Below are 144,179 nucleotides of genomic sequence, written 5' to 3' on the forward strand. Positions count from 1 at the left end.
CCGAACAAACTAAGGAAGCTAAGGAAACATACCAAGACCAAATAGTATCTTATTCATTTTCTCAATCACTTCGTTCTAATATTCAACATAATGAGAAAATTGCATGACCAATTATTGACCCACCACCATTACTTTGCTCAACCAAGAGTAGAATAGATTGTTGCACTGTTGCTTATTCTAACTGATTTTTTGCATGCTTGGGAGGCTAGAATAATAAATACCATAAAGCTAGCTAGGTGATAACTGCCTGCCAAGATATAATGACCCTGAACATGATAATTACCAAAAGATTATGAACAACAGATTTTTCACAAAAGTAGTGGCTAACTACAAAACACCGCTAAGTTGATGCTTCAGCAGCAAACATTTAGTGAAAAAAGAACAGCAAAAGAAACGGAATACCTAGTTTTCTACGTGCCTCATTGTCAAAATAATACTGTAATCAGAAGTGATATTACAACTCAAAACTTGTTGAAAACTGTATCTATCCCTTGGAAGGATGTCTTAAAATAGTGAATCTTTTTACAAGAATGAGGCAACAATTTACAATGACATACATGTTTTTAAAGTACAAGACACTGCTGCGATTATGACCTCAACGTCTTTAAACGTACCCCCTTTTCCAGCTCTGCAACTAGATCTCTTAGAGCTGGAACTTTACTAGCCAAAGTCCTGTACAATCTAGAGTACCTAGCTCTGGAACCGTCAGCTGTTCGTGCAAGGGCGAGCAAGCTAACTGCCTCAGGCAACTGCTCAAATACTTGTTTGATCTCCTCAAAGCTCATATGAGCAAGAACCAAAGGCCTCGGAACAACCCTTATAATTTCACCTCCTTTTGGTTCTTGGACTCGGGCATCAGCTTTGATGACAAGCTCAGAGTTCGAGTTTGCTCCACATTTAATGATGAATGGGGTCGTAGTCCCTGTGTTGAACTGCAACACATTCCACTGAGTTACTTCAGCATCTGCAGTGGACAATGAATCTGCATATGGTTGGTTAGTTCGTGCTTCATAATCAAGGCGGCCATCCTCTTCAGGTATAGACTGCAAGAATTCATAGTCTCAAATTAAAATGGCTGAGGCCTGTGGTTAATTAATTAATTAAATATTATACTAGTACCTAACTGAAAACCAGTGGAACTCAGTAAAAATATTCAACTTTTTTCTCTTTATCAGATTTTTTTCATACAATGGGACAGAGTCAAGTTGATGAACCATGATTTGCACCATCTGAGCAGCTCGATGACTTGTAATTAGTGTAAGATCCATAACTCCTAATGGGCATCAAATTATACTGGATTTCTGAATGCAAGTAAACTAAAATGAAGAAATCCTATATCTACATGTTTTGCAGATAAAAGACAATTTTAACATAGCACAATTGCAACCTATATATATATATATATATATATATATATATATATATATATATATATATATATTATATATATATATCGGTAGGTCACATGATGTAGAAATTGTTGCATATTTGTCAGCTAATGATAAAAAAAAAACTTATTCTTCTATCCTCGGTATTATCTCTCAATTTCTCTTTGTATAAACATTCAATATATGAAAAAATGTTGTTTCATGGTGAATTATAAGCAAATAACATCCAGAATTCATCCAATCTTAAGAATCCAGTTCTTAATATTGTGCCATGGAATTGAAACATCTGAACAATGAGCCCATCCTGAGCTCTATGATATTCTCCAATACCAGTGAGTGGAAAAAACAGCCATGTAGATCCAGTATTTGTCATAAACTCATAATAGAATCAATCAAAAAGAATGATTTGGGCCCGAGGTATAACTAACATCATATTCCAGAGGTATAATTTAATCCAGTATTCATTAATATAGGTTGATACTCTGAGATCTGGAGTCGGAAGCATTATATGGCAACCTAGATAAGGGGATATGATCTTAAAGAACAAAGATATCCGGTATTCCATCTTGATAGATACTTCAAACTGACAACTTACCTCTACCAATCTCTGAGCCTCCATAATCTGCCTCTGGGCACACGGATGATCAATATCAAGAAGCGATGGCATCCGTTCTAAGAGTTCTTTCAAAGATGCTAGCATTGCTTTCTTTTTGGTTTTGGTAAGAGAGCTTACAGAGGCTTGTCTCGCTATTTCCTGTGACAGAGAGAACCTAGTTTAATGTTTCTTGTAATTTAATCAATTTATTTGACAAACTTTAAATCAAGGAAGAAATGGAACTGAGAGCGGCAGACCTTCACTTGTTTCAGGATGCTATCCAAAGATATGAGAGATGCCAACCGTGCATCTTCAGCTGCTGTTGGAGGATTCCTGATGGGCGAACCACCTTCTGTTGTTAGCAAGGCTGTATCACTCCTCATTTGTTGTAAAATCTGATGATAAATGGCAGCAGCATTAAGATGCACAAACCAAAGTGTACCAAACAATATTTTCCAGATCGTTCACAGAATGTTGTTGATTATAATAATAAAAATAATTTTGATTGATAAAAATGACAAGTTTCCAACTCAATTCTCAGTTTATGAGAAAAAGGTTATGATACTGTGCTTTAGAGCCATTAGTAATTTATCAGGACATGCCTGTCAGTATCATGAGACCACATTTGTTTGCAAATTTATACAATTATCTCAGCAGCAACAGAATCTCTTAATTTTGATTGGGATCCTGCTCAAACAACCTAGAAGTATCATGTACAAAATAAAAAGACTTGTGCACTTGAAAATTTGTGTACTCCCCCCCTCCTCTCTCTCTTACTGTAATTCAGAATTTTAAGTTATAATAACTAGATGTACTTGACATATTACCCTATGAAAATTACATAGGAAAGTTGTGAGATGCTAGAATCAGGTGCAAAGTCAACAAACAGCATAAAAAAGACAAACTTTCAAACATTAAAATATTTACATACAGATATGCATGCATGCATTCATGCAAGCAAGCATAATGCCTAAACCCCACATTAGTTTGATTTACGATAAAAGATGGAAGAAATGGAAACCGAGAAATAAAACAGCATTATTTGAGCAGAACTATATCATTTCAAATAAGAATATGGATAAATAAGGCATAATTCAATACCCCCAAAATCACACTTCTGCTAACAAACACATCCTACAGGAATCTGAGGGGAGGGAGAGTTTCATTGCCTCATAGATTCCTATTCCCATGACATTCTCCATGTAGTTTTACACTTTAAGGCATGATTCCGAGATCAGACACTTTCTAATGTGTCACTCATACTAAAAACTAATGTTCGGCAACTCTATAAGCTCAAAAAGATTTACGCTTTCTAATGTGTCACTCATACTAAAAACTAATGTTCGGCGACTCTATAAGCTCAAAAAGATTTCAAATATATGGACTTTAAGCATAATGAAAAACTTCACCTACTTGGACTGTTTGAATGTTCCTTGTTAAAATAAATCAAAAACCAAAGGGCAGTTTGGGAAGAGGTGAACCAATCCTCCTTGCTTCGGGGGACTGGGAACAGTAATATGAGGCCCAACCAGCATCAACCTGGTTCGCCCTGGCTCATGTCCTGGAGGGAGAAAAAAATTCCCTGCTGGTCTTTTTTCTTCTTCCTTCAATACTCAGATCGCTCCCTCTCATCACTGTGGACCCTACCCCTCTCCCTCTCCCTCCCACAATCCCATGCACATACGTAAATACATATCACATGTGCATGCAAACAAGCATGAAACAGACATGAGATATATGCATGTGCACACACACATATACATTGTACCCTCTAAAACTAGCATTATAATGGAAATCACAGAAAAAAAGGAAACATGCGAGAGGCTAAAAAGTCTTAAAATACATAATACACACACACACACACACAAGTTTCCTTTTTTTTTTTTTCGGGTAACTTCCATTATATTGCTAGTTTTGAATATACAGCATATATTAGTGCCTCCACATGCATGCATATATGTTTGTATGCGTAGTTTATATATATATATATATATATATATATATATATATATATATATATATATATATATATATATATATATATATATATATAAACTACGCATACAAACATATATATATATATATATAACACATACACACAAACACATATCAATTGTATTTATCTTTGAATTTTTAAACATAACGTAACATTAACTCACATTTTTTTAACAAAAACAAGAAGATCAAAAAAGGTAGGAAATGTTTAGTACAGAAAAATTAATAGTTGAGTTCACCCGTATAGATTGTAAGCATAAATAGGTATATGTGCATTGTACCTATGTGAGTGCTTGTCATACTGCCCAGAGTACAAGAAAATATGTAGCATGGTACTATATGAGATAAACAAACACTCAAAAATTGCTTTCAACTGGTTAGCTGAAAAAATTGACCATAGTCAGACCTTCCAATTAGTGTAACAAAATGGGATCAGATTATCAAAACCAACACCTAATACATCCAAATTATGAGAATTTGACAAAGAACATTACCTAACACATAAACGTTTTGAGTAAGATGATTCATTGGATATCATCCCCAGGAGTGGAGCCAAGATTTTGACATAGGGGGGTCAAGTCTTATGATTTTATTATATCCATTTAATTTTAATTAATATTTATTATTAAAATAAATAATCAAAAATCAAAAATCTTATTCATTCTCAACTAAGATTGAGAATTTTTTAACCTCAATGGAAATAAAAATTTAGAAAATCATTGGTAGAAGCCTCGTAACATTCATAATGATTAAAAAATGATTATGCATCTTTATGGTGTTGAACGAAAATAAGGGCTGATTGAAGAAAAGCAAATGGGATTCCTTCCAGAAAATATATATTGGTGGAATTAGGTAGTTGAAAATTTTAACGTAACAAAAAAGGCACGACAATCAAATAAAGTTGGGTTCAAAAAAGAATATAAGATTGAATAAATAAATTTAATTGAAGCATAACTTGACACTAATATCCAGGAATGAGACCACTATCATTGATAGACTCATGGAATCCTTTTTCTTCAGTATTGCTTTGACAATGTCATGCAGTCGCCTAAAATCTTCCCAACCCCAAAGAGAGAGAGAGAGAAGCCTGCTATCTTTGTCTAGAACACAGAAAGATTGAGGTCCCAGATCCTCGAGAGAGAGAGAACGAAGGCACAAGAGGGCATGCTAGTCTGATAGTTTCTACTATAACCTTCTCTATCTTTTAGCATCAATCCAGAGATCTCTTTTTAAAAATGATTTAAAAAAATAGCGGCCCAATGCACTAGGCTGCCACCACTATGAGGTCTAGGAGGATCGAATAATGCAATCTTATCCATGCATGCAGAGAGGTTGTTTTCATGTTTCGAACCAATGATGCCCAGGTCATAACAGAGTAACCGTTGCACCAAGGCTCACCATCTAAATTTATCAAATAATGAGAAAAAAATTAAATGTAGCTATTTTTAAACTTATCAAATAAGGAATTGAGGTAGATCCTAATCCATTAGGGGGGGCTCTTACATGTACTACATGTATACAGGGGCCATGCCCCCATTCCCAGGTGCACTTGGCTCCACCCTTGATCATCCCTAGTCCTCCATTTTTTTATTTAGAAGTTTAATTAGGCATAGATAGAAGTTGCCACCTATACCTATTAATGTGTCCTTGAAACAAACATAGTTCTACAACTCAAAATAATACATATGATGGTACAAGTATGCAAGCAACTACCTTCTTTCTCTTATGATCAACAGACTCTAGAGCTGAACGGAGCTTATTCACATGGGAAATGTCCTCAGCCTGTTCCGTTGCCAAGGTACCTGCTATATCCTATCAAAAACCAAGACACAAGAAAGAAAGAAGTCAAATTCATAGTTCATACATTCTTCAAAGGCTTATAAAAAAATTAAAACATAAAACAAAAGGTCTTAATTGTTCTGCACCTTAAAAATGATAAGAATCTGAATACTAAGCCTGCAGGTGATATGTTATACACATATAAGAAAATGAACATATGTATACATACATGGATGCATATATGGCATAAGATATATGGGTACAATATACTGAATTCAGAAAGAAAGAGACCTAATCTCCAATGATATGAAGCATCTTGTCGAAGGAAGATGAGCAAAAGGTGACATGACATCAGGTGGTATATAAGTCTAAAAATATTCTGTTGATTGGAAGTTCTCTACAAAAATATCCAACAGGAATTGCTGGATGCATGATATGTTTTCAAGATTACTCAAACACCATTACAAGCATTAGGTTCTCATTAACATGACAAACCATCATACTCATCGAACTACTGTTCTAACAAATATGGGTTGGAAATACAGAAGAACTCTGAGTCAATAATGTTCCAACTTCCATGAAAGGATTGAGCAGCATGCATGACTGCTCTGTACAATATATCAATCATCTAGAGTTCGGTGCCACATTGCTGACTAAGAAAAGTTTAAGCAAGATAACGGATTGCTATTAAACCTGCAAGGCCAGTTGGCAAGTAGGGAATCTACCACATTGGTTGCATTTTAAGATCACACGACCAAAGCAACTGTTGAAATCCCCCATGTATTGGTCAAATTTCAAGATCACAAAGCCAAAGAGCAACTCTCCAAAAGTCCCCAGATTTGGAATAGTCAAGTGAGATGCACTGCCTGTGACAACTGAATGTCAAACTACTTCACTCTTTATGAGGTTAATGGCTGCTCATCCAAATAGTTGTCAATATACAGTCTACCAACCAATTGTATACATAGTAACCCGAAGAACAAAAGAATCATCAATTAGCAAGTACAAAGTAAAACAAACAGTGGTTTAAAAGCTTTGTGAAATTTATTTGTCATTTCTATACACAATTCATTGATCATAATATACAATGTCTAAGATTCTTTAAAATCAAAATTCCACATCATCATTCCCTGACTATAAGATTGAGTCAGCATAAATTACAGCATTAGCATTTTGACTAGATTGTGGGGAAAAAGCCTACTGGGCAACAAATCAAGATCTCATACCATTGGTCATGATCCACATAATCGAGAGTTAAATCCCAGTACCAAGGCCCATCCTGGTCTAGTGCCAGGACGGCACTCAAATGATCTTGGATGGATCCTTAACAACCATTAAAACATGAATAAAGGTAAAAATTAAAAAAATAAATTAAAAATACTGGTTCCCAGGACAACAAGCCATCCCAAGTGTCAGGATGTAACTATCCCAGTTTGCACCAATCAAGATGGACCAAGAAAACCTATTCTAGAGAGACCAGGGCCCTGAATGTGTTCCAGGGCACGATCTCTCTAGTCCAATGCAGTATCCTAGGGTAGACCAAATCCTTAATCCTAGATAAAGACCCAAATTCAATAGGCTTAGTACTTTAGACCAAGGTCGGAGGAATCGGTAGCGGGCATCGTACCAATTCTTCGATGGGACGAGTCAGTACGGACCGTGCTGGGCCTGTACCGATAAAGTCAACTGTACCGTAGAATAAAAAAAGAAAGACAAGGGGGGGAGAGGGAGGCTGGCGGAGGGTGGCGGATGCCGACAGAGGCCGAGGGGGCGGCAAAGACCACGACTGGTTTTTCTGTTTCGAACGAAACAGGGATCCGGTTGCGGTTAAAAAAATTTGCGATTTTTAAGTTAAGTCGGCAAGCGAGTTGCATGGCCCCCCGCGAAGGGCCCAAATCGAATCCTATGCTTGGCCACCTTATCCTGCTGCCACTGATTATCCAGGCTCGCCTGCATGGCAGCCTGGATCTGTGCCTCCTCGTCATCTGGAGCAGACACCTCTAACTCTCTGGAGTGACAAAAAGATGGCTCTGCCGCTCAGTAGTCCACCTCCGCCTTGAAAATTCTCTTCTTTATTGCTCTGAAATCAGCGAAGTACTTCATCAGCTGCCGAACGTCATATGGGCATTTTCAGCATATAGATACATTGGAATAACTGCCAGCTAAGTACTGCTTCAACCTGGTTATCCCTCTCTTGAATTGTGTTGCACTAGTTGCACTTCCAATGGTGCCGATCCGAGAGCATTTACTCATGATCCGAACCAATATCACGCTTTGACTTCTTTTTTCTTGATGGCTCCATTTCTGCAGGTTTATCAACTACATTAGTTTATCAATTCTTTAATAATAGCAAAATTAACTTATGATGAAAATAATTTTTTAAGTCAGAAAATACATCTAATTTATCTAATACATAATACTAATTTTTTATATTTATTTATTTATATATTTTTAATTTAAAAATATGTTTAAATATCATAAATTCAGAAAAATATGTTTTATACTTCCAAAATTACTTCTTAATTATAAAATAGCAGCAATACATACTCCTAATTTTTTATAATTTTTGATATTATTTATATATTTTTAATTATTTTTGAATTTAAAAATAATTTTTAAATATTAATATTTCAAAAATTAATTTTCACTCAGATCCATGTAGATTCTAGCAATGGATGCTACATATATTTTTCTAGGCCCTTGGGCATGGATTACTTATTTTTTAATTTTTTTCAATTTAAGCGCATGATCGTATCAAAACTTGAATGAATGAACACCAAATTTTTTTGGAAAGTATCTAGCATACCCCAAAATACACTTCTGATTGTAAATATATTTTTTAATTTTTAATTTTTATTTTTTTTATTTTTTAATATAAAAATATATTTTAAATTTTTAAAAATTATATAAAATACGAAAATTAAAAAATTTTATGTCATCGTATAGATCGTCCATAGATCTACAATATATAATAAAATCAATCCAGAATCAAAAATTTTAGTTTAATCTTTCCTTATTTTGCAATTTTCAAGCTATTTTTTCAAGCGGCTCCAAAAAGAGAGAATGAGATAGGTGAGAGAAAGCACACCTTATGTAGACTTGGATCTTCCTTCTGAAGTGTTAAATCAGTGTGATTTTTGATCCTGTGGAAAGAGAGGAATGGCGACCGCCGCTTACTAATGTTGTTGGAAAGGCCTTCTCGAGCCTTTCCAACATTAGAACAGCACACAAAGGGAAAGGGAGGTGGCCATTTCAGAACCTGGTCGACTCCGAACGATTCCGGCCGGCTCCGAACTGTTCACACCTGTAAGATCCACTCGAATCTTTTCCGACCGGTTCCAGTCGGTTCGATAACGATTATGGCCGGTTCGGGGCTAGAACCAAAACTGCAGGCCGAACCGACCCGATTTTCCACCAGGTTGGCGCGGTACGGACTGAACCGGGCGGTTCGGCCCGGTTCCGCAGTCCTTGCTAAAACCCATTACCTAGAAACCGTGTTAGCAATCAAGGTATAATCATCAACATTTGAAGTAGGTTTATGACTTCCTAAACTTGACATAAACTATTTATAATTGGTTTCAATATCTGGCCAAGGTAGCCTTTTATTTTTCTTTTTTTTTTTGGTGGTAACTGCAGTTTCATATAGCTCCAACGTGAATACATCCTGCCAGATCAAAAGAAAGTAAAGAGTACAACGGAGGAGGTAAATCTCCTACAAGGATTAAGTGTATAACACAGTGTATAACAAGAAACCTTAAGTCTCATTTAGTGGGTAGGGAAAACTTACAAGGATTAAGTGCAGGCATTCAGTCCACGCCACATGGAACAAATGCCAGTGCATCCCAAGCACCAGCATAGCAAAGCATGGCAACAACATGCAACAGTTAAAACCTTGGTAACTTATTTGCCACACATGCAACTAGCGAACAACCCTCTTATGTAACTCTAAACATAGAATGAGTTCAAATAAATAACTAATAATACAAGTTTTATACTCCCCAACCTAAATTAGGGTGTGATAAAACTGTTGTTAGTATCCAGACCAGAAAACCACAGGTAGTGCTCCAATTGAATTGTTCAAGAAGCATTGAACATGAACAGGGGAAGAGTTTACTTAGGAAAACATTTGGCCATAAGGACATCAAAGATAGGCGACCACTATAAGAAAGAAAAATGATCAACCTCTGCAGGAAAATTACATTAATAGGTAAATAAGGAGAGTAACATAAGAGGCACCTTCAGGTGTTGCAATTGTGATGTGTAAACCCTCTTAGTGTATTCGGATAAAAGCTGGCCTAAAGCATCAGTGCTAGGATGCTGTGCAGTACCAAGACCAGCCATCCATCCATCCATTATTGCAGTTGACAGAAGTTCTAGTTGCCCAGTCGTCCCTCCTATAGCATCACCACCAGTAACAGAAAGAAACTCAAAATTCTCTGCAAGCCATGATCGGATTTGACGTTGCAGCTCTCCAGCTGGTGTATGAACAAAAAGAGCAGCAAGAGCCTTGTTCCCAACTGCAAAAGCTTTGGCCTCCTCAGTTATTTCCCGGAGCTTTCCACCAGTAACATGCTGCCTCCATGTTTCCTGTCCGGAGAAAACAAACAAAAATAATTAGTAGGTGCCACAAAAAGTAGAGGCAGGAGCAAGATATGTTCTTCATGGATAAAGAAAACAAACAATCAGAATCTCTCATAAACTATTGGTAAACTATAAAACAACATAGGAATAATTATCAAGAACAATAAAAAAGAGTTGTAAAAGTGTGAAATATTCCAGTTCTCAGAATCCAGAAGGGAAAAAAGAATAATTGAAGTTCATAGAGTATGAGAAATATCAGCATCTGTACCTGATCAATCCCTCGAAGCTTTAAGACAATGGATGAAAACTTGGACTTCTTTTCTTGTTTTATATTAACCTTAAAACCATGGATCTGTTCATCAACAATAGCAGTCCTTGCACTGGAATCATAACGAACAGGAGATCTGCCTGGGCTATTACCCCGGCTGGAACTTCTACTTCTGCCGCTGTTAGCTTTCTCTAGAAAACGTTCAACTGGAGAAACCTATTAAAGCAAAGGACCATGTACAAACCTTTTTCTCACATCTATGCGAAATGACAAGCAATTTGACAGAAAACTTACACCAAGGAAGAACATATAGTATTACACATTCATTACCTTAATGGATTGCAGCTCTGGTGACCTAGCAAGCAAAGACCTTACATACAAAATTCTAACTCGTGAAACTAGCATGGTATCCATTACCATCCTTGGTTCCATTTTCCGGATGAATGAAAAAACAGCATCTCTGATTTCAGCAAGTATTTCATGTTCACGTGCAGCACCAGCTTTGATTACTGCAGCCAAAACCTGTAATATGGTAATGTATTGGTTTTGGTCAGAATAACTGCTCATATTTATATCAGTTGATGATTTACTCATATATGAAAACAACATACTGGAAAGGAATTATGAAGACTAAAGGATCAGTCTACAACAAATAACATGGGAGCAACAAAAAAGAACAAGAATATAGCACAAGAAAAGATGCTCCTTGAACACCATTTCTACCACCTTAAGTTTATATTTGCCGCCTTGTCTGTTGGGATTGTTTGTGCATCCAAAACAAGCTAGAAGCCACTAACAGTAACTGATTAATTTCCATTAAAACTGTTAGACACCTAATTGTGTTGATAGAAGCTCGTTTAATTAAAAACAGGGAATCATGCACCCACATTCATGCAACATGATAATTCTCTTTGAACCTTACAATTTGTACTTGCATGAGTTTAGTGCAAAGGCTAGTTTCTCAATTTGTGACCCTCAAAGTCTATGATTCGAAGGTGATTCTGCTACCATGATTTTCTGTCCTAAGCATGGCAATGAATGATACAGGAAGCATCCATGTATAAGTATTCATATAACTCATGTCCAGACGGGAACCATGTCGCCAATTGTTTAGCCAGCTATGCAGTGTCACAAGATGTTCAAACAATAAGCTAGACTTTACTATTATTAAATCTCCAGGAGCAAGTGAAAATTATGGATGATCGTGGACAAGCACCACCAAACCGCCCCCGAACCACCCTGGACTGGGGCTCCACCACCACTGATGACTCCACCATTGTCGATAACTTCACGACAACAATGGCTCCAAGTTATGCCCCTCTTTCCCTCTCTCTCAATTCTACTCTCGGGAGCTTTCTCCACCCTCGCCCCTCTCTCTCAATGCTCTGTCGCCACCAACAACTCCGCAATGACGATGGTTCTTCAACAACGATATTGGTTAGGTTATGGTTCCACGACAACGAGGTACACCGCTCTCCCCCTCCCACCCTCTCCTCCTCTCCCACCCTCTCCTCCTCTCCCCTCTCCCTCTCCCACCCTCTCCTCCTCGCCCCTCTCCCATACCAAACCAGTCGCAACCAGTACGTCTTCCGATACTAGTTCGGTGAACCTCACAAGAGGATGTTACTTTGTTAGAGCTGCCTATTGTTTGTTTTCTACATTTGTTTTATTTTCCAATGTGTTTGCTAAAAGCTTTGGCTCCTTTTTCACTGAAAAGCTAGTAGGCACGAGATTCGTTAGCCCATAGTTCGACAGAGCTTCTAACAATCTTAATTCTTAAATCCATGATAGATCTCAGCCAGGTTAAACAGACCCCCAGCTTATGAAAAAACTCATTGTTAGACATGATCCCCTAACCACACCACATTGCCTAAATGTGGTTAATATATGCAATCACACACCATATGGGCCGAAAAAACAGTCAACTTAGCATTATATGGCAACATATGCAGCCTGTATAGAACTGTGCAGCTATACATGCAGCATGCTTCACATTATTAGGGCCACATACTCTTACGCAGATTCAAGCACATGGATTGGGTTTAAGCTAATTCTCAGGTGGATGCGAGTTTCGGCCAAGCCTATGTGTATAAAATGTTACTATATTAATTATGTTATAGCTATCGCTATTAGTATTAAGTACTAGATAATCTATTAGTTTTATTATTATAGCTATTACTTATTCAAGAAAATATTACTATCACTACACTTGTTTTATTGCATTTAATATATTTAATCTATTCTTAAACAGTTATACGTGCCTACATATGCAGCTTGCATACCCCATATGTGCTATGTGGTCCCGTGATTGTTGCATGCTATAGCCATCTTTTAAAACGCATACTTTAAGCCAAGACACGAATTCTGTTTAATTATACTTATTCCCACAATACTACAAAAAGTTTCTTTTCCATATTTACCTATCTATCTTTATCATTTATCACATCAACAATTACAGTTTGAGCTCTCTAGAACTGAACATCAATTAGGGCAGCCAGCCTACTATGGGCACCTGTAGGGATTAGTGTGTGAGACCGCGATCCACAAACTGACGCATGAGACTCACTCTTGACTTGGGAATGGAGAAGGGAAACAAAGTGACGCAGTCAGGGATGGGGTTTATGTAGTGGACTCGGATAGAAGAGCTGATCTTTGCTCTCTCTTTTTGTTTTTCTCAAGTGGCGGTTGGGGTTTTGATTAATAGAAGGATGAAGGAAGAAGAAAATGATGATGATGAAGAGATTGGGTTCTATGGATGGCAGGCAAGTTAACGAACTGGCGAATAATTGGACTAGGACTAGAGTTAGGGCATGGTGATGATGGATGCAAGGAAGATAACTAGGTCTTGATTGAAAGAGTCTCACCTTCACTCAAGAACCCAGGGTTAGCATGAAGGAGGAGTCTCACCTTTCCAACTTCTACCGATGAAAAACCTCAGCGTCTCACCTTGGAAGAAGGAACCTTTAGAGTCTCACCAAAGGAGGAAGAAGAAGCCTCACACCTCTCAATCTCAAGAGCAATTGAAAACCAAAATTAATTCTCTGATTTTTATTTTTCAACCTCTCCTTTATACAGAGTAAGAGGTTGAAAAAATAAGGACTCTTACAACCAGAATTTTAGGACTCTAAATATGGACTCTTCAAATCAATCATTTGACGAAACCAACTGACGAAACCCACCAAACCAACTAAGACTCCCAAATAACTAGGACTCTTTAAAGAAACATGCACTAAGAGTCCAAATCCGCTAGGATTCTTTCCAAACGACACATGGACTCAATGAACAAAACTCCAACTAATCTAGAACTCCTCATGATGCATGGAAGAGAGTCCAAATCAACTAGAACTCTTCCCCAAACGTCACATGGACCAAATAGACAACTTCTAATCACTTAAAAACTCCTCAACGCCATAAACTCAATGTGATTATATGGCATTGGGACCCAAACTCCAATTGACTCAACCAAACTAAAGGACTCAATCTCCATATGACTCAACATGCCCAAACAAACAAAAAGGACTCAATGTAATTGGGCGTTGAAACACTCGAACCCAATGTAATTATGTGCTGAAAATCTTGGACCCACTGTTATTCGGGCACACCCAAGCAAGGATCCAAACTCGACGTACATCTATCATGACTCGGGCTTGTGCTCCTGCATCAATTCTCCCCGACTGAGAAGAACTCGAGTCCGTCGAGTTGAGGCTGAAAAGCTCATGTAAATCAAGCGATCGAGGAGGACGCCTAGGCGGTCGATAAGTGAAACAAAGCTGCATGAAAAAGCTCCGTGTGTGCTGATCCGCTGGGCACCCCGATGTGGGTGCATGCGCACAGCTGGTGCACGCGAGGCTGATGTGCACGGACTAATGCGGGCTGCCAACTGAAGAGGCATGCTGATATGGGCTAATGCATGCTGTAATCCGTTGATCGCCATGATCTGAATTTATGAATTCCATAAAGGAATCTTGAAAATCAGCAAACGAATATCTTTTCAGACTTACATAAAACTCCTTCAGTCAAAGAACTTAAAGATCTTGTTGAAGGTGTTGCTTGTGCTCCTCTCGGCTTTGACTAAAAATCAGATTATTCACCTCGAAATCTGATAGTATCTCTTCTAAAATTTCAGAACCATCCAATGCGAACACAGTTCCATCTTCATGTTTGGTCTCCGCTGAATTTTCTAAACTATCTTCCTTGGGTAATTCTTTTGGAGTTACATCAAAAAAATAAACTAAAATAGGCTTAGATTTAGATAGTATCACCTCTGAAATTTGTTCTTCCACGTTGTCTTTCACCTTGTCCTCAACCTCAGTAGGCTTAGGAGAAACTTCAGGGGAAGGAGAAGTTATCTCAACGGCAGGGACATCATCAGACGATGCTTCTGAATTTTCAAGGCTAGCGCAAAGATCTTCAAAATTCTACTGATCTTTAGTGGAACAAATGTCAGCGAGGTGCCCTCGGCCACCGCACTTGGAGCAATCGGGTTTGCTTCTTCTTTGCGGCATGAGACTCATTATTTTTTTCGCTGAATTTTATTATTCCTCACTCTAGATATGTACCCCTATTTGTAGAAATTTCAAATCTTATGGATGGAGAAATACCATGAGGAAGGAGTGCCTTTGTTGCTGCGTTCTAAAGGTCGTCGCCCAACTTGTGGTTTGACACGGCTACAACGTCATAATTCTGCCTCCACAACATCCATCTTCCATGATTGAGCAGCCATTTGATTTTGAACTTCATCCATCAGATCATCTCGTTGTCGTTCGATGTTGTAGGGATAGTATTGATCGTCATAGTAGGGATCATTATAATAGGAATCATAATAGTAGGAACGACTTCTTTTTGTACTCATGTGGATCGATTTGCTCTGATACTAATTGACGTAGTCGGGGATGGGGTTTATGTGGTGGACTCAAACAGAAGGGCTGATCTTTGTTCTCTTTTTGTTTTTCTCAAGGGGCGGTTAGGATTTTGATTGATGGAAGAATGAAGGAAGAAGAAGATGATGATAAAGAGATTGGGTTTTATAGATGGCAGCCAAGTTAACGAACTTGCAAATAATTGGACTAGGGCTAGAGTTAGGGCGTGGTGATGATAGATGCAAGGAAGATATTAGGAAGATAACTAGGTCTTGACTGAAAGATTCTCACCTTCACTAAAGAACCCGAGGTTGGCATGAAGAAGGGTCTCACCGTTCCAGCTTCTGCCGATGAAGAACCTCAGCGTCTCACGAAGAATTTCCAAAGCGTCTCACCTAGGAAGAAAGAACCTTTAGAGTCTCACCAAAGGAGGAAGAAGAAGCCTCACGCCTCTCAATCTCAAGAGCAATTGAAAACTGTTACGGGGGAACTCAGCCACCATGCCCCACGTGACCGGCACGCGCGCCCTAGAAGATTACAGCTGCCCCTTGATCCAGTAACCCGACCCCGAGTCGGATATCTTCGGCCTCGCAGCCCGACCCCGAGTCGGCTGCCCCTTGATCCAGTAACCCGACCCCGAGTCGGATATCTTCGGCCTCGCAGCCCGACCCCGAGTCGGCTGCCCCTTGATCCAGTAACCCGACTCCGAGTCGGATATCTACGGCCTCGTAGCCCGACCCCGAGTCGGCTGCCCCTTGATCCAGCAATCCGACCCCGAGTCGGCAATCTCTCGACAACGACAGGCTGTTCCCCTGAAGCACGCCGCGACCCTCTGCTCCACTACTCCCTGCAACGGTCGTATCCGGCACTGCTCCACAATCTCCTGTAACAGCCGTACAAAGCGGAGCTCCACTACGCCCTGTCATGGCCGTACCCAGCGCTACCCCACGACGCCCTGTAACGGCCATGTCAGTGGCAACTCCATCGTGCCACACGATGACCAACCCCCCAGAAGGACCCCCCAGCCTGGTATATATGCGGCTGGGGGGAGAAGGGGGGAGGTAAGCAAGAACTTCCAGTGCATTCTCTTACTTGCTACAGTTATCTCTCCTTCTCCTCCAATCTCCTCTGACTTGATCGTCGGAGGGCCCCCACTACCCCAGTGGTGGTGCGAGGCTTGCTTGCAGGTTTACCGGTGGAAGGTGGAGCGCAATCAACACCAACCAAGGCAACTCAAACGGAACCCCGTTCACACCGCTGTGCCAATCGTTCTCGGTTTGGACCACCAGCAACAGTTGGCGCTAGAAGGAGGGCCGAATCTCAGAGCGATCGTAATGGCACGGCGAGGTGGTCGTGGAGCTTCCAATGCCTCCGGTCGCGGGGCCTCTCGCGCCTCCGGCCGGGAGGCCGCTGCGTCTCCAACACATTCTCAGCAACACTCCACCGTTCCACCTCCCATTCAGATGGTCGAAGCCGCTCGGTTCGACCAGTTAGCCCAGCAGGTTCGCACCCTCGCGGAGGCAGTGCAGAACCTGCAGGGTGTGATGTCTCGGGCGCCGCAGCGGGCCCAGGGGCCGCTGCTCCCTGAGCGCTCACCTGTCCTCCTCAACCCGCGCTCCTTCCTCTCCCATGGGGAAGAGCGCCGGCGCGAGGAAGATTCTCGAGCACGGTCCATCCTGCCGGGACCTTCCCATCGGAGCTGCGCGGGGTACGAGAGGCGGGCCCGGGCGCGTTCCCAGACCCCCCAGTCCTCCAGGAACCCGCGCTCCAGTCGATCCCCCTCACGCCGCTCCTTGTCTTCCACCCACCGGTCGCGCTCCCTGGACCGGCGGGTGGACGATCTCCACAGGCAACTCCAGGTCCTGAAGGGCCACTCCAAAGATCCCTTCGCCGATTTGGAGATCTCCTCCCAGCCGGCGCTTGCCTCGAGGATCCTGCGGACCCCAAATCCGCCGGGGTTCAAAATGCCGGCGATCGAGCCCTACGACGGGGCGGCGGACCCGCGAGATCACGTCGAGAGTTTCAGGACCCTTATGCTCCTCCACGGAGCATCAGATCCTCTCCTCTGCAAGGCCTTCCCGGCGACCCTCCGTGGCCCGGCAAGGGCGTGGTTCGCCGGCCTGGAGGCTAACTCAATCCAGTCCTTCGACCAGTTTACTCGCCTCTTCATCACCCATTTCGCCGTCAGTAGCCGGCGGCGACTGGTCTCTGACTCCCTCTTTGATGTCCGGCAAAACGAGGGAGAAAGCCTGCGGGATTATCTTACCCGCTTCAACAAGGCTACCCTGGAAGTCCGGAACCTGAGCCAGGAGGTGGCTCTTTCAGCCCTGAAGCGTGGCTTCCGAAAGGGCAGACTCACCTTCTCCTTGGACAAACGCCTGCCGCGGAGTTTTCCGGAGCTGTTGTCCCGGGCGAACCAGTATGCCGACGCCGAGGAAGCGACCGCCCACCGGAGCAAGGAGGCCGCTGAGATCCCTCCAAAGCTCGGGAAGAAAAGGCGAAAAGAGGCACCCCAGAGGAGGAGCCCGACGCCCCAGCGTCGGCGCAGAAGCCCGTCGCCGACGAGGAACCACGGTGCCCCACGCCCTCATTCTCTGTCCCGACGTTTCAACCGGTACACTCCTCTCCTGACTCCCCGGGCCCAGATCCTCATGGAGATCAAGGGGCGGGAGAACCTCCCGGTCCCGAGACAGATGAAGAAGATCCCTGGGAGGAGGCCCTCTCGGGCATACTGTGAGTACCACCGGGACCACGGCCACGACACCGAGATCGAGGCTCTCATCCGCCGAGGGCGTCTCGGTCGATATGTGAACGACCGACGTCCCCCCGCAGACCCGCGTCCGGCCGACCCGGCCCCTCAGGAGCCTCGGGAGCAGAATCGACCCGTCGCGGGCGTGATCCACACCATCACTGGGGGCTACCCCCGACCCGAAAGGAATGCAGGGGGCTCGACTGAGGCGTCCGGAGCAACAGTCGTCGCTAAGAGGCAGAGGGTCGGAAATGTAATCACTTTTTGTGATGAAGATGTAAAGGGGGTTCAGACCCCCCACGATGACGCCATGGTGATCTCCCTCACTATGGCGAACTATGATGTAAGGCGCGTTCTTGTGGATAGTGGAAGCTCAGCTGATATTTTGTTTTACGAGGCCTTCCAAAAGATGAGCTTGTCCCGACAATTGTTGCACAAAATATCCACCCCCCTCATAGGATTCACTGGAGACGCTATCTCGGCCGAAGGTGTCGTTGAGCTGCCTGTGACTGCGGGTGTTGCACCCGCAGAAGCCACGGTGCAGCTCGGGTTCTTGGTCGTCCGTATTCCCTCGGCCTACAACGCTATCCTCGGACGACCCGGGCTGAACGCCCTTCGCGCGGTGGTCTCTACGTACCACTTGCTCATGCGGTTCCCCACGGCGGTCGGGATTGGAGAGGTCCGAGGTGACCAACCGACCGCAAGGCAATGTTTCCTAGCAACTCTCAAAGGGAAGAAGCCCGTAGAAGCCTTAAGCATCGAGTCCCTCGACGCCAGAGACGAGGTGGCCTTGCGGCACGGGGAGCCGGCCGAGGGTATGATCGAAGTTCCCCTCGAGGAAGGTCACCCGGACAGGACGATCCAGGTCGGCGCCAATCTCGACCCGGGAGCTCGGGCCCGGTTGGTGGAATTCCTCCGAGCCAATGTCGATGTGTTTGCCTGGTCGGCGGCCGATGTACCTGGGATCGACTCGGAGGTCATTTCTCACGCCCTCAACGTCGACCCGACCCACCGACCGGTAAAACAGAAGAAGAGACACTGTGCCCCGGATCGGATCCGAGTGGTCGATCAGGAGGTAGACAAGCTCTTGGAGGCAGGATTCATAAGGGAGGTCAGCTACCCCGAATGGCTGGCAAACGTCGTACTTGTCCGGAAGGCGAGCGGAAAGTGGAGGATGTGCGTCGACTACACCGACCTGAACAAGGCATGCCCCAAGGATAGCTTTCCGCTTCCGCGGATAGACCAACTGGTCGACGCGACTTCCGGATATCAGCTGCTGTCTTTCATGGACGCCTTCTCCGGCTACAACCAGATAATGATGGCTCCACAGGACGAGGAGAAAACTGCTTTTATAACAGACCGGGGGCTGTACTGTTACAAGGTAATGCCCTTCGGTCTGAAGAATGCTGGCGCCACTTACCAGCGCCTCGTCAACAAAATCTTCAAAGAGCAAATCGGCCGGAACATGGAGGTGTACGTGGACGATATGCTGGTGAAGAGCCGCCATGCAGACCAGCACATCGCAGATCTGGAGGAGACTTTCGCCACCCTGCGGAAGTTTCGCATGAAGCTGAACCCAGCGAAGTGCGCCTTTGGCGCTTCGGCCGGGAGGTTCCTCGGTTTCATTGTCAACCAGCGGGGGATCGAAGCAACCCGGACAAAATCAAGGCCATCCAAGATATGTCCCCTCCGACCAAAGTGAAGGAGGTTCAGGAGCTCGCTGGGAGGGTCGCCGCGCTCGGACGATTTGTGGCAAAGTCGGCCGAACGCTGCCAACCTTTTTTCAAGATGTTGAAACGCCCGAAAGATTTCCTCTGGACGGCCGAATGTCAAGCAGCATTCGACCAGCTCAAAGAATACTTGGCGTCTCCTCCCCTGCTGTCCAAGCCGCAAGGAGGGGAGATGCTCTACCTCTATCTGGCGGTCTCCCCAACCGCAGTCAGTGCGGTACTGGTTCGAGAAGAGGCAAAGCTCCAGAAGCCTGTGTACTACATCAGCCGGGTCCTACGGGATGCCGAGACGCGGTATACGAAGGCTGAAAAGATCGCCTTCGCGCTGCTGACCGCGACCAGGAGGCTTCGCCCCTATTTCCAGGCCCATTCTGTCACCATCTTAACCGATCAACCACTACGGCAGATCCTCAGCAATCCTGAGAATGCGGGACGGCTGGTGAAGTGGGCAATAGAACTTGGTGAGTTCGACATCCGCTACCAGCCTCGACCCGCCATCAAGGCCCAGGTGCTCGCAGACTTCCTCGCTGAGTGCACGATGCAGGAGGTGGAACCTAGACCGCCGGAAATGCCCAGCCTCGACCTCCCGATCTAGACGCTTCACATCGATGGATCGTCGAACCCAGAAGGTGGAGAGGCCGGGCTGGTCCTTACCAGTCCTGATGGAGTGATAGCCGAGTATGCCTTGAGGTTCGGATTTCCGGTGACCAACAACGAGGCGGAGTACGAGGCCCTAGTCACGGGACTCAAACTCACCAAGGAGCTCGGCATCCGGCGCCTGAAGGTCTTCACCGACTCCCAGCTGGTGGTTGGGCAGGTCCGTGGGGAGTTCGAGGCCCGGAACCCGACCATGCAGAATTACGTCCGGAAGGTGCAAGCACTCATTCCCGACCTCGGCAGTGTCGACATCCAGCAGGTCCCAAGAAGTGAAAATGCCAGGGCCGACAGGTTGTCCCGCTTAGTGGGCGCGGACGCGCACAACTTGTCGAGGGCGATCTACCTGGAGACCCTGGATGCCCCGAGCATCGGCGAGGCTGGAGCTGTGATGGCGATGGATCCGGAGCCGTCTTGGATGGACCCGCTCGTCGCCTACCTCGCCGAAGGGATCCTCCCTGAAGACGAAGATCAAGCTCGGCGACTTGTCAAGAAGTCCGCCCACTACGTACTCCATGAAGGGAGGCTGTATCGGACCTCGTTCACCGCCCCCCTCTTAAGATGCCTCCGCCCCTCGGAAGCGGCCTACGTTCTCGGCGAAGTCCACGAAGGCGTTTGCGGATCACACTTGGGGGCTAGGTCCTTGGCGCACAAGATCATGAGGCAAGGCTATTATTGGCCTACCTTGTTGGAGGACTCAAAGGATCATGTACGGAAATGCGACGCATGCCAGCGCCACGCCAACGTCCAGAGAGTCCCTTCTGTCCCCTTGGCACCAATCACTGCACCCTGGCCCTTCGCCCAGTGGGGAATGGATATCCTCGGACCATTCCCCGTCGCTTCAGCTCAGCGGAAATTTTTGATTGTTGCAATCGACTACTTCACCAAGTGGGTGGAGGCAGAGCCGCTGGCCACTATCACGGAGGCGCAAGTCCGGAAGTTCGTGAAAAAGAACATCATCGTCCGATTTGGGGTACCTCGGGTCCTCATCTCGGATAATGGTCGACAATTCGACAACAAGCATTTCCGTGACTTCTGCGAGGAGTTCGGGATCGAGCATCGGTTCACATCTGTGTCGCATCCCCAAACCAATGGCGAGGCCGAGGTCACGAATCGGACAATCCTCCAAGGAATCAAAGTGCGAATCGGTCGGACGGGGCAAGCTTGGGTCGAAGAGCTCGAGAATGTCCTTTGGGCGTATCGGACCACGCATCGGACCCCTACCGGGGAGACGCCTTTCAGCCTAACCTATGGCACGGAAGCCGTTGTCCCCGTGGAGCTCGGACTCCCCTCACCTCGGGTGGCCGCGCACCGACCCGAGGCCAATTCGGAGCAACTCCGAGGGAACCTGGATCTCTTGGAAGAAGCGAGGAAAATGGCGCAGGTTCGGATGGCGATGTATCAACGGAGGGTGGCCCGATATTACGACTCCAAGGTCCGACCGAAGCTTTTCAGAATCGGAGATCTGGTGCTAAGGCGAGCTAAAGCATCTCAACCTGCGGAAGGTGGGAAGCTAGCGCCAAATTGGGAAGGCCCGTATAGGGTTCGCTGGGTAAACCGACCTGGCTCCTACCAGTTGGAGGCCCTAGATGGTCGAGAAATTCCAAGGAGCTGGAATTCCGCTAACCTGCGGATGTATTACCAGTAGAACGACAATGCCAGAAAGATAGTTCAAAAATGTACAACACTTTTCATTTCAATAATTTCTGGTTACAATGGCGTGCTCGTATGATTACAAGGAATTCCCAGAGGGGAATTAGGGTGTAAAGAAAGTAAAGAAGAGGTGGAGACTCCGAGGGGCTGAAGATCTGGGATCCCGAAACCTCCATCTGAAGCGGCTGCAATCCCGCCGGAAGTGGGTGCTTCCAACCGGAGGCGCCATCGGCGTCTCACGAAAAAGACAAGGAGCCGCCGCAGACGAAGCTCCCGCTGCCTCCAGGGGAACGCCACCTCCAAGGGATATTCCGGTCCTCCCCAGTGTTAGGGGAGAGAAGGAATCCAAGGGAGAAGAGCATATGGAGGCGCGGTCCCGGATCAGGCGCCTGGTGCGGAGCTCAATCGGGAGGCCGAACTTCAAGGAGGGGAGACGTGATCCCGGATGAAACGCCTAGAGCGGAGTTCCGCCGGGGAGAACCTCCTTGTTGATCCCAGATGAAACGGCTAGTTGGCGGAAGTCGTGAAGGGCGCGCCTCCCGTTCCTCCAGCAGGGGTCTCTCAGCCACGCGCCGGAGAGGTCCACGATCCATGGCAACCTGAACAACTCCGGCTTGGCAGGCTCCACCGTACCTGCACCTATATTTATAGCCGAACTGTGGCCCCCCGGTCGTCCTGATGCGGGTGGCTCCAATAAATGCGGGCGCATCGAATCCGGAGCCGTTCCAGCTCTCGAGGCGTATCTTCCCGCGATTTCCTAAGCGTCATTCTCCTTAGTCGCATTCTTTGTGCAGGACACTCCGGGTGGCGTGTACCCCTAGGTCCATGTATCTCCGCTCGCGCCCAGGCCGCATCCGCCTCGAAGAACGCGCGTATCGCGGCCGCTTAACTGACACTCCTTGCAAGCAGCAACAGGCGATCCGATTTCCCAGGTAACGCCTCAATTAGCATTTAATGCCCTTCTGGTGTTCCCCAGGCGATGCTTGGAGAGGAGGAGAAACACGATCGCAGCTTGTCACGGAGAAACCCCGTCGAGCGGCAAGCGACAGGCGCGCGACCAACGAGCGGAATTTTTCGAGGCTCGGCCCTCGGATGCCAGGCTAACCCGATGATCATCCCGGGAGCAGACTAGCCTGAAGCCCCGACCGGTCGCCTCGGCTTGCGCCAGCCTTGGCCGACCAACGAGCGGAATTTCCCGAGGCTCGGCCCTCGGATGCCAGGCTAACCCGATGATCATCCCGGGAGCAGACTAGCCTGAAGCCCCGACCGGTCGCCTCGGCTTGCGCCAGCCTTGGCCGACCAACGAGCGGAATTTCCCGAGGCTCGGCCCTCGGATGCCAGGCTAACCCGATGATCATCCCGGGAGCAGACTAGCCTGAAGCCCCGACCGGTCGCCTCGGCTTGCGCCAGCCTTGGCCGACCAACGAGCGGAATTTCCCGAGGCTCGGCCCTCGGATGCCAGGCTAACCCGATGATCATCCCGGGAGCAGACTAGCCTGAAGCCCCGACCGGTCGCCTCGGCTTGCGCCAGCCTTGGCCGACCAACGAGCGGAATTTTCCGAGGCTCGGCCCTCGGATGCCAGGCTAACCCGATGATCATCCCGGGAGCAGACTAGCCTGAAGCCCCGACCGGTCGCCTCGGCTTGCGCCAGCCTTGGCCGACCAACGAGCGGAATTTCCCGAGGCTTGACAACCCTCGGATGCCAGGCTAACCCGATGATCATCCCGGGAGCAGACTAGCCTGAAGCCCCGACCGGTCGCCTCGGCTTGCGCCAGCCTTGGCCGACCAACGAGCGGAATTTTCCGAGGCTCGGCCCTCGGATGCCAGGCTAACCCGATGATCATCCCGGGAGCAGACTAGCCTGAAGCCCCGACCGGTCGCCTCGGCTTGCGCCAGCCTTGGCCGACCAACGAGCGGAATTTCCTGAGGCCTAGCCCTCGGAAGAATTTTCTGAGGCCTAGCCCTCGGATGCCTGGCCTAGCGCCGGAAGAATTTCCTGAGGCCTAGCCCTCGGATGCCTGGCCTAGCGCCGGAAGAATTTCCTGAGGCCTAGCCCTCGGATGCCTGGCCTAGCGCCGGAAGAATTTCCTGAGGCCTAACCCTCGGATGCCTGGCCTAGCGCCGGAAGAACTTCAAGAGTCAGGAGTCGGCGAGATGCTACCAAGAGTTAAAAAGAAAAAAGACGAAAGCGAGATGAAGAAACATTCAACTTGCATTAACTTTCGTTGTTTCAGGGCCGAGACCCATACAACTTGGCAAAACGCCGACATACAAAGAAAAGGACAACGGAGGGTACAGAAGGTCAGCGACAACCGCCATACGCCATAAAGAAGGCGGGGAGCTCGAAGCGCGCGCGCCTCTCCGAGGGATGGCAACAATCTCGAAGCATCACTTCCTTCACCCGTTCCCCTTCTGGTTCCAGGCTCGGAAGTGGGGGGCTACTGTTACAGGGGAACTCAGCCACCATGCCCCACGTGACCGGCACGCGCGCCCTAGAAGATTACAGCTGCCCCCTTGATCCAGCAATCCGACCCCGAGTCGGCAATCTCTCGACAACGACAGGCTGTTCCCCTGAAGCACGCCGCGACCCTCTGCTCCACTACTCCCTGCAACGATCGTATCCGGCGCTGCTCCACGATCTCCTGTAACAGCCGTACAAAGCGGAGCTCCACTACGCCCTGTCATAGCCGTACCCAGCGCTACCCCACGACGCCCTGTAACGGCCATGTCAGTGGCAACTCCATCGTGCCACACGATGACCAACCCCCCAGAAGGACCCCCCAGCCTGGTATATATGCGGCTGGGGAGAGAAGGGGGGAGGTAAGCAAGAACTTCCAGTGCATTCTCTTACTTGCTACAGTTATCTCTCCTTCTCCTCCAATCTCCTCTGACTTGATCGTCGGAGGGCCCCCACTACCCCAGTGGTGGTGCGAGGCTTGCTTGCAGGTTTACCGGTGGAAGGTGGAGCGCAATCAACACCAACCAAGGCAACTCAAACGGAACCCCGTTCACACCGCTGTGCCAATCGTTCTCGGTTTGGACCACCAGCAACAAAAACCAAAATTAATTCTCTGATTTTTATTCCTTTATATAGAGTAAGTGGTTGGAAAAATAAGAACTCTTACGAACCAGAATTTTAGGACTCTAACTAAATATGGACTCTTCAAATCAATCATTTGACAAAATCAACCAACGAAATCAACTAACGAAACTAACTGACGAAATCAACTAACGAAATCAATTGACGAAATCAACTGACGAAACCCACTAAACCAACTAAGACTCCCAAATAACTAGGACTCTTTAAAGACACATGCACTGAGAGTGCAAATCAGCTAGGACTCTTTCCAAACGACACATGGACTCAATGAACAAAACTTCAAATAATCTAGAACTCATGACGAATGGAAAAGAGTCCAAATCAACTAAGACTCTTTCCCAAACGCCACATGGACCAAATAGACAACTCCTAATCACTTAAGGACTCCTCAACGCCATGGACTCAATGTGATTTCATTGCGTTGGGACCCAAATGCCAATTGACTCAACATAACCAAACTAAAAAACTCAATCTCCATATGACTCAAACACGCCCAAACAAACAAAAAGGACTCAATGTAATTGGGCGTTGAAACATTCGAACCCAATGTAATTATGTACTGAAAATCTTGGACCCACTGTTATTCAGGCACACCCAAGCAAGGATCCAAACCCGACATACATCCATCATGACTTGGGCTTGTGCTCTTGCATCACAAAGCATGTCACAAGAGTGAGGCGAGGGGGAGATTATCTACAGCGAGAGGGATGCCTCGCAAGCCAGGTTTTGAGCCAGATTTAGTTGGGTCGAGGCAAGGTCTGCTAGCAAGGCAAATTCCATAGGCCCAAGCCTGATCTAGCCCAGCCTTGACACTTCAAGCCTAAAAATTGGAATCAAGTTGGCCCGAGAAAAAAAAAAGAGCCCCAGCCTGACCCAACCCTACCAAAATCAGTTGGTTGTAGTTAGGCTTGCCCGACCCAACCCAATTGGGCCCAACAAGACTAGACCAAACCAGACAATAAGGGCAAGGGAGAGAGGAGGATAAAGGGGTTCCTGCCACCGACCAAGGAGCCGGGTTCTAGCTAACAACCATAAGACAAGAAAGAGACATAAAGGAAGGGGTTCCCTCAAAGGCTGGGGATGAGAGAGAGAAATGGGACGGATAAGATCTAATGGGCAGCCCAAGGAGAATAGAGAGGGGAGGAAGAGGAGGTTCTGTCTGACAACCAAGGGACTAGAGATAGAAAGCAAGAGGAGGATGTCAAAAATGTTGATAGACCAAGGAGCGACAAAAATTAGCGGAGCAGGTGGTGGGGTTGGGAAAAGGAGCATTAGAAACGAAAGAGACCGATTAGGGTTTCTCCTATCCTCTTTACTTTTTCCATTTCAAACTTTGAAACATAATATATAAATTAGATAAGTATAACTTCAAAAATACATATGAAATATTTGCAAAACTATTAGGATGGATTGGGTAAGGCTAAAATCGGAGCAAGCCCGAGCCCAGCCCAATTGTAAATCAAACCCAAAATTTTAGGCTTGGCCCAACCCATCATGCTGAAAACCCGACCAGACATACCAAAAATTTGGGCCGAGCAAGCCAAGTTATTTTCCACAAGTCTAGAGCTGTTGCATTTCACCACTTTATATTTGGATTCCTTTTGACACCCATTTACTTTTCCCCCGTGCGTTACGCTTGGCTGGTGTAAACTATCATAAAAAACGACGCAGTTGCTTTGCATTAAAGATCTCCTTTAATGTCTTTTGAAGATGCATATACAAGTTCTTGAGGTCAATTTAACCTTTCGCTCATGATGCCATAGTATGCAATTTTAGTATGGTCATACTACACAATTTTTCTAATCTGATCCATTTCTCAAATTGTCGGTCAACATTGCTATGAATTAAAATAATGATCTGTATCTTGCTTGAGAACTTCTTTATGGAAGGGAAAGAAAGATGGCTTATAAACAGTTGTGGCAAGAAGAATGGTTTAGATGGGCCTCCACACTCTATCCTTAACACACTAGGAGATTATGATACATGAAATTATAACCAATCATATTAATGCATTCGCATTAAGAATATAGATATGGAGGAATCATGACATGATCAGGCATGATACTGCAAGATGCTTGTAAAGAATACATAGGCCAACTATAAAAGGTAATTACATACAAACTCACTCAAAGGAATGTCAGATAAAATAGAGACAACTTGTTGAACACATTGTATTATGATGCTTATAGTTTATATGCTACTGTAAACTACAGCATCAACCCTTTCTATACAGCAATTTTTTCCATAGCACTTTGAGATTGACTTGCAAATTAATTTCCCAACACAGATATTCAACTAAGGTATCTTGTCACTCTTTCTACTTTTGCATTTCACCAATTTAAGTTTATATTACTTATAACACAAACTCCATTATTTCTACTTGTATGATGCATTTTCAACCACGAGTCTATGGGATCAAATTTTCCAAATAGACCAGGTTTAGAGCTCTTGAACATTGCTAGATAGTCTGAGAAGCTAATTTGTGACTTCCCTGCTAGAGTGATCGTCTTGAGTGGATGAGTCAAAGTCAACGCAGCATGATTAAGATTACATGACACAATTTTGAAAGTTTTCATATTACTTGCACCAACTCAAGCCTTATAGAATGCAAAACTTGTTAGATCGCTCATATATCCAATTACTAGAAATAATGTTCTTTATATCTTAACGGACATGTTTCATCTTAAGTATCTAAATTTTCTTAATCCTTCAAGAACAATGACTTTTAACTGTTATGTACATTGTTATGATTAGCTTATCCCAATCCTTTCTCACAATTTCTGTCCATGAATTTCAAGTGCTCTCCTTAGCCCTTCAATAAAAATTTGAGCTCCTCGACATACTGTGGACTTCTCAAATCTTCAATGCACATTTTCGCATCTCATTTGGTTTCAACAAATATCATCAATTCTTTCACATCCAACTGTTGGCCTAACCAAACATCAACTTTAGCATTATCATTTGCACGCCCTAGCTTATCATCTACAGTTTCAAGTCCATTGTCTTCCAAAAATCTCCTTCATAAACTTGAATTAATATTTATTCTTGTTTCAGATGCATCAGTGAGCATAATATTATCCATTAATAACATATCCCACAGTACCTCCTCTTGAGCATCAGTAGTAAACTCATATATGAGTACGGTGATGGATAACAACCAAAGGCTAACTCCTTCTGCAAACACTATGTTTGAAAATTAGCATGTCTCACCAAATCTAGTTTCAAAAATTTCCCATAGCTCCTTCATGCATGTTCTTTGCAATTTAGATGTTCTCTTAGAATGCTCTTCCTTTAAACCCACTAAATTACCTCTCACAGTACTCCCATCAGATATTTGCTCCATGTAGACAATATTATAGTGTTCTTCTTCTCTTTGGATCTTTTCATCAACTAAGCTAGCAAGAAATCAGGCATCCACGGTTAAACTTCATGATGTAGAAGAAAAATTGATTCTTTGATCTTCTTGTCAAGTATTCTGTGATTTTCTTCCAATTAGAAGGGCATGATGCAGCTAAGAGTAAAGAAGGAGATTATTAGTTAGAAAACAAAAGGAGTATAGAAAAGAAAGAAAATTAAAAAAAGGAAAACACAAAATCTCTATTATAACTTATAATCAAGGGACATTTGTTGTTTTGCCAAAGTTCTCCTGAAATACTGCTTTTTGGAAGAGTGTCGATTATCAGAATCCAAACATTCTAATATGACTCATTTTTATATGCTCATAATGTTGATAGACATAGTTGAGTTTGTTTAATTACATTTATAAGTTATCAGTTAACTGGCTAAAAACTTAAGCAAGCGAGGACAGTGTGAGTTTCAAAGATGTCAGAAGTAAGATTTCAGGATTGTTATATTAAATAGACAAGAAGTCATAATGGAAGTGTCAAGAACTCAAGATATTGTACAAACGTATATAACATCTAATTGAGAATAGCAAATTCATTCTTAAAATCTTCTGCAATATAATCTCACAATCATCCAGCATATTTCAGTCCAAGTTAGGACCTTATATCTTACTTTCCCTGCAGAGCAGTTCCTAAATAAATAGCAATAATGTCAGACCGTCCCTGAGAGAATATCTTGTTCTTCAAACCAGTTATTAGACTTATATTCTCCACTTCTTCATCTGGTTTCTTAACCAAAGCATTCTGAATAAATTTAAAACTAACAACTGTCAATTTTTCCCATTTACTTTTTTGTGGAGAAGACTTTAGTTGAAAGAGCCATATAAGTACACCTTAACCCAAATGCATGATGCAACATAAACAAGTAAATCAATACCACTCAACTAGCAAAAGTATTCTGACACACTAAATCAGTTTTTATCAGATCTGCATACCAGCATTAAAAGCTTGTTTGCCCCATCAGCAACAGCAGCAAAGCCCTCAAACTGATCTGGATCAAAATCCATCAGTGCAGCAGTTAGATATTCCCCAGCAGGAGTTGTCTTTGTTTTGTCATTGCCTGCTTTTACAAGAGCTCCTGTGCTTTCAGTTTTATCCAGGGCTGCTGGCAATGGAAGGACATCTACAGTGCGTCCTTTGCTCCTATCACTCCTGTCAATTTATAACAAGGCATACATCTCACTACCATGAAAAGTAGCTGACCATGACATTGAACTTACATCAATCTTCAGATACTTATTATACCTGCTTAAATCCTGCCCCTGTATGTTAACTGATTTTTTGGCAGATGGACTCGACACCTATAAGGCCAATAATCAGTATGAGAAGTTGAATTGTAAGATTTATTACAAAATTTTATATCTACTGAAAAGCATATAAGCATTTTTGACTATATCACCCTTGGTAGCAGGAACTTTCTACATAGGATAATGCACCAGCTTCAGAATCTTTTAGGAATCTCAAACCCGCACCCACACCTGCTCCTGATTATGGCAACTAAGGTTTAACCCAAAGCTAATAAAAGCCAGGTTGCAGATCACATCATCGAGGATTCCAAAGGCAAATAGAGCGCCTTGGTCAACTTTATAAAAAGGGCTATCTAAGCATTTAACTTATGGCTTCAATGACTATACAATGCCAAATCATTTAAGTGTTACCTACTTGCACATTAAGAGGCCAACCAATCCACAACCATTTAAGCATTAGCTGCTTAACTACTTAAGTGCCACTTTATCTGCTAAACCATTCAAATGATGATAAAAAAATAGATACGGAAGATTAGACAATCTATTATTTTATTTTACTTGTTATTAATATGATATTTTGGAAGTAATATTATATTATTTTAATTATTATTTATTTATTAATATTATGATAATGATATTTAAGAAATAATATCTCACAAACTAGCCAATATGACATAATTATTAGACTGTTCTTATGCTATTTAACCTTGCTTCTTTTCACGACAATCTATGATCCTTAATGTAATGTATGAGACTTGTGTATCCTGAGAATGAAAAGTGTTTTCTTTCCCTACATGCATGCATCCACTCTAGCCTCTTCTCACAAACTAGCCAATATGACATAATTATTACACTGTTCTTATGCTATTTAACCTTGCTTCTTTTCACGACAATCTATGATCCTTAATGTAATGTATGAGACTTGTGTATCCTGAGAATGAAAAGTGTTTTCTTTCCCCCCCTCCTCTGCCCTCCCCCCTTCTCTTTCCCCCCTTTAATCACTCATTGAAACCATGTACACCCCTCCTCCCCCCCCCCCTCCCCTTCTTTTTGTTTCCTCTGTCTTTATTTCTTTTTGATGAAATCTTATATATCCATATACAGAAATATTTTTAATGGATTCGTTTTTAAAAAATTAAATATAGGCATTTTAATCAAAAATTATTCTTTCATACATGTCCCTGTATTCAGTTTTTCCTTCTTATAGAGCAGTCACTTGCATAGGTGTACGAATCTGTCGCAATATTGCTCTCACCAGACAGCAACTAACATCATGATTTTCTTTTTCCCCCTTAAGGTACCTGTGGTGAGCCACTGAATGCTGACTTCTCCGTTAGTCTGTCAAACAGCTTCTCATTCTCCTGATGCAATTTCTGCATAAGAAACAAAATTGAGAATAAGATTCAAATAAAAAGGGAGACTAACTGAAAGAATGAAAGTGGATAAATAAATCACTAAGCAGCAATTGGGAGTGTGTGAATCGCATGTAAATAAATGAATAAATCCCGCAATACACTATCTTCTCGTGCCCAATTTTCTTCTCAAACATTATACTGGTTGATGGATCACAATCATCCATCTAATACTCCTCCCCCACCCCTAGATCAGCCACATGCATTGCACATGAGAAATGCTAATTATGGTCCTGAAATGTAAAGGTACAATAAAACTACCATTCATGCAAAACTAAATAAAGGAATTAACAGATCACGTATTAGAACAACATGATTATTATCAAAAATGTCATATGACTAATTGTTGTAATGTTCGAAGGTAATATCAGACCTCAATAAGCGCATCCCTCTTGAGAGTTCTTCCTCAAGTTTTTTGGTAACCAGTGAAGAATCAACACTGTCCTCCACTTTTGGAGTTGAAAGAACCCCTGCAGACCCAGAGTCGGACCCAGCAGTCGATCTAGCATCATTAGAGTGAAGGGCCTCATTAAGCTGGAACTCAATACCCTTAATTTTGGTCTACATTATAATGGAAAAAAAAAAGTGTGTTACTGCAAAATAATGTAAGTATATTTCCAAATTTGTTAAAGATTCATTATGCGTGCATCATTCCATTAATTCCAGGTAAAGGAACTTGAGGCATTTGATCAAAAAACACAATCAATATGCAGGCTAAAGAATTAACAGCAAACTTGACATATAAACATGCAAAAATGATGAGTACACAACAAACAACTTAATTTCGTAATAGCTGCTTATCACATACTATTATTGAATATCTCAGGATGATTCACTGTGCACTTTCCAACTTATGACTTTAATTTTGTAAATCAAAGTTATAATTGATAACATATTTGCATGATAAGAAGCTTCTGATGAATGACCAGATCATACTCGGAAATCCATAATTAGGCATTATTAGCAATTGTAAGTTTTTATATTGTAACTCCTATCAGTTTCTCTGGAATTACCAAATTTTATGTCATTCTGTGTGACTGAACCTACTCAATGCAAGACAAGAGGCAATTAGTTATAAATATTTTTGTTTGTGAGAACTGAGAAGGCAGGTAAGACTCAGATCTCAAAACCAGAGAAAAATAAGACCAAATTCAACAAATCCACATAAAAGGTCAAAAAAAGGGTTTACTTTTGGCACTACAAGCATAACAAAGCACCATTAAAAACTACAATGTTCGATTTAGCTTTCAAAAATTGGTCACTTGGCACTTCTTTTGTAGGCAAAGGAAAATTGCACTCTCCTGAAAAATAGAAATAAAAAAAAACCTGCATCCCCCGAAATGAGGTCCATAAAAGACCTCAGGAACTAAAAAGAATATCGGCACTCCGTAACAGCACCAACAGCCATACCAGCAAGCCAGTCAGCTGGTAGGATTCAAAGGATATTAAGGAGCAAAAGATGACAGAGGAAATCCCACCATTTCACCACATTTATCCAGTATATGATACTTCAGGAATCAACATCCAAACATTAGAAGTGCCATTTATTTGCTACTAGAAGGACTTTTGAATGCACAATGTGCGGTTGTTTCTACTTAATCTATAATTTTAGAATGCTACAACTAATGTTCGCCGAACCAATACTAGACTTGTACCAGTTGGCTACATGTATGGTATGGTATCAAATCGGTACCATACTGACATAATACACCATGGCGTATAGGTCAGCTGACCGGTACATCATTTTCTTTTTTTTATTTTCAATTCTTTTTTTTTCCACTCATAATTTTCTCAATAATTGTTGTCTGATTTGTAATTTTACCGTTGTTTTGATATCATTTTACCATGAAATGGAATTGAAGTACATAAATGGAGTACATATGTATAAGTAAATGATTTATAATTAAATATACATTTAACACAACAAATTGAGTGCTTTAATGTATTTAAAAGTACAACATAGTGTCAATATCCCTTGTAGACGTCGGGATCGCGTTTGTAGTCCAAGCTTGGCACGATAGACCAAGACTCGTAGAGCAATACCTCATACTCCTGCATCATTATCCTCCCATAATATATGCTTGTTGAATAGCTATCCTAAGAGAAGTAATCTATGCACCCCGGATAGGTACCCTATGAGGAGTCATCTGTCCAAAAACTAGCCCATATGAAGATCCAGCATCAAAATCGGATCCATAAGATGGTTGAGGCTATGAAAGATAGTCCCCACTTGAATACGATGAACCACATCCATATAGGTCATAGCCTGCTCTTCTATTTCTATTTTACGAAGGAACCAATTGTGCACTCCATGAAAAAGTGTAAAGGGCCGAAGCATGCTCAGATCACAGCTTGCCAAGAACTCATTATTTTGGGCATCACAGCCACTCCAAAAAGCAACTCCAATGAGCTCTCCACTTGTGATCCTTCTATAATTCATACTGAGTTAATGCTACTGTGACTCCTTTCAAATCTCTCACTGTACCTATGCATCTTTGCCTCATTTACATTCTTTATCTTTTTGGTACAACTCATTTACATCTTGATTGATCTTGTAGGGAAACTTCACTAAACTGAGCCTTATGTAATACATCAAATATAACTGGACTACATTTGAAAAGTTAAAGTTCTTGTATCCTTTCTTTGGCTTAAAAGGTGGCAATAGGATTAGGCAGGCCCCCAAACAACTCTCCTTCAAGCCAACAATCTGAAGACTCTTATATGCAATTGAACTGTCTAGCAAGCACTGGCATGGGGAGTTTAGTTTTGGACTACACAGCAAGAGATGTCAGAGCATTAGAGAGAACAGATGGGAAAGTTCCCGACCTCCCTTTGAATTTACAAATTACAAGTTTTACTTATTTGCAATTTGTTTAAAGCTGCTTATTTCACAACTTCAAGTATTTTGCCATTTTCAGATATACTATTTCATTGCCACAATTGGAGTAAAAATTTATCAATTTACTAGTTAACATGTTAATCCTTTTATCTAACAGATTTTTCTTATTAACCTAATCTCTATCTAATTTGGAGTCATCTTAACATTTTTATAAATTGTGATCTGCTTATCAAGATCTTTCAAATGGTCCACTTGTGTTCCTGCCTTCTAAGTCCTGTGCGTACAAACATGCCATGGTCACTTGTAAGTGGTCTTTCCCAATCTTTCCTTGATAGGAAAAAGAATTACATAAAGCACAAACAGGAATGACTAAAAACCAGCACATGTTAAAGTTCTCTCTCTAAATATGGCCAGCATTCGCAACGGAATATGTCAGGTACAAGCCAAGGAAAAATAAGAGAGAAATAAAAAACAGGAATTATTTTCCATTAAGTATGATGAACAAATAGTTAAGGAAAACATAAGCATGAAATAGAACTGCAACAGTTTTCTGTAGTGAAAGTTGAAATTTCCCCATTTTAGTTGCTTATAATCCAAGTAAGGATTAAAAGAATACCGGCAATTGTAACAGCAGCCCTCATTAAAGCTAACTGAATTTTTCTGAAAAATTAAGAAAACAACGGCAAAAATTTACAAAAACAGATCTTCCTTGTGGTTATGAAAAATAAAGCATAAAAGTTCAAGATATGTGAAATGGGAAGGTTATGCTTCAACTGTGAAATCATAATGTATCAACTAAATTCTTTGAAGGGAGGCTAAATTGAAATCATTCATAGATCTGCATAGAACTTATCAAGATACAAGCCAAACAGAATCTACAACTTTGTGCACTATGAAGGAATACACATTCCAGAGTATATGCATCCTGTTTTAATATAAATGCACCTTGTTTTAATATATTAAAGACAAGAAGCTTTACCTGCAGGGCCTGAATGGTTAAATCGCGTTCATGTATCTGCATTTTCTGCTCTTGCTCCAGTTGCAAAAGATGAGCAACTTGATTCCTAAGTTGAGTGTTCTGCTCTTTCTCGATTTTTTGTTTGTCCGCCAATAGTATATTTTCTGACTGCAATGAAATAAGAAGAAAAATGTTTCAGCCATTCCATCCATTCACTCACTGTGCATTATTAGTTATAAGAGTTGACCCATGCTATTCAACAACCATGGATATTTCCATCTCAATATCTTTTATTCTTATAGCACTTCCATGTGTCGTCATATTAATGTACAAAGACCACTTTGAAAAACCTATATCCCTGGAAACAACAGAAGACAATAGAATATGATTTTTAAAACCAATGAGCAAATTTTGTTATCATGCTTGTCTTATGTTTAAGGTCATAGCACAGATAAATTGCATTTATATCTTTGTTTAAAGTATATATTTTATTTTAAAGAAATAAGCATGTGCACATCATCATCAATCATGTTCAAAGCAAAATAAGCTTCAGGACATTAATTTCTTTTGGTGAACTCATATAAAGTGTTTATTTTATTTTTAATAAAATATCTACTCTATTCAAGATCAATCATGTTCCTAACAAATTAATTTTCAATTCAAAATAATAATAAATATTTTCCATCACAGGAAAGAAAAATGGTAAGAGGAAATGCACATGGCCAATATATTCATTCACAATATGCAAAGCTAATTAAAGGTAACTTAAACAATACAATTCTCATTACGACATTTGTAAATATTATGCTGGCAACTGACTATATTGTGACAACATATTCTCATTCTCTTTTTTTTTTTTGAAACCAAAAGACAACAATATCCCTAAATAAGGAAAAGTCAGATCTGCAAGCACTGGCAATATGGTATGAAAAAAAATATATACAAATGTTGTTACATGACCTACAAGGTTGTCACACTGCAGTATCTTCGCTAATTCATACATCAGCCCTAGATAATCATGACTATATTTAGGCTCCTTGGCATTGCTTTTGGAGGACCAAAAAGGCTTCTTGGAGGGTGATATTGAGGTGTTTGGTAAAATTTTTGAAACAACTTTCTAGCTCTCCAATAACTCAAAAAGGTCCTACCAGGGGCCAAAGTTCCAATTAGGAACCTCTAGGGAAAAGCTCTACTTGAGATGAGTTGGGAAGCTATTTTCTGGGGTTTCACTCGAAAGCCCTAAGTTCAAGACCGACAATAAATTTTTTTTACGAGATTAATTTAAATATTTTTATTGTGATAATCATTTAAGTTGGTGTATATTTATTGTCATAAAAATGCAATCAAGGATTTGAGTTTCAACATTATAATGATGATGAGGATCTACTCCCCTTCTGACTGTTTAGAGATTCATGTACCATGAGAAGAACAGAGTACGGAACAAAGTCAATATTTATGTTGCTATTAGAGTCAAGAACTATCCAATTTGCTATTATGGTATTCTTTATTACTCAAGTAATTACCCACAAAAAATAATTATATTACTTATTACATTATTTAGGTTAATATTAAAATAATTTATAAGTTACCCTAATACTATACAATAACAGTCTTTGACAATACAATATAACAGCAATATAATATAATATAATATTATTTTCAATATTATTATGTTATAATAATTAGATTATAATAATAATAATATATTATAATAATATATTATAATATGATAATATTATAAAATATTTTTATATTAAAAAAAATAAAAAATTTATTACTTATTATATTATTGTAGATTAAATATCAAAATTAAGAATACAATAATAGTTTTGATAGTACACATAGTTAGGCAATTAAAAGCACTACATAATGTCCTATATTAACATTTTCTTATGCCACAAACACTTTCTCAGTTTGGTTAGCCAACAAATATTAAAGTTCCACAATATTGCAAAAATATAGTTAGCAAATAACAAATGGCATTTTATTAAAAATTGTCCTAGCAAAAGCTCTACTATCCAAAGCTCTGCAGATAAAAGTTGTACTACCTTCAACAACACCAAATGAGACCTTAATCATTTACTGTGACACTAGAAATTCTTTACAATCACAAACATAAATTGCTACACAAGCCCTATCTCATCAATTTGAAAATGTCTTTAGAATGAGGTATGCTAAAAGTAGTCGCCGTTACAGAGCACCATCCAGAACAGGATGCCTTTCCAGACACCTAAGATTAGGCACCCACAACGTTCAGACCTGACTGTCCAAGATTTAATTTCAACAGTTGCCATTGTAAGAGAAAACTATCAATGGTATTTCTTACACATCCATGGAAAAATAGATTGTAAGGCACATGTTTAATCACTGAACTGGTATAATAATAACAAATCCCAACTCCAAATTTGAGATACTTCATTAGGTATTCCGACATTTCAATGCAGCAGAAAACTGGTCTTGTAACCACAAACACTTGAAATCAATTGCATACAACATAAAATATCAAAGTTTCAAAATATGGATTCAGATTGCTATAGCTTGTCATCATTCTCTTACATATAACATATCTCACAAGTGCATGTCTCATTCACTTGACAAATATTCTTATTGTATTACAAGTTACTATAGCTTTTTTTTCCTGTTGCAACGAGACAATTCCAGGATAAAATTTGTTTTGCTTTTAATATATCATAAATGTGACATTGAAGACCAATAACCTAATAATCTGATCCATGTCTGACCTGAATTCTTCAAGCTTGGTTCATTGCAAAATGGAACCTTATGACTTGCGAGTTATCTAGTAGGGTTTATATCACATTGATATCTAAAAGTGTCTAAATTATATATATATGTGCAATTTCAAACTTGATAGTCTGATAAATATATTCTATTTGCAGCAAACACCCACCCTGCTTGTGTCTCTTTATTGGCCTTGTTTTGTACAGAGACATATAATAGAAGGCAGTGTTGTGCATATGTCTCACTTCTCTCTTCTACCCGCTCAAGAGATAGGTCATGATATCATTACCCCTACACCATCCACCCCAACCCACAACATAAAAAAAGGGAAAATTCAAACGCATAATCCACCCCTGTCCACCAGCCAAAGCTCTCGAGATATCATAGGCCCACTGCCTCCAATGAACTTGTTGCCAACCCCCCCCCCCCCCCCAAAAAAAAAAAAAAAACAAAACCACCCATCACTGCCTCATCATCAACAATAGTAGCCCTCCATGTTTATTCCTCAAATGGGAATCTAAATGCAAACCCTAAACAATTCAGATACTATGAACCCTATTCAGATTCAAAGCTGGTTCAAATTAGATATGATTTGAATCTTATCACATATCAACTGCCCTAAATAAATAATTTTATAAGCATATGAGAAGAGAATAAAGATGATGTTTAAAATAGTAGAATCAGATGTCCACATCTGGTGTCTCTGGCTACCAGCTGACTGAATCAGTTCCAAACCATTGGCATCTCTCTGTGGAAGAAAGGCATCTATAAACACCTACTATCTGACCTCACAACATTGGTTTTATCCACCAGTACTTCACTTATATAAATTTTATGTTGCTATAAAGAAATGCTTAAAATTTTTAAACTTCAAAGGTTTAAACAACAAAACAAAATTAAAGGGAGCACACCCTTAACTTCATATCTAGGTCTCTGTCAAAGCTGCAAATTCTTCAACTCTGTCCCTCCATTTTCTGTGCAAGCATAAGTCGTGCATCGTTTCATATATATCATTTTGCATGATAATTACATGTTATGCACAAAAAATTTTAATGAACAATAAAAATGACAAGACCATTAGGTTGTGCTCCATCTGAATATCAACTAATCCTCCAAATTTACAGGAACTCATCATGCATACAAACTTTGGCATAATATCATGAACTAAAAACATATAGAAGAAAAAAATTGAAAGACCTTCAAATCTGTCTGAAGTGTAAAAGAAACTTTCAGGCTTTTTGAACTTCATTGAACAGCAGAATGCATTGGTCATTGCCACCTTTGAGAGCAAGCTTTAGTTCAATAACTTCATTCCTCAGATCATTAACTTCCTTTTCTTTCTCATACAGTTCTTTTCGAGAATCATTAGCCTATGAATCAATAAAAAATATAGAATTAAAAACTGGTTTACATTTTGAACAATGAAAGATCAAAGGATCAAATGAGGAAAATACGAAATTCTTCTGAACAATAGAAATGAGAAGAACTCACCACATCTTTCCATTTTTTAATCGTATCTCGATTTCCAAGGCTTAGTTCAGCATTTCTTGCTCTTGCTGAAAAATTAAGGGTGGACAATGTTTTAGACATATTTGAAGCATTTGGGACAAACATGGATGATCATCAAGGTCTTTGAGTTACCACCTGCCAAAGGAAAAGGAGTGGATGGCTTAGCATACCATGTGATAACTAGGGGAAAAAAAAAGACAAAGCATATGATATACAAATGAATATAGGCCAGACAGACAACGTTCATGCTCAAAACAAGAAGCTTATAGAACATTTGCTGGTGGGTCCCATTCTAAATAACAACTAAAAAAGCATAAAGTTGGGGACTTGCAGATTTTCATGCTTGAAGCCAAGAAGGCATTGTTAATTCTAAGAAATGAAATCTCAATCAATCTTTGAAGTATGTAATGGTTTGTTCAAGAACCAAGTCCCCTACAAATTTGGCATATTAGTAACATGAACACGAACAAAACCAAATAAAATTACTTGAAAAGTGTAATAAGCAATTCCTGTCATTTTGTCCTAAACTGATCAATAACTAGGATAAAACACGGTTCGGGTCGGTAAGTGATTCGCATCAACCCAAACCAAGCTGAACTAAGTGAAACCGGGTGTTCCACCCGGTTTAGAGCGGTTTGGCCCCTTAAAGGCCTCTTGTGCCTTTCTACCAAACCGATACCTAGGAGCATACTGGCCAACAACTAATTCGGTATGGTACAGGTCCATACCATGTTGATCCGACACCGTTTGGTGCTAGAGAGAGAGAGAGAGAGTGGGGGAGAGGGAGAATTTGAGGGAGAAGGGAGGGAGAAAGGCCCATGAAAAGGGGGAGAGGTAGAAACAAAGAGAGGAAGAGGGAGGGAGGGGGGTGAGAGAGAGAAGGGTGGTCGAAGAGGGTCGATAGCTGCCAAAGAGGGGGGAGAGGGAGTAGGGGGAGAGAGCCGGAGGGGAGAGAACTTACCTCATCGCGATGGTTGAGCTGAGGCGAAGCATGGGAAGGAATGAAAATTCCATGGAATCATTGTCAACAACGGCCGGCATCCAAATAGAGAGCGCAGTGGAGCTAGGGTTTCCAAAGGTCTTTGACCGGAGGCAAGCACGAGAAGGAATGAAGACTTCGTGGAATCTTCGAGAGAAGTTGTTAGGGGGGAGGGGATAGCTTTTAGGTCAAACCGGCCTGCATGGCTAAATCGTACCGCTGGATCCTATTCTGAACAATCAGGATACGACCCGTATGGATATCTTAAGTCTGAGAAATTGCATCTTTCCTTACAAGTGCTCTGCTCTTCTATCCTAAAAGAGGAGAGGCTACTTATACATGGGATTGTAATAAAGTTTCTAGAAGGCTTGTCTATTACCTCTTTACCTTATCTCTAAATACTCTGTTTCTCCCTTCCTCTTCTTTTTCCCCTTTCTAGTCTTTCCACTTACATTATCTTCTTCACACATTAATTTTGCATTGATCTACTAGGACATTAATTTTCCCCTTTCTAGTCTTTCCACTTACACATTAATTTTTCCCTAACTAGCAAAACCAGCCACTAGGACATTGCCCTCACTCTTATAAACCACCATACTACTAGCTCTCCTTGACTATAATTATTTTCTCTTCTTTTCCCCATCTAACTACCAATGTGTTTTAACACATAGTATGTATTAGCTAATATTTTCTGAAGATCTTTTGAATAATCTTCATCCATAAATTCCCTACAATCTTAAATTTGAAAGAATAGACAACTTTATGCTAGTCTTAACTCAATTTATTGACTGCTTTTCAGACAACCACAAAAAGACTTTTGAAAACACCCATAACTCCAATAAGATTTATTCATTCACAGCCCAAGGCCTCCTAATTAACCATTTGTGAATCCTAGTCTTGCATACCACAATATGACTCAATCTCATTATGGTATTTCAAATGCACTACAAAACATCAGTAAGCTTCTCAACACCTTTCTTAAAACTAAAGAGTTTACAAATTGCAAACATGGGGAAACAAAGGGAAGAAATGATGCAAGAGTGTTACCAATCTAAAGTCGTTGCAACTAACGAACAGAAAGATCAAAAGAGAAGAGGTGTAAAAAACTGCAAGCACAAATGGGCTTTCATCCAAATCAATCCTAATTGGCTTCATTGATTCTTCTTGACTGTTGGTTCAGACTTCAGATAATAGGGTCATAAGCAGTTAGAGCCCTGAAGAGTGTCAACTAAGGTCCCTCTCCACCTTCATTCCTTACCAAGAGAGGGGGGGCAGTAAAAGGGATCAAGTGGGAAAGAGATAAAGCAAATGAAGCAAGATGGCAGGGCTGCAGGGCAGCTGGTGACAGCAGTACATGGCAGCAGTATCTAGTTACCAGTTAATCAGATGCAAACAGTGAAAAGTGAAAAAATGCACACACGCAGCAGCTATTGTACTATCATAAGCAACAGAAGAGGCCACCGCTGCAGGCAACACAGTATATATGTCCATTATTGCTCCCAATAGTGGACAAAAGCAGCAGGCCAAAAGGAAAAATAGGAGGAAAGGAAACAAAAAGGGAAGAAAAGGTGAAAATAAGGAAAACTAGATGAGAATAGAGGATTAAAAGCATTTTTTAGAAAAAACTATGGGGAGGATTTAGCTCTTTGAATTGAATTGGAATGTAAGATGGTTCTTTTTGATTTTTCTCCTAATTTTGGGAGTTGGTTATTTTTCTTATATCCTCTTGAGCCTTAACTCTAATAGGCACAGGGTAAACCGTAAACCACTGGCTACCTAATTGGTGCCTCCTACTTTTAAATGATGCATGCGTCCATATTGGATTAAGTGGGGATATCCTGATACCACCACTTGACTGATCACCTCCGCTCATCAAAATGCAAGCCCCTTAGCCAATAGTATACACAGAGCATAGAGTACAAGGGGAAAAAAAGCACTTAAAATAGCCAGCCTCTATTGTATTCTAGAGGTCCAGTTAAAGTACAGGAATGAGTTGTAGCCACTATACTCCAAGGGTCAAAAGCATACTCTTTACGATCATCTAGGCGGTGCACCCAAGGTCTCTCCTTAGCTAATTTTGCTGCTCCCAACTTGAAAGAGAGCCTTCTCACCAAACTACATGCTCCTAGCTCAAACTAGATCGATGGTCCATAGATTCATGAGGTGGTAATACAAAATTTGCAAGGGAAACACCTCCCACCCCCTCTTTTACAAGGTATTCAAAAGATAATTTCCTACACAGCTTCAAGAGGCACCTTCTGATTCACTAATTGTAGTTTTCTGCTTAGATTTGGGATGCTTCATTCCCAACTATCAAATGCTATTGATTGGCACTGGATCTGTGGTCTTAATTCAAGCTAATCCTTTAAAAACCACATTTGTGGTGGACTGCTGCTTGTTAGTCCTTCCATAGCCATCATACATGATTCATCATCATTGAGCAATAAGCTGTGTCTTAATAAACATTGAACATTTGAGCAGGTAATTTAATGAAACATCGCAAGCCATGCCAAAAGCTACTTACTATGGCATGAATAATAGATGTTAGAAATGGATATAATATTTGCAACAGTTGTGCGACATATGACTTCTCCAAATGAGATTCTTCATATCCAAGCAATAAATATATCAACCAGGGACTGGAATATTTAAAAACTGGACTTTCCTTTCGAACCTCCTACTGCAATGTTATGAGAAATGAACAGAAGAAAATCCGAGCAAGAAAGCAGTGAAAAATAGCATTTTAAAAAAATGAAAGGAAGCATAAGCATGTCAGATAGTTCAAACATGACATTCCTATAATCAACTAATCACATTAAATTTCAGCTTTTGGTGTTATTTGTTAGATGTATGCCCTAGAACCAATTTTGGCTGACACATTGTTGATTCTAGGGACATAATTTTGTACTTGACTGTTTATTATTGAATAAATAAAAGGCATCTTTTCATTCATATTATTTATGTGTCTATGAATCGTCCAAGGAATTAATAAGATGATACATATTTCAGAGTTGAGAATTTGAGCCATGTATCATTGGTGATTAATTTCTAAATGCTCCTGATCAATGGATCATCACGAGGACGGTGATCGATCCGATCAGTGCACAGATCACTTTCCTTCTGGATGGAAGAGACTTGAGTCCACAGTGTAGGGACCAAGGTTCGCCATACCGGTACCGAACCCCGTACCGGTGCCGCATTAGTATAGGCGTACCGAGTGTCGGTACGGTACCGGTACGCTCGGTACCGACCGTACCGACATTGGTGTACCGATACCGGTACCCATCGGTACGGGTACGGTACGCTCGGTACCGGACCGGTACGCTCGGTACCGCCGGTACCTGACCGGTACAGCGAACCTTGGTAGGGACACTGAAGTGATAGTGCAGGTGCTTGTTAGAGAACAAGGATACTGAGCGTGACCAAGACAAGAAGTCACTTGGATGTCTATCCACTCGTCAGTGACTTGCTTGATGTTGCAGTAGTGTGACTGGTCCTTTGACCTGCGGTGCTTCGGCTACTCACAGTGAGGTTATTGTAGTTTGACTGCACACATACATGGTCTCTAGCCATATGGGTCCATGCAGTGTAGATTGGCTGCAGTAAGTTCACTGTAGGAGTAGGGTATGCACTATAAGGATCTATCGACCTTGATAGAAGAGGAGTGATCCTATGTGATTTGTTAGACTGAGTTCTAAGACCTTGGCCAGGGCAGTAATATAATGTGGAAAAGAGTTTTCCACTATCGAACTCAAGTCGAATAAATCTTGACATATGACAGACGATGGGGTTTGACGAGTTGTCCATGACCTCCGTCCTGTAGGGATCCACGATAGTAGGACTGTATCACATGTTAACTGCACCTAGAGGTTCATCTTTCTATTCTACTGGGTAGCCACTACATGCTGCTAGGTGTCACTGGTGGATGGTGGGACTCATAGGGATTATCTTGATGATCGATAAACCCTAATGAGTAGAGTTGGAATCGTTCCAACCCATTGAAAGGAGTTTTCAATGATATAGTGATAGAGATCACAATATATCTCACTACCAGTCAGAGTAGAACCTATGGGGTCACACACACTAGAAGTATTGACCGATCCGATGGTTGAAATCGTGATTAGGAATCACAAGTAATCAATTTGATTGATAAGAAGTTAAAGAAGGAACAAAGGGAATTAATTAATTGGACTTAAAACAAGAGTCCTACTTCGGGTAGGATTCCTAGAGTCCTAATTGGATTAGGACTGGGAATCCTACTTGGACTAGGATTCCTACTTGGACTGGGAATCCTAGTTAGAGTAGGACTGGGATTCCTACTTGGAATAGGATTTCCACAATCCTAATAAGATTAGGAATTTTGAATTAAGTTTGGATTCCTACTTGGAGTAGGATTCCTAGAGTCCTAATCAGATTAGGACTCCAAATTCAAATTAGAGTCCTAATTGGATTAGGACTAGAATTAAACAAATCTAATTGGATTAGATTTCTTAAGTCTAAATTAATTATTAATCTAATGAATCAACATGACTCCTAATTGGGATAGGATTGAAGAGTTCAATTGAGTCATGGTTCATTCAAGTCCTAATTGGATTAGGACTAGCATAGATTGAACCCAATTTTGGTTAATCCTAATTAGACTAGGACTAAACCATGAGAAGGGCACTAATCCTCTTTGGAAGAGGATTGGGTTAACCAAGTAAGAGGGGCATGAGCCCCTCTCATCCTTGATTAGGTGCGGCATGAAGAGAGGGGGCGGCGCCCCCTCTTGGAAAGTAGTTAAGGGCTCCTAACTTGTAGGAGCCCTTCATCCTTATAAAAGAAGGACTAGGGCCGGCGCCCTAGATGAAGCTTTTCTCCTCTTCAAGCCGTGGCCACCTCCTCTCTATCTCTCTTGGTTCAGCCGCAAGCAAGGTGCAAGCAAAGGAGACTTGGCGACTCCCTTCTTCCTCCTTTTGGCTTCAACGCGTGTGAAGAAGGAAGGCGCGAAGGGCTTTGATCTCTTCCTCTTCTTCATCCTTCTCTTCCTCCTCTCAAGTGCAATCAGAGTGATTGAAAGAGAGGATATCAGCCATCAAAGCTATCTCTGCAGGGAGCTAGCACCCCGGTGAGATAGAGAGCTTGGATCGGATCCTGCTTCGTGTGGATACCCGTAGAGGCCGGACGTTTGAACGGCTTCAAGCGAACCCTCTTCCAAAACCACGAATTCAGATTTGCGGTGATCATCTACCCGCGCAAGGTGAAGATTTGATCTTTCTAATAGTTTTAAAAGTTTTTAATTCTTGCCTAACTACAAACGGTTCATGAAACAACGTTCATGCGATGAACGTCGATCCCGCACATGCCTCTTCCGCTGCCATCTGATTTAATTTTTGAAATATCAGCGACATGGGCGGGTTCCCAACATTATCATGCACCAATATTGCTAACAAATTTTATATAGAGTAGACATAAATAAGCATCAATTCAATTAATATAAAATTCACTTGAAAGGAGTCAGAGTTAGCATTTGGATTTTAGAGCTATATGCACATCAATCCCAAAGAAGAGGCACAAGCAAAGATTAGTTTACATGGACGTCATCAAACAGACATTTTAAGCTAAATTCAGGCATTATCAATGAATTTGATATCGTAGACCTAAGTGTGAAAAATTTTTCCCAAGTCCAAACAGTTTTTGAAGCCATATCTACATGAAAGTCATGCCTATGATAACGTAAATCTCTCTCTCCCTCTCTGTGTGCGGGCAAGTGTCCGTTTGTGTGTCTGTGTGAAAGTTTTACTTACACTGTCAATCCTATTATAGTATTATGGTTAACGCTTGAAGCTATCATATATATTACCAAACAACAAAATATTAAGCAAAGAAATCTGGCATTAGAAGTTTGCATCATAAGCATGAAAAGAGATGTATCAGCTACACTAGCATGCCCATGACCTTCGAAATAGAAGCAGCAAATTGTCTCTGATAGTTGCAGAATGAAGTTACTTTGTATGCATTTTATACTTCTTTTTCACATTGATGATCATGATGATGATTCCCATTAAAAAAAAAAAAAAAGATGATCATGATGATGAGGCATTTAAACAATGAACAAGCCTAGCAAGTGTGAAAGCATGTTATCGTCAGAAAATAGAAGGAATGAATCTCAAGATTTTCATCTAAAATGGCCTAAAATATTCCTTGTCTCTTCAGCGGCACCTAGACGCTCTTGCCAAATTCATCAATAGTATCTCAGGAGAACTTGGGGTCAGGAGGTGAAAAGTGAAAGTTTTGATCTCAACTGCAATAAAATGTTAAGCAAACAAACTTTTTTACTTTGTATAAATTCAATAGAGAGTTCTCCATGAAGCAAATGAATAATGGATGTGTATTCCATGTACTTTAAAGGACCTAAAGATGAAAATCATATTGTTAAGTATTAGCAAAAGTATTTGGAACTTTGGGTGTTGTTGTGGAGTTCAAGCAAGGAATCCTACTTGGGGGTAATTGACAGATTAGATTCTTTCCTGTTCTTAAGTCTGCACAAGAAAAATCCAATACAGATGATAAAGCTAAATCATAAGTGTTTTGAAACAGTTAGGGGAGGGGGAGAGAGAGAGAGATAGCAGCTTTATGGCTCCTGTACTCATGGAAACTGTATTGCCTATAAGTACAATTCAGCTACCAATAATACACCTCTAATAGCATCATTTGTGGCCCATAAATTTAACAGTCATTAAGATTGAATACCAGTTTTCATTTTTCTAAAAGACTTCATATGGTCCAGCTTTTACCAAAAAAATAACCTTTCCACCGCCATGACACAACTACAAAGAGTTGATTGTCTCGAAAATGAACAAACAAATCACTGTGTGAACTACAAATACCTATCACTATCATTATAAATATCAATTTTGTCAAGCTAGATATTCTAACTGAAACATTGTTCACAGACACACGACATGCACATACAAGATTATCAATGCAAAATGTAGTCACATGAGAAGAATAATTACCCAGGGAGTCAGCAAGAAATTGCGTCAGCCTTGAATTTTCATATGGTATGATTTCTTTCTTCGAAGTCAATGATGACAAAACATCCCCCAACCTACTCCCACCAAAAAAAAAAAAAGACGAGTCGAGTATGAATAAGTTAATGGTGGCAAATGCTAAGTTAACTGATACATAAACAGGAGAATGATACCACGTAAAGTAAAAGGTGTAAGAAATCTATGATCAAATACATGCTCGCGAATTTTAGAATATCTCCAACTGAAAAGAAAAGCATTTTAATAAAACCAAACAGACTTAGAGCATTTTAACGTTTGCACCACTCCATCCTCCCATTATAATTTTAAATGGTAAACTTCTCTGAAAAAATTAAAATTATACAGCACTGTACAAATACTGCATGTTGAATCAGTAATCCTGGTCACGAAAGAAATTGATCAAACCATTTTAAACCACAACACCTTATTTTATCTTGCCATCAAATTTTTGAGAGATATCATGTTTTAGATAAATTGTTTTTGCCTTCAAATCCAGAGTCATGTATCTTAGAAAAGATTCTAACAAATGTTCGTAAGTCCTAAATTATGAACTTTGCAATTAAAAAACAACAAAAACAAATAACAAATCAGATATGAGAATAAACAGAAAGTGAAATTCGTAGACAACTCAGACATTACCTACAGAAAAGGAATTGGATTTAATTTTTAGCTGTATCCCTTATACTTACAAATTTGTCAAATGAAGGAAAATTTTAAGCAAAATCTATCAGTGACCTCCTATATGAATATTTACAATATTGCATATAGTATATAAACTCAACCATTTCAATTTCATTGAGAATGTCAATACCAAAATTTATCCAAAAAACGGATTTTTGTTTGTGAAAAAAGGATCAAGAGGTAAATGACAATTTTGACCTCCTTGAATAGTTACATGATTGTATGCAATAATATACAGCTCTATAATAGGCTTATTATATATGAAATATGCAATTTCTTTTTATGAGGTAAGATATGCAATCTCCTATTAGTGCTAGCTGTGCATATTATGGCTCAACTGTATAGAGCCCAAGGATTGTCGAACCGGTACCAGGTGTCGTACTGGTCGGCACCCGGTCTGGTTCGGTAGGTTTGGTACCGAGCCCGTACTGAAAGAAAACCAGCCAAAGCCGGAGAAGGAGAAGAAAAAGAGAGAGCGAGCAAGGGGGGAGAGAGAAGGATAGGCCGCGACGCCTGCAGAGGGCCACAAGGGGCCAGCAGAGGCCACAAGGGCGTGGAGGAGGCCGAGGCCGCGGCCATGTCCACTATTTCGAAAAAAATTTGAAAATTTTTAAGTGAAGTCAGCAAATCACATGCCGACTTCACTTAAAAATTTATAATTTTTTTTTCCACGGCTACATCCCTTGTTTCAAAAGAAACAGGAGAAGCAATCACAGCCTCCGCCGCGCCCTCGCAGCCCTCCGCAGGCGTCCGCAATGCTCCTCCCTCCACTCGCTCTCTCTCGTCGTCTTCTCCGGCTCCGGTAGCGAACTGGTTTCAAAGTCGGAACCGTACCGGCAAGCCACCGGTATGGTTCGGAACGGCGCAGAACCGGGCACCCCGGCAACCGGCCCACCGTGCCGGCAAGCCACCGGTATGGTTCGGAACGGGCAGAACCGTACCGGCAAGCCACCGGTATGGTTCGAAACGGGCAGAACCGTACCGGCAAGCCACCGGTATGGTTCGGAATGGGCAGAACAGTCCTTGATAGAGCCAAGCCAAAAAAAAAAAGCAGTTTGCGAAATAAGTAGAAATGAGAGAGAAACCCCAAAAGGAAGGAATAAGAAATTAGAGAAAGTTCGGGCAACTGTTTGCATATCTTTCTCATCATTGTCTCCAAGCCTTGCACCATTGAGCACTCTTCTCCCCTTTCTCCCTCTTTCTCTATCCTCTAATTACAATCTACTCCTGTTTTGTTTAGGCATAAACTAAGGCCAAGGAGGGGAAGGAGTGAACATTGTTCGAAGGACCGAGACCAAAGGGGGAAAAGCGATGACTGCACCCAAGAAGGGTGTGAGCACTTTTGGATTAAAGTGCTTTATAGCCAAAACACCAGTTTTGCCCTTTTTATTCACTGAAATTACTATTTTTACCCTCGTCAGTGAAGAGATTCAATAACTAAAAACCAAAATGCCAGTTCCACTCTCCTTATTCATCGAATAACCTATTTTATATCCTTTTCAATAATGAGCATAAAGAACCAGGTATACATCATTTTTTCTATATATTTATATATATTTGCTACATATAACATATATTATATAATGTATATAATATACAAACACCACATGCACCATGTACCCATGTTTTAATTTTTGGAGCTGCCATGTCAGATTCTTTAGGACACCTGACATCAATGTCCCATGTCCAAGTTACACTGATATTCATACTTGAGCTCATCTTAAGCTCAATCGAACCTTAATTCCCCTCTAATGCAGCCATATCAAACCTAAACTGCCTAAAGCTCGGCCTAGTTTATTTTGAGCCCCATAAACATAGTGCAACATGCATACCGCTGGCCCTGACCAGCATGAGCACAATATGTGATACTTCAATCCTTGCAAATAGGAGAAGACTTCTTGAGAGTTGAGAAAATCAAAAGCTTTAGCAAACTACCACCCACAACCACACCCCCCACCCATCCCCCCCCCCCCCAAAAAAAAAAAAGAAAGAGAAAAATTCTTTTTTATCCTAGACTCCACCATAATCAGTTACATTCCTATTTCTTCTACTATTCATCTGGTTGGTTTGCTTGAAACTAAATGGTCCATCAATATGAATAATTTACTTAGCAGACCATCCAAGCTTTAAACTAAAGAAGGTATAATTGATAGCACTTATAGAACTTGATCCAGCCAAATGGTCTGATCCAATTATAACACCAGACAACATGGCATGATTTTTTACATCATGTTATGATTTTTCAAAAAATCCATTAGACTATTAGTGACAAGCATCCCGAGACGAATCCAAGAGAAATTAAATCATTAAAAAACTATCTTCTACCAGCTTATAGAAGACTAGTTAAGATTTTCTGCAAGATGCCAATTATTCTAGGTGGTGAGGTTCCATCATCAACATTAACCTGAACCTGACAGTGGATTCACTATGGTTAAACATTTCTACATAAGACCCTTCAAATAATCTTCAAACAGCACAGTGTTTAGGAAAATAATGTACGAAGATGTCATCAATTCAGTGTTTGTTCATATTTTCAACTTCTAGTGCTAAAATGTATTGTAATAAGGAAAAAATGGAGCAAAACTTCAAATCAAATGAAGCATGGATTATGTAAGAAGGTAATGGACGACTAGGATCTTTTGTGCAAGTTTAAGGTAGCACAAGGCCAAAGGTCAATTTACGGAATTTCTTTCTGAATCTGAAACACAAGTTATAAGATTTTAAGAGACAACAGTACAGTAAGTGAGTTTTAGCCTTTCAATAAGAGAGATTGTTGAGCCTAATTTTAAAGTCAACCATTTTAAGGATTAATATGTGATTCTAATGTTTACCAGATTTGCAAATCCATATATTTGGTTATGCTTAAACTGTCGAAGTACAAATTAGTATGATAATAGGAAATACTGCAGGGAGGAAAACCATCAAGGAAGTAGTTTCTCTTTTACGCCATTTTTCCTTTTTTTTCTTTTTTTGAGGAGCACGCCAAGGATTTGGAATTGGAAAGTTAATGATCGTTTTGTCAAATACAAGCTTAGGATTTGGAAGGATAGAACTGAAAAAGAATCAAAATTATATAGGAAGAAAGGTTTCAGAAGAGACAGTGAGGAAGATAGAAGTTCAATTCATCACCAGATTTGTTAATTTTACAAAATTTTCATGTCAAGCAGAAGCACAGAACAACACCAAAACATAGAGATGTATCATAACAACCAGCAAAAGAAAAACATGACTCTGTGAAAAAAAAAAATGTCAGAATTCAGTAGGCAGTGCACATGCTTGTCATTCCATATTCAGAGCTAATTATGCAGACAACATGGAAATGATATCTGTTAAAGATAAAAATATGCAATAGCTAAAATATCAGTAACAATTAATCAAAATTCAAAAAAGCAAGTCTTCTCCAAATATTCAGAAGAAACAAGAATACCAGTGGAAACTAGACAAATTACAGCAAAGAAAGATATTATATACCAACACTTACGCAGAAAGTGATTTTGATACATGCAAAAGGTCTGTTACATGATCCCCTCTAGCATCTTCCACATGTAAGCACTCACTTCCAGGTAAATCTACAAGAGAAAGCTTGCTGTACAAACTTTCCCCTAGTGATGCTATTGGTATAGTGTATATGAATGGTGACAACCCTGAAAATAATAAGCATAGCAAGTCTCAAAAAAGCTGCATATATTTTTAAGGCGATCCAATATTACAAATTTTAGAACAATATGGCCATAGAAACTAACCATGGGCGCCAAATTCATGGGCTAGCAAATTATAAAAAAAAAAACACAGCAAGAGCCAAAGATAAACACAATAAACCAGGCAATAGCAAGCAGAGGCAAAGCTAGGATAAATAAATAAGTAAATAAATAAAGCGAAAAAATAAACAAATAAGTTCAACATCAGAAGAGAAGACTGGTTGAAGAGCATTTCAAATGTCACAAAACATGTTACAAATATTTAGTACATCCCCGTCCCAATGCCAGAATCAAGACACCACTCAAACGACAATAGAAATGCGAAAAATGCATCAGGAGGAATAAGTATACATCCCACCCAATCTCGGGGAATCTGAGAATTCAACCAGACCTAAAGGTTTCAATAAATTCATGCCCTCCTCTCAAACTAAAGCTTCCCATAGAAGCACAGAAAGCACATGCAAAAAACTTTCATCGCTCATGGTTTAGAAGGTTCATGCAAGAATCTCTAAACCTAAAGGAACAGCTTCTAGCAAACTAACAAATAAAAGGATTTTCATCATTAAAGAAAAAGACCAAATTCAGACTATTCATCTACATACAGATGTGACACGGTGGCCTTGCAGAATCTCTGCCTCGGTTCGAATTGCCTCTTTAGTAACATAGAAAAGTCCAAAGGATTATCAACTTTCTCTTGCACAAGTTCCACAAATGAATCTTGGGGACCGATGGAATTCTCGATATGCTGTTTATGGATTCTCCTAGCAAATCTTGAACCTATCATGATAGCACAAATAAGCAACATAATAACATCAAGAAATAATGTCAATAAAGGGAAAATGCACAGGAATCTAAGCGAACAATGTAAGCAGTTGTAAAAAATATGGTTGAAAAGGATAATGTGTTTGATTAAAAAATGCTGATACAATAGAATGATATTAAACATGTTGACACACATTATAGTGAAGCACAATGAAGAGAACAATCGAGAAACCTGCTCATTGTAAAGCTCAAAGGCCGTAACATAAAAATTATATTGGAGCTGTGGATGTGGTATCTGAATTGGATAGATCAAAGAGCTCCTCAAAACTCCCGTTGGTACAAACCACGCTCATGGCTAGATCCTTCCTTGAAATTGCATAACAAATTTAATTATCATTGGCAAGCCAGACAAAATGCATTTTATATCGGAAAACTCAGAATTTGGAACAATCAAAGTTGCATGAGGCTACTAACTTAGGCATGCTTCAACTAACAAGTACCGATTTGGTGGAAGAGAAGGTCATACCACAAGAACAAAGTTAACTAACACAAAACAACTGAGGAAATCTAAAATAATAGCATATGTGCAAGTATATGTGAATAGCTATAGTCTACCTATAAGCATATATTAAAAAAAGAAGAAAATAATAATTTATGATATAGATTTCATAGGGCTTTGTATTGTCTATCAAATCAGAGGTTTCCAAGATTTATTCTTTTGCAGGACGTGCATGGAAATATAACTGCCATGGTTTGACCCACAGTTCCAACTTCAATTTAGATCTTGATTCTTATTTTTTGTCTCCATCTCCTTCCATTTCCTTGACTTCTTAGCTAATTGCAAACTCATAAACAAGAACTGCACATCAATGGCTTCTAAATAACAGAATTAATCTGATTACTACGGAACATGATTAAATTATATTAGTTAAGGAAATGCATAGAACTTTATTGTCATAACAGTCTTAACTAATGCAAGAGAGGCTGTCCCCGGTTTTCGTGGAAAGGAATGCCCCACATCCTAACACATGAATGGTGGATGTCTTGTCCCGTCTCAGTCCATTTCTTGACTTCTCTCATCCCGACACTCAAGATAGTGGGATGCCCCACCATCCCATGGTATCTGGACCATAGAAACTCCCCCAGCTGATGTCTCATTGGAGGTATCAATTAGAAGTAGAACAATGAAGAATTATTAGCATCACCTCTATGCAAGGATGACAAACTGATTTAAATGTCTGATTGGTAGTTCACACTACGAATTGGATCTCCACATCTAACTGCAATGCAGCAACCAAAATAACGACAATAAATCAATGTTCAACCAAATCATCTATTGGTAGCTTGTTGCCAAACATACCTGCTAACAACTTCCATCTTAGTATGCAAAAAAAGCAGTGAATCTAATCAGATAGTGCCATGATTCTCGCCTCCTTTTACAGAAAGAATAAAAACTATACCGGGAATCATATATTCTTTTCTACATCATTTATGAAGAATTTTTCAACATTGAAGGAACCCACATCTTGTCGCATTTGATTATTAAAGCAGAACAAAGGCAAATAAATAGCAGTTCTTGCCCATCCGAGTAAAGGGAACCAAATCATCTGAAATGATAATTTGTTCAGATTCCTTCTTGCAATGTGACGCAGTTAGGTGATTTATCTAACCAGGTGTATATGCCATGATGCCATCTACTTTAATAGTTTATGCACACATGTATACATGTGTTACAAAGTATGCATGCATCCACATAACTACTGAAATACAGTACAACCATGCTCAAACCAACACCATTGGCAATACACTTCAGATATGTAGTCATGGTACTGGGCATCGTACCAGTGGGAGACTAGTAAGGTATAGTATTGTACGTACCATACCGACCCAAAGTAGTATACAAAAGGAAAAACCATTTTTTTTTGTTTTCAAGGTTTTTAAGCATCCTTTATTTAGTTTTGAGTGGAAAATAGGGTTTTCGGAGTTCGTTTTTGATGTTTAAATGTAATATAATTTAACTTTTTTTATGTTACATGACTAAAGAATAGTTTGATTATATAAAATTTGTTAAATTAACTCAGTATAACATTGAAAATGTGAGGTACTTATATTACAAAATTGAAACTGTAACATATATGCATCTCCTCAATTCCAAATCAAATGTCAATATCCCTTAGTGAATTAAGAACCTAAACCCTCCCTTGTTCACCCTTCCAATCTCTCCTCTCTTTCTCCTCTCCTTTCTCTTCTCTTTCTTCTCTCTTTCTGCTTTGTTTCTCATTTCCTAGTTGGCTCACAAGTGAGACAAAGGGAGAAAAGGGTGTAGTGACCTCTGTCACATCCATTATCAGAAGAAGGGGTTGTTAAGGGCTTAAACCAGGCCCTTACAAGGCTGAGATATTCCAAACTGCTCGGTTCTGAGTGGTTCGGATCAATAAGGACTTAGAACCAAGCAATTGTTCCCATTTTGTGCCAAGACCACCAAAACTCCCATTTTGTGGTTGATACAATACAATACCGACTGAACCAGGTGGTTCGATCTGGTATGTTTACCATAGATGTACGAAAGTAAGCAACTAAGCTAAGAATTGCTAGAGAGCTATTCTTACAGGCAAGGTCGCTGTACCGGTCGGTACGAGCATACCGGTACCCGTACCGGATGGATACCGTATCGGTACACCAATATCGGTACGGTCGGTACCGAGCGTACCGTACCGTACCGACACTCGGTACGCCTATTACTAGTGCGGCATCGGTACGGGGTTCGGTACCGGTACGGCGACTTGCTTACAGGTGATGCACAACAATCTATCTTGTTCGCTATGTAACATTCCAAATTTGGGCACTAGTACCTCAAGTTGATCCAAAATAAGGATTTTAACTCCTTATAAAGATGTAACAATATAGGCTCATAAACTAGTATAAACAAATCAAAGGTTGAGATATGGTGCCCTTGTGTATTCTTCAATTTTCATCAATCATATATTCTAGTGATAAACTCAATCATTGCCAATCCCCAAGCCCAAATGAGAATTGTGAGCAGTGTATAGGGTTGGCATCAGGATGATAGCAAATCACAAATAATATGTCCAACTATGAAATGTGTCCAAACCTGATGTGCTTGAATGTTAGGCATCCTCTGCTTTATCCAGAACACCATGACATAACCTGATTATGTGGAATAGGTTGTTACGTCATCACCCATAAGCACATGCTAACAACGTGACTAGTTGAGGTAAGAAATGGGTAAGGTTAGTTAGGTCATCTCCTATAAGTGATGCATTGCAATGCAATCGATGTAGTGACAAATGAACAAGGATATATGTAGATTTTGGGAGCCTTCTAAAAGGAAATGTTGCACAATAGTGTCTGATCAGAGGCCAAGTAGACAAAACAATTGCATCACATAAACCCAGAAGAAGGTAAAAAACTTTTGCCAAACTGGAGGATTAGATTTATCACTCGGGCTGTTTTAACTTTGACTAGAAAAGTAAAGAGGTATGACACAAGAATAAATGTTGCTTGTTTACAAGAATGAAACGAAATGGTGATAAGCATGGTACGTCTTATCTATGCATATCGAGCACACCCTGTCATATCGATACAAAACCGATATGTGGTTTGGAGGGGGGGGAGGGGGATACTGATATCAGCACGCCAAACGACCCCCCTATTAGCATATCGATACTGCACCAAGATTAACTAGTATGGAGTCCCAGTATCAAGATTGTGAACCTTGATGGTCAGTCTAGAGATACTAATGATTGTTGTTGACTTTTATATGGAGAGAAGGTTAATAAGAGAAATTAAGTAGGAATGAAGCAGATAAAGAATTGAAGGATAAATTATAGATGTACTAAGGATAAGTGATAAAAGAGCAATTAAAATTGTTTTAAATCAGGAGATTATTGATGTAATTAGTGGTTATCACCTTAAGGTAGGGTTGAAAGGAGATGATTAAAAAACAATTTTGGAAGGAGACTAAATGGATTGAGACATAAGTGGTGACCTAAATAGGCACGTAAGACGAGTGGTATGGGATATGAGAGTTAGATGGTGGACATGGTTTGTTGATAGTAATTTAATGAGATATTCAAGTATTAAATTATAATGGCTTAATATAGCAATTTCATATGCATATTTTAAGAAGAGATAAAATTTAGTAACCTTTAAGTGGATCAAATCTATAACATAGGTAATACCAAGGGAAAGTGTAACACGTGGAAACTTTTAATATATATAAAAAAAACTATGTGTTTTTTTCTACTTATACTAGGATTATAAGCCAAGTCCATTAGAGAGTTACTCCTATATTGTTCCAGCCTGAATAGAAGTGTTTTGGAATTTAAATGGGAAACCTTTCCTGACCAGCTAAAAAATATAAAGGCTAAACAATGTAAGTAAGGGATGTTCCTATTTTGTTAATGATCAGGGTAAACGGTACAAGGATAGTATCTCTAGGAATTTGTCTCAAGTTTTAAGTGGTCGGAGTTGGGCTCTTAGTATTCAGATTAGTTAGTTGGATTAGAAATTAACAGTCCTAGTTGAACAGGATTGGTAAGTGACCAATAGTTGCAGGAATTTTTATGGAGCAGCCATAATAGTTTATGTACCATGAGATAAACATGGAGCGGCAGGGTTCTTTAGTTACAATGTCAGTCAACTTGGAGAACAACCCATCTCCTGCTTTTCATGGGGGGTGTTTGAGTTTGAAAATGAATCCTTTTGAGCATGTGACTGAGTCAATATAAAGGCTTTATGAGAGAGTTCATAGGAATCTTTGAAAGGAAATTAGAGTGCTTGTATAAGTGGGCAGTCAGATGGATTATAATACTAAGCTTTTATATCTTGAGCTGTAGAAGAGCGTGGGCACCCCTATACAAAGCTGGGAGATTTCTTTGTGCTTCATAGCCATGATCACGCCCTCCTGCAGTTCACTTCAGAGGTTAGCAATTCATGAATTAGAACGTCTTGAAGACAGTCAATATCAATTCGGTCCTTGGAGTTCTAGAAGCAAAGTTTTATATATTTTTAATATTAATTAAATGTATAGCCAAATTTCTGCATATAGTATTGAGTTTCAGAATTTCTGAATATTAGAATTTCTGCATCTGTTTTTAATTTCTGAAAATTAATTTACGGGGAATTGGCATATAGTATGTAGCTTCAAAATTTCTAAATAATAGAATTTCTCATCTGTCTTAATTTCTAAAAATTAGTTTTCTGGATTTGTGCTGAGTTTTTTTTTAAGATTTCTGCATATTATATTTCAAAAAGTTAATTTCTGGATATAACAAATTATGCATATTAATTTTTGTGCAATAAATCAAAGTAAACTAAATTTCAAAATATCATACTTTTTGTATTTCTATAAAATAGAGTTCTGGTCAAAAATTTCTGAAAAATATTTTTTCTGGAGATCTATATATCAATTTTCAGATTATTGGCTGTTATGTTTGTATAATATAATATATGGACTAATTTCTGTAAACTGAAAAATATGCTATTTAAGATGTACAATAAATCACAATAAAAATCAGATAATTAAAATTCTCTATAATACAATAATTTAAATTTTGTATGATGCATTTCGGGGACATAAAAATATTAATCTGAAAACTATGAGCATAATAAAGTAATTAAAATGTACACTATTTTGAATAAATAATATACTTGATTTTAGGTTGATCAATTTCCATGCAGGCTTAGGATCATATGCATGCCTCGCGGTCCTCGATACCGAACCCCGTACCGGTGTCCTTAGCACTGTATCGGTATGATACGGTACGAAGTTATTTCGGCGTACTGAATATCATATCAAGTAATTATTAGGTTAGTCTAGATTCTAGGGGAATTGAGGATTTAGAGTTTTATTTTAGAATTTATCATGGCCATATTTTGATAAAAAAAATAATTTTGGATATTAGGTTTTGAAGGAAATTTTCAGAATTAGTCGGATTTATCTGCTAATTGTGCTCCTAAGGTAAGTAATGATCCACCTGAACTCGATATTTCAATTAATTTTTTTATATCAATTTTTGGCATCAAATAAATTACAAATTGATTTGCGTGCAATTTATGAATTTTACCGCACTATGTTTTCAAATAGAAAATACAATTTGTAGTTCAGGAAGTAATATTTTTACTACCAAGTTTTATGCATGCCTTTTATAATTCTTATATGGAATACGTATACATTGTTATGCTATAAAGAGATCTGGTACGTTTTGGATTTAGACTCCCAGCCTAACTATGTTTTGAACACCATCAATAGGGGTTAATATTGGTACTTTGACCTATTCTGAGACTTGAATGCTATGGATCTACTTCATAGGGATCTACTCCAATAGGGGTTAATATTACTATGGATCTACTCCACAGAGGTAAATGCGGTACTACGGACCCCACTCTGCAGGAGTTAAGTGTGATACCATGGACCAAATCCACAGGGGTCAAGTGCGGTACTATGGGTCTACTTCATAGGGATTAAAAGTACTTTAGACCCTACCATAAGGATAATATGGTTATAGTCAAAAGGTTGTTACTTCAAAACATTATATTTTAAATTGAATTTAGGAATATTTGACAATACTGGATATTCTAAATTTATTTATTAAACTATAATGATTTGTTTATATGCTTATTATCAAAAAAAATATTTAATTTACTAGATGGATTATCTAGTTAGGTATTCATTACTTACTGGGTTGTTGAGCTTAATTGGTTTCATTTTTCTTCATAGATTCAAAAATTAGTCACTAATAGGATACTATTATAAACGTGTAATTAGAGGCAAGAGCAGAACGTATCGACATATCTAGCACTAATATTAGTTTTGTAGTTTAATATTGGAAACATTTTTATAGGTTCTTATTTTGATTTAGTGTTCAAAGAATATTTAATGTAAGACTAGTGAACAAAAATACTTGGATATTTCTTGGATTTATTAATTATTAAAATTTGGATTTTAGTTACTCTAATTTTATTTCGCTATGTTATTTATGATATCATGATGGAAGCCTTGCATGCTTGCAAGGAAGTGCCTATGAGCATGCCGGTAGTTGCCATGTCCCCATCTCACGACTTCGGATCTGGGGGCGTGACAAAAAGCATAATCGCACAACATAGACTTGTAGTTTCAAATGTATATACTAAATAAAAGAAGAAAAAAATAAATAAATACCTACTGATAAGATGGTGGAATTTAAAAGAAGCATATATAAAACCTTTCAAGAGCAAATTATCAAAGGAGGAAATTTGGAACTCAAGTACGGAGCCAAATAAAATGTAGGAGCAGATTGTCGATTGTATCAAAAGAGTAGCTAAAGATATTCTTGGAGAGAGAAGAGCAAAAGATATGAACATAATGATACTTGGTAGTCGAATATTAATGTCCAAGATGCAATTAAGATAAAATAGACTTGCTTTAAGCAATGGAAAGACACAAATCATACTGAAAGATATTGAAAGGTTAAGAGCCTAAAAAAGATACAGAAATGTAAAGTAAGCTTCAATATGTAGCACACAATAATTTATATGACCAATTGGGTTCAAAGGAGAATGAGACTGAAATTTATGGAGCAACAAAAGTAAGGAGAGGAAACCTAAGGATATTGATCAGGTAGGATATATTAAAAGTAACGATGACAGGATATTGGTGAAGATAATGAAATTAAAAGAGAATTCTGCTAAAAAGATCTTCACAAAGAAGCATGATAAGGGAAGTGTCTATTTTTATTTTGCACTATTTATAAAATTGAAGGTAGCTATGAAAAGGATGTATATGAAATACATGTTGAGATTTGGAAAATTATGAAAGATTCTCGTTAACATGGCTTGCTTACTTATTTAATAAGATTTTGAAATAAAAAATAATAATGAAGGTGGTATACAGAATACTATGGTTATCAAGGAGTTAAACTTGAGTCTCTCTATGGCGTCATAGGAAAGGGACAACTAAATAAACACTATGAAAAAATGGCAATAGTCTCTCAGAAAAAAATTTGATGCATGCCTAAAAAGGTCAACAATGCAAGCTATCTCTTCTCTTAGGCAATTGATACAAAAATATAGTGAAAAGGGGGGAAAGCATGGATTAAAGCATCATATAGAACCACTCTAAACTTGTCATGTGGTATCGGACCAATAAGATAGCAGACTAGCAGTATTAGTCCACTCCCTTGAACCATACCAACATATGATACCACATCTTACTTTTGATGCCGGCACCATCCAAGGTTTGTAAAAACAATACTGGGAACGATACTAATACGTTACTGGTTTGATACAGTACATTTGGTATTATATGGTAAGCACCTTGGACCAACATAGGCCTTGGCCAAGATTGGCCGTCTCGTCTCGAAACACCCGATTTGGGGCATACCAACCCGTACTAGGTCAAAATAGGGACAAGACAGCATATCGGGTTAGTACAAGCTCCGAACCGGCCTGAACAGACCCAAACTGAGTAGAGTTGCCCAGCCTTGCTCGGTTCGGTGCCCATCCTATCCCAACAATAGAGGAGAGGCTGAGAAGGCCTTCTTTGCCTTCTCTGCTTCTTCCTCTCTATTTTTTTTTTTAATTTCAGCAAGAAGAGGAGAACACACCACATTCTTGCAAGATTGAAGCCAATATCAAGGTATAATCCCTCCCTCCTTTAAAACTTCGTCTCTCCCTCTCCCATTTTTTACCATTTTGAGGCTCAAAATAGGCCAAAAATAGGGAAAATGAGAGGAAATCATGCGAAATTTTTATCTTTTGGCAAGATGGCATGATATATTATAGATCAAAGGATGCTCTAAGTAATACCAAAGAAACCACGATTTCTCATTAATCATATAAATTTTTAGATTAAACATATATTTTTGGATTAAAAAATAATAAATAAAATAATGTTCAAAAAATTCTGTAGAATTGGTAGCATGTTTGAGGCATGCATGCTACTTGCTAAATCAATTTAGTAGCAATTTATTTAAATTTGGGTTGCACAAATCTAAGCCCCAATTCAAATAAAATTCCAAATTAAATGGTGATTTGCGCATACCCATCAGCTAAAACAATATATGTAGCACCCTACTAAGGGTACTACACTAACTGGAATTAAAATTAATTTTTTAGATATTTATTAACTAAAAATTAATCAAAAAATATTTCAAAATTATAAAACTCATTAAAAATGTAGCATGTATAGATAATGTAGAAGCATTTTCTGAAGTAATTTAGCTATTTTTTGCATTACAACATAAATTCTTTAATTTTTAAATAATTATTCAAATAATGTTCGATTTAAACAAAAATAAATATGGACACATCTAGTAGGGTTCTACATTAATTTGAATTATAATTAATTTTCTATATATTTAATAATTAAATATCAATTTATTATATAAAGATTAATTAATAAATATTGAAAATATAAAATTATAAAATTAAGTATCGTGTACAAATAATATAGAAGTATTTTCTGAAATAATTCAATGATTTTTTGTATTAAATTGTAAATTCAGCAATTTTAAATAATTAATTAAGTAATTATGAATTTATATAAAAATGCATGACGTGTTCGTTACATTTGCAGAAATGAATCTAGAGAGGAAAAAGCAGGAGCAAGAGCATGGCATAAGTTGGGATTATGGGATGATGCTTTCAAGTCGGCACCACGAGAGTACATATACAATATAATGAAAAACCACCAAGGACATATATGCTAGGGTATTCAATTATTATGCAGTGGCGGAGTATAAGTGCAATTTCAATCGCAATAGGCAAATTGGCTCGCATGAAGGATTAGCGCTAAGCCCATATCTTATACATAGACTTACTACCAACCAAGGTCTGCCTAGTGCCCCATACCAACCATACAGTACTGATAAGATGTCGTACTAATACCAAGGTTCAATTCGGTATATGAGCCAAATATCAAAATATAGTGGTGTAACTACTATTTATTTATTTAAAAAATCTAACTAGAGAAAAATGAATAGACGCTACCAGGGTTGGCGGAACCGTCCCAAACCGTATGATTTCTATCATACTGAATCGTCCCAGCGGCGGACTGGGACGGTTCTAGCAACGGAAACGAATCCGTTGTCGGAGGGAGAGAAGGAGAAGGAAAAAGAGGAAAAGAGAGCAAGCAAAGGGAGGGAGAGGAAGAGGAAGGGAGGCCGGCGGAAGGTGGCAGAGGGCCGTCGGAGGCCGACGCTCGAGCCACAAAATTAAAAAGCGGCCAGACCCCTATTTCAAATGAAACATGAGACCCAGCCACGGCCCCGCCTCCTGCCCAGGCGTCGGCCTCCCTCTCTCCCCCTTCTCTCTCTCTTTTCCTCCCCCGTCTCCTCTATTGTGCCGGTACAGGCACGGCACGGCACGGCGTAAGCCTGTACCGACCCATGCAGACGGGCAACCGATCCGGTTCCGGTACCGGCACAGCAGACCATGGACTCTACATTGAAGTAGTAAAGGTAAAAATGTAAAATACTAGACAATTATATATTACAGAAAGGATGATACAATAAAACAAATATTAAAAGAAACAATAAGAACATATGATTTTTTTTCAATATTTTCACATAAGAATTGTAAGAAAGGAAGAGTATGCCCAAAGTCCATGAATTTTTTTTGCTCAAAATTTTAGCATTATCAACATTTAAAAGAGCCAACATAATTTGTCTTATGGATCATAATTGCATCTTTCACCAAACAAGCTCCAAACAAATTGCACACAAACAAAAACTTCGAAATAATGCAACAGGATCAACCAAGACATAAAGCAAAATAGACATGAGCTAACAAGAGTATACAACCAAATCCAAGTAATAAAAGGACCACAACCGAATCCAGGCAAGGATAATGAAAATTAAGAAGTGCATAGGTTCAGAAAAGAAAAAATTAGGTGGAAAAAGAAAAAAACTAAGACTAAGAGAAAAAATCAAAAGAAGGGCAGTAGAGTATGAGAGGAACCATTGTATGTGTTTTTCCGGAACGACTTTGTCCATATGCAAATACAGAAACATTGTATCCATCCAAGGCTGACAGTACAAATGGTTGAACATCATGAAAAATTTCCCCTGAAAGTGTTTGTATCACGGAATCAGCTACAAGAAGCCAGATAAACAGAATGCACAGTAATATTGCCTAGAGTAAGAGACATCTATATAATTTTAACAAAAGACAGAAAAAAAGGAGTAGAAGTGACCATCTCAAGAGTAGAATATTGCAACTGATTCTTACCTTGTCCAACATGGGGCCCATAAACCCTATCAAATTCATAATCCTTCTTGGGATTGGTAAGAGAATCATCACCAGTGTTTACACGGATGGTAAAATCGTCGGGAAACTCAACTATAGATGGGCCCTCATCTTCAAATAGTGGTCTTGCACGACAAAATACCTTCACATTTCCTGAAATTGAGATGTTGCATCCACAACAGAAAGCCAGATCCAGAAGAAAGAGACAGTGAGAGCAATGAAACAAATTTCAACCATCAAAAACAAAGAAGAAATGGCACATTCTCCAATATATGCAATCGAAGGCTTACAGATATATTAGTACCTTTGGCAGTTAACAAGTCATTGAACAACTTTTTCTTCTCATTGATCAAAGGACTAATTCTGGCCTCAGTTTCAAGAGCAGCTTGATCTGCAAGTAAGAGGGAAGTAAACCGTTAGCTTAATATAGAACTTCAGAACAACAGGCCATTTAATAGCTAAAGAACTATCTATAAAGCAATCACCACTTCAATGCTTGTATCCCAAAAACTGGAGACATTACTATTATAGCGCCAGAAAATAGAAGAAGGCAGCAAATCTAAATCATTTGCAACAAGGAAACATAATGAACCAATGACAACTTGAGACTGAAGTGATAGTTTAATCTGGCTAATGCAATAACCATCTGAAGGCAAAAATGGTAAACTCATGAAGCACAAGAATGCAGCCAAACCTCACAAGGATTTCCATCTTGGATGAGATCTTGGTTTGTAAAGGTCTCAGCCGCTCGCCAGTAAGGTATGAAAAAATTGGCCTATATTATCTCAGCTGATATAAGCCAATATACCTAGAAATGTCAGCTGGTACCATATCAATATACTCGCCAAGATATTAAAAATTGGTTTCTTATAGTTTTTTAAAGATTTTTTATGTTTGACAGCAGGTGGTTATCAGCTGCTCATATGATCAGCCTCCCTCCAAAGGCAAAAACTTAGACACCCTCAACTCACTCACCATCACCGACATCTTGAAACCATCAGCCACACTTTCAGTCTGTCTTCTCCCTCTACTTTCCCAAACTCCCAGTTCAGCCCCCTCCCTCAGCTTTTCCTCCACTGCACCCTCCTCTCCCTCAATAGTTTTATATTCAAGGGTTTTACCCATGGATCTAAGTACACCATTAGCTGCAGTTTCAGACTACCTCCTCCCTCTATTTTCCTATCTCTCAGTTCAGCCCACTCCCTCAGCTTTCCCTCCATTCCACCCTCCTCCCTTTTTACATTTGCATTTAGATTCCACGCATGGATTCAAGTACTTGTGTGCAAGTTTACAGTCTTGGTAATGGACAGCATACAGTTTGGTAGCATTTCCATACCACACCATACCAAACCATACCGCTACACAACAAAAATACATTTTTATGGTTTTTTTTTCCAGGGTTATTGAACATTCTTTATCTAATTTTGAGTGGAAAATAGGACCTTGTAAGTTCATTTTGATATTTAAATGTAATATACTTTAATTTTTTTTATATTACATGCCTAGAAAATATCTTGACTATATAAGACAAGTTAAATTAACTAAGTATAACATTGAAAATGTAAAATACTTATATTAAAAAAAATGGAAATGGAACATACAAGCATCTGTCAAATTCCAAGTCAATTGTCAGTCCCTCATACACATCTTGATTATGTTGGTAATTGAGCCCTAAGACTTGACTTCAACCTTGGTATTACGCCCACCAAGGATCCCGATAACATGTCTCTACTAAACTGCCATGCTAATGTTGCTGCTTCATGAAGCACAATCACAAAAATCTAAAAAGGAACGAGCAAGGTCTAATCGCTAGTCTAATTTAGGCTAGGAAGGATGATAGCAACTCGAACACAAAGATTCAAACGTGCATAACAATATGGGTCATAACTCAGCCCAAGAGTATATGATCCGGTATAGATAATCATCCTAAGTAGTGGTGGCACTGCTTAACCATTGAACCGGTCTAACTTGACTCAACTCATTATATGTTGGGTTAGGTTACCTATTTGGTTAAGTTTCGATTTCGATTTTAGACCCATTCAAGAAACAAGTCGGGTTCAAGTTGACATATTTTGAATCTATCATATATCCAACCCGACCTGATTCCACCTCTAATCCTGAGTGCCAAGGGGGTACTGATACATCCGAGATTCTCCCTAGATGCACCACCTCCTCATCAGCTAGATTGGTATCACATCCACCACGTTTAGGACCCCTCCGCCTGCATTCTATATTGTCCTCTCCAGCCTTATGCATGTGGTCTCCATCCTGCATCGCATACTCAAACTGGGACTCATAAGCGAATGGAGTAAGCAAGGGGAATTATGTGCCACCAACACCCTGATCATTGTGTCCACCCTTGTCATCATTGATCATAACATGAAATGAACTAGGCAATCTGTCATAGAAGGATCAATAGTCTCAATCACTATGAATTGGCTCCTCCACTCTCTCCAATGGATCCGCCTTCTTTTCTTTTGCTATCCCTAAGTCTATGTTTGAGGCACCGACTTCTTACTCTTGCTCAATCAACCACCCTGACTCTCTTGGTTGGCTCGAATAGGCAAACTACCCTGACTGGTTGTGCCTCCCTTACTACCTCTGCTCCCTGACTAGCAGTGGTGATATCTCCTCAACATCCATCACTTCTCCAATCTGATGTCTCCGTTTTTGAACCAAATGGTAACCTTGAATGGCTTCTCCTTGAACTTTGTAATGGCTACTGTTGGTGGGCATCGGCTACCTATGGATATGGCATGTGTCGAACTGCCCAGTTCTCTGCTTGACTATAAGAGCAACTAGCCTAGGGGATGATCATGACTCATCAAGCTCTAGCTTGGCTTGCTGACCTCCAAGCCAACCTATCATCAAACCCTCATCATATATAAAATCATTGTAGAGTGGGTTCCAATACTTCAAATCAACTTCTTGCTAAAGACATTTGAACCTCAGCTATAGGTTGAGTTGAGCGTGCATAGACCAATGCATTTCATCTCTTCTAAGTCAAACATTTTTTTTTGTTGTGGATCAATGCAATGATCAACCAATTGCGCTTGCACCCGATAATCGAGACTATTTGCAAGAGGATCATGATTGCATATTTCCTCGAGTATAGGGTTGTCCCACTACAATGAAAGCACCATTCAGCTACAAAGATAAATACTGACATTGTCCATCCGCCCCCAATTTGTGTTAACACATCGCTTCACAAGATCTAGGGGCTATTCAGAGTCATGGCTGCATGTAGCTTAAGTTACGAGTACAGGCCAGCCCACCTATTTGGAAGCCTACAACTCAAATTACATAGTAACTCGAGTTGCTCTTCGATTTGCAACTCAATAGGTCGACTCACAATCAAAATGGCTGCAAGACAAGTTGCTTAAACGCACGTATAGTATCTTAATTTAAAAAAAAAAAAATCTTTTTGTTCTATCTCAATCAAAGCCTTAGTACATAACCCATGTCATCATCTCCCTCCTCTTCGACGCCCCATCCTAAGTTCACCTCCCGCCGAATCTCCCTAGCGTGCACCACCAAACCTCTTCCTAGCCTATCTCACCGACATCTCGCCTCTAATGGATTGAGTCTTGTTACACCCCCCCCCCCCCTCTTCCCATAGGTGTAGGAGTCCTCTCTATCCATTTGAAAGAAAAGCAAAGCCCATCTCCACACATCCATCGTGCATGTCTTTGCCCTCCTCGTCGTGCGTGTCCGTCCATCAAGCATGCTGCCACCCACCCTTACCCTTTACGAACCACCTCTCCCACCAAAATCAACAATTATCAATGACCATGGCCGCCTCCCGACACTACCCTGCCTTTGCTCCAAAATAAGACATCATGGACATGAGTATTGTTGTAACCCGACGACCGTCTAGTCCTTTGCGAGTATTGGTGGTCATCCATGAACGAGTCTTGGAAGCAATAGTTAGCTATGGATCTAGCGGCCGTTCCTACATCAATCTGGCTAGCCCCATCCCCTGGCACCGTAGAAGACCTCCTACATTGCCCCTCTCACACCTCTACCCGAACCCTTCCGCCTCTACCTCCTCCCCACCCATGGGCTACGGCGACACCCCCTCTTTTTCCCATCCTTCCCATTTCGCCCCTCTTTTCACAAGACTCTCCTCCAAACACAAGTAAGCTTTCTTATAAGTCAAATACTATAACTTAAGTTGACAAATGACTCGAGTTCTAGTGCAACTTAAACTATAAAGCCCCAAACAACCCCCGATGTAGAATAGTACTTGGATAAAGTTTTTCTTACTGGTGGCTACACCCCTCTCTAAGAATGTACCTTCATCCTCCCTATACCCTTTGGTCTATGGTGTTGATAACTTATAATATTACTGTGCAATATTCATAAATCAAAGACATTATAATGGGTGACTAACATCTAAGTAATATCTAATTTAAATAAAATCAAAAAGTAAATTTTAATTCTAACTAATGTAACCACTGATAGGGGGTACTACATATACTTTAAGTCCATATTAAACACTAGTAACCTAATTAATCTAGTATTATTTTAGAAGCAATCAGTATACCAAAAATCAAACAAATTTCTATCAAAAAATAAGATAGCAGATAGCAATGCTAAACCACGAGCATGATGCTAATTTTTAAAATCTAACATCTCCTTTATTTTCTACTATCTTTTTATAAAAAAAATATTTTTAATAAAAATAAAATAATTATCAAAAATCTAAAAAAGTTGTACCATTGTGTACATCTAAGACTAGGATATATCACGAAATCATACCACAATACAAAATTTTGGCAAGATGTTCCCATTTATGGCATGTAATAGAAGAAAGAAAAGGAAAAGAGAAGTATCTGGATCGAACCTCCTACTTACCCTTTCACTCTCTCCCTATCTTGGTCTTCTCCTCTTTCTCCTCTCTTACCTTGAATCCAGGGGAGAAAAAGGCATCAAGGTCGCTCTCCCTCTACAATTGATGCCCCAAACCAATGCGACGCCTTTACGGGACGAACCACTCAGAATCGGGCATTTCCCAGCTGTTCAGCGTAAGAACCAATCCGCACCAATTCAGGCACAAACATGTACTGAAACCATGAACCATTCAGGTTCGTGGTTGATATCATATGTTACCGACTATACTAGGGGCCTCGATTTGGTATTGTATACCTTGTCCATACTTACCATGCAGTACAATTAAGGTACCAATACCAATACATCCTTCGATACCATACTGTATTAACACATTGTATAACAACTGGCTCCCATTGTGTCGACAACAACAGGGTACCTTGTGTAGGTATGGTAGTGTATCGGACTATACTATACACATAAGGTAATGGTACTTTAAACCAAGGTATGTAATATCGTACCGAACAATTCACTCGATATCATACTATACCAACTGTGAACCGGAATGGTTCATGGTCCGTACGCAATTTTTTCCAAACCCTATGAAATGGTCCTTATCGGGCAGAAGCACCCCAAATCGGTTCGAGGCCTCAATAATTGAGGAGAAAAGGATCCAGTCCCCTTTTCTCCCTCTATTTCAAGGTAAGAGAGAAGCAATAGAAGAGAGAGCAATCTTGGACATATCAAGATCTCCTTGGTACTTAGGATCATCATCCTATACTAAATCATATCCTTCCGTACCAAGTTATGACCCATGTGGATATGCAACATGTTCAAGTGGGTACTATCCTCCCCAAGCTCAGTCAAACTTTAGATAAGACCATGGTCGGTCATTTGTCCAATTTTTGCAACTATACCAGTCAAAACAGCACTATCAAAATGGCTATCTAATACATACAAGCTTCTAAGATCCAAGGTGAGCACAATACTAAGACTGAAGTCACAGGACCCAATTATGAGCGTGACCAAGACTTTTATAAGGGACCTCGACAATCGACTTGGAATTGACAAGATGCATATATATTGCATTTCCAATTTTTAATATATGTCTTTTACATTGAAAATGTTATACTTAGTGAATTTAACATGCATATATAGCTATGTCCTCCTTTAGGCATGTAATGTACAAAATTAAAGTGCATTTAAACATCACAAATGAACTCAAAATACCCTATTCTTCACTCAAAATTAAACAAAGGAAGCTTAAAAACCTTGAAAACAAAAAAACAATAACATATATTTATGGTGTATAGGTATGGTTCGGTTCGATACGAACCATATCATATCAATCTCCTAGGGCTAGTACCCAAATTGCAAAACTTGCTTTAAATGTCGGTTTACCACTAAATGATGAAAACCAAGTCCAAAAGTCAAGGGCCCTGGGTGGTGACTAGTGGCCTAATCTAGGCATTAGACTCATGGGAAGGGGCCAATGCGCTTGATCAATCTAGAAGAGAAGGTAAGGGCCACAGATAGTGAGAGTAAAGATGCATAGAGGAAGTTAAAGGAAAAAAAAGGCTATTCATGGAGGAATAGAAAGAAATGGCTAGTGGCAATTGCCAAAGAGATGGCGGTGGCTAGTAAAGGTGCAGGCAAAGAGGTCAGTTGATTGGTTGGTTAAGGGATAAGGGAGTAGAAGTGAGAGGGCGAAAGTCAGGAGGAGGAATCTTGTCAAGTGCTTCCTAGTTAATCTTATTTTAATTATACTTGCCAATTGATATGTTGATGCATTACTTATTCTATGCCAGCTGAGATAACAAGTCTCAACTCTTTCAAAATTTTCCAACTATCAATCTCGGTCAAGATAAACCATAATCCCAATTTATATCAATACTGGTTCATATAGCCCAAAGGTACAAGTTTGATTTAGCGTTATTATTAGACTAGGATTCATTAAAGTCAATTACCACAGAAACAAATTATAAGCAACGCCTAATCAACTTGGAAACCAAATTGGTACCTGGATCAACCAATTTGTGTTACTTGTTGTAAAGTGGCATCCATTAATTTTCCACAGCAATAATCCCCTCTTAAATTGATATCAAGCACATAATTACTTTCGTGTTGACTAAATTAATCTGAAAACATAATTTTATTTGGGCCATTGATCAACAGCTTCTTTATCAAATAACCAACTTCAAGATTCTAATCGAAGCCTAGCTCATCCTTTTACCCCAAGATGGACTATTCTCTATGAATCTAAAATAAACAGAATCTCCTAAGTGCCTCTCTATTCATGAGGCTCTCAGTTATTCCATTTCACATTTCTTGATCTTCACACTTCTATAACAATTCCTATCCTAAATAACCATAACTTACATGGTTCAGTTCTTACTCTGAGGGACAAAACAAGAGAAGTAGACCTCCCAACGTATTTATCAAAAAATCAACCATTAAAAAGAATAAGAACAAAGAACATAAAGGATCACAATCAGACTACCTCTCATGTGCATTGCACATGCCAAGCTCTAGCTTGCTTAATATTTCTAACTCTCACATTAAGATATCTGCACAAAAAGTCTTCTAAATATCATTATAGCTTAACATCTGACCCATGGTCATCCGCACAGCTCCATACTGACCATATCACACCATACCAGTAAGTTACCAATACAATACTTAGGTTCAGTTCAGCATATGAAATTAGTACATACCAGTCCAAACCAAGCAAAACTGCCCATATGTTGATACCAATCCTGTCGCCAGATTTCAGACGATATGATGGCTGGAGCGAGGAAAAAGGTGTTGGAAGGTGTTGGAAGCTTGTTTCAGTCCATATCGTACCGATCGTATCATACCGAACCAGTAATGTATCAGTACAATTCTCTGTATTGATTTCGCGGATCTTGATCAGACCCCTTCTCTATTGCTATGAAACCTCCATATTAAAGTTTCTAGAACCCCTAGGGACTCACTATTTTATAGGGCAAGTTTAAGTAACCCCTTGACCGTCCATAATCCTTCAGTTATGCCCCATTTTCCAAAAATGGGGCAGCCAATACCATAATCATACAATACCCTAGTTTCCTTGATCTTGAGGTTCACTGACGCATAGTGGCCATCCATAGGTTATTCCACATCACTAGTATATTGAAAACTTCATGCTCAGTTGCTGCCCCATATTCCCATTATATGGTATAATTTTATTATCGACAAACTGATGGTAGTTGTATAGACCCTACTTTCAAGTCATAATGAGATTTGAGATCTGCTTGTTGGTGGATACAATATGTTCTAGACATTCAACAATCAATCTTAACAAAAAGAAAAAATAAAATAACCCTACTAATAGCTAGTTAATTAGCAAATGAACCAATAGTAAACCCACAATGAGTAGCATGAACTTTAACTAAAGTCGCAGAATATAAAGTTATCTGAATTAATACCTCAGAAAGCCATCAAATTTCATAACAAGAAATATTAGATGGTCTTATCATATGGCATCTCAAAAAAAAAACTTGCAAGGAACTCCAGCTTCCTTAAAATTATCTAAAATTTATACAGTATCGACAAATGTGCCGGCCGGCAACCATAGGGTGCAATACCGGTCTGTACCTTATCGAACCATGGCATACTAGAACCCTGGGGAAGGAGAGGGAGAGGGCCGGAGAGGAAGGAGGGACAGGGAGAAGGAGAGGGAGAAAAGGAAGGAGAGGGAGGGAGAGCAAGGGAGAGAGAGGGGAGGAGGGACTCACCTGGTTGATCTCCCAAGTCCGGCAGTCGTAGCCAAAAAAGGATGGGGAGCAAAAGAAAGGCCGAAAGGAGGAGGAGGAGGGGGGTGTCGACAATGGAGGCAAGGGTTTCAAAGGGCCGCACAAGGGAGAGAGAGGGAGGGGGGGCACGAAGGGCCTAAGGGATCCATGGTAGGACAATGATGGCAAACAAGTAAGGTTTCAATGCCGGGACGGGAGCACAGGGTGTGCTCCTCTCATGCAAGCCAGGAGGGAGGGTGATCACGAACTGAGGGTGTGGTACGGCTATTTAATCAACAGGCACAAACCGAGGGGGATTAGGTTCGACCTATTTAATGAAATGGGCAATGGGCTAACCATGGGCCTTTTTAATTTTGTTCGGCCTATTTACCAAGCCAACAAGACGAGCCATCCCAATTCTCCATTAATTCAGTTTGGTATACATCGAACCAGGAGTACAGCCAACCATGCATAATGCTATATATCGCTTTTGGAGAAGAGCCAATGCTTCATGCATATAACCCTATCCTTTGTGCAAGCAAGCACCTAGCTCAGGATCTTGTATACAGCATTCAAAAGGCTTCATAGCTCTACAGCTGACTATTTCCTCCAAACTTCATTTGGAGGAAGCATTATTTATATACACACAAAAGCAGTCAAGCACACAAATCTAGTATTCTTTATCGTCTTTAAACATCTATAGCTGTTTAAAATCATCAGAAAAAAAACCACGTGCTTCAGAGTGCCCCAAAAGCATTTAAGAAAAATCAAAAAGGGAACTTCATGAAACCCCTGTGTCTTCCCAACAGCTCCAGCCCTCATCCTCCTCAAACTCTTTTGCAAAAATGTTCTAGGTGATAAATCTAATTAAATAATGAGTAGAACATTATAAAGCTTAAGGGGCTTGTAAATCAAAAAGATTAAGATGAAGTGTAAAAATCGAAGAAAGCATTTTGTTAAAGGTCCGAAAATTGGAAAAGAAAAATGAAATTTATGGTTTCTAACAAGAATCAAAGTTTTATTTTCGAGCATAGTTTGGCACATCCTTAGATCAAAATTTTTCACCAGCTTTGTTTCCTTTCAGATAGCCAAAAAAGCAACTGCATAAAGCCACAACAATACATAGGAAAAAATGCAAGGATTTTCTGCATATCTTGTAATTAATGTGCATTTAAGGTATGGGTTTAAGATGAGTTAACATAATATAGCGACTAGCTATAAGCGCAGCCTCAAACTTCTATGATCATCCTAACTGGTTAAGCTTCACAATCAACCAACTTCATGCAGCATCACTGGGATACCCAAACAATTTACACCATGCATTCCAATAGGTGATATTTCACAGAAGCATTATCCGACAAGTAAATATAAATGAGCACAACACAAACAGTTTACAAGATTAGTTACTGTATACAGCTGCATAAAGAAAAAGTGCATGTTGTCCACCATTGTCCAAGGGTGCAATCACAGATGGAGGTACAAGTAACACAAAAAAAAATAGGGAAATAGAAAGACAAAAGAAAACTTGTATTCATGTAGCACAAATAAATAGAAAGATGACCAACAAGCACAATGCTAAATGTGCATGCAGAAGGTAAATGCATTGGAACAGTAGTTTTAATCGCCTTACCTAGTTTGTGAGCCCTGTCAGAAAGAACACCCAGATAGCGAGTAACTCTATCAAGTTTTGCATTCGAGTATTCTCTTAGGTCGCTCGCTTCCTGTCTCAACTCCAAGTAGTCCTCTCTAGCATGCTGTCAGGCCAATTTAAGAGATTGCATAACACATGAAGATAACAAGTACACATATCAGCAAGAAAAAAATATAGGGAGAAAGAAACCACCTGTGCATGAAACAATTCTTGATGCAAAATAATAATCAACAGCCAACTATGTTTTAGCCACATTTTTCAGTTGAGTGAATATTAATTCTATTTGCCAGATGATATCTAACCTTTGCTCCAATGACATTTAGATCTATCCATATATAGGAACAAAGACCAAGGCATGACACTCTGTATAAGGTATAATTTTGCATACATAATAAAAGCAGGATTATTTTATACTTATCTTCATAAAGACTGCGAACATTAATTTTGAGGCACAAATAGTAAAGGAGTTGGCTTATTCAACATGCTCCATGGTGGTTCGGAGGGGAAAAAATGCAAGTGCAGAGTATTCATCAAAACCATCAATTATAATTTATTCTTTGTAAATATCTACTTTAGGGTGTAAGGAAACCACAAAAGACATCTAGTGGAGCCCCCCCCCCCTCTCTCCCTCTCTCTATATGTGTGTGTGTGTGTGTGCAGCGTGTGTGCATGTATGTATATATGAAAATATCTATATGTGTGTGTATATTTATGTACATGTATATGTGTAGACTGCGAACATTAATTTTGAGGCACAAATAGTAAAGGAGTTGGCTTATTGAACATGCTCCATGGTGGTTCGGAGGGGAAAAAATGCAAGTGCAGAGTATTCATCAAAACCATCAATTATATTTTATTCTTTGTGAATATCTACTTTAGGGGGTAAGGAAACCACAAAAGACATCTAGTGGAGCCCCCCCCCCTTCTCTCTCTCCCTCTCTCTATATGTGTGTGTGCGTGTGCGTGTGCAGCGTGTGTGCGTGTGCAGCGTGTGTGCGTGTATGTATATATGAAAATATCTATATGTGTGTGTATATTTATGTACATGTATATGTGTGTATGCATATATGTATATGTATATGTGTGTGTAGAGAGAGAGCGTGCTAGACTTGGCTACACTCGAGTGAATCGCCACTCAAATCCGATCAAGTCTACATTGGACGGTGGTGGTCCCATATCGATAATTCGAGCCATTGGATGTGATATACTACATCTATACTACTCACATACCAAAAATCATATGATTTGGAGACTTCTAGCCTATGCATCACGTGGTCAAAAAATTGAATATTCTAAAGAAAATTAAATTATATATGTTTTTTGATCAGTTGATGCATAGGCTAGAGTTCTCCAAATCACATGGTTTTTGATGTGTAAGCATGTTAGATATAGTGAATCACATCCAACGGCTCGATTCATTGATGAGGGAACTTTGTTGTCTAATGCACATCTGACCGAATCTAAGTGAAGATCCATTCGAGTGTAGCCAAGTCTGGCTCTCCCTCTCTCTATCTCTATAAATAAATAAATATATATATATATATATGTGTATATAAAGTATACAGACTTCAAGCCTATTAATACAAGGATGCAGGGTATTAGCCTCCTGAGAGGGTACAACGCACATCATTTTGGCCCCCAGTTCTGCTCTTTTCAAGATTTAGGAGACTCAAAACATCATCCCTTAAATTCAGAAGAATTGCAAAGCTTGCTTAGAAGAAATTGGGATCCAAGAAACTTTGGAATTTTCACAAATACAACGCAGACATTGTACATCTGAACCAGTCATGTATGCCTCTCCTGAATTTTTACATCCTTTTAGCCTATATGCATGTCCATCAATACCATGATGTGAACATGTCATAAATTTTTGAGACCCCAGAAAAACATAAAATGAACACTTCAGAATCGTTAGGAATCCCTCACACAAGGGTTGCATAGGGTAGCAGATCCATCTAAGTTAGCTCTAGTCAGCCTCTGCCATACTTAAGCAATAAAATAGCTTTGTTATTTTCCCTAGGCACCAAGCCACAATTCCAACTTTGAAAGAGTTCAACAAATACAGACTCTATTACCAGTAAATAAATCAAAAATTTAGCCTGCCTCTTAATAGCTCTCTTAGCATCTTCAAGAATATAGCAGAATAAATAGGTTCTATGCATATAATTGTGTTCCATCCATCAATTCCTCTCAGTTGAGTAGTTCCAAACAGCTGCCAGAATCACCACACATGACAGCCACTACATTTGGATAGATAGAAGAAGAGGAACTCCTATTCAGAAAAGATGCAAGCAACACTAGTCTTTTCTTTGATAAGTTTGACACAGGTGCCATAGTGTTGCCTAACCATTCAGCCAGAGATGTCGGATGCGAGATCTTTAGCTACTTGTATCGATTTGCCACCGTGTGGTTGGATACAATGCGCTAGTAGGATGGGAGTTAATTAAGGTCAAGGGAGCAGGGAAGAGTTTGTTCTTCGCTCAAGATCTCCAGCAACAGAACATACCCATTTAGGAACATGAAGAAGTGAAGAAAATTTGATGAGGGATATATCATGAGCCCTATGTTACATTTGGCACTAGCTAAATACCGTTTCTAGGTTGTAACCTAATAAGAGTCAGGAGCCTGTCAACAATATTTCTCCATCAAAAAATTTGAATAGCTGGCATCAAATGACTTACAGATGGTCCTTTGATCTGCAAGTTCTATTGCTAAAAAATATTACCTCATAATATATCCACACATGCAATTGTACAATCATTCTTCACAACAGGTGCTGTTATTAAGATCCCCTTTGATTATCTATAAAATTATCTTAATATTCCTAACTTGAACTTTTCAGTCAATTTTCTTGCTCTTAAGCCAAGGAATTCTCTCAATCTTAAATGTACTTTGCAAAGAGACAAGATCCCGTATAAAAAGCATTATGTTAACTCTGTATCAAAGTAAGAATTCAACCCACCCTGTGCTTATGGTCCTGCAGAAATTGGAATAACTACGGTCCCTTAAAAGAAAAATAAGAAAGAAGATGAGAATGGAGATTCATATCCACGGATCAAAGGGCAAACATGTATAGGGGAGTAGAAAGTAGATGAAGGAAAAATGGAAAAAGTGATGAAGAGATGGGGAGGAAGAATTATTGGGTGCAGAACTTCCTTATACTATTAAGAATATTATCGAATCCCCAAATTGCCCTGAGCAGCAGGGGCACTAATTGATCTATAACATGTTCGAGCTATGAAACTAGAACAAATGTAATAGATGAGGCCCATATGCATGAAAATGGATTGAAAAGCACACTGTCATCTTAAACTCAGCATTTATATGAACTTAACTAGTAGACCTCCATTACTGCACCACTTGATCAGCAGTCTGATTTAGGAGTAACAGTCAACCAGTTGTCTCAATCCAAATGGCCTTCATGAAATTATTGGCCATTTGATCAGCAGTCTGATTTAGGAGTGACTAATTTTTTGCCCCACTTGATCTCTAATTTTATAAGAGAGCTCCATGGTCTCCGCATCTTCATCCCGACTCTTTGACCTCCAAAAAGCGCCCACAAACAGGCATGCGCGTACCTCCCTGATTAACACCTCAGGCATGTACCTTTCTTAACTTTTATGTGTATCATTTTTTTAACATATACATCCCGCCATATCACTCTAAGTGACTTATCAAAAAAAAGTTCATAAGATTAAATGGGATGTATATATAGCAAATCTACTCCAATCAATCTTAATAATGAGATCATAGCATCCATCACATGCTCCCTTTGTATAACAGCAATGTATCACACATGCCAAATACTAGTTCCTAACAAAATTAATCATCCACCCTAATGCATTTGTTCTTTGAAAAAAACTGGATTATTAACCAAAATGTTACGCTAACTCACTGCAATAATATGACTTCCAAACACCTTCCAATAGCAATTAACTATGAAAATGGACACCTCAGTGCATAAGTTCACATGATGGATGAGACATAACTCAAAAATCTACATCTATCTTCTTATATATTGGATCTTTTTTCATAGTCTCCAATTTATAACATTTCTTTCAATGAAGAACTTGTAGTTAAGTCTTGTCAATTAGAGAACTTGCCCCATCAATATCAGAAAAATCTTCTATCTATTAATGATCTTTGAACAAACTGATTAGAAGCACCTTTTAGATATCAAAAATATGCAAATAAAGTAACCATGATAAAACAGTCCCACCAGCTTTTATGTATTTAATAACATACTAACAAGGGAAACAATTTCTAGACACATGACCATGAGATAAATCAATCTACCAACCAATCTTCACACCATTTGATATTGACCCCATTCCTCTTCCTCTCATCTATATTATTGCAAACAAGTAGAAAATCAGGGTCATGTGACTTGCCATTTGCCCAATTCGAGATGTCCCCCCATGTTTACCACCTGTTGGGGTAGAAAAGGGGCCTGCGGATTATCTATAAGTTCAGATTGATCTATTGTAAGCTTGGTAGCAGGGTGCATAGCCATAGGCTTGGTCACCAGCATTTTCTCTTCCTAAGACCTGTCACATTTATACTGGCAAGATCTAACCCGTGTTGACCTAGCTGCACCAACTCCCAAAAATGTAGTTCAATTTCACAGGTCTCAACTGCATAAATATTTGCTCAGAAACTTCTTCAATCTTTTTATTCCTTCAGTAACACTCCTTATAAGAACAACACCATCCACATATTTGAAGTGCAACATTTTGTGAATATTGAGAAATCAATTCAGCAACTAATAATCTTATATGATATAAATCTTTAACAAATTTTTTGAATAGGGAAGTATATGTTCATTGAAAAAACTAAAAAAAAAATATTGATGTGAAAAAACTAAAAAGAATTATTGATGAGAAAAGAGCCTCCCAATAAACTACAAACTTTATGATGCATACATGTCATCAATCTGTGAACCTTATTAGAGCTTCCCCATAACTCTCCCATTCACACGCAAACAAAGGGAAATAGAGAAACAAACTGGAACCATAGAACAAACTAGAATGGGTAGTTTTTATGGTGCTCTACAGCAACAGACATAAGGTGCCAAGTTTAGCAGTAGAGAGGATAGACCTTAGATCAATTGAAAAATCATATTCAGTAAGAATATCCTAAGTTTACTCCACCACAAACCACATTATTATCTATACACTTAACTAAATATGGACAAGCTAAGCAAGATCCCTATAGAATGATCGTTCATGAAAAGGAACTTGTTGTGCAAAAACTTCTTCCAACTCAGTTCCCCATCAGAGTATCCAGATAAGTTCGAGATACATTAGTTTTATTTTGATAACTAGAATGAATCAATCTAGGTAGGATCTAGGACAAGATCAAGAAAATGGAATTTTGCAATCCCTGAAAAAAATTAACTAAGTCAGTTTTTCCAAAAATCTTATATTGCAATGATGGCCATATAAAGATCTTCCTGAAGAATTTAATATCTGATTGCATCACCATCCTGCCTCTCTGCAAGCGAGGATAAGGCTGCGTAAATTTGACCCTTCCCAGACCCCACAATAGTGGGAGCCTCATGCATTGGACAACTTTTTTTATTGCATTGCCACCATAATTTATTTCATGTTGGACTAACCTACTCAACACATAACCCAATATGGTTGCCCTATAAAGTTAACATGTTATACTGCAATAATACTCAAGACAAGCCGCATGGTGACTATATTAAAACTGTAGGAAACAGTTTTATCCTCATGTCTAAGGAGCAATATGAACTAAATTTTTCAGCTCAAAATTTCATTTATGAACTAAGTGAAGAACCACTTGCACCACCATTTTCAACACAAATGGGGCTCTCATCAATGAATATAGAAAATAAGAACCACTAATCTCGTATTTATTCTCCCATAAGATAGCTGTTAGCAGCCATGACCTTCTGTGTGCAAAAAAAAACAATCTCCAGTTGCTTACTTGTCAGTGGCATCAATGGTTGAGTCAATATTTCATAGGTCTCCAAAATTTCACTAGGAAAGCTAATCTGATAAAGAAATGACACCAATAAGATAATTTCTTCAATGGGGAACGTTGTTTATCAAGACATCAGCAGGAAAAGAAAAACCTTCTCATATCAGAAAAACTGCTAGGAGAGATGAACTCCTGGTGCAAGACAAAAGAAGGTGTCCTCTATCAATAAAAGTTTCTAAAGTTTTTATCCTAGCAACTCTAGACGCATCAAAGAGCACGGAGGAATTTCTTCAACATTGGGATAGATTGTGTCATCTAGTTCCATTCCAAAAGATTGAACAATACAGCAAAATTACCCTACAACATGTATCCATCCCTTGTGTTAATATGAGGGAGTTTCTTACCAAGAAAAGAAAGATATCAAGCAAGCCACTTGTTTTCCTGTTCTTCCCCTGAGTGAGCAATATCATTGAGCTACTGTGCAGGCTTCAACTACCTCACTTGCTTGCTCAACTTTCATGGAAGATGATTTGTTTTCCTGGTTAGTGACACTCACCTATCTTTTCAGATTACTTCTTCTCAATCCCATTCCTGCAATCCATTATCAAGGCATCTTATACAGTAGTAACCATGTACAAGTCTATACCAATCTAATAAATGTTAAGTTTTGCTATTACACTAAAAGATGAGCTAAATAAGTAGCCTAAATTTTTTGACTTCCATGAAAAGCCTCCAGTTTAGTTCTTTAACTAGCAAACCTTCTGCGACACAACACAGCAATTAAATCATGAACTTTAAGAAAAACCAAGAATATAATGCAAAGAGGAAGTGCATGGGACAATTATAAAATCAAACGTATAGCACCATCTAAGACTGCAACTATCATCTGTCCTCTTCGTCATGCACTTCTCTGGTATAGCAATTCACTAACTATCATACAACACTGATTTGGAAATTTAGAAGTCCTCGAATTTAATAACCCCATATAGTACCCTTCAAGATCCCCATCCAGTCATGCGTCTCTTCTTCCTGTCTTCTTGTACCATTCAACAATTTGTTACCATTCTCCACTTCCACTCTGAAGCTACACAACACATGTTTGCTAGGAACCTTGAAATCATAGCATGATAGATATAACTTGGCAGAAATGACCAACTTTATGAATCCGTGTGAAACTTAAACTCGTAGTGCAATAAGGAGCTCTTAGCAGAATGACAAACTTTATGTATCAAAGTATATCAAAGTGCACCGAAGTGTACACACATAGAGTTCTTGCTAAAGTAGAGGCCACCAAACAAGCTCAGATAATCTTAGGCATAAAAATCGCTCATTTTCTCATTTTTACCGAATCATAGATCTCATTCCAGCTGAATAGTGGCCAATTTACAGAACAGTATAGTGTCAAATCCACATTTTTACTACTGCAGTGAAGAAGAAAAGAAAAGATTCAGAGACCGAGAATGGACGAAGGAACAAGAAAGGCGAAACCTTGAGTTGGTCCTTCAACTTCTGGAACTTGGCAGCGAGGGGCTGCTTCGGGAGCTCAGGGCGCTGCACCAGGGACGACGGCGAGACGGATAGCCTCCGGACCACGGGGTGGGGCTCCGGATCGTCGCGCTCGAAGGACTCTCTGGGTTCAAAGCCCGGCAACTCCCACGTCCACCGTTTCTTCTGCTCCGCCATGGCCGTCCCCCTCTCCCTCTCCCTCGCGATTCGAACCCTAGAAACCGAGCGCAAGAGAGGGGAAATGGAGAGAAATGGAGGAGAATGGGGAGGACGCGGGGAGGAGAGGAGAGGAATGGCGAGTTGAGGGGGTTGGCGATCGGAGGAGGGCTCTATCTATAACTCGTGAGGACGGAGAGGAGACACCCAGGCCAGAGGTTTTCTACCACCCCAAGGGTGATCCTTCGCGCATTGGTGTGGTCGCCTAGCCCTTGTCTAGGTTTTTTCTGTTTCCTTTTTTTTTAACTTCATTCATGGATCCTTAGTTTGAAATAGGTGACATAAAAAATAAAATAAAATATTAAAAAAAAGTTCATTGTCTTTCGACTATTTTTCGTGTGAGCTTGTGTTCGACCTCACCAGTATTGTAAAATGGGTTAGATCTAGTTGGAAAATCGGATAAGCAATTTCAGGGCATCTTTAAGTTATCCTTGAGGAATATAAACAGTATTGAGATAAGGTGAGAGAAATCTTCTTTTATATTTGGATTTTTTTATACTAATCTTGTAATCACACAGCAGCAGGGTACAAATGATTTTAAGTGATGGTTACTCGTTTGTTCAAAGACAAAAATTACTACTCCTTTTGAGTTTGTTTTCTGTCGATGATGTATAAGTAACCATTTTCTTACATTAAGTGGGATGAAAGTAGTGGAAAGGTAGAATCCTGGGTACTAAGGAGCTATCTATCCCCGATTATCAAAGGTTTGACATTGATGGTTTTGCTTTTTGGGATCGACATGTTAGTGTTTATCCAGGATAATTGGTGTATTTTTAAAACTATCATGTTTCTAATCAAGACTTTGACCTATAAATCTAGAAATTTTGATAGTACTAGCATATAACCCACGCATCGCATGGAGTGCTATTTTTTTTTCCTTCTCTAGATGCTATTGAAATGTAGTATAGAAGATATGTAGTAGCACAGATAACATAAATGGAATAAAATCTAATAGATATAAAAGCTTAATTATTTTTTTAAAATAAAATTTTGATATTAGCATCATGTTATACTATGATTATACAAAATTTTAACAATATATGTATAATAAAAAATAAAAAAAATATTGCATCTAAAGGATATTTAAATGTAATGTAGCGGAGTCGTTGATAGTTGTACTTTTACTCTTAAGTAAGAATATGATCATCAAAATGCAAAAACAATAGTGTAATCCAATAACCTGTTTTGGACATCGACAGGATACAGTACTAATTAAAAGAATTTTCATTCATATTAGCATATATTAAGTAAAAATGCTTATTAATAATATCACTAATATCTGTATTAATTAGTAGTACTAATGAAAAAAATTTGTTTAATATAGTTTACTAAGCTAATAAGCTTCTTTTTAATGGTGTTATATTTTTATATTTTGATGAAGAACTATGTTAAATAAAATCCTTACTTACCAATCAAAATAAAAAAAAAATTAATAATGTTATCAATATGGACATCCACGAAAAGAGAGCTCGGCTATATGTAAATTAGATTGTTGTAAAATATTAAATTAGAAGTATTGGTATTTTTATTGCTATTTAAAAGAAAGGATGTGGTCATTGAATCTATCATCGAGGTCATTCAAGAAGAAGAGGACATAGTTTAGGTAGAGTTACCTGTAATCCAAATCATCTACAAATAGTTCAAACTCCATGAGTTGGATAGCTTGCTCAAAAATATGAGAAAATAAGTTAAGCTCGAGCTGAGATCCTGCTTTTAAACATGCAAAGACCAATTAATCAATGGCTTACAAAAATAAAAGTAGGTCTTTAACTTAAAAGCTAGCGTATTTATCAGGGGAGTTTCATAGATATGGATACAGTCTGTCTTGCTCAGTAAATAAGAGTATGTAGGTGACGGCTTGTGCAGTAAATCGGATTTTCAGGCAACTAACCCTACCCAATACATCTAATTCCAATCAACAACTTGGGCCACCACAAAATCTATTCCTTTCTCAATCCAAAAAGTTTGATGTCGAAATGGTTGGACAGACAATCAGCATCACATAAGATCATGCCAAAATTTATGCGCTTTCCATCGCTTGTACTTGTGGTGCCCATCATTTATTCAAATAAAAGGGTACCCTCTATAAAACAAAAGATCTCGAGTTGTATCGAGGATGGCGGTCGGTGAAGTCTCATGGTGCTGATATCGGAAACTTGAATGGTGATTAGCTTAATACACCTTTCAAAGAATGTTTAGGTGATGTGCATTAACTAATTTGTCTTTAAAAAAAATTCATCTACTGGAAAATTCTTTAATTTTTTCTTTTCCCTGCAACTAAACTTTAAGGCTTGATCCAAAGGTCCCTAGTCTATCCCTGGATTCAAATGCCCAGTACAAATAACCTCACAAGCATTCATCGCGCTCACTTTTCATGATGAAAGGTTTCTAGCAGCCATTATTGTTGTTTAATAATTCTTTATCTCCTTCAATATGACCTTAGGAGGAAATTACCGAGCCCAAGGTTGTTGCCTTGTTGCAAGTTAACTAATGCGAGTAGACCCACAACAGAAGTAGTTTGGTCCCCTTCACATCATTACCCATGAACCTTAGTCCTTTGCAACAATAAAAAATAAACTATTTTTGTCCAACGGCCCTCCCCACCAAAATTTCTCTTGGAAGCCAAGCTAGCCAGCTAGATCAACCTTGACTTCCACTTTCGGTCCTCTCCTTTTGTCCTGGAAACTGTTCAAATGAACCACAGCGACAAAGTAGCTAAACTATTCCTGGCATCCTACCTTCTCCCCAAGCGACGAATCAAACGGACCAGGACCACCGGAAAAAACAGTCAAATAAGTGGACGGCTCATACGTGGGAAACAACCTAGCTCTGGCTTCTTCCCGAGCGAATTTTCTGGTGTCTCGGTTGGAGTTGTGGGTCCCATGTGATCAACGGTGCGCACCGGTTAACATTTTGGCTTTGCGCGCCATTCCGCAAAGGCGCGAAGTAGAGCGCCACTGCTTAGATTTTGACGTGCCATGGTGAAAACATGCGGAATAATATGTGTAAAAAAAATAAATGGATATAGATGTAGTTTGATAATTATTGGATGCCAGATTTTACTTTAAGTAAAGATTGAGCTCACGGCTTATTAAGCAATAAATCTACTTTATAGAATTAAACCAAGCTAAATTATAGAATGCAGCTTAGTTAAATCACATAAACATGATACATCTGTATAGATAACTTCATGACAATTAGTTTCAACTAAGGCTGCAAATGGGTCGGGTCGACCCGACCCGCGTAGACCCGACCCGTCCCAAATTTTAGGACCCGCGGGTCCGGGTCGGGTCCTAAAATTGGACCCGAATCATTTTCTGGGTCGGGTCTGGGTTTACCAAACAGACCCGACCCGACCTGAATGGATCCGAAGAGAGAGAGAGAGGAAAAGCAAAAGAGAGTCTTTTCTTTCATTCTTTTCTTTTCTTTCTTTTTTTTTTTTTTTTTGGCGTGGGTTGTGGTACTGTTGGTCAGCGTGGGAGGATAGCATGTTAGCAACAAGCATAGGTTCACAGAATCCAAAGGAACGTCGGCCCGTCAGGATTCTCTATCGATCTATTACATTGTTGATACCTCTGGTGTCTCGGTAGCTGCCTTTTTTTTTTTTCCTTCTGTTTTTTGGTTTTTGCTTCTTTTAACTTTTGAAGGGAGAAAGTGAGGGAACACTGCAACTGAATATGGGTCATGTGCCAGTTTTCTGTAATGGAATTGGATTTTGGAAGAAAGTCTGGGATTTTTTTTTGTCCTCGTGAGAGGGGAGCTGGGAGACACCGAGTTCCGTCCAATCAGTCATATAGATAAAAAATAGTGTGATATGAAATTTGGCTTGTAGACCGACTTAGTTAGTAAGTCATGGGTCATCTGTTCTGGAGCTCAATTGCAAGTCTTAAGTCATGGGTCACCCGGCACCTCATAATTATGATATGACCAAATTAGATTTGCCCAAATTTTTTCCCAAAAGCACAAAAAAATTGGACCCGATCAGACCCGGACCCGACCCGAATCCGACTCGGACCCGACCTGACCCGTCCCAATCTTCAACCGGGTCGGGTCCGGGTCCAAAATTGGGACCCGAACAAAAAACCGGGTCGGATCGGGGTCACCTAGGACCCGATCCGACCCGACCCATTTGCACCCCTAGTTTCAACAATATTCTTATATTAACATGATATATTTCATCTTTTGAATATTATGCACAAAATGAATAGTTAAGTGAAATCAGATTAAGATAGATTATCTAAGTGTCAAGATCATACTATGTATGTATTCATATATTGATACCCAGGTACCCAATTTCTAATAATTCTACTTTACAGTCAAGGACTATGGCCATATTTAAACCCTTCAACATAGGTCATGCCATTCTTATCCCTATGGTAGGGTCGCCACATTTAACCCCTGTGTGGTCTAGATTCTCAATCAGAACAATGATCATATGGCTCCATGTAACCCTTGCTGTTTAGGTCATGCCATACTTATCCTCATGGTGGGGTTGCCACATATATCCTCTATGGCAGTGTCACACCATGTTTACTCCCATGGCAGGGTTGCCACGCTAACCCTCATGAGAATGTCAAGTGATACATATATATACATAAATTCAATCTTCTTTCCTTTTATGATAACACTGGTACATGTATATACAAGTATAATACAAATACAGAATAAAGTAATATAGTCATTGCTTCGAAACATGCAAGACATGTAATATAAGAGAGGTTGAGGCTGAGAGAACAAGTGCCGGAGAGGTACGTGCGATTAAGAGATGATGGGGATGAAGGAGATTTTACCTCAACAACCATAGACTATAGTATTGACAAGGAACTTTGGGTATCGATACAAGAAGTGAAAAATGTTGGAAGTTGCTATCCAAAGACAAAAAAAGGATTAAACACCTAGGGAGAAAAAGAAGAAGAGAGTGCATGAGGGTTACAGATGGTGAGATCTATAGATCGAGTATAAATGGAGTGGAGAGTGATGCAGGGAGAAAAGATAGATCGAGACATTGGGTCTAGTCGGCACGTGGTTCGTGCCATTTAGTTTAGGTATGGCAAGAACTAAGGAACCAATATATGGGCCCTTAATCCATGGTATTCGTTCGAACAACGCACAAATATGTAGGGCAAAAGGGTCATAGGGCAATGGACCAACGAATAATGGTGAAAGAAACACTTTTTTAGGGCTTCAAGACATTTTGGATCACTACATTTGTGTAATGTTCTAATGGGCATGGTAGGAATACGAGCCCATAATAGAGAACCACTATTCTCCATGTATGCTAGGCAGTGATGCCCTACATTGGTTAGCAAGAACTAAGTATTGCATAGTCCCATTTAATTTTTTTTTCCTATGCTACTTGTTTTCACCATATCTTTGCTCAGATGGATATATAAGAAATACATGCCAAAGTACCTGCATAATAAGAAAAGAAAGGGTACAACACGCCTCAGAAGAAGGTTCTAAAGGATGAGGTTGAATACATAATTGGCTAGGGAGCTAAATAAAATCACTTCATTAGAGGTTGAATATGCAGAATGACTATAAAAAAGGTTGATGAGCAGGACGAATGGAGATATGATAGAAAATTTGACTAGTATGATGATTGGTGCAACATCATCATATTAAAGGGCACGCTTAGTAGAAAACAACAGGTAACAGTTAATAGAAGTACCAAACATGGAAGCAAACGTGATTACATCTATCAAGAATGGATTGTTACTATATAATGGTATAAATATTAGAATTGTATGAAAATCCTTTGATAATCAATCCAATCAGTTTTTCTCTATCTTTACCATAGTCATTTATCCTACGAATAGGCATAACTTAGCCACCTACTCTAGCGCCTAGCGCTATACCTTGTCCACCGTAGCTCAACATTACAACCCCATCTATTTTCATCTCCTTCAAATGGTGGTAGGACAAATACGAAAATTCTTAAAGGATAAGGCACCTAAACCTACATTACTTTTTATTCTTTGTTCAACCCACAGCTTTCTGGCTAGGCCGAGACCATTGGCATGCCCACACATGCATCCAAACCTCGCCCAGTCAAGCTTAGTTGGGGACTGCTTTCTACCTCGACCAATTGAGTCCTTTGGGGATCCCGAGTTTCCTAGCTTACTTGGAACAGGATTGAAAAAAGGGCCCAACACTATTCTCCTCTCTACTTATACTCTGATTCTAAAGGTATTTCATCCATTGTCTTTCTATGCTCTCTCCCTTCATTCTTCCAAAGTAAGTGCATTCCATCTAGTATTGTACTCCATAGTTCGTATTAGTAGCAACATATCTAGGTGTTGAAATAAGACAATGTGCCCATCCACTCTAACTCAAGTGCCACTTATGCTCTTGCTTTATCACTCATATCCTCCTATTATATAGATCTTTATTCGATGCATTGTTGATGCATACAAATATAGAACTCTTATCTGCATGTACGTTTGTTTTGTGTGTACCATATAATGTTTATTCAGTTCGCAGCATGTGATGCATGTAGGATTTTCTTTTATGTGTGGAGGATTGAGCCATTATGAAACTGGTTAGAAAACATCAACTTTGAATTGGAATGTGTTATAATGGAGGAGATTTAATCCAAATCATGGATAGAAGAGAGGCCACTTAAGAGCTCGAGGTTGAGATAAGGATTGAGGATCTTCAACTCTTTCAAGCCTCAAGCATATTACTTCACTTTCAAGGATGAAATTAGTTTAAGGGGGGAGAATGTAAGGGCTCGGTCCATTAACTAGCCCAATAGTAGGATGGACCACGCATGTTTTTCATGTAAGGTCGTCGGAGGTGGAAGAAAACCTCATATGACTGGCACATGAGGTGGAAGAGGAGGACTCATGATGGGAGTCCGCCTCCTCTCCTAATTTTGAGGAAACAGGAATCCTAAGGCACATTAGACTTTAGCAAAACCTTAGAATTTTCTCTATAAAGATATATGCCTTCTCCTCTAGAAACTCTACCTTTGAGATCTTCTTCTGGCTGCAAATTTCTACCAAAATCTTGTAGATTTTTCGTTGCAGTTCATTGCCAGTTTGGCCTTGGGATGTCGTTGTTGGGAACCCTAGTGGTCGCATGTATATATTTTTAAAAATTTTACAGCGGAAGCATGAATTAAACTATTTAATTTCTATGTATGCTAGAGATCATATCTCTACAACAAAAATAGATCCAGGATTTTAAACATTTATCCTAAATAAGTAGACATGATTCTATGTCTAACATGTAGTCATGCAGAATTTCAGCAACCTAGTTGATTTCTAATCTTAATTTTTAATGAGATTAGATCTCATACTTTTTTGCTTTGAAAATTTTGATGATGCCTTGATCACCTTGTATAGCCGCACATGCATCCGGCCTCTACGGATAGTCCACGCGAAGCTCTAGAAAGATCCACAACTGTCGGAGTGCTAGCTCGTGCAGAAGTGCTGCAGTGGCTGAAATTTTCTCCCTCGAAGCACTCAACTTTTGATTCTTCTTCGAGAGCATGAAGGATGGAGATGAAGGAGAAGAAGGAGGAGAGAAGGTGGCTGGCTCTCAGAATTTTTTCAGAATTTAGAACCCTTTCTAAAGACCATCTTTTTTAAACCCTAGTAGTGGGGGTCTTTTTATAGCCAAAAGACCCCCCATGCCTCACACCTCTTTTGGCCAACGAATTTGGCTGATAAAATTCCCAAAAAATTCTGGTGAATCGAAAGCTAAGAGATGAACAAATTCTCTTTTAATCTTGTGCCAGGAATCCCTAAAAATCAGGGGTTTATTGCACCCCAAACTTTAGCTTTACGCCACCCTTCTTGATGCGCCGTGCAGTCTCTACAAATTAGGGATTTGATTCCTATCTTTTTAGGAAGATTTGATGTGCCATATTTTTCTAGAAAATAGCTCCACGCCTCCTCTTTCCTAACGCCAAAAATTGGCTAAAAATAAAGAGGATAGGTACCACTGCTTTTAGGGACAAGGATGAGGTGTCTTTCTTCGCCAAGAAAGAAAGTTAGGGTCCTAAATTTTAGGAATTCTTCTCCATAATAAATTCTGATTATTTGGACTCTTAAACCTCATCAAATAAGGACTCTTAATTGACTTGAGTCAAGCCCAATTCAATTAAGTCTAGTCTGATCAATTAGATTATGCCCAATCGGCTCGGGTCGAATCCGATCGAATTAGGTCAAACCCTAATTTAGCCCAAATTGAATCTAATTCAATTTGGCTTAATTGAAGTCCAATAATTCAATCAAATTGAATTTATTAGTAATCCAATTACTAATTAACCCTCCAATAATTCAATAATTATTTTAATTCAACTTTTGTTTAGGATAATTTGTCAATCGAATTGACCAAATTACCCCTAAATGATTCTTAATCATCAATCAGCCATTTGATCAACCTAGAAACTTCTATGCGTGTGACCCCATAGGTTCGAACCTAAGCCGGTAGCACAAGAACAACTTCTTGTACTAATCGAAATGACCATCTAGCAATGGTACCCGACGTCCGGATAGGCCGAATATATATGAAGAAAATATTCTGTAATTTTGGACTATGGTTACTGTATAATTCATCCCTTTGGCTCCTAATGCCAGGATGACTTCAGAGTTCTGTCAACTCTGTAATAAATACATCCTCTATGTGATCAACTTTAGAAATCCTGTGACTCTTCACAAGGATTACCCTGGCCAAGATTTTGCTAAATTGAACACCAAGCATTATCTGCTGTTTCCAGGAGGGGTCAATTCCATCTTGACTCACGCATTGATTACGCAAGTACTTGACTGCACCCAGTAACCTTCCATCCCAGAATTAGAAATTCTGCTAGTCCAGTACTAAAGTACAGTGAGTTGCTTGCCAGTCACTATGGTGATCTCAGGTCTGAGGGATACTTATATCTATATCCACTCGGAACATCTCTCGACAGTAGAGTGTTCCGAAATTGGTCACGTTCAGTAAAATGTACTCCTACACTTCACCTATGCGACATATCAGTGTCTCCACACTCCTTGGTTAAGAGGACAACCAACGTATATGTCTCACAACGATCTAATCTCGACAATGCTATCGTCCTATTAACAGTAAATCATTTGGTCGCGAACAGGCTTAAGAACTTGAAAATAAATCCTCCTTTATCATAAAACAAGTCCTAAGGACTTCATCATATAAGAGTTCATTTGAAGATGTACAATGAAATGATGAACAATGCTAAATAATATTTTATTAATTTATCAATTCATTTACAAAATTCAATCATCAGCACACTGACGGTTGACTCTTAAGATATAATTTCCAACAACTCCCACTTAGCCTAAAGCCAATCGGCATAATATCTAATACCCATCTTCGACTTGTGTTCGTTGAACTCTTTGATACTGAGAATTTTGGTAAATGGGTCAGCCAGATTTTCTTTTGTGTCAATCTTCTGAAGATCAATATCACCTCGTTCGACAATCTCTCGAACCAAGTGATAGCGATGTAGAATATGCTTGATCCGCTGATATGCTTTGGATTCTCTTGCTTGAGCCATGGCTCCAGTGTTGTCACAAAATACAGGCACTGGACCATTAATGGAGAATGTCACTCCAAGCTCGGTGATGAACTTCCGCAACCATACAGCTTCCTTGGCAGCATCAGATGCTGCGATGTATTCTGCTTCACATGTAGAATCTGCCACTGTATGCTGCTTGAAACTCTTCCCGCAGATGGCCCCACCCTTAAGAGTAAAGATATATCCCGACACGCTCTTGCTATCATCTTGATCTGACTGAAAACTTGAATCGGTATATCCCTCAAGTTTTAAGTCAGAATCACCGTAGACAAGCCACTGGTCTTTAGTATTTCTCAAATACTTAAGGATGGTTTTTACAATCTTCCAGTGGTTGCTACCTGGATCAGACTGGTATCTGCTCACTACTCCTAGTGAGTATGCCACGTCTGGTCTAGTACATATCATGGCATGCATTATAGATCCTACTGCCGAAGCATACGGAATTCTATCCATACTCTCTCTTTCTTGAGGGGTTGTCGGACAATTCCTCTTAAAGAGGTTAATTCCATGGCCCATCGGAAGATAATCTTTCTTGGAATTAATCATACTGAACCTCTTCAGTATAGTATCAATGTATGTGGATTGGGATAATCCAAGCAATCTTTTAGATCTATCTCTATAGATCTTCATCCCTAGGATATAAGATGCTTCTCCCAAATTCTTCATGGCAAATTGAGATGATAGCCAAACCTTTATTCCTTGTAATGCAGGAATGTCATTCCCGATTAAAAGAATGTCATCCACATACAAAACAAGAAATATAATAAATGAACCATTTGCCCATTTATAAATGCAAGGTTGCTCTTCATTCTTAATGAAGCCACACGATTTGATCACCTTATCAAATCGTATGTTCCAACTCTGTGAAGCTTGCTTTAATCCATAAATGGATTTTTGAAGCTTATACATCTTAGACTCATCTGCAGATATAAAACCTTCAGGTTGCATAATATACGCCTCCTCTTTTAAATCTCCATTTAGAAAAGCGGTCTTTACATCCATTTGCCAGATTTCATAATCTAAATGTGCTGCTATCGCAAGCACAATCCGAATGGACTTGAGCATTGCCACGGAAGAAAACGTCTCATCATAGTTAATACCATAACGTTGACGATATCCCTTGGCAACCAGATAAGATTTATAGGTCTCAACCTGACCGTCTGCTTCCCATTTTCTTTTGAAAATCCACTTACACCCTATGGATTTAATCCTTTCGGGTGGGTCAACTAATGTCCGTACATCATTGACCTTCATGGATTTCATTTCGGATTGCATGGCTCCAAGCCATTTATCAGAATCATACCTCTGCATTGCATCCATATAGGTGATCGGATCCTCATCGTTTTCATCAAGTTCGACAGAATCCCCGTTTCGGACTAAGAAACCGTAGTATCTGTCCGGCTAACGTGGTACTCTACCTGATCGTCTTAATGATGCATCTAAAATCAGTTCTAGATTTGATCTAATAAATTCAGACTCAACTGGTTCAGTGGAAGGTGTCGGGTCTTCTACATGTTGAACTTCCCTAATCTCAACATTAGAGCTTCTACTTCCTTCTCTAAGGAATTCTTTCTCCAAGAATATAGCTCTATTACTTACGAACAACTTTTGTTCTTCAGCAAGGTAGAAATAATATCCTTTAGTTTCTTTAGGATAACCAACAAAAAAATATTTGTCAGACTTGGGTTCAAGTTTGTCTGTCTTCAAACGTTTGACGTACGCCGGACACACCCAAATCCTAAGGTGAGAGAGCATCAGCTTACGTCCAGTCCACATCTCATGTGGTGTTTTATTTACAGACTTACTTTAAACTTATTAAGAACGTAACAAGCTGACTCAAGTGCATATCCCCAAAAGGATATGGGCAGACTCGCAAACCCCATCATGGATTGAACCATATCTAATAGGGTTCAATTTCTCCTTTCTGATACACCGTTATACTACGGTGTACCAGGAGGAGTCCATTGGGAAAGGATCCCATTCTCTCCTAGATATGTCAAAAACTCGTTGGAAAGGTATTCGCCTCCTCGATCCGATCGAAGAGTTTTAATACTCTTTCCAGTTTGTTTTTCCACTTCATTACGATACAATTTGAATATTTCAAATGCTTCAGATTTATGTCTCATTAAATAGACATAACCATACCTCGAAAGATCATCTGTGAAAGTAATGAAATATGCATATCTGCCTCTAGCATTTGTGCTCATTGGCCCATATACATCAGAATGTACTAGGGTCAATAAGTCATTGGCTCGTTCATCTTTTCCAGTAAAAGATGACTTAGTCATCTTACCAAGAAGGCATGATTCACAGGTTGTTAATGATTGTGAATCATTAACATTGAGGATTCCCTCTTTATTTTACCTACTCATCCTGTTCTTGTTAATATGACCTAGCCTATGATGCCAAAGGTAGACATCCGTGACATTATCTATTCTAAGGCACTTTCTTGACTTGTACATTACATTAACAGGCTATGATAATATGTAAATCCCATTACTCAATTGTCCATGCATTACAGTAATACCATTCATAATGATATTACAGTAATTTCTTTTTATTGAAATCTCATAACCGTTCATAGCCAAAAGGCCTACAGAAATTACATTCAATAGAAAGGAAGGACAAAAGTGACAGTCACTTAAGACTATTATTCGAGAATTGAATACAAGTTTCAGAATCCCTAAAGCTAGAACTGGAACTGATCTTCCATCTCCAACATTTAGGAACCTTTCGCTTTCTTCAAATCTCTCACTGACTTGTAGTCTTTGCAACGAATTACAAATATTAAAAGGACTTTCGGTATCCAATACCCAGATCGAATTATCACATATTGAGAAATTACAAGGTGTTATCATATAAGTACCTTGATCTACAACTGATTGCATCTTTTTCTTTAGCCTGTTCGGGTCAAGAGAGGCAATTTACTAAGGATAGTTCCTCTTTCAATGCCCTTACTTCTTACAGTAGAAGCACTCTGCCTTACTCTGATCAGTCTTCTTCTTTTTAGTCTGACTTTGTTCAGCACGATGCACCTTTTTCTTTTGATTTTTGTTTTTCTTCTTCCCTTTCTTAAAGGGACCACGACCCTTGGACGAACCTCCCACTAAATTCACCGACCCTTTTAGGAGTTGGTGATCCTTCTCAAAAGTTTGTAGTAAACCCAACAATTGGTGATAATTTACTACTGATTTCATCATACGAAAGTTGGTGAGAAATGGGCGGTATGAACCAGAAAGAGAGTTCAGTATAGCATCTTTCCCCAATTGATCATGAAGGAAAAAATCGAGAGTGCTCAGGCGCTCGATCAACTCAATCATGTACAATACATGATCAGTCACCGATGCCCCATCCTTCATCCGTGCGCTGAAAATAGCACAACTAGTCTTATGCCTTTCAATGTCGTCGGGAGTGCCAAAAGATTCGTTCAACACTTGAACGATTTCTTCGGGCTAGGCGTTCTCGAACCGGCGACTGAACTCGTCGCTCATTGCAGCAAGCAAAATGCATCGGACAATGATACGGTCACTGAGCCACTTTTGATAAGTTTCTTTGACCGCACCTCATGCATTAGCAGCAGGCTGCTCAGGTGCTGGATCCGTTATCACATAAAAGATCCGTCCATGCTCTAGCACAATCTTAAGTTTCCTAAGCTAATTATTGAAATTGGGTCCAATCAACTTGTCATTATCCAACAATGAACGAAGTGACAAACTAGTGGCCATTTCTGAATAAAAAGAAAATCAGCTATCAATATATGAATTGACAATACCCTAAAGACTTGTATTTTAGTCTAAAGGTCCTCCCACTAATTTATACAAATTTGTAGACTCTACCTCAAATTCGAAGAATTACACTTAACTCTTTAGTGGGCACTAGAACCCAATATATCGCATATGGGCCCGAGTGTGGCTCGGCCAACCCATATGTACCTATTGGTAGGTTCTGAACCAATTGTTTCACCAAACAATTTCTAGTGATAATTTTTGCCCCAGTCTCTTTGGCAGGCGTGTGGCGCCTCCACCAAAAATTTTGGTTAGGTCCAAAAATTAAATGATAGGGTTCTATGTAATCTACTAATAGATGACCAAGCCTGAGTGTGGCTCGGCCCACCTGATCACCTATTGAATGTACACTCGACTCATCATATATTGAATGATAATTCCAATGCCCGATAAGCACCAGGCGTGTGGCACTCCAATGATTATTGAAACATTGGACTCATTATCATCCAACTTAATGGGAGGCTATGACCTAGTTATCCCTATAACTATTTCATTTTAGGGACCTAATAATTTTAGAGGTTTTGATTTAATTGAGAATAGATGAGAAGAACCGGTTAATCTAGATCCTTCCACTGACTTCATCAAGTCAGATTAATAAGAACTAGATTCAATCCGGTTAAAGAGACACCTAAATCAGTCATACTGATTTTTCTTAAGGCATGGGTCAACTCGAATCATTAAGTGATCCAATCAAAATGTGATTGACTATGTCAGTCAGGTGAGTGAGATTGGTGGAAGGAATATGCCATTAACTCGCAAAGACGAATCAGTGCGAGTAGCTCCTAATTAAAAACCACCGATCAAAACTGTCAAACTTACCTTAGACATCGACTGGTTAATCAATTTCGATTTGATTACTCAAATGACTCGGGCTCTACCTCTGAGCCTCAATCAAGTTCCATTTTGCTCTAATTAAAGACATGGAATTGATCAATCTACAACTATTGTATTTGACCTAGAGTTTTCTTGACCTAATCTAGTTACTACTTAATTAGATTTGATCAATTAACTCTAATTAGACCATGTTTGATTCTAACCTAAGGTCTAACCCAATCTTAAGAACTTGATTTGAACTAACCCAAATGCCCCATGAATTATGCAATGTCATTGAATTGAGTTACAATTTTAGATCTAGGTTTTCATATCACTTAATTCTCAATTAAGTGTAAGCTTATGAAAATTCAGATCATTGCATTATTCTTAATGACATATTAATTACAAAGTTTCAGTTCATAAAACTTATTTTTCAGATCTAAGATTTGTAATTAATCATGTTTAAAATTCATATTTAATTCATGTTTAAATCTTAGATGATTTATGTTCATATATCACATATACAAACTAATATGAATTAACTTAAACAACATACATCATATGCATTTGTTTTCATATTTGATTTGTCATACAAAATCAGAAAATAAATGAATCATAAATTTTATTTAGATCTAATCTAAACAAGTTTATGATTTCAGATTTATTCATGTTCTTTGTATCATATATGCATCAACATGAATTTACCTAGATCTCATACATCACATGCAACTAATTTTCAAATCTGATTAATAATGTAAAAACAGCAATTAAATCAATCATAAATCTCTTTTAAATCTGATCTAAACATATCTATGATTTTATATTTAATTACAAAGATTAAAACTACTTTTAATCTTCTTTTTGTGGTTCATCTTTAAGGATTGAATCACAGTGGCACCCCTACACGCCATAAGAGATCCCATTGAATGGCAAAAGAGAGTTATGAACTCTTCTTTCTCCTATGACCGGACGGCCTGGTGATCATTCCAATCGGATTACTTGACTACTAGGATTAGAAAACTTGTTTTAGGCATAAATGTTTAAACTACTTTGAACTTATGGCTCTGATACCACTGTTGGAAACCCTGGTGGTCGCATGCATATATTTTTAAAAATTTTACAACAGAAGCATGAATTAAACTATTTAATTTCTATGCATGCTAGAGATCATATCTCTACAACAAAAATAGATCCATAACTTTAAACATTTATCCTAAACAAGTAGGCATGATTCTATGTCTAACATGTAGTCATGCAGAATTTTAGCAACCTAGTTGATTTCTAATCTTAATTTTTAATGAGATCAGATCTCATACCTTTTTGCTTTGAGAACTTTGATGATGCCTTGATCACTTTATATAGCCGCACACGCGTCCGACCTCTGTGGATAGTCTATGCAAAGCTCTAGAAAGATCCACAACTGCAGGAATGCCAGCTCGTGCAGAGATGCTGCAGTGGCTGAACTTTTCTTTCTCGAAGCACTCGACTTTTGATTCTTCTCCGAGAGGATGAAGGATGGAGATGAAGGAGAAGAAGGAGGAGAGAAGGTGGCTGGGTCTTAGAATTTAGAACCCTTTCTAAAGACCATCTTTTTTAAACCCTAGTTGTGGGGGTCTTTTTATAGCCAAAAGACCCTGCACGCCTTACACCTATTTTGGCTAACGAATTTGGCTGATAAAATTTCCAAAAAATTTTGGTGAATCGGCAGTTAGGAGATGAACAAATTTTCTTCAATCTTGTGCTAAGAATTCCTAAAAATCAGGGGGTTATTGCATCCCAAACTTCAGTTGCACGCCACCTTCCTTGATGCGCCATGCAGTCCCTACAAATTAGGGATTTGATTCCTATCTTTTTAGAAAGATTTGAGGTGCCATATTTTTCTAAAAAATAGGGCCATGCCTCCTCTTTCCTCACGCCAAAAATTGGCCAAAAATAAAGAGGATAGGCACCACTGCTTTTAGGGATAAGGATGAGGTATCTTTCTTCTTCAAGAAAGAATGCTAGGATCCTAAATTTTAGGAATTCTTCTCCATAATAAATTTTGATTATTTGGACTCTTAATCCTCATCAAATAAGGACTCTTAATTGACTTGAGTCAATTCCAATCCAATTGGGTCAAGTCCGATCAATTAGGTTATGCCCAATCGGCTCGGGTCGAACCCGATCGAATTAGGTCAAACCCTAATTTAGCCCAAATTGAATCTAATTCAATTTGGCTTAATTAAAGTCCAATAATTCAATCATATTGAATTTATTAGTAATCCAATTACTAATTAACCCTCCAATAATTTAATAATTATTTTAATGCAACTTTTGTTTAGGATAATTTGTCAATCGAATTGACCAAATTACCCCTGAATGATTCTTAATCATCAATCAGCCATTTGATCAACCTAGAAACTTTTATGCGTGTGACCCCATAGGTTCGAACCTAAGCCGGTAGCACAAGAACAACTTCTTGTACTAATCGAAATGACCATCTAGCAATGGTACCCGACGTCCGGATAGGCCGGATATATGCGAAGCAAATATTCTGGAATCCTGGACTATGGTTACTGTATAATTCTTTTCTTTGGCTCCTAATGCTAGGATGACTTCAGAGTTCTGTCAACTTTGTAATAAATACATCCTCTATGTGAACAACTTTAGAAATCTTGTGACTCTTCACAAGGATTACCCTAACCAAGGTTTTGCTAAATTGAACACAAAGCATTATCTGCTGTTTTCAGGAGGGGTCAATTCTATTTTGACTCACGCACTGATTTCGCAAGTACTTGACTACACCCAGTAACCTTCCATCCCATAATTAGAAATTCTACTAGTCCAGTACCAAAGTAGAGTGAGTTGCTTGCCAGTCACTATGGTGATCTCAGGTCTGAGGATACTTATACCCATATCCACTCGGAACATCTCTCGACAGTAGAGTGTTCCGAAATTGGTCACGTTCAGTAAAATATACTCCTACACTTCACCTGTGCGACATATCAGTGTCTCCACACTCCTTGGTTAAGAGGACAACCAACGTATATGTCTCACAACGACCTAATCTTGACAATGCTATCGTCCTATTAACAGCAAATCATTTGGTCGCGAATAGGTTTAAGGACTTGAGATAAATCCTCCTTTATCATAAACAAGTCCTAAGGACTTCATCATATAAGAGTTCATTTGAAGATGTACAATGAAATGATGAACAATGCCAAATAACACTTTATTAATTTGTCAATTCATTTACAAAATTCAATCATCAGCACACTGACGATTGACTCTTAGGATACGATTTCCAACAATCATCAGATTGAGGTAATATACCTCAAATCCTTTTCTCCATTTTTTTTAGCTCTTAGGCCGCCTACGTCGATGGATTGGAATCGGCTAGTTGCTGTATTTTTGGTGGAATGGGGCCTCCATTATTTTCCATTTTTCTTTTTCCGATGGGCAACTGTTGTCACCAGGTTGCCGTCGTGCCTATTGCTACCATAGGACGTCACCCCCAGACTGCTGCCAACCCTTGCTCGTGCTTTCTCGCTCCTATGTTTTGAGAAAGATAGATGGACTCTATGATTCTCCTTTTTTTCCTCCCTCTCTTCTCTCCACTCTTGCTCTCTCTTTCTCCTCTCTCTTCTTCCTTCTCTCTATTTCTTTCTCCTCTTTTCTTTTCTCTCTAATTGATCTAAAAAATTGGCGGAAGAGATTCAGGAGACTCAATGGTAGGCCCCTGTTGTACTCCATTAGAGAGACCTAGATGTAAATTTTCACGTTATGATTTTTATTGCAATGTTTGGACTTGATTCTATAGGGTAGCAGCCATATGGGGCAAGAAGGCGTTGAGCAAAGTATTGTATACTTTGTTTCTTAAATCGAGGTGTCAGTTGGTATACGTTGAGTTAATTCTATTGCTAGTAGAGGTAAAAATCTCTGGACATTGATCACACACACACACATATATATATATATATATATGCTATTTTGTGCATTGATTGTTTTCACTTTGTATGGTATATAATAATTGTTTATTGCATAATTATCTATCAAGGATATATGATTCTATATGTATATATGTGGCATATGTTGCTATTTTTAATTTGTATAGATTTTGATGCTCCTGGCATCAAATTTTGCAAGAAATATGGCTTTGAATTATATTTACTTAGCAAATACAAAAAAAATTTGTATATTGGATAGCTGTTGATGCCCCACTATAGGCTAGAAATATGGTACTCTGTGATGTCCCATATGGGCCGAAAAAATAGTACTATTGATACTCCATCATAGATCCAAAAAGTAGTACTATTAATGCCCAGCGATGGGCCGGAAACATGGTTATGGTGGTCCAAAGTCACAAGGCTAAACAATATTAGATTTGAAGGACGCTAATCAGGGATAATTAAGTCATTGTTGCATGAAAAGATATTTTAATGTTATGAGATATATATACTGAGCTACGAAAGTATGTTTGGTATTAGATTTTATGGCATTGTAAATGATAATTATTTGTTATTCTCAAATTTATATTATTATTATGCTGGTGTGGGTATGTGTGGATTCTTACTAAACTATAAAGCTCACACTACTCCTTCACTTTTCTTTTAAGAGCTACAGGATCATGAATGAAAGGATGAATAAATAGAGCATCGCTGATGCCAGTTGGATGATTGAATTTTTAATTGTACATGCTATGTTATTTGTTGATATAGAATATTTTGTTATGAATTGAGATCATTATTATCTAGTTATGTTGAAGTTGTATTTAAATTATAGGCTTTGCATATTTTTTTGGGCTTTGCTCAAGAAAGTGTGCGACTGTGTCACGTGGTTGATTCGGACGATGGGCTCCGGGTGAGGGTGTTAGTTAGAATATTCCAATCTTTATGTTATGGTGCCTTTGTGATTATGTGTGCTTTATCTCTGCTAGACATTGATCTATGAAATTCTGCTAGTGCTGCCCACTTGTTCTATAACACCACCAAATATGACTTGAAAATCCATGGGCAATATGCATACTATTCTATCATATTTGTGTATCGATTCTGTATTATATGTATGTATCGGTGTATTTTGGACATTCATGTATCAGTAACTATTATATTGTATTTACTAAATTGTTATATGTACCAACCATTCCCAGCGGCAATGTCACTATACTTTGCATATAGGACTAGCACAGAGAATGGTGTCTATGCCTACGTGTTGCATGCGATCAATCACCAATCCGAATTTAACAATAATGACAGGGATCAATATAGTTGATGATGCATCCTTCAATACAACCACACGAGAATTGCTCAATGCCCATGAGCACATTCTGGTAGAAAAGTGCAAGCCCTAGGTATGGATGACCTATACATGCCAGCTGGTACCCAATTTTTTGTTTTTATATGCTCTGAGAATCAATTTCAACCTATTATACATACTTAGCCTGGTGGTTAATTGTATCAACTTGTCTCCAAACAGCTGGTCTGGGGTATTCTTTACTTATTTTTACTACTTGTAGCTAAGGCTGCAAATGGGTCAGATTGATCGGTGATCTGACCCGACCCGATCTACTTAGACCCGACCCGATCCATTTTGGAAGATCCGTGGGGTCGGGTCGGGTCCTAAAATTGGTTCCGTTCCATTTTTCGGGTCAGATTTGGTTTGCTGAATTCAGACTTAATCCGAACCCGTCCTATTTGAAATTTAGATAATTTTAGATTTTCAATCTTACGACCCAACCCGATCCGATGTAAATCCGTAAAATTATTTGGAACCTACAGGCTGCAGCCCGCAGGAGTGTAAATACAAGTTCTAAAGTCATGGATGAGTTGACTCGAACCCAGATCCAAATCAGATCCGAATGACTCGTTGGGTTCAAAAAATTGTAGTGAGTGGACCCGATCCAACCCGAAACAAGAAACCGGGTGGGTCGGGGTTACTCATATCCTAACTTGATCAGGCCTATTTGTACCCCTACTTGTCGGTATTGATGATAAAATCTAAAAGATACTGTTAACATGCCATGGCATTATGAAGCCAACATGGTCAGAGCATTAGCAATGATGCCCAGGTGAACCCATTCTCTGGCCACTAATTGCACGATCATAGCGTAGCAGAGGGAGGGTCAGAAAAGGCGGCCCAGGGAAAATAGTGTTAGCCTGGTTTTTTCAAGTAGGTGCCGTAGTTCACCAACATGTTGGCAGCTTTTGAGTTGGTTTATGGTGAAAATGGTTTTAGAAGAAGTCTATATGCGAATTACTGCATTTAGGAAGAAGATTAGTACAACAGTCGAAGTTTTGGAAGAAGATGATAGAACCCAGCCATACCGTGGAATTATTGATAGCTCTACAATTATGTTGATATCATGTAAATGTAATATAATTACTGTAATGTTAAGACAAATATATCTAAGTTTTAGATTGTAATACATTTTAACGGTTCATGAGGTAACTATTAGCTTTAGACATTCTAGAATCTTAATACATAACAACTGACACACACAGTTGAATTGATACACATATAAATTAATACTTTGATGTCCTGACACATACATTATAATGCATTGCTTCATGTACGATAAACACATCTCACTCTATATGAATGTAAAATTATATACAAATAACGAAGTGGTATACATTATAGTATGTAACCTACTATTCGGCCAATATTTCAATAAGCAAGTTCAAGCATGCATGCTGCTCCTGAAGCTTGATTCCTTGCTTGATTCCAGACCTGAGGTGGCCAGTGACTCTTCGAAGATCTCTCCTTTTGATGGAAGTTGAGATGCTTGCTATAATGGAGGTATCCATGAACAAATGCAGCACCATCTTGGGTACCGTTCTATATCAGAAATTTGTGGGAAGAGCAACTTCCAATCTAAAGGACAACTTGCCCCCTCGATGGCTCTTGGATGTGGTCTCGCTGAGATGTTTGGCGACTCAAAACTTTTTTGCAAACTCGTTGATGGTTTCATGGTTATGTTCGCGTTATTATCTTTATATGACTAACATTGCAAAAAATAAAAAAAAAAAGAGACAAGAAAGAAATCTTGGCATCAATGAGTTGTTTTATCATATCTATAAAAGTGGTGGATGAGAAGGGAAGATGCAGTACCGTGCAAGCTAACAATGAGAAGATGCCAATGTCGAGGAGTTCTTTCTTGCTGTGTGGAGGGGATGAACCAATGAGCAGTCTTTCATGATTTCGTGTCGCATCTTGTGTGAATGAATACGAGAACATCTAGTTTCTTGAAAACAATAAACTAAAAGAACACTAGCTCCATTAGTACTTAGTGGGATTGGAGTCATGGAATTGGCCCATACTGGCCATGAGGATACCTTTAATTATGCAGATGAGATATCTTGTGCATGTACAATCCTGGACATGCTTCCTACTCATCCTCAGAACTGACCATAGACAGAAATAATATTATGTGGACTTATCTGCACTAGCGAAACTAGAACTATAGAAAAATGGAGAATGTCGACTGATATATACGACACCAGATAGAAGCGCGCCAGTAATCTGCTCTGGCACCAAAATTGCCGACGCTTCTAAGTAGCATTGTCAGGCGATTAAACTACGACGTGCTAGTTAGTATCTCGGAAACAAACAATGCATAAAAGCGTCATCAGAAGCCAAATGCAGGTGGCGACCCGACTGACCCCAATCCCCCTCCCGCCCCGCTTTCAGCCCCCTTTTTCTCTCCGGCGCAGCCCGACTGACCTGAATCTCCCGATCTAGCTCTGCCTCCACCTGTCACAGGTTTGTTTCTCCTCCTCCCCTCTCCAGCGCCTCATTTTATTTTCAACTCTTTCACACCTGTTATTTTATTTGTGGTCATTTACAATATTAGACTGGTATTATGCCATATCCGTAAAATGCTGCAATCCCTATTCCTCATACCTAGTGCAACTGAGTTGGAAATTTCGTCTCAATGTCTATACATCAGTGCTGAACTCGCAGTATTAAAAATGACATTGTAACTACACTTCATAATGTATGTTGTTCTTGCATTGCATTAGAAACGGCATTGCCAATATCTGGTTGTACCCTTCGTATCCTTGTAATACATGTAGTAAGATTTGTATCGTCTTTATTAGTTTTTCAATTAGGTTGGGCTTATGTGGTCAGGGAGTGGTATTACCAATTATGGTACTCTATTTGTAGGGCAAATCGATGGAGTATGGCTTACCATACGTTGATGCAACTATATACTGGTTAGGTCATGTCTGGTCCTGACTCTTCCATTAGCTGGAATTTAGCTGGTTTGTTTAATAAATATAGTTTCCACTTTGACTTGATTCATAGATCCTTGTTTGACTCAAAGTTAGGTTCTTTCAGTAGAATATATCTCAGTTTTCTTGTCAACATGATCTATTTGCAGCCCTTGTGGCAATGTTTTAAAAAATACATCATCTTCAAAATCATCAGGCCTCCTAGTATTATCAATTTGCTATAAGTGGTTTATGAAAGATGGCATTCACTAGCAAGCGTAATGATGCATGTTACATGTAAAACTCCAACTCTGTCAAACTGGAAGAAGAGGATATCTACTTTCCTTCAAAATGTTTTTCTTTATCTCTTAATGCACATAGTATGGTTAAGTGCTAGACCTTCATACTCTAATTTGGTTATCTTTTTTAGATAAGTTGCAGTTCAATCAATATTCTATAAAATAGACAAAAGATGGATAAATAAGTCAAAATCTAGTGCTTATATTTGGATGGAGTTTAGAATTCATTAAATTTGCTTTTTGAAAATTCTAATATGAATGGAAAGATTTTATGTCATGTCAAAAATGTGTAAATTATTCTTCTCTCGGCTCCAAAAACTGTTAAAAAACATTTGGTGTGCAATGGTTTTCTAAAGGGTTATAATGAATGGGTATTTCATAAAGAGTTTATACTGTCGTCTCCATGTAATCAACCCTCCTATTTAGAACACACCTCTAGTTTTTCGATCTAGTAATATGGAAAAAATTCTATAGAAGAAGATGATATAAGGGGCTTACTCAGAGATGCTCTTGGACATCGTATTGAAAATTTAACAGATTATTAGTGGAGGATAAAAAGCAGCTGCAATAGGTGATGAGCATATATTTACTGATTCCATGCATGTTGAGGAAACCTATATATTCATCTCATGGATGGCACAACTCGGTATCATAACTTGGTAAAAGATTGTAATCAAGAATTATATCCGGATTGTAAAATTTTATGAAGACTTTCTTTTTTTGTGCATTTATTTCATTTGAAATATATTTAAATTGGTGGTCTTGCAAGTCTTCACTATGCTGCTTCATTATTAAAGGATGCATTTTTTAGAAGGTGTTACTTTGCCATCATCTTCTTATGAAGCCAAGACTAGTAAAAAAAATGGATCTTGGATATGATATGAGAAGATACACAATGTCCAAATGACTGTATTTATATCATGGTGAAAATGTTAACTAAGAGTCGTGCCGAATATGTTGATTGAAATATCATATATAATTTTATTACAATCTAAATATTTTAATTCATTTGCCTTCATTTTTTTAATGCTTATTTTATTATATTTTCATAGATGGACAGGGGAGAGTGAGGATGAGACGGGGACCCACTCAAGTAAGGAATGTGTGAAAGCTTATGAGGGTAAAAGATCGTCATCCAATATAATGAACTGAGGCAGCCCATCAAGAGGGCTAGAAGCCTTTAGCAAGTTTTTTGGGATTGGTTGCGCAGAAGGTTAGTTGTGTCCACTCAATATACGAAGTGGAATAATATGCTTCCTTCATATAAGGTGTACTTTTTAATGTTGTACAGGTAAAATTGAATTGATATTATATGTTAATTTGATACTATCATAATTATAATTTTGATTTAATATTGTTAAACATTACTATTTGGTGTAGAGTAAGTTTGTGTTCCCTCTAGAGGCCATAACATTATTACTATCTATAGATGATCGTGATCAAGTATGATATATCTATACTTTGCTCCAATCACAGTGTCGGCACAAGTATACAGTTAGAATATACAGGAAAAAAACTACATACAAGACCAATTTAAGCAAGATAATCACTCTAATCCAAAGATTGAACAATAGATACTAGTATTAGGTTCATCCCATCTAGCAATGAAGATGTCCTGCTAATGATGCATAAATGTTATCTAAAGATATATGGATTGCATAATAAACTAAATGTTGCATACGTCCGAATAGAATAATATAGTGATACATTTTTCATTGATCGATACATGGACAACACTGAATGATTCATCGATAAGTTAGGACATTCTACTTCATAACTTTATATATAGACACGGACTCTAATACCAAATTTGGGGTGTCCCAATTGTCACGCTCCGAACCCAAAGTGCGACAGACGCTGCATGCCTGTACGGCGGACCATACAGGCATGCAAGACAATGGTTAATATCAAAACAATGACAAATCCTTGAAATTTATTTACACATTAATTTATTCAAATAGCTCTTACAATATTTTCAAAGTTGCATATGCTAACATAAATCAAACAATCAAACTAAAATGCCAATAACTGAAAAATCTTCTAAAATCTAATTCACACCCCATTCTCGTGTGATCATGTCTCTGAATTTAAAAATAGAGAAAGTATGATAATGAGCGCACTAGTGCAGTATTTATCTTTCTTTATTAACAAAAGTCTTCTTATTGAAAAACCCAGTCTTCTATAACACAATCATATTTTGACCAGTTTAAATAGCTTAGTCCACCATACTTTTGCTACGCAACTTTAATCAATATTCTCCAAATTCCTTAGTGACCCCGAATATTATTTTTTTTAATAAAATCAAAGCAACAATTTATTCTTACTTCCCAAATACACTTGATCATGATTAATCCTCGAGATAATTGTCATATTTGTAACATTGTATGATCAAGTAATTATATTCTAGATCCAATTTGGCCTAAGCCAACTCTAGATTCTCTTGACAATTCCATTATATAGGTTGATATTAATTCCTTAAAGATTCCATATTAACTTACTCATGAGCATATTCAACCACCTCGAATTTTTCTTTTAAACTCATTTAGGCCTCTCATGAAATCCCAGTAGCATTTCACTTATGGTGATACAAATCCATGATCAACTCATGGCCTTGATTTATATATATTTAACTCATAAAATCTAATAATCTGGTTCAAAGATTTATAGAAATTTTACCAAGATATAAGCTCTTATGATTTTACATTGAGATCAATTCCTCGAATAAAAAAATATTTTTTTGCAATATTGCAAGCATACATGATCTTTTAAATCTACTGGACTATCTGAAATAAAGAGACTATTTACCTTAGAGAATCTACTCAGTGCATCATAAATTTTATTAACTATTTCATCCTTTTGGTAATAGTCTCCCTTTTTTTAGATATCTTTTTTTTTCAAGACAACTAAACTATTCCATTTTCCCTAATTCTAAATCGCAGCCATAACATGATGGTTTTTTTTTACACAAAAGATAAGAGAACCTACTAATGATATAATGGTATCCATATTAGTCAAGAATCAAAAATATAGCCTTTCCTTTGACAACAAGATTTTTCTTAACAAGAAAAACCATCAAGAACTTTTCCAAATCAAAGAGATACAATTTCTGACCAACCCAAAATTATTTTAATCCACCAACATTCTCAAGATTTACTAATTGACTGCCTATCAAAATACCAATCTTAATTGTAAACTGAAAAGACCTAAAATTTCAAGTTCCAATAGAGCCAAAGAAAAACTCGAGTCTCATCCCAAATATATTTTTCTTATATATAACAATTTCATGTATGATCCACCTGTAGCTTTTAATCTTGAAGAATATTTTAATGAATATCATAAAATGTTTCCTAATTCAAATATTAAACAACTTCTTATGAACGAACCTTAACTTGCCACCAAAATAATTAACTTCAAGCTAGAATAACATCACAATACCTGATATTGAGTTTGTGGAGTGATTGATTAAAACCCTATTTGATTTTGATGAGCTCAAAGCATTTGAGTATATTTTTGTTTACTAATGAATTCAATTGAGTGTTTCAGTGAAAATCTTGTCTAAGTGTTTCTAGACTTGGTTCAAGATATTTTGGATAAGTTAAGAAGTCAGTTTGAACCAAAGTCTGAGACTCGAGTCGACTCCGAGATATTACGAGTCGACTCCAAGCGTATCAGAATCACTGGCACGGCTCGAGTCGACTCCGGATCATACGAGTCGACTTTGACTGAGAACTGACAGACGAACAGAAAGACTCAACTCAAAACCTGTCAGCGGTCACTCCTGAAGTGCGTAGTCGATGTTGGATTGCCCACACGCGCGACGTTCGCGGCGGGAATCCGCATGCCGGGCCCGGGCATCGCATACGCCGGAACAGGATCGGGTAGATTTCAAAATTTTTCTGAATCAAAACGATTCAGAACCCTTTTGAATTTAAGATGGAGACTAAACTAAGATCTAATAATTAATTATGAATTGTTAAAATACTAGAAAATCAGAAATATAAAATTTTCAAAATGAAAGATCTCATCTTCACCTTTGTGCGGGTAGAAGAACACCGCAACCGATGATCGGGTTTGGTTCCTTGTAGCCGCACAAACGTCCGGCCTCTACATATCCACACGAGGTTGCTGAAGATCAGAGATGGGGCTTCACCGGGGTGCTAGCTCTTGCAAAAGCCTTCTTGGATGTCGAAGAAGAAGGAAGAAGAAATCACAAGGATCCCACCTTGTGCAGCCTTCAAAAGGAAGAAGAAAACCCTTCACCTTTTTTTATTCTTTTCTCTCCCTATTTGCTGATTTAAAAATCCCAAAAATTCCTTCTTGCTGCCCCACGGCTGGGAGAAGTTCTTCTCTTCAAACATGGGACGTGGGGCTCCCTTTTTATGGGGTTCAAAACCCTATGCGCCAGGAAACCTATTCCTAATAGGTTTCCTGGTGCCTTTCTTTATTGGCGGGCCCCTTGATTCTTGGAAAGAATCAAGGGGCGTTGGCTCCCAGCAAAGAAGGAGAGGGGGCCACGCCCCTCCTTGTCCTCTTGGCTGCCCCCTCTTGCCTATTTTGACCCTCAAAATAAGGCATCAAGAGGGAGGCTCCAATAATAGGAAAAAGGCTGAATTTGGCAGGATTTTCAAGGACTCGATCTAGCCAACTTTTGACTAGGATTTGAGTCAAATTTCTTTGGGTCAGACCCAACATAATTTGACTCAATTAATCAGCAAAAGACTTAATTATAATCTAATTATAATTATTTAATTCTTCCATTTAACTCACTAACTCTTAGTGGGTTATTTTGTACATCAATCTTATTGACAATTGACATTGTGATTCCAAATCACAAATCGACAATCCTAATAATCAGAACCTCTAATGTGTGTGACCTCATAGGTTCTAATCTGACTGGTAATGAGACATATTGAGATCTCCATCTCAGTATCATTGAAAACTCCTTTCAATGGGTTGGAACGATTCCAACTCAACTCATTAGGGTTTATCGATCATCAAGATAATCCCTATGAGTCCCACCATCCACCAGTGACACCTAGCAGCATGTAGTGGCTACCCAGCAGAATAGAATGATGAACCTCTAGGTGCAGTTGTCATGTGTTACAGTCCTTCTATCGTGGATCCCTACAAGACGGAGGTCATGGATAACTCGTCAAACCCCTTCGTCTGTCATATGTCAAATTTATTCGACTTAAGTTCGAGAGTGGAAAACTCTTTCTCCACTGTGCATACTGCCCGGCCGAGGTCTTACGAACTCAGTCTTATAAATCACATAGGATCTCTCCTTATCTATCAAGGTCGATAGATTCCATATAGGTGCATACCCTACTCCTACAGTGAACTTACTGCAGCCAATCTACACTGCATGGACCCATATGGCTAGAGACCATGTATGTGTGCAGTCAAACTACAATAACCCACTGTGAGTAGCCGAAGCACCGCAGGTCAAAGGACCAGTCACACTACTGCAACATCAAGCAAGTCACTGACGAGTGGATAGACATCCAAGTGACTTCTTGTCTTGGTCACGCTCAGTACCCTTGTTCTCTAACAAGCACCTGCACTATCACTTCAGTGTCCCTACACTGTGGACTCAAGTCTCGTCCATCCAGAAGGAAAGTGATCTGTGCACTGATCGGATCGATCACCGTCCCGTGATGATCCATTGATCAAGAGCATTTAGAAACTAATCACCAATGATACATGGCTCAAATTCTCAACTCTAGAATATGTAATCATCTATTAATTTCTGGACGATTCATAGACACATAACAATATGAATGAAAAGATGCCTTTATTTATTCAATAATAAATAGTCAAGTACAAAATTAGTCCTAGAATCAACAATGTGTCAGCCAAATTGGCTTCTAGGGCATACATCTAACAATCTCCCACTTGCCTAAAGCCAATTGGTCATATATCTTAGGCCATTTCTCAAGGTGGGCTTCAGTCTTTTGCTGACTCAGCTGCTTAGTGAACGGGTCTGCCACGTTATCCGCGGAGTCTACTCTCTGCACTCTACATTTCTTCTCACATAGTCGCGTATGAGATGGAAGCGCCGCTCTATATGCTTAGACTTCTGATGAGACCTTGGCTCCTTAGCAAGGGCTATGGCGCCATTATTATCGCAGTAGAGTGTTATGGCATCTGATGTCATCACGTCCAACTCTGCAATGAATTTCTTGAACCAGAAGCTTCCTTAGCAGCTTCAGAGGCGGCGATGTATTCGCTTCCATAGTAGAATCAGCAATGATCGGTTGTTTAGAACTCTTCCAATTCACCGTACCACCATTGCACAAGAACACGTATCCAGATGTTGACTTCCTGTCATCGACATCAGTCATGAAGTCTGAATCTGTGTACCCTTCTACCTTTAACTCTGATGATCCTCCAAAAACCAAGAATAAATCTTTAGTTCTTCTCAAGTACTTAAGAATATTCTTCACAGCTGTCCAGTGTTCTTCACCTGGATTCGACTGATATCTGCTTGTGACACTCACAGCAAGAGCTATATCAGGTCGTGTACATAGCATGGCATACATGAGGCTTCCTATTGCCGATGCATAGGAATCTTGCTCATGCGTTGAATCTCTTCAGATGTGTTGGGGCACATCTTCTTGGAGAGATGAATTCCATGCCTTAGGGGTAAGAGACCCCTCTTGGAGTTTTCCATGCTGAACCTCTTCAGCACCTCCTCTATGTACATTTCTGTGACAGGCCAAGCATCCTTTTAGATCTATCTCTATAGACCTTTATTCCCAAAATATAGGATGCTTCCCCAAGGTCTTTCATGGAGAATCTTTTGACAACCAGACCTTGACCGGAGGTTAGCATGGGAATATCATTCCCAATCAGGAGAATGTCATCTACGTACAGTACGAGAAAAACGACAGCACTCCTACTAACCTTTTTGTAAACACACGGTTCTCTTCGTTTTGATGAAATCAAACGTTTTGATTGCTTCATTGAAACGAGTGTCCAACTCCGAGATGCTTGCTTTAGTCCATAGATGGACCTTTGCAGCTTGCAGACCTTGTGATCTCCATCACTGGAAGTGAAACCCAAAGGCTGTTCCATATAGATATCTTCATCAAGATATCCATTCAGGAAAGCAGTTTTCACATCCATCTGCCAGATTTCATAATCATGAAATGCTGCAATGGCAAGCAATGTTCGGATGGATTTAGCATGGCTATAGGTGAAAAGGTCTCCTGATAGTCAATGCCTTCGCGCTGACTTACCCTTTCGCCACAAGCTTGCCTTATAGGTCTCTACCTCTCCATCCGAACCTATTTTTCTTTTGTAGATCCATTTGCATCCATAGGTATAATACCTTCTGGTGGGTCTACTAAGGTCCAGACTTGGTTGGAATGCATGGAGTCTATCTCTGACTTCATAGCTTCCAGCCATTTCTCGGAATCGATATCAGATATCGCCTCGTGTAGGTTTTGGGATCCTGTATGTGATCCCTATCTCCCACTAGGAACATTTCCTCGGTATCCTCTCTAGTATACCTAATATCTATCGGGAGGATGGGAGACCCTACTAGATCTACGAGGTGGTCGAGGACATCGTGTACTGGCTCCTTATGAATAGGTTCTATAGGATCCATGACTCGTTGCTTTTCAGAGACTTTCTCTTCAAGCTCAATTTCCTCCCACTGCCTCTATCAAGGATAAACTGATTTTCCAAGAAGATGGCATGACGGCTCACAAACACATTGTGATCCTCTGAGACGTAAAAATTGTATCCTAATGACTCTTTAGGATATCCTATAAAACGAGCACTTATGGTCCTAGCTCTAACTTGTCTGCCTGTAGTCTCTTGACGTGGGCCGGACATCCCCAAATCTTGAGATGACCCAGACTTGGTTTCTTACCATGCCATATCTCATACGGTGTGGTAGGAACGGATTTAGAGAAAACTCTATTCAATAAATAAATCGCTGTGAGTAAGGCATCTCCCTAAGGAACATAGGTAAATCAGTGAAGCTCATCATGGACCTGACCATATCCAATAGGGTCCGATTCCTCCTCTCTGACACCCGTTGAGTTGAGGTGTACCTGGAGGTGTCCATTGTGAGACTATGCCGTTTTCTTGAGATAGTCCCGGAATTCCCCACTAAGGTATTCTCTCCTCGATCTGATCGAAGAGCCTTAAGAGGTTTTCCAGTTTGTTTTCTACTTCATTCTTGAACTCTTTGAACTTTTCAAAAGACTCAGACTTGTGTCTCATAAGATACACATACCCATACCGTGAATAATCATCGGTAAAGGTAATGAAGTAAGAATATCGTCCCTGGCTAGCACATCGAATGGGCCACATACATCTGTATGTACTAGGGTAAGTATTTCAGTGGTCCTCTCCCCATGTCCTACAAAGGGCAGTCTAGCCATCTTTCCTTGAAGACAGGACTCGCAAACTGGATATGACTCGGAAGTCAATGAGCCGAGAAGCCCATCTTTATCCATTTTGTTCATTCTGTCTTCTCCAATATGGCCAAGCCTGAGGTGCCACAAATATCTTTGGTTTATCTCATCTCTGGATCTTTTGGATCCTTTGGCACTCACATCTTGCTCCGGTAACATTCACAGATACATCCATATGTAAATGATAGAGACTGTCAATCATGAAACACGTGCGACTATTTTATTTCTTAAATAAATAGAACAGCAGTCTTTGTCAAATGTAAAAACATGACCTTCCTGCTAGACATGAAACAGAAATCAAATTTCTGCTAGCAACAGGTACATAATAGCAGTCTCTAAGTATTAAACTAAATCCAGACGGTAGTCGCAGATGGTAGGTGCCCACAGCCACAGCAGCAACTTTGCCCCGTTGCCAACCCGAAGGGTTACCGCACCTTCCGCCAGCCTTCTACTTTCTTTAGACCTTGCATGGTATGCACAAATGAGCACTAGAACCAGAATCTATAACCCAACTAGAAGTAGAAGAAACCGTTAGATAGTTTCAATTATGAGCAAGTCTATACCTTCTGAAGGTGTGTCACCTTTCTTGTTCTTCAGGCTCTCGAGGTATGAAGGACAGTTTCTCTTCCAGTGGCCTTCGACATTGCAGTGGAAACATTTTCCTTTGTCGTTAGCCTTTTTCTTTGAACTTCCTTCTTTGGCTCTGTCCTTCTTCTGCTTCTTAGCAGGCTTCTTTTTCTTCCAAGTAGACTTTCTCTTGGAACCAGAAGTCAACTCAGCAGCAAGGACATTGCCCTTGAACCTTTCAGGCTCCTCAGCAGTTACCAACATGTTGATTAGTTCAGTCTAGTGCATTCAATCTTATCATGTGGTAGTTTACTATAAACTGACCAAATAAATCAGGAAGTGACCGTAGGATCAAATCCACTTGTAATTCCTTGTGCATTCCATACCGAGCTTCAAGCTCCTCTAGGTCCTTGATCATGGTCAGACCGTGATCATGGACAGACTGCCCTTCGCGCATCTTCGCTTTGAAGAGCCTCTTGGACACTTCAAAACGAGCTGTGCGACTCTGCTCACCATACAACTCTTGCAGGTGTGCCAGTATGTCCCTAGCAGTCTTCATATTTTCATGCTGGCATTGGAGTTCATTAGACATGGATGCCATCATATACATTTTACTCTAATGTCATCATCCAACCACTTTTTATGCATCTCACGCTGAACATCAGTAGGACGTGTTGGTAGTGTGGGGATATCTGAATCGAGTATGTAGCCTATTTCTCACAGTCCAAAACAATTTTGAGATTTCTAAGCCAGTCCTTGTAATTGGTTCCGGTCAGTCGGTTGTCTCAAGAATACGGGTCAAAGGGTTTGAAGCCGACATTGTATCTTCAGAGAGTAAAGATTCTAGTTAGACTTTGTACTTGATCCTAATCTGTTCTAAGGTCTTTTAGAACAAATGTAACTTCCACTATTTTCTCGAATCCCTCACACTCCCTGGTAGGGAAACGGAAATTCCACACGACTAGGATTTCTAGTGGGTACTGCGGTCCCACCAATTTACATGCCACCTCACCTAACAGTTATTGGTCCCATTTCTTAGTTAAGTCAGCCCCACCGTATAACCGTAGGAATAAAGTCGTCATTGGTCCTCACCTAACAGTTATTGGTGCCCAACCCACCTTTACCCTACAACATCTCATGTCTATAGAGAGGTCCAGCCCCCCGATGCAACTTGACCACTGTGTCCAGCCGAGACAATCAACATCAGAAAGACCTTAGCAGCTCTACTACAGTGGAAGACCTATTGACTTAATATTGGTTAATCAGGTCTTAGTGTTGCAACTTGAGCTCTCATAAGAGGTAATCGAACAATTGGCCAGGTAAGCAGGTGGGAGGCTCCCCTTACTCAGAGAGTAAGGTCCTAATTAAGTAACACCTTCATGCTTTCCTAGACACCAATTAGATCAATTAATCTAATATGACTTGCTCATGTCGGTTCACTCTCGACTTGATTGAGGAGGTTTTGATTTAGGTCTCAATTGGGTTTGCTACATCACATGTAAACCTATCTACCTGACTCTCATTCACATCACATGCAAACGGTATATCACAGGCAGTTATAATCGCAGCATCAAATTAAAGCTAAACTTTAACTAGGTGATGATCATGGATTCTAATTAGGTCGTATTACAAGCACATGCACATCAATCGATCAAGTGGTCTCAACTCTTGAATTGGTTCCAAGCCTCCTTGATTCGATCCTTGATCAACTCTTGATCCCATCGCCATCAACTGCTTAGATCACTTTCATCTCATGCCTTTGCTTCAACTTGATCGTTGATGTACATCACATCACAGAAATACAACCAGATGTAAATAAAAATAAAATAAATTACATCTCCTTTTAGGAGGCACGCAGGCCTCTCAAAATATAAAATAAGATGCATGCAAGCATCTACAAAATTACATGACATTACAGATCACATCGCAGGTCATTACATTCGATACCAAAAGGGTTGAATCCTATGATCATCACCACATGCATCTCATGCATGATTTATCTAATCTGATTTTAATTTTATTATGCAACCATCTGAGATCCAGATCATGCAATACCTTAATTTTAAACATCATAATCATATCATAATTTTAAAACTAACATCGCATGATCGATCTAACAAAATCAGCATGCTGAAAATTTTCAGCAACACAAAATTTCAGCACGCAGAATTTTTCAGCATGGATAATAATTAAAAATCAGAACTAATTCATAATTAATTAACTATTATCTTAATTGGATCCCAAAACCATGGCTCTGATACCACTGTTGGATTGCCCCACAGCGGGCGACGTTCGCGGCGGAATCCGCATGCCGGGCCCGGTGCATCGCATACGCCGGAACAGGATCGGGTAGATTTCAAAATTTTCTGAATCAAAACGATTCAGAACCCTTTTGAATTAAGATGGGGACTAAACAAGATCTAATAATTAATTATGAATTGTTAAACTACTAGAAAATCAGAAATATAAAATTTCAAATGAAGATCTCATCTTCACCTTTGTGCGGGTAGAAGAACACCGCAACCGATGACGTGGTTGGTTCCTTGTAGCCGCACAAACGTCCGGCCTCTACAAGTATCCACACGAGGTTGCTGAAGATCAGAGATGGGGCTTCACCGGGGTGCTAGCTCCTTGCAAAAGCCTCTCTTGGATTCGAAGAAGAAGGAAAAAATCACAAGGATCCCACCTTGTGCAGCCTTCAAAAGGAAGAAGAAAACCCTTCACCTTTTTTTATTCTTTCTCTCCCTATTGCTGATTTAAAATCCCCAAAAATTCCTTCTTGCTGCCCACGCTGGGAGAAGTTCTTCTCTTCAAACATGGGACGTGGGGCTCCCTTTTATGGGTTCAAAACCCTATGCGCCAGGAAACCTATTCCTAATAGGTTTCCTGGTGCCTTTCTTTATTGGCGGGCCCCTTGATTCTTGGAAAGAATCAAGGGGCGTTGGCTCCCAGCAAAGAAGGAGAGGGGGCCACGCCCCTCCTTGTCCTCTTGGCTGCCCCCTCTTGCCTATTTTGACCCCTCAAATAAGGCATCAAGAGGGAGCTCCAATAATAGGAAAAAGGCTGAATTTGGCAGGATTTTCAAGGACTCGATCTAGCAACTTTGACTAGGATTTGAGTCAAATTTCTTTGAGTCAGACCTAACATAATTTGACTCAATTAATCAGCAAAAGACTTAATATAATCTAATTATAATTATTTAATTCTTCCATTTAACTCACTAACTCTTAGTGGGTTATTTTGTACATCAATCTTATTGACAATTGACATTGTGATTCCAAATCACAAATCGACAATCCTAATAATCAGAACCTCTAATGTGTGTGACCTCATAGGTTCTAATCTGACTGGTAATGAGACATATTGAGATCTCCATCTCAGTATCATTGAAAACTCCTTTCAATGGGTTGGAACGATTCCAACTCTACTCATTAGGTTTATCGATCATCAAGATAATCCCTATGAGTCCCACCATCCACCAGTGACACCTAGCAGCATGTAGTGGCTACCCAGCAGAATAGAATGATGAACCTCTAGGTGCAGTTGTCATGTGTTACAGTCCTTCTATCGTGGATCCCTACAAGACGGAGGTCATGGATAACTCGTCAAACCCCTTCGTCTGTCATATGTCAAAATTATTCGACTTAAGTTCGAGAGTGAAAAACTCTTTCTCCACTGTGCATACTGCCCCGGCCGAGGTCTTACGAACTCAGTCTTATAATCACATAGGATCTCTCCTTATCTATCAAGGTCGATAGATTCCATATAGGTGCATACCCTACTCCTACAGTAAACTTACTGCAGCCAATCTACACTGCATGGACCCATATGGCTAGAGACCATGTATGTGTGCAGTCAAACTATAATAACCTCACTGTGAGTAGCCGAAGCACCGCAGGTCAAAGGACCAGTCACACTACTGCAACATCAAGCAAGTCACTGACGAGTGGATAGACATCCAAGTGACTTTTGTCTTGGTCACGCTCAGTACCCTTGTTCTCTAACAAGCACCTGCACTATCACTTCAGTGTCCCTACACTGTGGACTCAAGTCTCGTCCATCCAGAAGGAAAGTGATCTGTGCACTGATCGGATCGATCACCGTCCTCGTGATGATCCATTGATCAAGAGCATTTAGAAACTAATCACCAATGATACATGGCTCAAATTCTCAACTCTTGAGAATATGTATCATCATCTTATTAATTTCTTGGACGATTCATAGACACATAAACAATATGAATGAAAAGATGCCTTTTATTTATTCAATAATAAATAGTCAAGTACAAAATTATGTCCCTAGAATCAACAATGTGTCAGCCAAATTGGCTTCTAGGGCATACATCTAACAGTCGACTCCGATGATTACCGAGTCGACTCCGGAGTAGTATGAGTCGACTCCAAGAGTTACAGACAGAAAAGTCAGAGAGCGATTTTCGATCCTGAGATTCGAATCGACTCCTGTGGAACGCGAGTCGACTCCGATGGTTGGCAGGTCGACTCTCAGTGGTATACAAGGCAAAAGTCAGAGAGCAGTTTCGGACTCTGAGATCCGAGTCGACTCCCGCAATGCGCGAGTCGACTCCGAGACAGCGCGACCCCAAAAAGACAGAAGACCGAATTATTGTCTCTGGGAGCCGAGTCGACTCCCAGACAGCTCGAGTCGACTCCAAGGCAGCGCTACATCAAAAGACAGAAGGCTGTGTTTCGGAAACTGAGAGCCGAGTCGACTCCGGAACAGTTCGAGTCGACTCCAAGACTGGACGAGCCAAAAGACAGAAGATTGGGAGTTCGGGCTCTGAGCGCCGAGTCGACTCCCAGGATTGTTGAGTCGACTCGAGTGGGCCAAGTTGAAAAATTAGCTCCATGGACTTCATGGGATGAGCCGACTCCGAAAATGACAAGACAGCTTCAGAAGTTGGCGAGTCGACTCCGGGTTAAGTCGAGTCGACTCCCAGTCGCGGAGGTCACTTTAATTCAAATCCGAAATAGTTGCCGAGCCGACTCCAGAAAAGTATGAGTCGACTCCCGCTACAGCCGAGTCGACTCCAGATCGCGCGAGTCGACTCCGACCCCAACGGACATATTGTCAGGATGTGCAGAGTGTGCAGAACGGGCAGAAAAAGGTGTCTAACGCTAGTTTCCGTGGGAATGGCTTAAATAGCCACAGAGGACTGTAGCAAGGCAGAGAAGCACCATTCCACTCAAAGAAATCAAGCATCCTATCTCTGCCAACTGGTTTTCAACAGAAAAGAAGAAAGAGCGCCATTAACTCCATCCAGCTACCTCTTCCCAGCATTTAAAGAAGTCTCCTCCTGCTTCAAGTCGACCAGACATTCAAGAGGAGACTCACAGTTCAAGAAGCCCTACTCTACTCCAACTCAAACGTGTTTGAGGGCTCTTAACTTCTCTCTAGTTTATATTGCTGTATATCTGTTTTTTAGAAGCTCTGTTTTTCTGTTTGTCCTTGTTCTTTCCATCTTGTCTTTGCTTGATTCAATCAGGGGATTGAATCAAGAGTGAAGAGGTTGGTTGGTGAGCCGAGGGTAAAACCAACGTGTAAGGGTTCGATTGTGATCCCGGAAAAACAATCGGGGTGGTTCTAGTCGGTGAGCCTGGGAAAACTGACCAAGTTCGTTGTGAGCTCGTAAAACAACAAGTTGGATTGTGAGCTTGTAAAACAACCGGCTGTAATCCAAGGGGTTATAGTGAATTCCCAAGTGAGACTTGGGGAGTGGACGTAGGAGCAAGGGCTAGCTCCGAACCACTATAAACATTGTGTTTGTGATTGCTTGTGTCTCTCTCTCTCACTCTCATTTCACTCACAGCACATAGCAACTAATTAATCATCTTGCAAAAGTATTAATTAGTCATCCACAAACGTTTTAATTGCAAAATTATTTAAAACCCAATTCACCCCCCCTCTTGGGTTGTCTATCTGGCCAACAAGTGGTATCAGAGCCTAAACTCTTCTACCCTAAGAGTAAAAGATCAAAATGACAACCCCATTTGGATCTTCCCACATTGAGGGTCAGTCCACCCAAAGACCCCCATTCTTTAATGGATCGACTACTCATATGGAAGGCTAGGATGAGAATATTTATCCAAGCCCAAGACTATGAGATGTGGACCATTGTAGTAAATGGACCATACATCCCATCTATCTATGTAGAGGATTCACTGTACCCAAACTCGAAAAGGATTGGGATGACCATGATATGAGAAAGGCACAACTCAATTCCAAAGCAATGAATGTGCTTTACTGTGCATTAGATAGGAATGAATTCAATAGAGTCTCTACTTGCAATTCTGCAAAAGAGATTTGAGATAGACTTGAAGTAACCCATGAGGGCACGAATCAAGTCAAAGAATCCAAAATAAACATATTGGTTCATAAGTATGAACTATTTAAGATGGATTCTAATGAAACAATCACTTGCATGTTCACTAGATTTACTGACATTGTCAATGGCCTAAAAAGCCTTGGCAAAAACTATACTAACAGTGATCTTGTCAGGAAGATTCTTCGCTGTCTACCAAGTCATGGGAAGCCAAGGTGACGGCAATCCAAGAAGCCAAGGACTTGAACAAGCTACCACTTGAGGAGCTTCTTGGATCCTAATGACGCACGAGCTAACAATGAAGCAACACAGCGAAGAAGAGTCCTCCCATAAGAAAAAGGTAATAGCTCTCAAATCTACATCATCTAACAAAGACTTGTCTTGCAGTAGCAGCAGTGAAGAAGAAGATCACGAGGGAGAGGATGATGAGGCTCTTCTCGTACGTAAGTTCAGAAGATTCATCAACCAAAAGAAGTCCTTTCATCAAAGGAGAGGCCCCTCAAATTTCTATCGAAAGGATAAAGGTAAGGAAAGGAAAAATGAGGGAATTGGATGTTATGAGTGCAAGAAGCCGGGACACATCAGAGCTGAGTGTCCTTTACTGAAGAAGGGGAGCAAGTACAAGAAGAAGAAGCCCTTGTCACCACCCTATCGGACTCCGACACATCATCATCATCATCGGATGAGGAATAAGGAGAAAAGGCCAATTTCTGCTCATGCCAATGAAAATGAGGTAACATCCGCACCACATTTAGATTTTACTTTCCATGAATTATATGATGCTTTCAATGAATTAATGGATGAATACAAAACAATAAACGTTAAAACAAAGAACTAAAAGTAACTAACCAAACTCATCTCCGTAAGTATGATTCATTAGTTAAGGATAAAGATGTTTTATCAAAGAAATGCAGAACTAAAACAAGCAACCAAATCTTGATACAAAAGAATAATACCTTAACTAAAGAAAATGAAAGGCTGAACAAAGAAACATTAGAACCCAAAAACAATAAACATATAAATGAGAGTCTCACAAAGGAACTAAATGATCTAAAAGCAGAAAACAAACACTAACTAAAGAACTTGAAAAATACAAACCCTTGGTTGAAAAATTTACATATAGTTCTGAAAAATTGAATATGATACTTAATAGTCAACGAGCGGTATTCAATAGAGCGGGTTAGGGTATAAACCTAAACATAAGCAAAAACTTCTTAGTAACTTCTTTGTTAAGCAGGGAAGTAAAACTAAAAAAATAACCTGCTTTTGTTGTGGAACTTTAGGACTAAAAAATAACCTGCTTTTGTTGTGGAACTTTAGGACATAAAGCAAATGTGTGTAATTATAGGAAAGGAAAAACTAAAAGAAAAATTAAGAGGTTGGGTTCCAAAAGGAACAACATTACTAACCATGAGGACCAAGAAAACTGGGACCTAAGATTATATGATTGCTTGTGTAGGAGTGTCTTGCAGCCAAGGTCGACAAAATTGTTGTACTTGGATAGTGGCTGCTCAAGACACATGACGGGTGACAAGGATCAATTCTTCACCCTTGAAGCTAAGAAGGGAGGTGTTGTGACTTTTGGAGACAATAACCAAGGTCACATCATTGGTATAGGTAAAGTACAAATTACCCCTTCAACTTTTATTGATAATGTTCGATATGTTGATGGTCTTAAGCATAATTATTAAGCATTAGTCAATTATGTGATAGAGGTTAAATGTATATTAAACCATCACTATGCATCATAACAAACCCAAATGACAATAGTTTAGTTTTTAAAGGAATAAGACGTGGAAATGTGTATGTTGTAGACCTTGAGGATCTTGCCAAACACAACCCATGTTAGTTGTTAATGAAACTAAGGATAATGATGCTAGTTGGTTATGGCACCGGTAAGTTAGGTTATGCAAGCATGGACACCATATCTAAACTAGTTAAAAGAGATCTGTGATAGTTTGCCAAAATTAAAGTTTGAAAAGAATAAAATATGTGAAGCATGTCAATTTGGCAAACAATCAAGGAACTCCTTAAATCTATAAATTGTGTCTCTACCTCTAGACCTCTAGAACTACTACACATGGACCTATTCGGACCAACTAGAACCACAAGTCTAGGTGGAAATAAATATGGTCTAGTTATCGTAGATGATTATTCTAGATATACTTGGGTCATGTTCTTAGCCATAAGGATCAAGCATTTCAATTTTCAAGAAATTTCATAAGAAGTAACAATGCTAGAGATACTTCAGTAATAGCTATAGAAGTGATCATGGTACCGAATTTGAAAATCATTTATTTGATAAGTTTGTAGTAAAAAGGGATAACACACAATTTTTCTGCACCTAGGACACCACAACAAAATGGAGTTGTGGAGAGGAAAAATAGAACTCTAGAGGAAATGGCTAGAACTATGTGTGTGAAAGTAACTCCCTAAGTACTTTTGGGGAGAACCGTCAATACTTCTGTCATATATAAATAGAGTTTTATTAAGTCCATCATAAAGAAAACACCTTATGAACTTGGAAAAACAGAAAACCAAAAGTGAACTATTTTCATATTTTGGATGTAGGTGTTTTGTTCATAATAATGGAAAGATAATCTAGGAAAATTTGACTCTAAATCTGATGAGGGTATATTCTTGGGTACTCCACAACTAGTAAAGCCTATAGAACTTTAATAAAAGAACCCTAGTTATAGAAGAATCCATACATGTGTTTTTGGATGATTTAGTGATATCTCTTCTAGCAAGAGAGTTAATTTTGATGATGATGGTGAAATTCTTGAAGAGAAGATAGATGAGATGACATTACAAGATGATAATCAAAAATTAATTGGAATGCATCATCAAGCCAAGAGGCTATATGGATCATGGGCTGACTAAGGCTTGGAGGTTTGCTCACGGGCATCCTAAGGAATTAATTCTAGATGATCCATCTCAACCTGTTAGGACTAGAGCATCTCTTAGGAACTTAAACAATCATCTAGCTTTCGTTTCACATTTTGAGCCCAAACACATAGAAGAAGCTGAAAAAGATGAAATTGGATAAATCAATGCAAGAAGAATTAAACCAATTTACTAGAAACAAAGTATGGAATCTAGTTGAAAGACCTACTGAATATTCAATTATAGGTACCAAATGGATTTATAAAATAAACTTGATGAAAATGGAATTGTAATAAGGAATAAGGCTAGACTAGTAGCAAAGGGTTATAATCAAGAAGAAGTATAGATTTGATGAAACCTTTGCTCCTGTAGCTAGACTGAGGCAATTAGACTTTTACTAGCATTTGCATGCCTAAGGACTTCAAATTATTCAAATGGATGTAAAAAGTGCATTCTAAATGGTATATAATGAGGAGGTATATGTAGAACAACCTCCTGGTTTTGAAAATCATCAATACCCTAATCATGTATAAATTGAACAAGCACTTTATGGTTTGAAACAAGCACCTAGAGCATGGTATGAAGGCTTAGCAAATTCCTATTAGAACATGAGTTTCTAGGGAAAATGTAGATACAACATTGTTCTAAAGAAGAAAAACAAAGATAGTTGTTAGTGCAGATTTATGTTGATGATATTATTTTCGGTGCTACTAACAATCGCCTCTGCGAAGAATTTGCTGACTTGATGCAGAGTGAATTGAGATGAGCATGATGAGAGCTGAACTATTTCCTCGGGCTTCAAATCAAACAATCTGAAGAAGGCATCTTCATCAATCAAGCCAAATACATCAAGGAGATGCTTAAGAAGTTTGATATGAGGGAAACAAGTCAATCAGCACCCCCATGAGCTCATCATGCAAATAGACCAAGATGAATCAGGTAAATATGTAGATCAGAAGTTATATAGAGGGATGATAGGATCTTATTGTATCTTACTGCAAGTAGACCTGATATCATGTTAGTATTGCATGTGTGCTAGATATCAGTCTAATCCTAAGAAATCTCATCTAATTGCAGTCAAGAGAATCTTAAATACCTAATAGGACAAAGAATATAGGATTATGGTATTCTAAAGAATCAGCCTGAACTTAATAGGATACACAGATCAGACTTTGCTGGATGTAAACTGATAGAAAAAGCACCAGCGGGTCATGTCAATTCCTAGGAGAAAACTTAATCTCATGGTTAGCAAGAAACAAAATTCGGTTGCATTATCTACTGCTGAAGCTGAATATGTTGCAGCCGGGAGTGTTGTGCTCAAATCATGTAGATCAAACAACAATTGGAAGATTATGGCATTAAACAAGATAAAATTCCATTAATTGCGATAATACAAGTGCCATTAATCTAACTAAAATCCAATCAGCATTCAAGAACTAAACATATGAGATAAGACATCACTCATAAGATCATGTACTGAATGGTGATGTGACACTTCAATTTGTTTGCACTGATGATCAATTAGCTGACATTTTTACAAAACCCTAAGTGAAGAGAGATTAGTGTGCTTAGGAGGGGATTGGGAGTGATTGATCCATCCTAGTGGTATTTCCACTAGTCATTGATTTGATGATTAGATGTGGCTAATTAGAGTTTCTTTACAATGATCATCAATCAGATCATAACTTAGTGATTTTTCCTCATTCAGCACGAACATAGCATGATTTTAGGTGCGTGCCAGAGTTCGAGACGACTCGAGCAAGTTTCAGAGTCGGCTCGTAACGGGGAGTCGACTCGCATACAGTCGGGAGTCGACTCGAGGTCAATAGCGCATAAGGAGAGTCGACTCGCGCATACTTGGAGTCGACTCGAGGTCGAGTCGACTCGCACTCAGAGGAGTCGACTCGCAGTCGGGGATCCGATTTTTAACCAACTTCATCGTTACTCAACACTTCTATTCACCGCCGCCACTATTCACAAGCCCTAGAGTCGACTCCTAGAGCGTCTCCGCCGACCTTAAGGTTTTCCCGTCCATCTTCCTCGCTTCTTTAGGTTCCTTCCTCTTCCTAGGTCAAAATGCCTCGAAAGCCGTTGTCCGAAGAGACCCCAACCCGCGACCGGTGCCGAGCGGCGTCCAAGGCTCGGAATGATCCCGCGAGCCACAACCTCCGCTCGTCCCCGCCGAGGGAGGTTCCCTCGAGGCCGTGCGCCGGGAAGGCGTCTCCACCGGGAGATACGTCGATTCGACTATCTCCCCGGAGGCTTTACTATAGGAAGAGACTGCGGGCCCAGGGCTTAGAGTATTTTGTCCCTAATCTCCCCACATACCCTGGCCTAGTTAGGGATTCTACGGTACTGTACATAGGGGCGATGGGGTATCGAGGGCACGGTAGCCGGTGTCCCATTGCTCATTTCGGAGATATCATTGCTCAGGTTCTCCATCTTCCACAAGTAGGGGTGGCTCCCACACACCCCGAGATAGGACTGAGGCCCTTACGGCCATTCTAGGACATCCACTCATCCCCCTTAGATGAGGTGTCCGCTAGCTCACTTTCAGTTGAGATGCGGCTCCTCTGAGTATCATCCTAGGTCCCTCTTCCCGAAGACTGGCCGCTTCGATTTTGTATCTGAGAGAGACCTAGCTCTTATTTCTACATCCTCCAGGACACCCCAATCAACTTTCCCAAGATGATGTATAGATACCTATGTGAGCCACAGATAGACCTAGGCTCACCCTCCCTAAATATTCACTTCTGTTAGGAGGCCGAGATTCCCATTCCTGAGGGAACCTCTCGCGCATTGCGATGGACAGATCGCATCGTCCGGAAACCCTACACAGGATGGGTTTCGGAAGGTCGAGGAACCTGGGTTAGAAAATCATCCACCTCCACACATACCACCAGACATTCCCCCAGTCCGACCCAGACTCAGACTATCCTACCTTCCCCACCTCTGCTCCCACCACCTCGCCGGACCCTCCTCCTCAGCTCCACCTACTCAGCCCATGAGGTCCGATCTCTCCTGAGCAGCTCCGGGAGTTCGGCAGGAGATAGTTAGAGATTCCGGACGACCGCTTAGGAGCTCGGGTACAGTGACTGCTCCCTCTCCTGCACCTTCTTCAGCGTTGGTCCCTTCCCTGTCAGCCGTGACTGAGATGACGGCCCATGTGCGGAAAGATCTACAACGTCAGAGCTTGATTCAGGCCCAGTTCTCTAGTATGAGCGATGTCACGAGCACCACTCGGAAGATGCGCGATGACATGCGACACGACATGGGAACCACTACCCAGGGGCCGACGCTTGGCGAATGTGCTCATCGCCAAGCTTGACACACTTCAGCAGTCGGTGACCGAGCTCGATACGACACATAGCAGGGCCACCTCGGCCATTATCCGACAGCTCGAGCACGTCACCAATGCAGTCACACTACTTGCAGAGCGCATGCCCCGGGGAGCCGCATCCTCCTCGAGGAAGCCTTAGATATCTTTTTGTATTTTGACATGTATTCTTTTGCTTTACTTATTGTATTCACAAATGTATTTACATACACATCAATACAATGAGTAGACATATTCTCTTCAATTTTGGTGCAATTGCTCTCTAAATGATGCGTGTTATACTCACTTCCTTTTTGATACGATGACAAAAAGGGGGAGAATATTTAATAGATATATAAATGAATCAACATAAAAGAAATCACAAATTAAAACATAATTTGTTCTTAGTGGATTTGGTACCTCGAGGCTCATTATCTCTCTGTTGGGGCTCCTAATGGAGTAATCTCCAGAATCTATTCAAGGGATATCGGAGATTAGTTGAATCCTACTCAAGAACAGATTGACAGATTTCCCTCTAAAAACCAAAAATTTCAGTTCAAAAACTTCAATGCATTAAAAGGAAATTCAGAGAATCAAAACAAAGTAGAATGCATATGTTGAGGGGGAGAATCTGAATTTTTAAGAAAGTCAAATCATTAAATATATATAAGCCAAACAATTGAGTGCATGACATGAAGCTTATATAATTCCAAATGAAAGGGGGAGCTTTAACTCCAAAATTTATTGTTTCACACCTTTCAAGTTTGGATAAATTAAAAAACCAGACACTTGAATCATTATAGATTTCATTTCCTTGTTTATTGAGCAATTCACTTTACATATACTCAATCTTTGTCATCATCAAAAAGGGGAGATTGTGGAGTGATTGATTAAAACCCTATTTGATTTTGATGAGCTCAAAGCATTTGAGTATATCTTTGTTTACTAATGAATTCAATTGAGTGTTTCAGTGAAAATCTTGTCTAAGTGTTTCTAGACTTGGTTCAAGATATTTTGGATAAGTTAAGAAGTCAGTTTGAACCAAAGTCTGAGACTCGAGTCGACTCCGAGATATTACGAGTCGACTCCAAGCGTATCAGAATCACTGGCACGGGCTCGAGTCGACTCCGGATCATTACGAGTCGACTTCGACTGAGAACTGACAGACGAATAGAAAGACTCAACTCAAAACCTGTCAGCGAGTCGACTCCTGAAGTGCGCGAGTCGACTCCGATGATTACCGAGTCGACTCCGGAGTAGTATGAGTCGACTCCAAGGAGTTACAGACAGAAAAGTCAGAGAGCGATTTTCGACCCTGAGATTCGAGTCGACTCCTGTGGAACGCGAGTCGACTCCGATGGTTGGCAGGTCGACTCTCAGTGGTATACAAGGCAAAAGTCAGAGAGCAGTTTCGGACTCTGAGATCCGAGTCGACTCCCGCAATGCGCGAGTCGACTCCGAGATAGCGCGACCCCAAAAAGACAGAAGACCGAATTATTGTCTCTGGGAGCCGAGTCGACTCCCAGACAGCTCGAGTCGACTCCAAGGCAGCGCTACATCAAAAAGGCAGAAGGCTGTGTTTCGAAAACTGAGAGCCGAGTCGACTCCGGAACAGTTCGAGTCGACTCCAAGACTGGACGAGCCAAAAGAAAGAAGATCGGGAGTTCGGACTCTGAGCGCCGAGTCGACTCCCATGATTGTCGAGTCGACTCGAGTGGGCCAAGTTGAAAAATTAGCTCCATGGACTTCATGGGATGAGCCGACTCCGAAAATGGCAAGACAGCTCCAGAAGTTGGCGAGTCGACTCCGGGTTAAGTCGAGTCGACTCCCAGTCGCGGAGGTCACTTTAATTCAAATCCGGAACAGTTGCCGAGCCGACTCCAGAAAAGCATGAGTCGACTCCAGATCGCGCGAGTCGACTCCGACCCCAACGGACATATTGTCAGGATGTGCAGAGTGTGCAGAACGGGCAGAAAAAGGTGTCTAACGGCTAGTTTCCGTGGGGGATGGCTTAAATAGCCATAGAGGACTGTAGCAAGGCAGAGAAGCACCATTCCACTCAAAGAAATCAAGCATCCAATCTCTGCCAACTGGTTTTCAACAGAAAAGAAGGAAGAGCGCCATTAACTCCATCCAGCTACCTCTTCCCAGCATTTAAAGAAGTCTTCTCCTGCCTTCAAGTCGACCAGACATTCAAGAGGAGACTCACAGTTCAAGAAGCCCTACTCTACTCCAACTCAAACGTGTTTGAGGGCTCTTAACTTCTCTCTAGTTTATATTGCTGTATATCTGTTTTTTAGAAGCTCTGTTTTTCTGTTTGTCCTTGTTCTTTCCATCTTGTCTTTGCTTGATTCAATCAGGGGATTGAATCAAGAGTGAAGAGGTTGGTTGGTGAGCCGAGGGTAAAACCAACGTGTAAGGGTTCGATGTGATCCCGGAAAAACAATCGGGGTGGTTCTAGTCGGTAGCCTGGAAAAACCGACCAAGTTCTTTGTGAGCTCGTAAAACAACAAGTTGGGTTGTGAGCTTGTAAAACAACCGGCTGTAATCCAAGGGGTTATAGTGAATTCCCAAGTGAGACTTGGGGAGTGGACGTAGGAGCAAGGGCTAGCTCCGAACCACTATAAACATTGTGTTTGTGATTGCTTGTATCTCTCTCTCACACTCTCATTTCACTCACAGCACATAGCAACTAATTAATCATCTTGCAAAAGTATTAATTAGTCATCCACAAACGTTTTAATTGCAAAATTATTTTAAAACCCAATTCACCCCCCCTCTTGGGTTGTCTATCTGGCCAACAGAGTTCAACTTCCAAAGTCATATATATAGCACAATAATATTTCATGACTAAGACTCCTTCACTAATTTAGTCAAAATCTAATTTAATCATAACATGAAATACAAATTGCTCCATCGAGAAAACTTCCAAAATAGTTTATTCATACTTTGGCTACGAGCACACTTAGCTAGCATTTTGATTTCAATAAGCATCTCAAAAAAAATCAGATATGATAACACAAATTTATCAATAACAAAAGCAAATAAAGACCTTCACCTCATTGCCTAATGTCTACCCATCTCTCAAACTTTTCAACTTCTAAGGATCCTAAAACTTAGGCAGCATATGATATTTCAATCATAATTCCAAGTAATCTTAAACTTGAGCTCTAATACTACCAAATCTATCATGCCCCGAACCTGGAGCGCAACAGACCCCGCATGCCTCTACGGCAGACTATAGAGGCATGCAAGGCAATAAATTATATCAAAGCATTGACAAATTCTTAAAATTTATTTAAACATTAATTTATTCAAATAAGTCTTACAATAGTTTTAAAGTAGCATGTGCTAACATAAATCAAATAATCTAATTAATCTAACTAAAATGTCAATAACTGAAGAATCTTCAGGGCATCTAGCGCACACCCCAATCTCATGCAATCATGTCTCTAAATCTGAAACCTAGAAAAAGTATGATAATGAGCTATACTAGCCCAGCAATAAACATAATATCCCAGAGTAGGGTCAACGCATGCCAGATATTTAATTAAAATACAAAATAATGATCGAAGAAAAATAAATCACAAATTAACATATATATATATATATATTTGAAATTTATTAAGCATTTTTACAAAAATCGATACTAGGATCCCAATATCAATAGGCTATGGCCATGTAATCCAGTGGCATGGATCGCATAAAGTGCCAAATACCACTATATTTCCATACATTTATGCTCTTTGGAGATAGTTGGAACACTTTTTTAGCGGTTAAGAGATGAAAACGGTTGTTCTGATTCATTGAAAAACTAGCCGTCATTGTTATCAGGCACAGAGGGGTCGACTCGCCATTTTTCAGAGGTTGACTCGAGATTTTTAGGAGTCGACCCATGATCTTCAAAAGTCGTCTCGAGCTTATTTGTGTTTCTACTATACTCTATCTTTTGTATGTGGTACTTGTGAGTCGTCTTTCTTAATTCAAGGGTCGACTCGTCAGATGTCTGGAGTTAACTTGTTACTTTCAAAGATCAACTCGTTAATGGACTGAGTTTCACTACTGTTGCCCAGATAGACAACCCAAGAGGGGGAGGGGGGGGGGTGAATTGGGTTTTTAAATTAACTTGAATATTTAAAACTTTGTGGATGATTAATTTAAAACTATAGCAAGTTGTTTAATTAAAGCTAAGTGCTGTGAGTAGTATCCGGGGAAGAGATGAGAGACAATGCACTACAAACACAAAGTTTTATAGTGGTTCGGAGCTAACCCTTGCTCCTACGTCCACTCCCCAAGTCTCACTTGGGAATTTCACTATAACCCCCTTGGATTACAGCCGGTTGTTTTGCAAGCTCACAACCAAACTTGTTGTTTTACGAGCTCACAACGAACTCGGTCGGTTTTCCCAGGCTCACCGACTAGAACCAAACCCCGATTGTTTTTCCGGGCTCACAATCAAACCCTTACACACGTTGGTTTTAACTTGGCTCACCAACCAACCTTAAACCCCTTGATTCAATCCCCCGATTGAATCAAGTAAATACAAGAGATAGAAGAAAAACAGAAAATAGCTTCTCAAAAGCAGATTTAAAACAATATAATCGTAAAGGAGTTAGAAGCCCTCAAACGCTTTTAAGCTGGTGAAGAGGTATGGCTTCTGGAACTCCGGTCTCCCTCTTGAAAGAGTGGTCGACTTGAATGCAGGAGGAGGAAGCTTTGATTGTTGGGAAGAAGTTGTTGGAGCAGTAAAATACAGATCTCCCCTTTTTTTGTTTAAGAGCACTTGGAGAGCTTGAAAACTTGAATGCTTGGAGTGGAATGTCTATTCTCTGCCTTGCTACAGTCCTCTGTGGCTATTTAAGCCAACCCCCACGGAAACTAGCCGTTACTCTGCTTTTTCTGGCCGTTCTGCACACTCTGCGCAGCCTGACAATATGACCGTTGGTGGGTTGGAGTCGACTCGCGCGATCAGGAGTCGACTCGGCTGTAGCAGGAGTCGACTCACGCTTTTTCCGGAGTCGATCGGGCAACTGTTCCAAATTTGAATTAAAGTTGCCGTCTTGACTGGGAGTCGACTCGTCTTGACCTGGAGTCGACTCGCCAACTTCTAGAGCTGACGTGGCAATTTTGGAGTCGGCTCATCCACTGAAGTCCGTGGATCCAAATTTGAATTTGTCCACTCGAGTCGACTCGACTGTCCTGGGAGTCGACTCGAATCTCAGAGCCCGAACTCCCGATTCTCTGTCTTTTGGCTCATCTAGTCTTGGAGTCGACTCGAACTTCCTTGGAGTCGACTCGGCTCTCAGTTTCCGAAAGTTGGTCTTCTGCCTTTTGACGTGAAGCTTGTCTCGGAGTCGACTCGAGCTGTCTGTGAGTCGACTCGAATCTCAGAGGCAGTAACATGGTCTTCTGTCTGTTGATGGTCGCTCAGTCTCGGAGTCGACTCGCGTACTGCGGGAGTCGACTCGAATCTCAGAGTCCGAAAATCGTTCTCTGACTTTTCTTTGTGTTCCTCTGAGAGTCGTCTCTTACCTTCTTTGGAGTCGATCTGCCAACCATCGGAGTCGACTCGCGTTCCACTGGAGTCGACTCGAATCTCAGACCCGAAAACTGCTCTCTGACTTTTCTTTGTGTTTCTCTTGAGTCGACTCTTACTAACCCTGGAGTCGACTCGTTGAACATTGGAGTCCGACTCGCGCACTTCGGGAGTCGACTCGTTGACAGTTTCTGAGTTGAAGCTTTCTGTCCTTCTGTCTGTTCTCAGTCGGAGTCGACTCGTACTGATCTGGAGTCGACTCGAGCTCGTGCCAGTGAACTTGATACGCTTGGAGTCGACTCGTGATACTCGAGAGTCGACTCGAGTCTCAGACATTGGTTCATGCAGACTTCTTAAACTTATCCAAAATACTATGAACCAAGTCTAGAAACACTTGGACAGGATTTTCACTGAAACACTCAATTGAATTCATTAGTAATCACAAGATATACTCAAATGCTTTGAGCTCATCAAAATCAAATGGGGTTTTAATCAATCACTCCACAATCTCCCCCTTTTTGATGATGACAAAACTTTGAGTATTATGTAAAATGAATTGCTCATAAACAATGAAGTAAAATCCATAAATGAATTCAAATGTCTGATAATTTAATTTATCCAAGTTTGAAAGGAGTGAAACATTAAATTTCGGAGTTAAAGCTCCCCCTTTCATTTGGAATTATATAAGCCTTCATATTATGCAATCAATTGTTCGGCTTATATGTCATTAATGATTTAGCTTGATTAAAATTCAGATTCTCCCCCCTCAACATATGCATTCAACTATGTTTTGATTCTCTGAATTTCCTTTTAATGCTTTGAAGTTTTTGAATTGAATTTTATCTTTTTAGAGGAAAAATCTGTCAATTTGTTCTTGAGTAGGATTCAGCTAATCTCCGAATATCCCTTGAATAGATTCTGGAGATTACTCCATTAGGAGCCCCAAAAGAGAGATAATGAGCCTCGAGGTACCGAATCCACTTAGAACAAATTTGTGTGTGTTATTAAGAGTTTATCTTTTTATTTATTTCCATTGATTTCTTTTACATATTTTTTCATATTTCTCCCCTTTTTACATATTTTATACATATTTCTCCCCCTTTTTGTCATCATACCAAAAAGGAGGTAATCACACACAATCAATGGCACAACCAATCATCAAATGGCACATAATTGAAGATAAAATGTCTACTCATTTGTATTGATATGAATGTGAATACATGTGAGAATACAATAAGTAAGTTACGAGGGAACTAAGCCGCCATGCCCCACGTGACCGGCACGCACGCCCAGGAAGACTACGGCTGCCCTTTGATCCAGCAATCCGACCCGAGTCGGACATCCTCGGCTCCGCAGCCCCGACCCGAGTCGGCTGCCCTTTGATCCAGCGCTCCGACCCCGAGTCGGACGTCCTCCGGCTCCGCAGCCCGACCCCGAGTCGGCTGCCCTTTGATCCAGCAATCCGACCTCCGAGTCGATATCCTCGGCTCCGCAGCCGACCCCGAGTCGGCTGCCCCTTGATCCAGCGCGTCCGACCCGAGTCGGAGATCTCTTGATAACGACAGGCTATTCCCCAGAGGCACGCCGCGGCCTCCTGCTCCACTACTCCCTGCAACGGCTGTATCCGATGCTGGCTCCACGATCTCCTGCATCAGCCGTACAAAGCGGAGCCCCACTATGCCCTGACGTGGCCGTACCCGGTGCTGCTCCACGACGCCCTGTAACGGCCATGTCAGTGGCCACACCATCGTGCCCCACGATAACGAACCCCCCTGAGAGACCCCCCAGCCAGGTATATATGCGGCTGGGGGGAGAAAGGGGGGGTGAGCAATATCTCCCAGAGCACTCTCTTACTTGCGATTATCACCTCTCCTCCTCCTCCAATCTCCTCTGACTTGACCGTCGGAGGGCCATCACCACCCTGGTGGTGGTGCAAGGCTTGTTTGCAGGTTTCTTGGCGGAAGGTGGAGCGCAACCAACACCAACCAAGACAACTCAGACGGAACCCCGTTCACACCGCAGTGCCAATCGTTCTCGGTTTGGACCACTAGCAACAGTTGGCGCTAGACGAAGGGACGAATCTTAGAACGATCGTAATGGCACGGCGAGGTGGTCGTGGAGCTTCCAATGCTTCCGGTCGCGGAGCCTCTCGCGCCTCCGGCCGGGAGGCTGCTGCGTCCCCAACGCACTCTCAGCAGCACTCCACCGCCCCTTCTCCCATTCAGACGGTCGAAGCTGCTCAGTTCGAACCAGCTAGCCCAGCAGGTTCGCACCCTCGCGGAGGCAGTGCAGAATCTGCAGGGTGTGATCTCTCGGGTGCCGCAACGGGCTCAGGAGCCGCTGCCCCCCCGAGCACTCGCCTCTTCCTCACAACCCGCGCTCCTTCCTCTCCCATGGAGAGGAGCCGCCGGCGCGAGGAGGATTCTCGAGTGCGGTCCATTCTGCCAGGACCTTCTCATCGGAGCTGTGCGGGGTACGAGAGGCGGACCCGGGCGCGTTCTCAGACACCCCAGTCCTCGAGGGGCCCGCACTCCAGTCGGTCCCCCTCGCGCCGCTCCTTGTCCCCCACCCACCGGTCGCGCTCCCTGGACCGGCGGGTGGACGATCTCCACAGACAACTCCAGGTCCTGAAGGGCCACTCCAAAGATCCCTTCGCTGACTTGGAGATCTCCTCCCAGCCGGCGCTTGCCTCGAGGATCCTGCGGACCCCGAACCCGCCGGGGTTCAAAATGCCGGCGATCGAACCCTACGACGGGGCGGCGGACCCGCGGGACCACGTGGAGAGTTTCAGGACTCTTATGCTCCTCCATGGAGCATCGGATCCGCTCCTCTGCAAGGCCTTCCCGGCGACCCTCCGTGGCCCGGCAAGGGCATGGTTCGCCGGCCTGGAGGCTAACTCCATCCAGTCCTTCGACCAGTTCACCCGCTTCTTCATCAGCCATTTCGCCGTCAGTAGCAGGCGGCGACTGGTCTCCGACTCCCTCTTTGATGTCCGGCAAAACGAGGGAGAAAGCCTGCGGATTATCTCACCCGCTTCAACAAGGCTACACTGGAGGTCCGGAACCTGAGCCAGGAAGTGGCTCTCTCAGCCCTGAAGCGTGGCTTCCGGAAGGGCAGACTCACCTTCTCCCTGGACAAACGCCTGCCGCGGAGCTTTCCGGAGCTGTTATCTCGGGCAAACCAGTATGCAGACGCCGAGGAGGCAGCCTCCCACCGGAACAAGGAGGCCGCCGAGGCCCCTCTAAAGCTCGGGAAGAAAAGGCGAAAAGAGGCACCCCAGAGGAGGAGCCCGACGCCTCAACGCCGGCGCAGAAGCCCGTCACCAGCAAGGAACCACGGCGCCACACGCCCTCGTTCTCCGCACCGACGCTTTAACCGGTACACCCCACTCCTGGCCCCCGGGCCCAGATCCTCATGGAGGTCAAGGGGCGGGAGGACCTCCCGGTCCCGAGGCAGATGAAGAAGATCTCTGGGAGGAGGCCTTCTCGGGCGTACTGTGAGTACCACCGAGACCACGGCCACGATACCGAAGACTGCTTCCAGCTTCGGGACGAGATCGAGGCTCTCATTCGCCGAGGGCGTCTCGGTCGATATGTAAACGACCGACGTCCCCGGCAGACCCGCGTCCGGCCGACCCGGCCCCTCAGGAGCCTCGGGAGCAGAATCGACCCCATTGCGGGAGTGATCCACACCATCACTGGGGGCTGCTCTCGGCCCGTGAGGAACGCAGGGGGCTCGGCGGAAGCATCAGGAGTGGCCGTCGCGAAGAGGCAGCGGGTCGGAAATGTAATCGCTTTTGTGATGAAGATGTAAAGGGGGTTCAGACTCCCCACGATGACGCCATGGTGATCTCTCTCACTATGGCGAACTATGATGTAAGGCGTGTTGCATCCCCAAACCAACGGCGAGGCCGAGGTCACAAATCGGACAATCCTCCAAGGTATCAAAGCGCGGATCGGACGGACGGGACAAGCTTGGGTCGAGGAACTCGAGAATGTCCTTTGGGCATATCGGACCACGCATCGGACTCCTACCGGGGAGACGCCTTTCAGCCTAACCTATGGCACGGAAGCCGTTGTCCCCGTAGAGCTCGGACTTCCCTCACCTCGGGTAGCCGCACACCGACCCGAGGCCAACTCGGAGCAACTCCGAGGGAACCTGGATCTCTTGAAAGAAGCAAGGGAAGTGGCGCAGGTTCGGATGGCAATGTATCAGCGGAGGGTGGCCCGATATTACAACTCCAAAGTCCGACCGAAGCTTTTCAGAATTGGAGATCTGGTGCTGAGGCGAGCTAAGGCATCTCAACCTACGGAAGGTGGGAAGCTAGCGCCGAATTGGGAAGGCCCGTATAAAGTTCGTTGGGTTAAACCGACCTGGCTCCTACATGTTGGAAGCCCTAGATGGCCGAGAAATTCCAAGGGGCTGGAATTCCGCTAACCTGCGGATGTATTACCAGTAGAACAACAAGGCCAGAAAGACAATTTGAAAAGGTGCAACACTTTTCATTTCAATAATTTCTGGTTACAATGGCGTGCTCGTGTGATTACAAGGAATTCCCAGAGGGGAATTAGGGAGTAAAGAAAGCAAAGAAGAGGTGGAGAATCCGTGGAGCTGAGGACCGAGGATCCCAAACCCTCAACCCAAAGCAGCTGCAATCCCACCGGAAGTGGGTGCTTCTAACCGGAGGCGCCATCCAGCACCTCACCAAAAAGACGAGGAGCCGCCGCAGAAGAAGCTCCCGCTGCCCCCAGGGGAACGCCGCCTCCAAAGGATATTCCCATCCTCCCCAGTGGTAGGAAAGAGAAGGAAATCGAGGGGGAAGAGCATATGGAGGCGCGGTCCCGGACTGAGCGTCTGGTGCAGAGCTCAATCGGGAGGCTGAACTTCAAGGAGGGGAGATGTGATCCCGGATGAAACGCCTAGAGCGGAGTTCCGCCGGGAAGACCCTCCTTGTTGATCCCAGATGAAACGGCTAGTTGGCTGAAGTCGCAAGGGGAGCGCCTCCCCTTTCCTTCAACAGGAGTCTCTCAGTCATATGCCAAGGAGGAGGTCCGCGATCCATGGCAACCTGAACAGCTCCGGCTTGGCAAACTCCATCGTACCTGCACCTGTATTTATAGCCAAACTGCGGCCCCCTGGTCGTTCCGATGCGGGTGGCTCCAATAAATGCAGGCGCATTGAAACCGGAGCCGTTCCGGCTCCCGAGGCGTATCTCCCCGCGATTTCCTAAGCGTCATTCTCCTTAAACCGCATTCTTTGTGCAGGACAATCCGGGTGTCATGTACCCCTAGGTCCACATATCTCCGCTCGCGCCCAGGCCGTATCCTCCTCGAAGAACCCGCGTATCGCAGCCGCTCAACTAACACTCCTCGCAAGCAGCAGCTGGCGATCCGATTTCCCAGGTAACGCATTAATTAGCGTTTAATGCCCTTCTCGTGTTCCCCCAGGCAACGCTTAGAGAAAAGGAGAAACATGATCGCGGCTGGCCACGGAGAAACCCCGTCGGGCAGCGAGCGACAAGCGCACGACCAGCGAGCGGAATTTCCTGAGGCTCGGCCCTCGGATGCCTGGCTAGCCCGATGATCATCCCGGGAGCAGACTAGCCGGAAGCCCCGACCGGTCGCCTCGGCTTGCGCCAGCCTTGGCCGACCAACGAGCGGAATGTCCCGAGGCTCGGCCCTCGGATGCCAGGCTAACCCGATGATCATCCCGGGAGCAGACTAGCCTGAAGCCCCGACCGGTCGCCTCGGCTTGCGCCAGCCTTGGCCGACCAACGAGCGGAATTTCCTGAGGCTTGACGGCCCTCGGATGCCTGGCTAGCCCGATGAACATCCCGGGAGCAGACTAGCCGGAAGCCCCGACCGGTCGCCTCGGCTTGCGCCAGCCTTGGCCGACCAACGAGTGGAATGTCCCGAGGCTCGACCCTCGGATGCCAGGCTAACCCGACGATCATCCCGGGAGCAGACTAGCCTGAAGCCCCGACCGGTCGCCTCGGCTTGCGCCAGCCTTGGCCGACCAACGAGCGGAATGTCCCGAGGCTCGGCCCTCGGATGCCAGGCTAACCCGACGATCATCCCGGGAGCAGACTAGCCTGAAGCCCCGACCGGTCGCCTCGGCTTGCGCCAGCCTTGGCCAACCAACGAGTGGAATGTCCCGAGGCTCGACCCTCGGATGCCAGGCTAACCCGACGATCATCCCGGGAGCAGACTAGCCTGAAGCCCCGACCGGTCGCCTCGGCTTGCGCCAGCCTTGGCCGACCAACGAGCGGAATGTCCCGAGGCTCGGCCCTCGGATGCCAGGCTAACCCGACGATCATCCCGGGAGCAGACTAGCCTGAAGCCCCGACCGGTCGCCTCGGCTCGCGCCAGCCTTGGCCGACCAACGAGTGGAATTTCCTGAGGCTTGACAACCCTCGGATGCCAGGCTAACCCGACGATCATCCCGAGAGCAGACTAGCCTGAAGCCCCGACCGGTCGCCTCGGCTTGCGCCAGCCTTGGCCGACCAACGAGCGGAATTTCCTGAGGCTTGACGGCCCTCGGATGCCTGGCTAGCCCGATGATCATCCCGGGAGCAGACTAGCCGGAAGCCCCGACCGGTCGCCTCGGCTTGCGCCAGCCTTGGCCGACCAACGAGTGGAATGTCCCGAGGCTCGACCCTCGGATGCCAGGCTAACCCGACGATCATCCCGGGAGCAGACTAGCCTGAAGCCCCGACCGGTCGCCTCGGCTTGCGCCAGCCTTGGCCGACCAACGAGCGGAATGTCCCGAGGCTCGGCCCTCGGATGCCAGGCTAACCCGACGATCATCCCGGGAGCAGACTAGCCTGAAGCCCCGACCGGTCGCCTCGGCTTGCGCCAGCCTTGGCCAACCAACGAGTGGAATGTCCCGAGGCTCGACCCTCGGATGCCAGGCTAACCCGACGATCATCCCGGGAGCAGACTAGCCTGAAGCCCCGACCGGTCGCCTCGGCTTGCGCCAGCCTTGGCCGACCAACGAGCGGAATGTCCCGAGGCTCGGCCCTCGGATGCCAGGCTAACCCACCGATCATCTCGGGAGCAGACTAGCCTGAAGCCCCGACCGGTCGCCTCGGCTCGCGCCAGCCTTGGCCGACCAACGAGTGGAATTTCCTGAGGCTTGACAACCCTCGGATGCCAGGCTAACCCGACGATCATCCCGGGAGCAGACTAGCCTGAAGCCCCGACCGGTCGCCTCGGCTTGCGCCAGCCTTGGCCGACCAACGAGCGGAATTTCCTGAGGCTTGACAACCCTCGGATGCCAGGCTAACCCGACGATCATCCCGGGAGCAGACTAGCCCGAGGCCCCGACCGGTCGCCTCGGCTTGCGCCAGCCTTGGCCGACCAACGAGCGGAATTTCCTGAGGCTTGACGGCCCTCGGATGCCTGGCTAGCCCGATGATCATCCCGGGAGCAGACTAGCCGGAAGCCCCGACCGGTCGCCTCGGCTTGCGCCAGCCTTGGCCGACCAACGAGTGGAAGGTCCCGAGGCTCGGCCCTCGGATGCCAGGCTAACCCGATGACCATCCCGGGAGCAGACTAGCCTGAAGCCCCGACCAGTTGCCTCGGCATGCGCCAGCCTTGGTCGACCAACGAGTGGAATTTCCTGAGGCCTAACCCTCGGATGCCTGGCTTAGCGCCGGAAGAGTTTCCTGAGGCCTAACCCTCGGATGCCTGGCTTAGCGCCGGAAGAGTTTCCTGAGGCCTAACCCTCGGATGCCTGGCTTAGCGCCGGAAGAGTTTCCTGAGGCCTAACCCTCGGATGCCTGGCTTAGCGCCGGAAGAATTTCCTGAGGCCTAACCCTCGGATGCCTGGCTTAGCGCCGGAAGAATTTCCTGAGGCCTAACCCTCGGACGCCTGGCTTAGCGCCGGAAGAATTTCCTGAGGCCTAACCCTCGGATGCCTAGCTTAGCGCCGGAAGAATTTCCTGGGGCCTAACCCTCGGATGCCTGGCTTAGCGCCGGAAGAATTTCCTGAGGCCTAACCCTCGGATGCCTGGCTTAGCGCCGGAAGAGTTTCCTGAGGCCTAACCCTCGGATGCCTGGCTTAGCACCGGAAGAATTTCCTGAGGCCCAACCCTCGGATGCCTGGCTTAGCGCCGGAAGAGTTTCCTGAGGCCTAACCCTCGGATGCCTGGCCTAGCGCCGGAAGAATTTCGGGAGCCAGGAGTCAGCAAGACGCTACCGAGAGCGCCAAAGGAGAAACAAGTGAACAGTCCGACGGCAGCAACAGCTGTGCAAAGGGGAAACTTGAAAATATCTGTAAAGAAGAAGACGGACGGGGAAAGGCCCCCGATTAAATAGGCGGAAAGGCAAGTGACGCCTCGATGACGCCAGAGGACGCCTGGCTGCCGAAGGGTCGCTCGCGCCCCAAAGGCGAATCGACACCATTAAGGAAGGATGTCCGCCGAAATCCTCAGACTGCCAGGTCAGCAATAACCGCCATACGCCATAAAAAGGGCGGGGAGCTCGAAGCGCGCGCGCCTCTCCGAGGAACGGCGGCAATCCCGAAACATCACTCCCTTCACCTGTTCCCCTTCTGGTTCCAGGCTCGGAAGTGGGGGGCTACTGTTACGGGGGAACTAAGCCGCCATGCCCCACGTGACCGGCACGCGCGCCCAGGAAGACTACGGCTGCCCTTTGATCCAGCAATCCGACCCCGAGTCGGACATCCTCGGCTCCGCAGCCCGACCCCGAGTCGGCTGCCCTTTGATCCAGCGCTCCGACCCCGAGTCGGACGTCCTCGGCTCCGCAGCCCGACCCCGAGTCGGCTGCCCTTTGATCCAGCAATCCGACCCCGAGTCGGATATCCTCGGCTCCGCAGCCCGACCCCGAGTCGGCTGCCCCTTGATCCAGCGCTCCGACCCCGAGTCGGAGATCTCTTGATAACGACAGGCTATTCCCCAGAGGCACGCCGCGGCCTCCTGCTCCACTACTCCCTGCAACGGCTGTATCCGATGCTGCTCCACGATCTCCTGCATCAGCCGTACAAAGCGGAGCCCCACTATGCCCTGACGTGGCCGTACCCGGTGCTGCTCCACGACGCCCTGTAACGGCCATGTCAGTGGCCACACCATCGTGCCCCACGATAACGAATCCCCCTGAGAGACCCCCCAGCCAGGTATATATGCGGCTGGGGGGAGAAAGGGGGGGGGTGAGCAATATCTCCCAGAGCACTCTCTTACTTGCGATTATCACCTCTCCTCCTCCTCCAATCTCCTCTGACTTGACCGTCGGAGGGCCATCACCACCCTGGTGGTGGTGCAAGGCTTGTTTGCAGGTTTCTTGGCGGAAGGTGGAGCGCAACCAACACCAACCAAGACAACTCAGACGGAACCCCGTTCACACCGCAGTGCCAATCTTTCTCGGTTTGGACCACCAGCAACAATTAAAATTCAGATTCTCCCCCTCAACATATGCATTCAACTATGTTTTGATTCTCTGAATTTCCTTTTAATGCTTTGAAGTTTTTGAATTGAATTTTATCTTTTTAGAGAAAAAATCTGTCAATTTGTTCTTGAGTAGGATTCAGCTAATCTCCGAATATCCCTTGAATAGATTCTGGAGATTACTCCATTAGGAGCCCCAAAAGAGAGATAATGAGCCTCGAGGTACCGAATCCACTTAGAACAAATTTGTGTGTGTTATTAAGAGTTTATCTTTTTATTTATTTCCATTGATTTCTTTTACATATTTTTTCATATTTCTCCCCTTTTTACATATTTTATACATATTTCTCCCCCTTTTTGTCATCATACCAAAAAGGAGGTAATCACACACAATCAATGGCACAACCAATCATCAAATGGCACATAATTGAAGATAAAATGTCTACTCATTGTATTGATATGAATGTGAATACATGTGAGAATACAATAAGCAAAGCAAAGCAAGACAAAACACAACTCAAACACATCTATGTCCTCCTCGAGGATGAAGCTCCCCCTCTCGAGGATGCATCTCCTCCTCTGGAGGGTGTGGCTCCTCCTCTCGAGGATGTGGCACCTCCTCTGGAGGATGGTGCTCCTCCTCTCAATCGGCTCTGCTCCATGAGGAGGGTGACTGCATCTGTCACATGTCCGAGCTGCGTGATAATAGACGTGGTGGCTCTGCTATGTGTAGTGGAGAGCTCTGTCACCGACGCCTGAAGCCCAGTCACCGATGTCTGTAGTGCGTCCAGCTTGTCGATGAGTACATTCGACAAGCGCTCGGCCCCCTCGGTGGTGGTGTGCATGTCACGACCTATCTCCTCTCGCATCTGTCGAGTGGAGCTCGTGACCTCACTCATGCTGTGGAACTGGGCCTGGACCAAACTCCGGATATTGTAGATCTCTTCCCGTACATGAGCCGTCATGTCAGTCACGGCTGTCAAGGAAGGGACCAGGGCAGAGGAAGTGGGCGCAGAAGAGGGAGCAGGCACCGAGCCGCGGATCTCCCGAAGCAGCTCGTCCTTCAGATCTCGGACGATCTCCTGCCGCAGCTCCCGGAGCTGCTCTGTATCAATACGGACCTCCATAGATGGTGGAACTGAGGAGGAAGGTCCGGCAGAGGTGGTAGGAGCAGGAGGAGTGGATGGGAGGTCTGGATGGTCTGGAAGGTCTGGATAGTCTGAATCTGGCTCAGGACTGGGTGATGGTCTGGTGGTCTGAGCAGTGAGAGTGGACTTCCTAACCCAGATCCCTTCTCTCTTCCGAAACCCCATCCTGTGCATAGTCCCCGTACATAAGCGATCAGTCCATCGCAAGGCACGAGAGGGTTCCCTCTCAGGAATGGAAATCTCGTACTGCCTAAAAAGAAGAGTGAATAACATCCCGTATGGGAGTGAGAGCCTAGGTTTATCTAGGGGCTCACACATATACCTATAAATGAGCTTTGGAAAGTTGATCGGGGTGTCCTGAAGGATATAAGACATAATAGCTAAGTCCCTCTCATTCACAAAATCAAATCTTCCTGTCTTAGGGAAGATGGACCTGGACAGAATGCTCAAAAAGATTCTCACTTCAATAGGAAGTGAGCTAGCAGATACCTCATCTAGGGGGGACTGAGGTGGATGCCCTAAGACGACCGTAAGGGCCGCAACTCTATCCTCAGGGTGTGCGGGAGCCACCCCTACTAATGGAAGGTGAAGGATATGGGCAATGAGGTCCTCTGTGACACGCAACGGGACACCTACTACCGTGCCCTCGATACCTCCATCTCCCCGATGGACGGTACCGTAAAACTCTTGAACTAGGCCAGGATAGGTGGGAAGGTCCAAAGTGAGGAAGTACTCTAGCCCCTGGGCTCTAAGCCTATCACCTATGGTGAACCCTTCCCGAGAGAGATAGTCAAAGTCGACATACCTCCCGGTGGTGACGGCCTTCCCGGCCAACGGCCTTGCGGGAACCGCCCTAGGCGGAGAACGAGCCGGAGGTGGTTGCCTCGCGGGATCGTGCCGCGCCTTGGAGCGCCGCTCGGGACCGGCCTCGGGACGGGACCTCTTCCTAACGACGGTCTTACGAGGCATCTTGACCTAAACGGGAAGAAAAATACCTAGAGGACGGTGAAGGACCGACAGAGGAAGCTCGGGACGGACCGGAAATGACCTAGGAACGGACGGAAACTCAATGTCCGGCGAAGAATCGACGGGAAAAGGGCTTGGAGACGATCGGGGATGACCTAGGAGTCGGCTCTAGGGCTTTGTGAACAGTGGCGGCTTGAGGAAAAGTGTTTGCGAAACGACAACCCTAGGGTTAAAAAGTCGGATCCCGACTGCGAGTCGACTCCCCCTTAGGAGCCGGCTCTGAAACTTACTCGAGTCGTCTCTAACCTTGGCACGCACCTAAAAACCATGCCATAATCGTGCCAAATGAGGAAAAATCAGCTAATTAAGGACTGATTTGATGATCACTGTATAGAAACTCTATTTTAACCTCATTCTAATCATCAAAATCAATTAATCTAGTGAAAAACCCCACTAGGATGGATCAATCACTCCTAATCCCCTTCTAAGCACACTAAACCTCTCTTCACTTAGGGGTTTTGTAAAATGTCTGCTAATTGATTATCAGTACACACAAATTGGAGTGACACATCACCATTCAATACATGATCTCTTATGAAGTGATGTCTTATCTCAATGTGTTTAGTTCTTGAGTGTTGAATTGGATTTTTAGTGAGATTTATGGCACTTGTGTTATCACAATTAATGGAGATTTTATCTTGTTTAATGCCATAATCTTCTAATTGTTGTTTAATCCATAAGATTTGAGCACAACAACTCCCGGCTGCAACATATTCAGCTTCTGCAGTGGATAATGCAACCGAGTTTTGTTTCTTGCTAAACCATGAGATTAGGTTTTCTCCTAGAAATTGACAGGACCCGCTGGTACTTTTTCTATCCAGCTTACATCCAGCGAAGTCTGAATCTGTGTACCCTATTAAGTTTAGGCTAGATTCTTTAGAGTACCACAGCCCTATGTTTTTAGTTCCAATTAAGTATTTAAAGATTCTCTTAACTGCAGCTAGGTGTGATTCTTTAGGATTAGCCTGATATCTAGCACACATGCACACACTAAACATAATATCAGGCCTACTTGCAGTAAGATACAGTAAAGAACCTATCATACCTCTATAAAGTTTTTGATCTACAGATTTACCTGATTCATCTTGGTCTAACTTGCATGATGAGCTCATGGGGGTGCTGATTGACTTGTTTCC

At 41.1% G+C, this 144,179-nt stretch overlaps 1 protein-coding gene across 1 annotated transcript; it reads right to left on the reverse strand.

Annotated features, from left to right (window-relative positions):
- Window positions 1-389: 389 nt before the first annotated feature.
- On the reverse strand, window positions 390-81,963 carry LOC120103811 (kinesin-like protein KIN-14L). The gene is given in 30 exon segments (XM_039120425.1): window positions 390-1,043; window positions 1,984-2,142; window positions 2,241-2,378; window positions 5,692-5,790; window positions 9,994-10,344; window positions 10,607-10,822; window positions 10,937-11,128; window positions 29,692-29,908; window positions 30,002-30,057; window positions 31,305-31,376; window positions 31,789-31,811; window positions 31,814-31,976; window positions 35,234-35,380; window positions 39,149-39,183; window positions 39,186-39,321; window positions 39,443-39,556; window positions 39,558-39,595; window positions 47,438-47,529; window positions 51,633-51,754; window positions 51,756-51,795; window positions 52,452-52,581; window positions 52,584-52,626; window positions 52,844-52,888; window positions 52,890-52,940; window positions 52,942-52,977; window positions 63,571-63,677; window positions 63,841-64,011; window positions 64,163-64,249; window positions 74,071-74,194; window positions 81,526-81,963. Coding segments are annotated over 30 exon segments (3,855 nt in total). The 5' UTR covers window positions 81,721-81,963; the 3' UTR covers window positions 390-587.
- Between the last annotated feature and the right edge of the window lie 62,216 nt (window positions 81,964-144,179).

Source organism: Phoenix dactylifera, unplaced genomic scaffold, assembly GCF_009389715.1.
Source record: "Phoenix dactylifera cultivar Barhee BC4 unplaced genomic scaffold, palm_55x_up_171113_PBpolish2nd_filt_p 000802F, whole genome shotgun sequence".
Classification (NCBI taxonomy): domain Eukaryota; kingdom Viridiplantae; phylum Streptophyta; class Magnoliopsida; order Arecales; family Arecaceae; genus Phoenix; species Phoenix dactylifera.